General features: G+C 45.7%; 3 protein-coding genes across 7 annotated transcripts; 1 reads left to right on the forward strand and 2 right to left on the reverse strand.

Annotated features, from left to right (window-relative positions):
- The first annotated feature begins 2736 nt into the window (after positions 1 to 2736).
- Positions 2737 to 18981, forward strand: NSMCE1 (NSE1 homolog, SMC5-SMC6 complex component). 3 transcript variants are annotated; one of them, XM_069734311.1, is made up of 8 exons: positions 2737 to 2825; positions 5125 to 5237; positions 6040 to 6161; positions 7958 to 8035; positions 14326 to 14472; positions 14990 to 15106; positions 16192 to 16312; positions 18765 to 18981. In XM_069734311.1, the coding sequence occupies exons 2-8, from the start codon at positions 5126 to 5128 to the stop codon at positions 18878 to 18880; spliced, it is 813 nt and encodes a 270-aa protein (XP_069590412.1). In that variant the 5' UTR covers positions 2737 to 2825; position 5125; the 3' UTR covers positions 18881 to 18981. The 3 variants fall into 3 exon arrangements, with proteins under 3 accessions (XP_069590412.1, XP_069590414.1, XP_069590413.1); XM_069734313.1 differs by having other exon boundaries at positions 2751 to 2856; XM_069734312.1 differs by lacking the exon at positions 2737 to 2825 and adding an exon at positions 2834 to 2852.
- Positions 18982 to 20126: 1145 nt separating this feature from the next.
- On the reverse strand, positions 20127 to 48855 carry IL4R (interleukin 4 receptor). Of its 2 annotated transcripts, XM_069734310.1 has the most exons (11): positions 48644 to 48776; positions 41527 to 41585; positions 37954 to 38066; positions 31718 to 31856; positions 31472 to 31641; positions 29004 to 29155; positions 28022 to 28187; positions 26272 to 26371; positions 23971 to 24043; positions 22885 to 22931; positions 20127 to 22800 (listed from the first exon to the last, which is right to left on the reverse strand). In XM_069734310.1, exons 3-11 carry the CDS (start codon positions 38042 to 38044, stop codon positions 21255 to 21257), a joined length of 2484 nt encoding a protein of 827 aa, XP_069590411.1. In that variant the 5' UTR covers positions 38045 to 38066; positions 41527 to 41585; positions 48644 to 48776; the 3' UTR covers positions 20127 to 21254. The 2 variants fall into 2 exon arrangements, with proteins under 2 accessions (XP_069590411.1, XP_069590410.1); XM_069734309.1 differs by lacking the exon at positions 41527 to 41585 and having other exon boundaries at positions 48644 to 48855.
- A 44749-nt stretch (positions 48856 to 93604) lies between these two features.
- ZFAND2A (zinc finger AN1-type containing 2A) lies at positions 93605 to 108415 on the reverse strand. Of its 2 annotated transcripts, none has more exons than XM_069734314.1 (9): positions 108200 to 108415; positions 104013 to 104104; positions 103109 to 103203; positions 101709 to 101840; positions 99104 to 99255; positions 98137 to 98253; positions 97477 to 97537; positions 96159 to 96235; positions 93605 to 94562 (listed from the first exon to the last, which is right to left on the reverse strand). In XM_069734314.1, the coding sequence occupies exons 2-9, from the start codon at positions 104065 to 104067 to the stop codon at positions 94523 to 94525; spliced, it is 729 nt and encodes a 242-aa protein (XP_069590415.1). In that variant the 5' UTR covers positions 104068 to 104104; positions 108200 to 108415; the 3' UTR covers positions 93605 to 94522. The 2 variants fall into 2 exon arrangements, with proteins under 2 accessions (XP_069590415.1, XP_069590417.1); XM_069734316.1 differs by lacking the exon at positions 108200 to 108415 and adding an exon at positions 105512 to 105644.
- Positions 108416 to 144179: the final 35764 nt, after the last annotated feature.

Genomic DNA, 144179 nt, shown 5'->3' on the forward strand with positions numbered 1-144179 from the left:
TTCTTCTGGGGTTCAGGGGTCTTTGGGTGTGAATACTTTCCATCTAGTATAGATAGGGGTTAATGAATATGGCTGAAGAACCAGCAGAATCTTTACTTCTTCTGGGGTTCAGGGGTCTTTGGGTGTGAATACTTTCCATCTAGTATAGATAGGGGTTAATGAATATGGCTGAAGAACCAGCAGAATCTTTACTTCTTCTGGGGTTCAGGGGTCTTTGGGTGTGAATACTTTTATTCTAGTATAGATAGGGGTTGATGATGTTGGGCGGCCTCCGTGAAAGGCATTTTGTCTTCCTGTTTTTGTAGTGAGCCCAGATTTTAAAAACAAAACCAGATATATGTCACTGTACGCATAGATGAGAAACAGTAGAAAAAAAAAGATAATTTACGGAAGATGATAGAGACGCGACAAAGAGACATTTTATGACTTTCACCAAAACATAACCCAACCTCAGATGATCTCATGTCCCGTCAATGTTGTCAATGTTCATAGTCAGGAGGCTTGTGGTTACAGTGACTGGTGCACCGTCATCCTGTGCTCACCTACAGCGCAGCGTTACCTGCTATACAGCACACACCCATCCTCTACTTTGCGTGTTAAATTTGCTTCCGTTTCATCTCATCTGAGAACCACAAAGCACAAACCTTCACGACTACTACAACAGCCAGCCTCTAATGTCCCAACACTTCTAGGCCTACACAAGCCTCCAACATAAGGGTCATAGAGCCCTAGAATGTTAGCGCTGGACGGGACCCTCGGGGTCATCATGTCCAACCCCCTGCTCAATGCAGGATCCACTAACCCATCTCAGACAGATGTCTGTCCAGCCTCTGTGTTCAGAAAATATCTGGCTCAGATTCCTCTTAGAAGCGTCCATGACCAGATCCAAAGTATGCGTCCATCATTCAACTCATTTGACAGAAGCATTAATGATACTTTGATGAAAAAAATAAAGGAAGAGCAAATGAGGTGGTTTTAGTTACTCACTGCATTTAAGAAAAAAAAAAATTCTGGACGACCCCTTTAAGGGGCAGACCAGGAAACCTCAAAATTATCTCTTTTGGGTTTGGTTTTGCTATGTCCAGCCCCTTTTGCTGTCCGGTTTGTTGGATTGTTCTGGAAAAATAATGACTGTGTGCCCAAGAAGAAACTCCAGACGAGGCGACCCCTTTTTCGACATCTTCTGTACATGAATGGTGAATATTGAGAATGTGTGTTGAGACAGGCTTAGGAGCTGAGCCTGCACCATACATTGTGGGTGCTGGCTGTGTTACACATCCGGCACCTGCCTCTAACTGCAGCGATCAGACCTAGCTCTGATCGCAGCAGAGTATTTAAGCGGTACGATCCAGGGAAAGAGTCCATTCTGGTCCCTACTGCCCTCCTATGCAATCGGACAGTGCCGATGGGTTTATTATGGCAGTCGAGGGCACGTCTATCATTGCACTCATGTGAAGCCCAGTTATGGCTTTATAGGAGAGCATTCATTTCACAATATACTGCAATACTAAATTACTGTACAAGGGATTGCAGGGTCAAGTCCCATAAAGGGACAAAAAAAAACTGTTACAATTTTTTTTTAAATATTCTGAAATTAAAAACACTTTTTTTTCCAAATACAAAATTAAATGAAAAAAAAAACAACAAACAAACAAAATAACATTTGTGCTACTGCCGTCACAGGTCTATTAAAAATTGCAGGGTAAACAGGGAAATGAAAAAAATCACAAGAAGAGAATACTTGAAATTTTGGCTGCTGCAGCTCCAACGAACAATGCAATAAAAAGTGATGGAAACACTGTATATATCAAAAAGGAAAAAACGACGCAATAAACAAGCTCTGGCGCAGCTCCATCGACAGAACATTATAAAATGACGGGTCTTAGAAAATGATGATACGAACCAAACTTTTTTTATTTTTTTAACATTTTTAATTTTTAACAATCAAAATATTAATAATAATCCTCCTGAGTTTGGTATCGCAGTTATCATATTGATCCAAAGAATCATATTTCCAGGTCATTTTTACTGCACAATGAACGTCATTAAAAAAACGAAAACCAAAAAGTAATGGCGGCATTGTGTTTTTTGTTCTTCATTGATATTTTTTTTTTACATCTTTTAGTGTATTATATGGTAAAATAAATGGTGTCAACCAAAATTGCAGCGACGAGTCCTCATACCGCTACGTCGGAGGGGAGGGGAATAAGAAAGTCATGGTTCTTGGAAGAAAAAAATAAAGGTGAAAAAAAAATGTAATATTTGTCAGCTGCAGATCCCAATATTTTTCTGTTTTTTTTATTTTCCATTTCATACACATCTCGGTCCGGCCGATATATCACAGGAGGGGGTTTCAGCCGTCGCTCCCCTGTGTATAGTCTGATTCTGAAGATTTACTGAAAATAGACGCCGAGAGCAGAAGTTATGTCATAAAAAGGCTAAAAACAGAAAAACAAAAAGCAGAAGCAAAGTGCAAAGACATGAAAAGCCGACATCCTCACTGCTGGGGAGAAGCTGCACCTACAGCAGCCAGCACTGGTGTTATGTCGCCCTCTAGTGACCGATCACTATAATGCTTTCTGCCTTCTTATTCCAGGCATGCGCCTTAGCGTTATCTTCCTCACGCATGCGCTTTAGTGGGATTGATCCGCCCGCATGCGCCTTACTGACATCATCCTCACGCATGCGTCTTAATGGTCTCATCCTCACGCATGCGACGTACTGCTGTCAAAACACACGCATGCGTATTACAAGCGTCATCGCGCCGGCGCAGGAAGATAGCCGCTGGTGTTTCCTCGCTGCTTTTTTCCCGCGAAATCCCGGAAGTAGGTCCAGACGGCGCGGTGCTGCGTGTGGGTGAGGGGCGTGTGACGGTGGCTGGGGGGCTTCGTACAGGAATACACGGCGTTGTAAATACCAGCTGAGACTTACACTCCTTTATTGTAGTGTTCATATAGGTTTACACATGTGCAGGACGTATATACAGTATATGTATTAGACAGCTGCGGTATTTATATATAAAAAAGTTAATACTTGGAAATAATCCAATACAATCTGATGCCGTATAGATGGTGGCTGCATGGAAATTTTTTTTAAGTTTAATTTTTATATTTCATTTTTTCATTTGATTTTTTTTTAAGAATTTGAATTATTTTTACCCACAGATGATCAGTAAAATAAAGGTCCCCCCCCCCGAGCCGTCCTATCCCCCGAGCCGTCCTATCCCCCCGAGCCGTCCTATCCCCCGAGCCGTCCTATCCCCCCGAGCCGTCCTATCCCCCCGAGCCGTCCTATCCCCCGAGCCGTCCTATCCCCCCGAGCCGTCCTATCCCCCGAGCCGTCCTATCCCCCCGAGCCGTCCTATCCCCCGAGCCGTCCTATCCCCCCGAGCCGTCCTATCCCCCCGAGCCGTCCTATCCCCCCGAGCCGTCCTATCCCCCGAGCCGTCCTATCCCCCCGAGCCGTCCTATCCCCCCGAGCCGTCCTATCCCTCCGAGCCGTCCTATCCCCCCGAGCCGTCCTATCCCCCCGAGCCGTCCTATCCCCCCGAGCCGTCCTATCCCCCCGAGCCGTCCTATCCCCCCGAGCCGTCCTATCCCCCCGAGCCGTCCTATCCCCCCGAGCCGTCCTATCCCCCCGAGCCGTCCTATCCCCCCGAGCCGTCCTATCCCCCCGAGCCGTCCTATCCCCCCGAGCCGTCCTATCCCCCCGAGCCGTCCTATCCCCCCGAGCCGTCCTATCCCCCCGAGCCGTCCTATCCCCCCGAGCCGTCCTATCCCCTGGTATTAACCTAGGCCGGATGGCACAGACAGGATATAGGGACAAAGTGCTCTCCCCTGAGAGACCCCTGGAGTGTCAGGGAACGTTCACACTCCGCTGTAAGGGTACCGTCACACAGTGGCATTTTGATCGCTACGACGGCACGATTCGTGACGTTCCAGCGATATACTTACGATCTCGCTGTGTCTGACACGCTCCTGCGATCAGGGACCCCGCTGAGAATCGTACGTCGTAGCAGATCGTTTGAAACTTTCTTTCGTCGTCTAGTGTCCCGCTGTGGCGGCATGATCGCATGGTGTAACAAAGGTGTGCACGATATTGTATACGATGTGCGCATAGTAACCAACGGCTTCTACATCGCACATACGTCATGAAATTATCGCTCCAGCGTCGTACATTGCAAAGTGTGACCGGAGTCTACGACGCTGGAGCGATATTGGAGCGATGCTGGAGCGTCACGTATCGTACCGTCGTAGCGATCAAAATGCCACTGTGTGACGGTACCCTTATCCAAGCAGAAAACGCCTCAGGAATCGCTCATATTCCCTGGGGTTTTGTAATCCTAATGCCTCTTTTTGTTTTGTCTTCTAGGCGTCTTTTTTTGCGTTCCCATTGTCCTCTATTGTAAAGTATTCAGTGTAATAATAATCTTTTCATTCCGAGCAGACCCGGCATCTGAGGGCCGTGGGGGAGACCCCGCGTCTGAGGGCCGTGGGGGAGACCCCGGCGTCTGAGGGCCGTGGGGGAGACTTACTGGCATCTGGCCGTCACGCTCTGTGCTGGGATTATTATTATTATTATTTATTATAGCGCCATTTATTCCATGGCGCTTTACATGTGAGGAGGGGTATACATAAAAACAAGTACAATAATCTTGAACAATACAAGTCACTACTGGTACAGGAGGAGAGAGGACCCTGCCCGCGAAGGCTCACAATCTACAAGGGATGGGTGAGAATAAAGTAGGTGAGGGGAGAGATGGTCATGCAGCGGTTTGGTCGGGATTGTGAATGTTGGGTCTCAGGGCCGTGGGGGAGACCCGGCGTCTCTGGGCCCTCGGGGACTTACTGGCATCTGGACGTCATGTTCTGTGCTGGAATTGTGAATGTTGGGTCTTAGGGCGGCGGGGGAGACCCGGGGCCACGGGGAGAGACCTGGTGTCGCGGGGTGAGACCCGGCGTCTCGGGGCCCTCGGGAGACTTACTGACCGCCACGTTCTGTGCTGGGATTTTAAATGTTGGGTGCATGTAACCGTCCTGATTTTCTCTACATTACACACTGGGCCTCTCGGCCTTCCCTCCGCTTATCGGTTTATCGTATTTCTCTCTTTATGTGACGGTAAAGAATGGCCATGAGTGAGAGCCACCAGCGGTTCCTTCAGGTGCTTATGTCCCATGGTATCATGGAGGCTGCTGCTGTGCGAACTCTACATAGACACTGCTGCGAAGTGCACAAAGGTTAGCCTACTATATATATTTTTTTTTATTATTAATTGCTAAAATGCAGTTTGTGTCTTTGTTTACATCTATGTTTTGATTTCTGTTTATGCCGAAAACCAACTTTTGGATCTATCACCTGATGGACTTCAGTTAAGGGGCTTGTCAGGTTTTGACACTTAGAGAACCTGTTGGCGCGTTTTTACGCGCAGAAGCTGGCGTGTGCTGGTATAGGCGCTATGCTGTATAGATCTGATGTGCCAATCATAAGTAATCGAGTATCGAAGCCATATGCAAATCAGACTGGAAGTGCACTGGGGGCGTGTCTGCAGTTAGAAGACGCATCCAAGAGCATCGGCCTGCCTCTAGTTCACTCCCATTCTAATTTGCATATTTTTGCTATGCTAGATTTCTCATTATTGGCACATCACATCTCTAAAAAAAAAAGTTATTAGAGCAGAGCCGTACCACTACTACAGTATGTGAAAACTGTCTTACTACGGTACTTAATCTACTGATTGTGGATTATAGTAAAACGTCTCATTTATAAATTTACTATCGGAAACAGTCAACAAGTTTGTCAGCCGACGTGACCCTATAAGCTGTTATCATACGGGGGACAGTAAGTCTCTCCTAATATCGGGCTTCTGTATAGTGTCTGGGGTAATGCGAGCTCCGAACAGGCCGGACTTTTATTGCTGATTATTAGTTTATATAAACCATCTTTCTCTGTAGCTGCTGCTTGTCATTTGTATTGTTTAGTATTATTACTAGAATTCATTTTTATTTATTTTTTTATGTATTTTCATATCTTCCTTTTTAGTTCACTACATGCACGACAAGCTGGATGATTTTGTGGGTGTAATCAACAAACATTTGCAGCCGCTGTTCATGCACATTAAGAAGGGAACAGATGAAAACAACGGGAAAAGATACTTCTCTCTGGTACGGTGAGTTTATTCTCTTTCCTTACACTGTGCCGTGTAGACGTCCGTTTCTGCTAGCGGGCAGATATAGTGAACCCCAGTACTTGTCTCATGAGCCCCGTGATGCATACCTGCCTCACAAGGGTCTGTTATCATGACCGACTCTTGTAAGGTATCAAAACAGTAGTCTAGACAAGCAACACTTGACCTGAGTCTCATTATCTAACATTGGGAACTGCGTACTTAGCTCAGTGTTACGCTGGCTGGCGTAATTTGTGCCATGTTACCAGTTGCACAACTTTCACTGCCCTTTACAGGGGTAATTGCAAGACAATTATATATCTACTAGATGGTGGCCCAATTCTAACGCATCGGGTATTCTAGAATATGCATGTCCATGTAGTATGTTGCCCAGCCACGCAGTCTGTTGCCCAGCCACGCAGTCTGTTGCCCAGCCACGCAGTCTGTTGCCCAGCCACGCAGTCTGTTGCCCAGCCACGCAGTCTGTTGCCCAGCCACGCAGTCTGTTGCCCAGCCACGCAGTCTGTTGCCCAGCCACGCAGTCTGTTGCCCAGCCACGCAGTCTGTTGCCCAGCCACGCAGTCTGTTGCCCAGCCACGCAGTCTGTTGCCCAGCCACGCAGTCTGTTGCCCAGCCACGCAGTCTGTTGCCCAGCCACGCAGTCTGTTGCCCAGCCACGCAGTCTGTTGCCCAGCCACGCAGTCTGTTGCCCAGCCACGCAGTCTGTTGCCCAGCCACGCAGTCTGTTGCCCAGCCACGCAGTCTGTTGCCCAGCCACGCAGTCTGTTGCCCAGCCACGCAGTCTGTTGCCCAGCCACGCAGTCTGTTGCCCAGCCACGCAGTCTGTTGCCCAGCCACGCAGTCTGTTGCCCAGCCACGCAGTCTGTTGCCCAGCCACGCAGTCTGTTGCCCAGCCACGCAGTCTGTTGCCCAGCCACGCAGTCTGTTGCCCAGCCACGCAGTCTGTTGCCCAGCCACGCAGTCTGTTGCCCAGCCACGCAGTCTGTTGCCCAGCCACGCAGTCTGTTGCCCAGCCACGCAGTCTGTTGCCCAGCCACGCAGTCTGTTGCCCAGCCACGCAGTCTGTTGCCCAGCCACGCAGTCTACAGCACAGAGCCACGTAGTATATTGCCCAGCCATGTATGTAACAGGTTAAAAAATAAACATATACTCACCTTTCGAGGGCCCCTTGTAATCCTGTCGCATATGCATCATCAATAGTAAAAAGTTGGTCACACAGGGTTAATAGCTGCGTCACCAGAGTGCGTTACCCCATGCTCCGGTAACACTGGCATTAACCCTGTGTGAGCGCTGACTGGAGGGGAGTATGGAGCGGACACTGACTGCGGGGAGGAAAGAGCGGCCATGTTGCCGCCAGACTGTGGCCGTCGCTGATTGGTTGTGGCAATGGTCGTGGGCGTTTTGCCACGACCAATCAGTGACTTGGATTCCATGACAGACAGAGGCCGCGACCAATGAATATCCGTGACAGAAGGACAGACAGACGGAAGTGACCCTTAGACAATTATATAGTAGATACACATCGGCCCGTCAGTCACCGGCCGGGGCTGGTGGAGCCTCATAAGTACACTGGACAGTTTTGTGCCATTTTAGCCAGCGCTGTGGAGTCACTAAGCCAAACCTTCGACTCCTCAATTTCCATGACACCGACTCCACGACTCCGATTCCACAGCCCTGATTTTATCCAAACTTTTTTTATATAGCCAGAGTCCTGGTTTTGAAATCGACTCTCAACTAATTTATTTATTTATTTATTTTTTTGTTTCTTACTAGGTTAATGTTGCAGAAAATGAAGTTACTAAAATGGCCATGGATTATGCCGAAAGCGAATTGGAATTATTTAGGAAGGCGGTAAGATCTGTTTTCATTGTTAGTCGCTAATCTGCATTTTCTCCTTCGCCTCATTGGGGGACACAGGACCATGGGTTCTGCTGCTGTCACTAGGAGGCTGACACTAAGCTGAGACAAAAAAAGGTTAGCTCCTCCCCTGCAGTATACACCCTCATGCTGGCTTCCAGAGACCCAGTTCAAGCTTAGTGTCCGTAGGAGGCACACTGTTTTTTAATTCTACCCGGACGAAGGGGGCGACGGATTCTTTCATGGTCCCATCTCCCCCGAACCAACAACAGGCGAGCACGGGAGTTTCACCTCACCGTATCCTCTCCTGCGACGGGGGAGCCACTGCCTGAGCTGACCTTTTTGGGGCGACGGTTTTTTTTTTTTTTTCCTAATAGGGCACCGATCTCCCCACTTTTGTTCAGACGAGCACTGGTGTTTGACCTCCAGTACCCTCTTCTGCAGCCAGGCCTTTTTATTGCCGAACTGCCCTGTCCACCAGGTTTCACCCTCGGCTGTACAGAGGCACTAGTACCCGTGGCGTCCGTGCAGCACACCCTGCATCACCACTGCATGCGGCTGATTCAGGTGGTGGACGGTTCCTCTCCACCCCCCTTTCTGGGGCTGGTGGATGGAGGCTTCCCAATCCCTGCACCGTCCCTGTTTTCTTCACCCCAGACACTCCTACCTCAGCCCCCGGTGCGCTGCTCCTTCAGGGTAAGTGTCTTGTGGAATGGGGGGGGGTGGCGCCGGCTCTGCGGTTCGGAGGGCTCCCCCTGACTAGTGGCACTTTTTTCCTGGGCCCCCTTTGTTGTCCCGGCATCAGCGGCCGCGCGCCGGGCCGAAGCCGCAAATTTAGTCCCCGGCTTCGGCCTAGCCGGCCGGGGATCTGGCGCTTCCCAATAGGCTCCGCCCCCTTTTTAAGCGTCATCGCGCGGCTCCGCCCCCCGGTCCTGGCGCTTCTCGCTGTGTGCGAGATCTCTCCCCAGGTCTCGGCGGCCATCTTGGATCTCTCTGCACGCCGGCAGTTCCTGGTCTTCCAGCCGCAGCGTCCTCCACGTGCAGCGCTGTGCACGCCAGCTGTCGCCTAATCCTCCTGCCGCCTCTCTCTCTCTTCTTCTGTGGGACACAGGACCAGGGTAAGGAGACCGTCAGCTCTCTCCTGCAGCGCCGCCCTCGCTTCCTTAGGCTAGACCCTATCTGGCATTAGTGTACACCATGTCCCAGTCAAGGTCCAAAAAAATCCTCTAAGGTGCATACGACCTTTTTTTCTGCGTGTACCACCTGCCAGGCCCCACTTCCTAGGCCTCAAAGCTCTCCCCTCTGCTCTGCCTGCGATGCTCCATGTGCCCAGGAGCCCTCCACCGCCACCGACTCCGGCGCACCTAGTCCCCCCCGTGGGTCGCTTCACTTTCGCAGTCCGTGGATTTTTTAGCCAACGCCATAAAATCCATTCAAAATCCTCCCGGGGAACGAGGCAATCCGTTACAGGTGTTAAGAGATCCCTCCATAGCAGGGGAATCGTCGGCCAGCAGGGGCCGCTCTCCACTTAAAGAGGCACGGTCATCTAGAAAACGGATCCGTACTACCTCTCCTGAGCGTTCACCTCGCCACTCAGACTCTGGCAGCTCCACCTCTCGCTCACCCTCTTTGGGGGCTCGCAGCGTTCACGGCTCTGAACATGAGTCCGAAGTATCTTTGGACCCGGAGGCTCCGGAGTTCAGAGCTACGGTTGACTCCCTCATTGTAGCAGTCAATCACGCACTTAAGGTGGATGATGACTCTAATTCCGCTCCGGAACACGCGGTCTCTTTTACCAGAACCAAGCGTTCCCACAAAACTTTTGCCTCTCACCCAGATTTTCTGGATATAGTCAGACGACACAGGGAGCGTCCAGATAAGCGTTTCTCGGGTAAGAAGGATCTGGTTTCGAAATATCCCTTCTCAGCAGATCTCGTGAAAGACTGGACGGATCCCCCTATAGTAGATCCCCCGGTCTCACGCCTGGCTTCCAAAACGCTTCTTTTAGTCCCAGACAGAGCCTCAATTAAGAGTCCCTCTGAACGCCAGCTAGATTCTCTAGCTCGCTCAGTGTACGAAGCCTCAGGCTCTTCCCTGTCCCCCTCCTTCGCCGCGGCTTGGGTGACCAAGGCAATGGTTTCCTGGGCGGATGCTCTAGCGAAATCCATTCATGAACAGGACCTCCCATCTGAGATGGCGGACCTGGCTAAACAGATAGCCATGGCTAGCGATTACGTGATGTACGCCTCCCTCGATGCAGCGAATTGCGCAGCATCGGCGGCTTTTAACGCCATCTCTATCAGAAGGGCTCTTTGGCTCAGAGAGTGGCGCGCAGATTCCTCCTCTAAAAAATCGCTGATCTCTCTCCCTTTTCAAGGTGGGCGCCTTTTCGGTGAAAAGCTTGACCAGCTGATTTCTGATGCTATAGGGGGAAAGAGCAAGTTCCTTCCCCAACAGAGGCCCAAGGCGGCCTTCCAGCGCCAGCCTTACTTTCGTTTTCGGCCCTTTCGTACCAGCCCAGCCTGGTCCAATCCTACCGGTCTTCCCAGATCAGACCGATCTTCTCGCACAGACAGAGACGCTCGTCCCTCCTTCAGGCCGAATCCTTCCTGGCGAGGGAAGCCGAGGCAGTCCAGAACCAGCGGTTCGAGACCCCCCCAGATTCCCGTCTCAATGACTCGGGAACGGCGCCAGTCGATACCACCAGAGTAGGAGGACGTCTACTCCTTTATCAGCAAGCCTGGCTCTCCGTCATTCACGACGAATGGGTCAGGGATCTGGTATCGTCTGGCTACAAAATAGAGTTCTCCACGCCTCCTCCAACTCGGTTTTTCCCCTCTCGTCTCCCCAGCTCGGGAGCTCAGTCTCGCGCCCTCCTTTGCGCCATTCACTCCCTCCACCAAAGCGGGGTCATTGTTCCGGTCCCGGAGCACGAGAGGTTCAAAGGTTTCTACTCAAACCTCTTCGTCGGGCCAAAGAAGGACGGAAAAGTGCGCCCCATTTTGGATCTGAAGCTCCTGAACAAGTGCGTAAGAGTACGGCACTTCAGGATGGAATCGCTCAGATCGGTCATCTCGTCGATGGAAAGAGGGGAATTCTTGGCATCGATAGACATCAAGGATGCCTATCTTCACATTCCGATATTCCCGCCTCATCAGAGGTTCCTCCGCTTTGCCGTTCGGGAGGACCACTTCCAGTTCACGGCCTTACCCTTCGGTCTTGCCACAGCGCCCAGGGTATTCACAAAGGTCAAGGCGGCTGTCATGGCCATCCTTCATTCTCGAGGAGTCGTCGTGTTACCTTACTTAGACGATCTCCTCATAAAGGGCCCGTCGTTTCAGGCCTGCGAGTCAAGCGTCCACATTACCCTGGATTCTCTTTCGCGCCTGGGCTGGTTGATCAACTTGGACAAGTCCTCTCCCGTTCCTGCCCGTCGGATCGCCTTTCTGGGAATGATCCTGGACACTTCAAGGGGGCTGGTCTTGCTTCCTCGGTCCAAGGCCCAAGCGCTTCAGCAGGGAGCCCGTACGCTCTGCCATCCTCGCCCGCGAACCATTCGGTTCGCCATGAAGATTCTGGGAAAGATGGTTGCAGCAATCGAAGCTGTCCCTTTCGCTCAACTCCATCTCCGCCCCTTGCAACAGGCTTTGCTGGGCAACTGGGACAGGAGTCTCCCATCTTTCGACCGTCCTTGCCCCCTGTCCCCGCGGGTCAGACAATCTCTCGTATGGTGGACCCTGGGTCAATCTCTTCTCCAGGGGAAGTCCTTCCTCCCGATCCGCTGGTTAGTGGTAACTACCGACGCCAGTCTTCTCGGCTGGGGAGCGGTGTTTCTTCACCACTCTGCCCAGGGCCGTTGGACAGTTCAGGAATCCAGGCTCCCCATCAACATCCTGGAGATTCGTGCTATCAGACTTGCCCTGAATCGCTTTCACACTCTGCTCGCGGGTCACCCAATACGAGTCCAATCGGACAACGTCACGGCGGTGGCTTACATCAACCACCAGGGGGGTACCCGCAGCAGGGCGGCGATGCAGGAAGTCTCCCACATCCTTCGTTGGGCCGAAACCAACCATTCCATCATCTCTGCGGTGCACATTCCGGGAGTCGAGAACTGGGCGGCGGACTTCCTGAGCCGCCAGGGCCTTGCCTCGGGGGAGTGGGAACTCCACCCAGAGGTTTTTCGACAGATCTGTCTTCGCTGGGGGACCCCGGACGTGGATCTGATGGCGTCCAGATTGAACGCCAAGGTTCACAACTTCATTGCTCGTTCTCGGGATCCCCAGGCTATCGGAGTGGACGTGCTGATATTCCCGTGGCATCAGTTTCAACTCCCATACGTGTTTCCTCCACTTCCCTTACTGCCGAAGGTGATCCGAAAGATCAAGACGGAGGGGGTTCCGGTAATTCTGGTCGCCCCAGATTGGCCACGCCGCGCTTGGTACGTGGAACTCGTTCAGCTCGTAGCCGACGTCCCCTGGCGGTTACCAGACCGCCCAGACCTACTTCGCCAAGGTCCGATCTGCCACCAGAGCTCAGGGGCCCTACGTTTAACGGCGTGGCTGTTGAAACCTGGATTCTAGCTCGTGCCGGTTTCTCTCAGCAGGTCATTCCCACCATGTTAAGTGCTCGAAAGGCGTCTTCCGCCTCTATCTACCACCACGTCTGGAAATCTTTCTTCTCATGGTGCAGGCTCCGAGGGCTCCCTCCGCTCGTTTTCTCTATCCCTTGCATCTTGAATTTCCTTCAGTCCGGTCTGGACTCCGGATTGGCTCTGAGTTCCCTCAAAGGCCAGATCTCAGCGTTATCCGTGCTGTTCCAGCGCAGGATCGCCGCCAACCTTCAAGTCAAGACCTTCATTCAGGGAGTCTCCCATGTGGTTCCTCCCTACAGGATGCCGTTAGAGACCTGGGATCTCAACTTGGTCCTGGGGGTTCTTCAGGAGGCTCCGTTCGAACCCCTTCAAGACGTTCCGCTCTCTGTCCTCTCATGGAAGGTTGCCTTCCTGGTAGCGGTGACGTCCATCAGAAGGGTTTCAGAGCTCGCCGCTTTGTCCTGCCGGGCACCGTTCCTGGCCTTTCATCAGGACAAAGTGGTCCTACGCCCTTCCCCGGCGTTTCTTCCGAAGGTGGTCTCTTCTTTTCATCTTAACGAGGACATCATCCTTCCTTCTTTTTGTCCGCAGCCCAAGCATAGGGTCGAGAAGGCTCTCCATACTCTGGACGTGGTACGGGCCCTCAGGAGGTACATTTCCAGAACGGCTCATTTCAGGAAATCGGACGCCCTTTTCGTGCTCCCGGAGGGTCACAGAAAGGGTTTGGCTGCGTCTAAATCCACGATAGCCAGATGGATCCGATCTGCTATCCAGGAATCCTATCGGATCAGAGGCAGTCCTATCCCGGCGGGGATTAGAGCACACGCCACTCGGTCGATGGGTGCTTCCTGGGCCATCCGGCACCAGGCAACAGCGGAGCAGGTTTGCAAGGCCGCAACGTGGTCTAGCCTGCATACTTTCACAAAGCATTACAATGTCCACATTCACTCCTCTGCGGACGCGGCCCTTGGCAGGCGTATCCTGCAAGCGGCCGTTGCGCATTTGTAGTCAGATGGTACACGGAGTTATTCGGTTGTATTGTTTCCCTCCCAGGGACTGCTTTGGGACGTCCCATGGTCCTGTGTCCCCCAATGAGGCGAAGGAGAAATAGGGATTTTTGTGTGTACTCACCGTAAAATCCTTTTCTCCGAGCCACTCATTGGGGGACACAGCACCCACCCTGGTAGCCTTACGGCTCGTTGCCTTTTTTGGTCTTTGACTGTTTGTTTGACATGTTATATGCTAATGTTATATTGTTGTTATTATCCTACTGCTTTTGCACTGAACTGGGTCTCTGGAAGCCAGCATGAGGGTGTATACTGCAGGGGAGGAGCTAATCTTTTTTTGTCTCAGCTTATTGTCAGCCTCCTAGTGACAGCAGCATAACCCATGGTCCTGTGTCCCCCAATGAGTGGCTCGGAGAAAAGGATTTTACGGTGAGTACACACAAAAATCCCTATTTTCTTGGCTCTCTTGGGAAGACTAGGATCATCCCATTGATGAACCTGTAGGAGCGCGCTGTACTTATATGGCCGCAGCGGCATCTCTTGGCACAGGGAGGGCTCCTGATCTCCGCCTGCCGCATTCTGCTAATGAGAAGACGTCTATTTGTAGTGATCTGCCATCTTGCTGCACTCAAACACTCCGAAAGCCTTCAAAGGTAATTCTGTGTCTATTTTTTTTTCCGTAGATGGATCTGATAATAGACTCAGACAATGGCTTTGCATCTTCCACAAACATTTTAAACCTCGCCGACCAACTACAAAGTAAGAAAATGAAGAAAAAAGAAGTCGAACAGCTTCTTCAGAATTTTGTGCAGGAAAAATGGCTGATTGAAGTAAGTCGTTCGCTCCTAAATACCGATTACACACCGCTAACTAACGCTGATCGGTTTGGGTCCTGGTCCCGCGACACGTACCGATCGCTGAAATGAAAAGACAGAAGTTCTCATCTGAACACTTCTGCCCCATTTTTTTTCCAGATATCCATGAGGGTCCTAGGACCTGAAAATTCACGGATCAAAACACGTTCACATTTTTTTTTTTAAACTACGTGATCCTTATTGCTTAGTGTGCTTTATTCGCTTATTTGGCCATAAAGTGTGAATGTCCAATATGGATGGAGGGTTCAAAGCACAGACAGGTTTTTTTTAATTTTTTTTATTGGGGTATGTTTATAACTTGTATCTGATAACATACGTCATATCTAGTGATGAGACCGTGCTGGGATAAGGTGCACCAAACCACGTTCGGATATCATCACAAGTCAAATCCAATGACATTAGTGCAAGAGGTACATGTGTGTAAAATGAAGCTTATTGCTTATTTTGATTTTTTTTTTTTTTGACCCCCTAGAAAGATGGGGAGTACAGCCTCCACACCCGTTGCATTATGGAAATGGAGCATTATATCCAGAGCACGTACCAGGACATTGTCAAGACGTGCAATATCTGCCACAATGTCGCCATTCAGGTTAGCGCTCAGTAGATATGCAATTCTATTAAATTCTTTTTACTATGAGCCTAAGAACTAACAAGTAGTTGCTAACTCCCTGTCTGTTGTGCCCGGCGCCGATCTCTGCTGGCACAGAGCCGGCTGTCAGTCAGCATAACGTCGACAGAGGAAGAGCTGCTCTGTTGATGCGGAGCAGCTGAATCGCCGACAGGAGCAGTCAGTGACCGCTCTGCGTCAGTGTCGGGCAGAGCAGGTGAGTGGTTAGCAACTATCTGCCTGTTCGTTTTCAGGCCCCTAATAAAAAAAAAAAAAATGTTCCTGGAAAACCTTTAACGGTATTGAGTCAGAAATAGATTCTAAAATGTAAAAGTCTGAAGAGCGTGACATCCGTTCTCAGACAAGTCACGTGATCAGATATATTTCCGCATCTTGTCTGCGACTTACCGTCGCACGCACCTTTTAGAGCTTCAGTTATGCTATTTAAAAAAAAAAGTGCATGCAAGCGACTTGTGTGTAAAGGGAATTTATCAGCATGTTTTGTTATGCATTCCGTGAGCAGCATGGTGCAGGGGCAGAGACCCTGATTCCAGCGATGTCTCACTTACTGGGCTTCTTGGCGCAGTTTAGCTGAATCCCTGTTTTCTCTGCATATGTAGCAGTGCTATGAATGCTGAGCTGTGTATAACCGGGCCTCACCACTGATTGCCAGCTTGCTGACAATATACAGTGTACACAGGAAGCTGCCAATCGGTGGTGAGGTCATGGCTATGCTGATTAGCTGGACTGTCAGGCACGAGACACCTAGTCCTGCAGTGATAATCTCCTGCTGATAAAACACTGATTGTATTGAAACTACAGCAAGCAGCAGAGCACGTGACACATTGCTGGAATCGGGCTCTCTGGCCCTACATTATCCTGCTACCAGATTCCCTTTTAAAGACTATGGCACATGTGCCACCTGCGTCTTGCCGGCAGCGATAGAAAATCCAACCCGGTAAAACTTTCCATAGGGAGGGATTAGATGTGATGTCTTGTGTGACCCAATGATCAATCTCGCTTTTAATGGATGACCTTAGGCTGTTTCCGTGTGTTTTTTTTCCCAGGGTCAGCTCTGTGATAACTGCGGCATCAAGATTCATTTGACATGCGTAGGAAAGTATTTCAGAGGACATGACCAGCCACGGTGTCCTCAGTGCGATGGAGATTGGTCGCAGGAGATTCCCAGTAAGATTACCGTTTGTATTGTTGATCGACGCTCGTTTCTAGAGCCATGAGAAAACCGTACTGGGGGAGCGGGGATAATTGTATAATTGTTGATGTGATCGGTCGTCCTTTAAAAAAAAAAAAAAAAAAAAAGTTTTACTATTGTCGGCAGCACATTGCCTTTTGTGAACGATTGTTGATCATCTACTCGTGTAACATTGCGTTTAATGTTCACCACAGCAGAAAAATAATGGCAGTAATTGTGTGAAATTAAAAGCAGAAAAGGAAGGTTGAATCCAGCTTCTTGAATGCAAAAAAGGGATTTATGTTCCAAAAATGAAAAGCATGAGTGCCAGCTTTCCATGGTGACCTAAGAGCAATGCGATTCAAACACTAACACTGTTCTTTTTCAAAGCTTTAAATAGCTGAAATTAAAAGGGTTGTCTCGTTACACCCCCCGTCCCTATGTCCTATAAGGCAATGTGCATGTGTGCATTCCTTCACTAGGAGAGAAAGGGGTAAAGTTGTCCAGCTCCGTCCACACCGATTAATCAATTCTAAATTAGGGTGATTTTATCTGGCTATGAAATTGGTAGAATATAACCATCGCCAACGCGTTTCAAGCACTGTAATGGGCTCTTAATCATGGTGTCCACAACATGTTTCACTGTGCTCTTAAAGGGAACCTGTCACCCCCAAAATCGAAGATGAGCTAAGGCTTCTTTCACACTTCCGTCGGTCGTCCGGCGTCAGAGTGCAGTGAACCGACGTATCGACGGACGTTGCAAAATTAGAGGAAAACGTGTGCAACGTATCCAGTGTTATGACGGATGCGTCACATGAGTCCCGGGGGGAGAGGAGAGAGACTGACTTTTTCCCGGGTTGGAATATGCTTTCAGGCATGCTCAGATATAAAAACTGCATCCGTCACTGGATTCCTGCGTTTCACAGTGTGCGCAGGACCCAGTGTCCATAGGCTCCCATTCAGTGCAACGACGTATGCATGACGCGTCGCCATGGATACGCAGAGTGACTTCCGACCGTCCAGTGGCCGGAGAATGAGCCGCGCGTCGCCAAGCTGGAAGTGTGCAGCACCTGTGACGGCGAAAGTGAATGAGCCTTCCTGGAGGCTGGAGCATTGCCGGGGGGATGCAGAGCCTGGCTGGGAGGACAAGGTATGGGCTGTGTTGTATACTACGTGGGCTGTGTTGTATACTACGTGGGCTGTGTTGTATACTACGTGGGCTGTGTTGTATACTACGTGGGCTGTGTTGTATACTACGTGGGCTGTGCTGTATACTACGTGGGCTGTGCTGTATACTACGTGGGCTGTGCTGTATACTACGTGGGCTGTGCTGTATACTACGTGGGCTGTGCTGTATACTACGTGGGCTGTGCTGTATACTACGTGGGCTGTGCTGTATACTACGTGGGCTGTGCTGTATACTACGTGGGCTGTGCTGTATACTACGTGGGCTGTGCAGTATACTAGTTTGAAAGGAATGTGGCCCGCCAGCTTAATTTTTTTTATTTTTTTTTATGTGCGGCCCATTTACTCTGCCGAGTTTGAGACCCCTGCTGTAGATAAGCCCCCGAAGTATCCTGAAAGATGAGTAAAAGAGGTTAGATTATACTCACCCAGGGGCGGTCCCGGTACGATGGGCTTCGCGGTCCGGAGCCTCCCATCTTGTGATGACGTTCTCTTCTTGTATTCACGCTGCAGCGCAGGCGTACTTTGTCTGCCCTGTTGATGGCAGAGCAAAGTACTGCAGTGCGCAGGCGGCAGGAAAGGTCAGAGAGGCTCGGCGCCGGCGCACTGCAGTACTTTGCTCTACCTCAGCAGGGCAAAGTACGCCTGCACCGGAGCCGCAGCCTGAACACAAGAGGACGTCATCCTATGAAGATGGGAGGCCTCGGACCGCAACACCCATCAGATCGTACCGCAGCGGGACCGCCCCTGGGTGAGTATAATCTAACCTTTTTCTCATCTTTCAGGATACATCGGGGGCTTATCTGCAGCATTACAGAATGCTGTAGATAAGCCCCTGATGCCGGTGGGCTTAGCTCATCTTCGATTTTGCGGGTGACAGGTTCCCTTTAATCATGGTGTCTCCAATGCTTTTCAAGCACTGTATGGGCTCTTAATCATGGTGACCAACACGTTTCAAGCACTGGTGTTTACCATGGTGTCTCCAATGCTTTTCAAGCACTGTAATGGGCTCTTGATCATGGTGTTGCAAGCAAGATCTGGTGCACTACAGATTTAAAGATCCCTCCATTCTTAATCTGTGCTAAATTGCAATGTTTCTTGTTTCCACAATCATTTTGCACTTTTGAGATGAGGAAAACCCCGTTAATGAACTTTGAGTGTAGAGTTTTATTTTATAGACTTGCCTGTGGAGGGAATGACTTTTTTTTAATGGTTATTTATGTTGTAGAAAGGAGAATGAACTCTTTATTTTATGCTCCACAGGATTGTCACAAAGCGATTCCCAATTTCCTTCCACTTCCTCATCCCAGAAAGAGCCGAGAGCAAAAGCGAAGAGCGTGAACAGTGTCGCAGCGGCCACCAGATCAAGACGGTCATAGAACAACGGAATGTGATCTTGACAGAGAAGTCTGAAATATTTTGTATCTAGAGTTATAAAAAATAATTTTTTCATAGTCTTAATAAAGTTTTAAAATTAGGACCAGACCTGAGATTATTTGCAGTGTTAAAGGGGTTGTCTGAGAGTTGACAAACATGGCTGCTTTCTTTCTGTATTTTCCATATATTATGTCTAATATTCCAGCTCTGCAGACCTTTTTTTTTTCTTTTTTCTCCCTGTTTTGTTCCTAGCCTATATCTAAATGTATGTCACTGTTAAACCTTTTTAGGTTTGCATAGATTTTAGTCTCTGGAAATGAATCGTGAAATGGTCAAAAAAAATTGATTACAAATTTATATTAGATACAAAACTTTCCATTACACAATTAAATTTTTAAAAGAAAGTTTTTTTTCACATTTATGATATCCTTTCTGATACAATTCTTCACATTTCTCAGTTTTTTTTCTATAATAACTGATAAAAAGTGTTAAAAAAAAAAAAAAGCAAAAAATCATCAAAGCTTTTATGCCAGAAAACTGACGTAAAATCTTTTTGAAAAGTCGCAAATTGTTTGCACAAGAATTTGTGACTTTTGGCGCTTTCATAAAAGTTTGAAGCAACTAATAACTTCTTTTTTTTTTTTTTTTAATTCTAAATTTTACTTTACATGTATTTTTTTTCTGATTTACCATTAAATGAACTTGCAAGTCACCTCTCATATCTAAGAAAAAAAGTGTTCACTCTCATTTTTGGAAAAGCGGCCACGGTAGTCGCATATCGTCCCCTTTGGGAAGAGGAAGCGAGAAGACCTATGGTGAACCTTTAGGAGAGGACAATGGGAGATCCCTAGGTGATAAACTGCTTTTTTTTTTATTTTCACACCATACTTGGCCACTTTTCAACATTAAAACTTGATGGACAAGGTTCACTCCCAATACTTTATATGGCTCCCCTTTATTGCAAATTCAGGAAGGGAGCAGCCAGGTGACGTGTGAACATGTACTCCCACCTAGTGGTGATAATTGGTGTTGCAATTGTTTTTACTTTTCTCCATTTTATTGTATTTCACGATATTTAAGACACCCGAAACATTGGCGCCTGATTAATCAAAACTGGTTCTAATTAGGTCATTTTCTGATTCCTTTAAATAATCAGTCTGTTGCTAATAGATGGAAGTCATAGTAGCCCATTTACACACTACAGACTACCATGTTCAGGTGTAATTACTATATAGAGAGGAGACTATGGACGGTCAATAGTTTCACTTTATTGCTGAAGGGTACACGAGTTTATATTTCCATATAGACCAGAAAAGGCAACATGTGACACGACATACCAATATGGTGACAAATGACAGGCTTTTAAATATATTGCGTATCGATACTAAGTTGCGATATTGTTTTATGGGCAGCAATAATACTGACTTTACATTTGGTGCTCATCAATGATTTTCTTTTCTCCTTTTGCTCAGAATTTCACTTGTTAGAGCAGACATTTGTGCTCCGGAGCTGTTCTTCCGAACGTACCTGGAAGTTGCAGCCACTGACGGCTCGAATACAGGAGAATATAGGAAGAGTTCTTCCCTTGCAACGTCTCATCTCTCCATATCTGCTAGTATTGTGTATCTCACTCCTTTTACGTTACATTGTCCGCCCCGTATGAACATATACGTAGTCGTGAACCTGTATATGCTGTGCTGGTTAGGATTAGGATGCTCCTAAACTTGGGTAAGAACAACCAGATAGCAGACGATAAGCACAATGGGGGCTAGTGATACATGCGGCAGCTGTATACATATATACTGACTGTAAGGACATGGGCTGTATACATCATATAGTGTTTAATAGTGACTCTGAAGATCTCTGTAGTAAACTGTACATATTAAGCTTTTCTCTTTTTTGCAAATACACTAATCGGGTCTAATTACAGTATATACATAAGTTTAGAGCGGGCAATGTTAGCGTCCGACGCGCTCGCTCATCACTAATCCACTGCCGGTCTCCTAGCGTTATCTTCTAGTTGTGACCTCTGCAGCCAACCAGCAACCACTGATTGGCTGCAGCAGTCACATTCCATCAGAAAAAACCACTCTCCTCCTTTTTTTGTGGTGCAGCGATCACTTGCTTCCTCCTACCAGAAAAAAAGGGAAGTCTGGAGACATCAGCATAGATCTAGTAAGGGAGTATGATTATTTTTTTTAATTTATGACCACTGTGGGCGTATTTTAAAAATAATAAAACGTAGTGAATAACCCCTTTAAGCAAAGCTTAAAAGACATTGACTTCTGCTCTGAAAATTAAAATGCTCCATTCTGTTCTCAAGGAAAAATTCTGTTAAATGGCAGAAATAGATTTATATTTTTTATACTTCTATTTCTACCACAGTGCTATCTTCATGTATGAATAGTCTTCTCTGGCCATGTTTTGCTGTACTAGCATATGGCTATTACTTTGTCTGCTTCCTCTTGCCCTTAAATAATACAGAGGGACAAAATAGGACATGTTCTCGAATTTCACTGGGAAACCTTTGTTGACCGTTAGACTTTTCATATCCAAGAGATCCTCAATGATTGGCGCCTTATCCAGAGAAAAAGGAATATTGTCAGGAAAACCAGCAAATTCTAAGTCCAGTGCCATCTTACGTCCTTCAATGTTTGCCAAATTCCTTATGTCGAAGGTCAAAGCTAAAGGTTTACCGGCTTCCTGGCCAAGACTTTCATTTAAGGTCTTGTCCATGCCATAGTGAATGCTTGAAGTCTTCTTTACCGATCCCTTGTATTCATCTTCTGAAGTCTCAGAATAAGAGGGATATTTCCTGTTATAAAAGTTTAACTCCGTTAAGTGATAGTCAGAACGTTGAGTCTCGTCCCAAGGATCTGTCCCACCCACGACCGTTCCAGTCTGTACAAGGTCTCCATTATTTTGAACCGAGTCTTTGTGAAGATCATCAACGTCAAACGAGCCACTGATATGGTCCAAACTGCAAGTAGAGATCCTTGCAAGGCTTTCAAAAGGCTTGTACCCCGAGTCAAAATCAAGGCGGGTGGTACTTATAGGCGTGTCGCCTTCTTGAATGGCTTGGTTAAAACTTTGATATCCTGGCTCTTCAGACACAGACGTGGTGCGAGCTCCGTCGCCGTGTTCAGATGTTGGAGTCCTAGTTGGTCGAAGATCATCCTCATATGACTGAGTGAGACAAGATCTTGTGTTGGAATATAGAATACTTTTTGGATTTTGCTTGGAATGGTGGTAATAGGTTTGGCAAAATGTTTTGCCCAGAGAGAAGAGTGATAAGTTGTCTCCTATCGTAACCTCGCATCCAACCTCCGCTAAAGCACTGGCAAAGCTGTTGTAGCCAGAACTGATGAACGTGTCGTCTTTAACTACTTGAGAGCCACCCTCGATGCTGGATACCGGAGCATAAGGCAAAAAATCACCTTGACTGAGAGAAGATTGGTCAAAGTATAAGGAACTTGGCCTATCTGATTTTATATCCCCTGGAGAATCATCAGAATCGTAACTTTGATATCCAGATTCTTGAGACACAATGGAAAGTTGCAGGTGTCTTTCAGTTTTCTGAAAACTGTCTCGTAGGACTGAACACCCAAAGCTCCCAAAGGAGTTGTCCACCTTCGTGGATGAGTCGCATAGGATGTCGATAAACATGTTATCGATAGAAAAGTCAGTGATCATCAGAGGAACGTCTTCCTTATCTTCAGGCGAGTCTCCCTGGTACAAGTTGTCATCTTCTCGAGGAAACAGGTGAAGGCAGCATTCAATATCAACTTTCTCGGGTTCAAAAATAATTATTTTCATGTTCTTTCCTGTGAGGTTTGGATCGTCTTTGACCAATTGTTCCTTGGTGAATGGTTCATTTGTGGACATCGTGTGTGCCTTCACCAGTTGACTCAACCAATTGCCACTGGTGAGAAGAAAGAGAAGTAAAGGACATGATAACGCGGAACCACCAATTACATATTATTTCCTCATGTAAAGCAAAACTTACCATGATTTTCCGGGACTTCGCTTTCCAACTGGTTTCAAATTAATTTGCTAAAAAAAAAAAAAATAGAAATTTTTTTAATTTTTATTTTACAAATGCAAAGTACAATACAAAGCATGCTCTTGGCAAGTTAGTCCTGTACCAAAGGGTCTCGAATTTTGGACACAAGTCCACTAGACCCTCCTTTCTTTAACCTCTTCACGACCTCTTCTGTACATGTACGGCGCAAGTTAGAAGCGGGTGTATGGAGCGGGGTGGTAATGGCTGATAATGCAAAATGCCGCCCATGATTGTCAACTCGTTAAATCCCGCTGTCAAACTCTGTTCTCGTGTCGCTGATTGTTTCCATTGAAACATCTGAATAGTACAGAACTATATACTGAGCAATGCCTTTTAGTGATCCACCTGTGACCACTACTCCTGAGATCTCTCAATGATCAACTGGTGGAATCCAGTAGCAAGTGTTTACTTTCCCTGCAGCGCCACCACAGGAGAAATGGAGAATTACAATTCTCATTAACAAGAAATGGACGGTTCATGTAGTGCGCAGAATTAATGGGTCCTCCGGATATACAGACGCTCTAGATAATGCAAACTCATCAAGCAGGCTGCGCTCAATCCTATGGGGATACTGAAATGTCAGGGTATATTTCATCCATGTTTAATTATATATACAATGTAAAAAGCAATGATAATATATGTAGATTTTCACTTCTCAAGACACAGCCCCCCTGAGGAAGCCTATGGGAAACGCGCATCGGGGCCACAAATATAAATCAAGACAACTCTTTACATGGGTAAGCTATGCAATCTTGCACTTTGGGAACTATGTATTGTTTATATATATATATATATATATATATATATATATATTTATATATTTATATTTTGTTGCTTTTATCTAATGATATTTGAACATGATTGATACTTCGTTATGAATTGCTATTTGGGGATTTTTTTTACTCCATTGTGTTGCAGGATAAAGCCAATTTGAGACTTCCCTATATATTGAGAGACTATGGTCCTTATTTATACCCATGAACAGTATTGTGCCCAGTCTCAGGCGCACCCTGTTTATTCTTCACCCACCTGTATCAGTTTGCCCTTGGCTACTTTGCTTTTTGCAGGATCTGGGATGTTATTCCACCAATTTTTCTTGGTTCTACAAGTTAAAGTAAAATGTTAATAGCATTAATTTACCATAATCATAATATACAGTTAAAGGAGTTGTAGATAAAGTTTGCAGTCACTCTATGTGACTGCAGACTTGTGAATCCTCACAGTGCTCGCTGTCAGGTTTCTCGCGTGAGCAGACTAGATGTGCGCTGTCTCACCAATACAAGTCTAGTCCAAGTGTGGCCAGAATCTTGACAGTGAGCACTGTGTACACAATGTGAGGATTCACAAGTCTGCAGTCATATAGAGTAACTGCAGACTTTATCCACAAGCCAGGCAACCCCTTTAAGCAGCAAATACCATACAGTGAAAGAAAATAAAGTTTCAATTTCCATATAGAAGAAAAAAACAAATGACTTCTGGTGGATGCAAGCTGTCCATTGTGCACCAGGGTAGTAGTGGGTGGGCTAGTGTACAAGATGGATGGGGTAGTACTGGTCTGCTGGATGGGATGGATGGGGTAGTAGTGGTCTGGTGGATGGGGTAGTAGTGGTCTGATGGATGGGATGGATGGGGTAGTAGTGGTCTGGTATATGGGATGGATGGGGTAGTAGTGGTCTGATGGATGGGATGGATGGGGTAGTAGTGGTCTGGAGGTTGGGGTAGTGGTGGTCTGGTATATGGGATGGTTGGGGTAGTAGTGGTGGATGGGATGGATGGGGTAGTAGTGGTCTGGTGGATGGAATGGAGGGGGTAGTAGTGGTCTGGTGGATGGGATGGATGGGGTAGTAGTGATCTGGTGGATGGGATGGATGGGGTAGTAGTGGTCTGATGGATGGGGTAGTAGTGGTCTGGTGGATGGGATGGATGGGGTAGTAGTGGTCTGGTATATGGGATGGATGGGGTAGTAGTGGTCTGGTGGATGGGATGGATGGGGTAGTAGTGGTCTGGTGGATGGGATGGATGGGGTAGTAGTGGTCTGGAGGTTGGGGTAGTGGTGGTCTGGTGGATGGGATGGTTGGGGTAGTGGTGGTCTGGTATATGGGATGGTTGGGGTAGTGGTGGTCTGGTATATGGGATGGTTGGGGTAGTAGTGGTGTATGGGATGGATGGGGTAGTAGTGGTCTGGTGTATGGGATGGATGGGGTAGTGGTGGTCTGGTATATGGGATGGTTGGGGTAGTAGTGGTGTATGGGATGGATGGGGTAGTAGTGGTCTGGTGGATGGGATGGATGGGGTAGTGGTGGTCTGGTATATGGGATGGTTGGGGTAGTAGTGGTGTATGGGATGGATGGGGTAGTAGTGGTCTGGTGTATGGGATGGATGGGGTAGTAGTGGTCTGGTGGATGGGATGGATGGGGTAGTGGTGGTCTGGTATATGGGATGGTTGGGGTAGTGGTGGTCTGGTATATGGGATGGTTGGGGTAGTAGTGGTGTATGGGATGGATGGGGTAGTAGTGGTCTGGTGGATGGGATGGATGGGGTAGTAGTGGTCTGGTCTATGGGATGGATGGGGTAGTAGTGGTCTGGTCTATAGGATGGATGGGGTAGTAGTGGTCTGGTGGATGGGATGGATGGGGTAGTAGTGGTCTGGTGGATGGGGTAGTAGTGGTCTGGTACATGGAATGGAGGGGGTAGTAGTGGTCTGGTGGATGGGATGGATGGGGTAGTAGTGGTCTGGTGGATGGGATGGATGGGGTAGTAGTGGTCTGGTGGATGGGATGGATGGGGTAGTAGTGGTCTGGTGGATGGGGTAGTAGTGGTCTGGTATATGGAATGGAGGGGGTAGTAGTGGTCTGGTGGATGGGATGGATGGGGTAGTAGTGGTCTGGTGGATGGGATGGATGGGGTAGTAGTGGTCTGGTGGATGGGATGGATGGGGTAGTAGTGGTCTGGTGGATGGGGTAGTAGTGGTCTGGTATATGGAATGGAGGGGGTAGTAGTGGTCTGGTGGATGGGATGGATGGGGTAGTAGTGGTCTGGTGGATGGGATGGATGGGGTAGTAGTGGTCTGGTGGATGGGATGGATGGGGTAGTAGTGGTCTGGTGGATGGGATGGATGGGGTAGTAGTGGTCTGGTGGATGGGATGGATGGGGTAGTAGTGGTCTGGTGGATGGGGTAGTAGTGGTCTGGTCTATAGGATGGATGGGGTAGTAGTTGAGAGTTGCATTCAGTATGAAGCAGAAGTTCACGTGGCTACGAGCTGCAGTCACTTACTAATAACAGTGCCTGGAGGATTTAGCCATAAATGACTTTTCTTCCTTTGCTCTTACCTGGTTATGACGACGTAGCAGGATACCGTCATCAGCACTACAGTGATGCAGCATATTGAGATGATGACCCACTTTATGTCCATTAGGGTCAGGTTATAATCTATAAGCAGATGAGATTGGATGGTGTCATTTCTCAGGACAGCCATTACAAAGAGCAGAGTTAGCTTGCATTTAAGTTGCACCCTTGAGGGTTTGCGTTTCGCCCACTCTACAGTCTGTGACCAGATATGGGGTCGCTGAATCAGTGCCCGCTCACCAAGGTAATTTTACCCTTGGCTTCACTGTGCACCGAAATCCACCCACAATCTGCCTCTCATGGCGTTATCCACGGTTTGGACAAAACCTTTAATTGGTTTGATCCATTAACTCCCCCCATCCTTGCAGTTACGCTGTAGAAGTCGGCATCTCCACCTGGCTCTCATCGGGCCAACTTTTACACTTTTACTTTAGATTAGAGGACATTTCACAGGTTGTAAATCACCAAGGAACATTCCCAGCACAGAGTCTTAGTGATATCCTCTGCCACTAGGCAGCACCGCACTCGCACTGCCGTCGGTGATGGGGGATTTTGGCCTTCTGGTACCGTCCTGGCTTTGACAACCCTTCTCTCTACCAACTCGCTCCACCAGCCAGCAGCTACTTCATGGTTGTAACCCAGGGGGCCCTGTGAAACCTTACATCCATGTACAAGGGTTAAAGGGTGAAGACCAGGGTTCCACTGGGACCTGATTAAATATAGGTTTTGTACAAGCTACTATCTTTTGAAGCCCTATTAAGAGCTGCCAAGCTTTCACCTACAAGGCTACATTACAGTTGGGAGCCAAATGGAGCCCAAAGATGACTATACTGTATATTTTAAGAGCAATTATCAGTGGTGATGATGGCCTGGTGGTAATGGCTCCTAATGGTGCCATCTTAGACCTTTTGTGAAGCCCATCCTTTGGTCTGGCTTCATAGGAGACCATCATTTTCCCTATATACTGCAATACTGTGATGTTACAGTATATAGAACAAGCGATCAACTGATCAAAGGTTCACCTCACTTTAAGGGGCAAAAAATATATAAAATAAAAGTTTTAAAAAACATTTGAAAAACAAAAGTTTGAATCCTTTCCTCCTTTCCTATTTTAAAAATAAAGAAATAAAAAAAAAACATATTTGGTACTAAAAATGTACAAACCATCAAAATATTAAATTAATTAAGCAAGTGTGGTAAATGCTGTGAAGAGAGAATTAATTGGGCGGCACAATAAAAACTGATAAAAAAATCATCTGCACCCCGAATTGGCATCATTCTAAAAATTCAGATCCATTGCCCCCACCAAAAAAACTTTAAAGATCTCAGAAAATGGCGACTGGAAGCAAAATTTTTTCTTCAAACTCTTGAATTATTTTTTTTTTCTTTGTGGGGGGAGGGGGTGATTCACAGTATCTATACCTACCTGAAGAACAAAAGAAAATCGAAAAAAATAAGGGCGAACTGGTATTTTTTTCACCATTGGAGCCTATTAGGAATATTTTTCAGTTTTTTTTATATGGTAAAATTAAAGGCATCATTCAAAATTACTGGTGGAAAAAAAAAGTAGAGAAAAAAAGCAAAATGTAAAACGGAAAAATCAGCTCTGTATTAGGCCACGTTACGTGGTGCCCGAGGCTGCACAGTCTGGCTACAGTGAATCATTTTAAGTTTTCTTGATTACATTATTCTTGATCACAAAGCTTAAAAAATGACAGATCTCAAAGTCCTTACTGTTAGTGAACACGATGTCTGGACTCCAGTCACTGTAGAATTCCTTGGTTTCCTCTTTGTCGGTGTACGTGGTCCTTACTCGGGCTCGGTACTCGGCGCCTCGGCTCAGCTGCCTCTTACTGAACGTGTAGCGGGGCTCTACTTGTGGTAGGACGTGCTCTAATTCCTGTGGATGCAGGGAGCCGGTTATAGGGGGCTGTAGGCAAACGGGTAACAGCGTCTGCCCCAAAACACATCCTCACATCAAATGTCCTAAAGAACAATATAAATAGCTTCTACCAAAACGAGCGCCATACTTGGACAAAAGCTCACTAGCCATGGAGCCGAAACATCTGTTTACGTAGGGCAATCTATCTATTTGAGTCTCCTGAAGTAAGTGTCCCTCACTGCTGACTATTTGGCGCAGTGTAGCAGGAAATGGGTGTGATCTAATTTAATCTATCCATCCTTAGCAGGGAGACTAGGTCTAAACTGGTTTCCAGCCTTTAGATTTTAAGAAGAAAATTTCCACTCAGTGTCATTAAAGGGAATCCGTCAGCAGGTTTTTGCTACCTCATCTGAGAGTAGAATGATGTAGGGGCAGAAACCCTGATTCCAGCAATGTATCACTTATTTAAGTGCGTGCAGCAGTTCTGACACAGAGTTTTTAGATTTAGCAATGAAGCAGAGCTGAGAAACCTAACCCCGCCCACACCAGGCTCTGTATATGCAATGGCTATAGACAGTGAGCTGCTTATCACAGGAGGGGGCGGAGTCAGACTACCAGGCAGGTGCTGCTGTTTCCTAGCAATGATAAACTCCTGGCGCTAAAACAATCATTGCCGGAAAAGAAAACCACAGAGCTTGATAAAAGAGGTATCGCCAAAATCTTTGTTTTAACTACTACATCATGTTGTTGTCTTCAGGTTATATAGCAAAAACCTGCTGACAGATTCCCTTTCATGGTGAGGATTTGCATCAGAATCCAACTCTTCCATGTTACCGTTTTGTTGTCTTTCTTGGAGATGAACTGGATATTAAAGGATAGATCGTCTTTAACGGTGTATTTGTCTTCATAATTAGTATTCCAGTGAACAACCCCATTTTCTGGATCTGTCACGTCCACATTTAAGTTTGATGGAGCCTTTGGTTTAACTGTTAACAAAAAAAAAAAAATAGTTTTCAAATTTACCGATACTGAGTACAATCCAGAAAACTGGTGGATGGACTGGTTAGATACTGGACTGGTTTGCAGCTCTGGGATCTCAGGAGCAGGTTTGCACCACTGGGATCTCAGGAGCAGGTTTGCACCACTGGGATCTCAGGAGCAGGTTTGCACCTCTGGGATCTCAGGAGCAGGTTTGCACCTCTGGGATCTCAGGAGCAGGTTTGCACCTCTGGGATCTCAGGAGCAGGTTTGCACCTCTGGGATCTCAGGAGCAGGTTTGCACCTCTGGGATCTCAGGAGCAGGTTTGCACCTCTGGGATCTCAGGAGCAGCTTTCCACCTCTGGGATCTCAGGAGCAGCTTTCCACCTCTGGGATCTCAGGAGCAGCTTTCCATCTAACAGCCACTATGAATAGAGAAAGGCGGCCCATATGTTTTCGGCTCTCTCATCACATACATTTCCATGGGAGTTCCGAAAACATCCACACAAGGGTGCTTTCTGAACTCCGATATAAGTACACACTGGCCACAGAACACCAGTGACCCTCATCTATCAGACACTTATAGCAGGTCCTATGGAGAGTGCTTCTTACAGACTCCTAAACACAAACGATCTTGAACAGGAACTCTCGTCCCCAATACAAGTGATCAGTAGGGGCCCCAGCATCTAATATTGGTGATAAAGGCCATCAACAAGCAAACACCTCCTCTTGAGTCTTCACTTCAGCATCATATTTTACCATTGTACTATCCTGTTAGGCTTTCAGGAAGGAAGTTTAATTTACAGGGGAATGAGTCCGGGGGGCGTGCCTATCACTGAGTGAGTCTATGGGGTGGAGCCAGTAGATATGTTTAGTTATGACTTTGACCAAAGACGCCTTGACGTGGCAATTGAGCTCACATATATTGGCCAATCTATGCGCTAAGTACCTTCATTGAGCTGTAGTTTAGCAATTTTTGCAGATGAATATTTCATATACATTATATAGCGCTTTTTGTTCCAATTTTCTATGGCAATAATGTAGTACCAATCTTCTAGAGTAATAATTCTTGGCAAATCATGGTGCAACCTTTATTGTTTTTCAACTTATGGTTGGCACCTATTCACACTAGCTTGGATGTGCGGGTCTTTTTCTCTATTTGACCAATCATAGTTCACCAGTGTATGAGAGATCACATGATAGGCCAATCAGCTGCAAGTATAGATGAAGATAATTATATATTCTAAAATGGGGTAAGTATGGAAGGGGCCCCTAATAAAGATTAAAATGGTTGTCCAGGACTTTTATTATTATTTATACATGAATTATCTTTATGGTAGAATGGAGATCGGGTCGGTAGAGGCGCCGGCCTGAATGCAGTGCATGGACTGGCCACCAGATTTTTTTTTTTTTTTAAAGGATTTTTGATGTTCCATTTTCTCTTCTTTCGTGTCTACTTTTCTATAGTCTCAAAACTATGGTCAAGTTATAAGTTAAAGGACTAGTCCCATATGGGTAAATCAAGGTGAATCGTGTCATCATTGATGACTTCCTCCATTCACTTCTGTGCAAGTTCTGAAAATTGATGAACTAAGAGTCTTAGCGATTTTTTTTTTTTATTTTTTTATTTTTTTTTTGGAACACCCATAGAATTGAACAGAGAACCTGAGAACGCTGCCCACCTTCCCACCCTGTTCCTGGCGGCATGAGATGGGGTCTGTATCGATCAGACATTTATATTATGTCTTGTGAATATGCCATAAATGTTCAGAAATGGAAATACCTTTATGGCTGTTGTAAAATACCAAAAAATAAACTGTTACTAAATATTACAACAAACTCAATAACACATAGAGCATATGATACAGAAAGGCTATAACAAATGGAAAGTTGAAACGGAAAGATAATATTGCACAATAGATGTTGATAGTGGTTATCTGATCATCTGTACTCGTCAGGAGAGCCAAGTAGCAAGTGTTTAGTTTCCCCACAGCACTCCCACAGGTCAAATGAAGTATTACATTGTTTTTTGTAATACTGGTCTTCCAGAACCAGAAATGTTCTTTGTTTTTCCTCTGGCGGGTCCTGAACTTTGAAACCCAGACCAACAATGAATTCACGGGTCTTGTAAACCAGACCACACATTTAATGTCCTGGCAGATAACAACCTTAAACAAAAAAAAAATGATGGCAAAAAATGAAAACCTCTCTGGCCAACAGTTCAGTTATTTCATTTTGACCCTGAGAAAACTGGTGCAAGTTTAGCTGACGATGTTTTCATAAATTTTGACACAATCTTACAGAAAAAAAACGAATATCTTACCAGAAATGGAAATATCTATATCCGCTTTGTCCACGATTTGCCCTTTTGATTTAATTACTATGCGATAAGATTCGGATCTTATAATTGCCAACTTATCGATGTGACAGATACATTTATTAGGTATTTTGAAGCTCTTATATTCATTATCTAAATCCTGGCAATAATGGGTTCTGAAATAAAAAAAAAAATTAATATTTTATGAAATATCTACACATTATATATTGTATTATAATTTTTGTTACTTACTTATGAAGCACGTCTATGCATTGTAATTGGAAATCTGATTTGCAGTTAGTGGCTCCATTCACGACTTCCCAAAAACAGACCATTTTTGAATCGAGATCATTCTCACAGACCAAGTTTGTAATCCTAGGGAGGTCTTGAGCTGTAAATTAGGAAAAAAAACATATATAAATATATATCCAAGAACTAAATACATTCATTATATAGATGTAATCTTCAGTCCACGACTCTCCAGTTGTTGCAAAACTGTAACCTGCAGCAATTAGGAAATATATACAAGTACCTTGAAGAAGTATTCATACCTTTCCACATTTTTTCCACATTATATCTACAACTTTAAATGTATTTTATTGGGATTTTATGCAGCAAGCATTTGTGAAGCGTATAGGAAATGATACGTGTTTTTTTAAATATTTGAAAAATATAAATTGGAAAATTGTGACGTGCATTTTTATCCCCGAGTCATTACTTTGTAGGACCACCGTGTTTTGGGGTATGTCTCTACCAGCTTTGCACATCTAGAGGTGACATTTTTGCCCCTTTCCACACTTGCTCTCGCTCAGTGACATTTGATGGAGGTGTTGGTGAACAACAATTTTCAAGTCTTGTCACAGGTTCGAACTGGGATTTAGGTCTGGACTGTGATTGGGCCATTCACACACATGAATGTGCTTTGATCTAAACCCTTTATTGTAGCTCTGGCAGGATGTTTAGGGTTGCAGTCTCGCTGGAAATTGAAAATATTTTCAGCTTCTCACAGGTTTTCCTCCAGGATTGCCCTGTATTTAGCTCCATCTATCTTCCCACCAGCTTCTTTGTCCCTGCTGAAGAAAAGCCACCCCCCAGCATAATGCAGCCACCATCGTGTTTGACTGTGGGGATGGTGTTTTCAGGGTGATTTGAAGTGTTAGATTTTTGCCACACATAGGATTTTGCATTTAGCCCAAAAACTTCTATTCTCATCTGAACAAAAGACAACACGGATCCCGGCACTCACATGTGGAATTAAATTGTTTAGTCCACTATACATCCTAAATGCCTATCTATTTAATGACATAATCTAATAGATTTTCTAGTATACTTTCATTAAAAATTCCCTATCCTTCCCTAACTATGCTATCTAACTGCTACACTTTTGTTTTCTTGTTTTACTACTTCCTTTTTGACGATGTTTCGTTTGAGGATCCCAGTGGATGCTGGGATACTCAAAGGAAGCATCATCAGGAAGCAGAGGCTGTGGTCACTGGTGCAGCCTCTGCCTCCTCCTTGAAATGAAGTGTCATCTATGACACTTGTTTCAGGAACTGGGCTGGTCCTGCACAATGTGCACTGTGCGATGTGCACAATGACAGTGCGCTCTGTTGTCGGCTCATTATTTCTGATCTGAGCCAGCCAGAGAGTGCACTAACATCGTGCACATTACAGAGTGACAGAGCCGGGACTAGCCCAGCCCCTGAAACAAAGGTATGGACCACCCTTTTAAAATTGTCCAAACCAGCCAAAATCAACAGATTCTGTGTACGAATATCTCTGACTAATGATTGTCAAGGGAGATTAGACTCTTGCATGTACGATTTTGGACTGTTGATCCTTTTTTTCTGCAACAGATAAGCTGCCACCAGAGATGTCTGGCAGAAGCTCTCTCATAGAGAACATAGGACAGCTGTCTAAAATGTTTGGAGCTTTAGTCAAACACTTGATTGGCTAATAAGTATATCGCTTCATTCAGATGACTGGATTTTCAGTCCAAAACACTGACCTTATAATGATCATGTATCGAGTCTAATAAATTAAAGATTACTACATCTACTGGACTACATCACCAGGGCCACCAACAGTTCATTATTACATTACCAGAACCACCATCAGTACATGACTACAATACCAGAACCACCGTTAGTACAGGAATACAGCACCACCATGAGTATAAGAATTCAGCACCAGAACCACCATACTGCACCACCTCCAAAGGAACCCCCTCTATACTGCCCATCTCCATAGGGATCCCTTTATACTGCCCTATTTACATTTTTATCGGTACCATTTTCGGGCACATGACATTTTTTGATCACTTTTTATTACGATTTTTGGGTGGCAGAATGAACAAAAACCAGCAATTCGTGGGGGCGCTTATACCGTTCCGCGTTTGGTAAAGTTGATAAAGCAGTTTTATTCTGCGAGTCAGTACGATTACAGTGATACCTCATTTATATCATTTTTTTATGTTTTGGCGCTTTTATACAATAAAAAATGTTATGTAAAAAATAATTATTTTGTCATTTGCCTTGTTCTGAGGGCTATAACTTTTTATTTTTTTTTGCTGATGATGCTGTGTGGCTGCTCATTTTTTGCTGGACAAGATGACGTTTTTAGCGGTATTATGTTTAATTGTATCCGTCTTTTTGATCGCGTGTTATTCCACTTTTTGTTTGGCAGTATGATAATAATGCGCTGTTTTTGCCTCGTTTTTTATTTATTTTATTTTTTTACGGTATTCACTGAATGGGTTAACTAGTGTAACAGTTTTATAGGTCGGGTCATTACGGACTCGGCGATACTAAATATGTGTACTTTTAGAGTTTTTTTTATTCACATAAATGAATTTATTGGAACAATATATATATTTTTTTCTTTAGGAATTTAAAAAAATATTTTTACACAGTATAATATATATATTTTTCAAACTTTTTTGCATTGTCCCAGGGTGGGACATCACTGTATAAAGTGAAATCGTTGATCTGACACTTTGCAGTGCACTGTGTCAGATCAGCTATCTGACAGGCAGTGCAGCAGGCTTGCCGGCGCTTGCTCTGAGCAGGCGCTTGCAAGCCACCTCCCTGCAGGACCCGGAAGGATCCCACGGCCATCTTGGATCCAGGGGCCTGCAGGGAGGAGAACAGAGGAGACCCTCGGAACAACGCAATCAAAACGCGTTGTTCTGAGGGTCTCAGGGAAGCACGCAGGGAGCCCCCTCCCTGCGCGATGCTTCCCTATGCCACCAGAACGCTGCGATCTTGTTTGATCGCAGTGTTCCGGGGTTAATGTGCCGGGAGCCGTACCGTGACCGTTCCTGGCACTTAGTACCGGTGTCAGCTGTGATTATCAGCTGACACCTGGCCGCGATCAGCCGCGCTCCCCCCGTGAGCGCGGCTGATCGCATATGATGTACTATCCCCTCGATGGTCATACGGGCCCAGGTCACTTTGATGGGATAGTACGTCTGATGTCAGAAAGGGGTTAAAATACTTAGAAAACCATGTATGATTTCCTTTACACTTCACAATTACTTATTACTTTGTGTTGGTATATCACAAAAAATCCCCTGGAAATACGCTTGTGGGTGTAAGGCAAAAAAATGTGGAAAAGTTCACATTTATGATTCCTTTTTCAAGGCACTGTAGGTAATTATATACTGTACATAAACTCATAGATTTTTAATGAATCTGTCCACCACTGTGCTCATGCTCTTGGATAAGCTGAGCACTTTTCCTTCTTGGGTTGATAGAACTGATCTCAGATCAATCAAACATAGGTATAGTCCATCTGTCATTGAGGAATAACACTACATCTGGTCATTGTATGCCTTGTGTCCTGCTTTTTTTCACAAGCTTTCCTCTTTGTGGTCTTCATCTCTAATTTTTAGTTGTTTCTGATGGAACCTAGCTGCTATATCTTCCATACATGACACACTGAGCCATGAAGAATTCCTGTTTTTCTGTCTATATGTAGCACATGTTCGGATGCAGCAGCAGCTTGGAAGACATTTGACATCACTACTGTGCAGTGTAGCTGTGAATACTACACTGGGATGAGATAAAACATTTTAATAGAAAGTAGCAGCAGATCTGTGGATTTTTTATACCTCCTTCTGTCTCTCACTGACTCTGTTCCATCCCATTCCCATCTTCATAGACTTTGATAGACAGCTTTATAGACTTCAATAGGCAGCTGTAATCTGATCCCTCAGTTACTTTGCCTTGTTTTATCCAAGACAGATTTTCTCAGTATTCATAGTTTTTTTTCACAGAAAATGATGATAATTATATTTTTCTGATAAGATATATTACAAAGTTTCTTATATTCATTTGCATTGTTGGTTTATGCACAAAATGGTTAATTATATATGGGATTAGCTATTCACTATTATCATGAATTGTGATTTCATACACTTTTTTACTTTATAATTTAGGCATGTTAAAAAGAAGTGTACTTTCAACAAACTTTACATAGATCAGTAGTATATGTTATTGTACAAAAAAAACCCCGTTGCATTATATAATCTCAGACAATTCAGCTTCTTTCTCCACTTATCAGCATCTTCTTTTCCTATCCCCACCCTTGAACTTATCCACTCAAAAAACAGCTTAACCTAGACTCCGTAGAGAAGGAATGAGGAAACAAGCAGACGAAGACACAGAAAGATTGTGATGAGCTTTCTAACAAGTTTCTATTTTTACAACATCGGAGAGCTGGATTCACATCTACACAGCTCAGTGCTGCTGTATATTGTCCTCTATGTTGCTGCTGATTCTCTCTGTGTGTTAATTAAGGTATGAAGTGCAGGAATTACTCTCTGTGTGCTGTGCGGTGTATGGGAGACATTATACTAGCTAATCTACCCTTCCAGCTCAGAATCAATTGCAAATTAAAAGACTGAGCATGCAGAGGGGAAAACAGGTGAAAATGCAGGGTACAAGTCATATAATGATCAGCGGTAGTGATATCCTTAACCCCTTACCGACATCGGACGTACTATACCGTCCGATGCCGGCTCCCCTCTTTGATGCAGGGCTCCGCGGTGAGCCCGCACCAAAGCCGGGACATGTCAGATGTTTTGAACAGCTGACATGTGCCCGTAATAGGCGCGGGCAGAATCGCGATCTGCCCGCACCTATTAACTAGTTAAATGCCGCTGTCAAACGCAGACAGCGGCATTTAACTACCGCTTCCGGCCGGAAATGACGTCATTGCCGACCCCCGTCACATGATCGGGGGTCGGCGATGCGTCTCCATTGTAACCATAGAGGTCCTTGAGACCTCTATGGTTACTGATCGCCGGTGGCTGTGAGCGCCACCCTGTGGTCGGCGCTCACAGCACACCTCCATTTCTGCTACATAGCAGCGATCAGCAGATCGCTGCTATGTAGCAGAGCCGATCGCGTTGTGCCTGCTTCTAGCCTCCCATAGAGGCTATTGAAGCATGGAAAAAGTAAAAAAAAAAAAGTTGAAAAAAATGTTAAAAAAATAAAAGTTTAAATCACCCCCCTTTCGCCCCAATCAAAATAAATCAATAAAAAAAATATAAAATCTACGCATATTTGGTATCGCCGCGCTCAGAATCGCCCGATCTATCAACTAAAAAAAAGCATTCACCTGATCGCTAAACAACGTAGCGGGAAAAAAATTAGAAACGCCAGAATTACGTTTTTTTGGTCGCCGCAACATTGCATTTAAATGCAATAACGGGCGATCAAAAGAACGTATCTGCACCAAAATGCTATCATTAAAAACATCTCGGCACGCAAAAAATAAGCCCTCAACCGACCCCAGATCATGAAAAATGGAGACGCTACGGGTATCGGAAAATGGCGCAAGTTTTTTATTTTTTTTTAGCAAAGTTTGGAATTTTTTTCACCACTTAGGTAAAAAATAACCTAGTCATGTTTGGTGTCTATGAACTCGTACTGACCTGGAGAATCATAATGGCAGGTCAGTTTTAGCATTAAGTGAACCTAGCAAAAAAGCCAAACAAAAAACAGTGTGGGATTGCACTTTTTTTTGCAATTTCACCGCACTTGGAAATTATTTTTTTCCCGTTTTCTAGTACACGACATGCTAAAACCAATGATGTAGTTCAAAAGTACAACTTGTCCTGCAAAAAATAAGCCCTCACATGGCCAAATTGACGGAAAAATAAAAAAGTTATGGCTCTGGGAAGGAGGGGAGCGAAAAACGAACACTGAAAAACAAAAAATCCCACGGTCATGAAGGGGTTTATGCACACAGGACAGCTTATTCTTGAAAGTACAGTTACCCTCTAAGTATTTTTGGTCTATGGATGTAAACAAGCATGCCCCTGTTCACTGACAACAAGCAGATATATTGAAAACAATGACATCTAACACAGTAAAAACTGAAGGATGTTTTATTATACACTTATAAAACTTTATGGAAAACTGGGAAAACTGTAAAAAAAAAAATATCCACAATCACATACACATATAGAGCAGATAACTTACAGGCACTTGGTGCAATTACTAATACGGCAATCCATGTCAAGCTGATCCGTGCAATCTCTGATTCCATCCGCAAGACTGTCATTGTCTTCATTTCAAAGAGATTTTAGCAGAGCCTGCAGATTAAATAACAATAATCAGAAGTCAAAGTCATATTGAGACAAGTTCATTATCACACACTAATAACTCAGCTGCACCCCGATAATGAAATAGGAAATGGGACTCTTCATCTGATTGTTGTACGATGCCTAAAAGAGACACTTGTCACAATGCAAGTCATGAGAAAAAGCCTCTGAGGCAGCAGAGACAGTTCAGCTCGGAAGGCTATAGACGTGTGAACGCAGCTCTATGGTCTAATACAGGCTGTAATGCAGAATTTACCTTCCATGTCAGAGGAAAAAGGGACAGCAGTGTGCAATAGGCTCGCCTTTTATATGAATATACTGCCATATTCCTACAGTGCCCAGTTATATAGCTACTTACAGTGCCCAGATAAATAGCTCTATAATGTGCCCAAATAAATAACTCCACACAGTGCCCAGATAAATAGCTCCATTCATTGCAGATAAATAGTTCCATACAGTGCCAGATAAAAGAATACTCCATACAATGACCACATAAATATCTTCATGCAGTGCCAACATAAATTGCTCCATGCAGTGCCCAAATAAATAGCTCCACGCTGTTCCCAGATAAATAGTTCCACATGGTCCCCAAATAAATAGCTCCACACAGTGCCCAGATAAATAGTTCCATACAGTGCCAGATAAAAAAAACTCCATACAACGCCCACATAAATAGATTCATGCAGTGCCAGATAAATTGCTCCATACAGTGCCAACATACATAGCTACATACAGTGTCCAGAAAAATAGCTCCACACAGTCCAGATAAATAGCTCCATTCAGTGCCCAGATAAATAGTTCCATTCAGTGGCAGAAAAAAAACCATACAATTCCCACATAAATAGCTTCACTCAGTGCTCAGATAAATTTCTCCAAACAGTGCCCAGATAAATTGCTCCATACAGTGCCCAGATAAATAGCTCCACAGTGTCCAGATAAATAGCTCCACAGTGTCCAGATAAATAGCTCCATATAATACCCAGATAAATAGCTTACACATTGCTTCTCACAGACCATACAATGGCAAGCATTTGCCTATGATTAAAAACACACGACTGCTTTCTTACAGAAACAGCATTGCTCTTGCTTGTGTTTAGCACCATAAAAATGTTGTGCCTTTCAGAAAACTTTTGCCATACTCTGCTCAATTCAATGTAAAAAGAACAAAACAATGTGTGTATTGGCTGCAGAGGTGATGTTATGTTGACAGCGCTGCAGCCAATCACCGAGCTCAGCGCTCTGCAGTATGCAAATGGCAAAAGCTGCGGAGAGCAGTGATTGGCTGCAGTGCTGTCAACGTGATTCCCCCTCTACTGTGGTGGAGGCATCTTTGACTTTCCAGAATAATATGTTTTAGGGGTGGTGTGTATGTTTGGAGCTACTAAATGTTAGCGCTTGAAGACACAAAAGGGCATAGTAGAACCAAAAACACTCAGGTTCAAAAAATCACATACATACATACATCAGTTAGGACTGCTCTGATATGGGTATACCTTGACGTTTGGTGGAGCAGCTTAGTATACATTTTTTGCAAAAAACGTATCAACCAAATACCCTGTTTTTTACATCTTTTTACTAGCACTTGCGGATTATTGTGATTTTTTGAACCTGAGTGTTTTTGGTTCTACTATGCTCTTTTGTGTCTTCAAGTTTCTTGGTGGTGTGTGAGCATGTTCCTACAGACTTGTTCACTGTGCAAGTGGCCCATGTGTTCCTGTTTCCATAAATGTTAGCGCTATATAAAAATAAAAATTATTATTAATAAAATAATTTAAAATAATAACTGTAATTCTACCGACCTGAAGACTCCTGCTGCCAGGTCCATTTTCACAGGAGCCGTAAAACAAAACCTTTAAAAAAATAATTTATTTTTTTTGCCTTACTCTTGGAATTCAATTTGTTTATGATGTCAGTACTAAAAGTCATCTGAGCCGTTATCCAATTTCGTGGACAGAAACACAAAAGTTATGGCTCATGGAAGTGGGGGGGAGAAGAGTGCAAACATTTATATTGGATGCACCATTAAGGGGTTAATGATATATAACAACTTGGCCCTATTTAAGTGAATTTTGTATTTTTTTTATTTCCTTAAAATGTAGCAATTTTTGTGTGTCTTTTATTTAAACCTACAAATGTTGTGATTTATTAGTATATTTAAGCCCTGAAATATTAACAATATTTTTTTAAGCCCAGCATTACATTATAATCTTTTTAATGTTTTATTCCAAGTCTTGTAAAAATAATAACTATAAGAACCTCCCTTCCCTTCCTGAAGCACACACTCCTAATTCCTCTTCGAGTTCAGCAGAATTAATCTCCGTGTTGACATGTACACGTCATAGGACCATCTGTCTCTTTATAGTTTTTTTCCCTCCTTGTTGTATTGTCGTTAACCCTACACGAGTACAATCATTCTGGAAACCTATAGAACAAGACCTGTTCTATGGAACAGACTGCTGGTAGGGACATAGCTAAATTAGGAGGAATGGATGCAGTAACGCCCAGGTTTTTGAATCTTGAGGAGACCCAGAGAACGCCAGTTAAAAAAAATGTGACATGATAGTTGGGGGAATGTTACAGATGTATGATCGGGGGCAATCAACCATTAGCACAATGCAGTTCATCATTCATGTCAGCCTCCGTTATCTCTACCTATGCTGCAGGGAGATCAAATGCAATAATAGACGTATTATGGAATTGTTTTATTTTCTTAATATACAACAACCAAATTCCCCAAAAATTGGAACGCAGTGTAAAATGTAAAGAAAACTAGAGTGCAACAATTTGGAAATGTTTTGAACTGTGCGCTGATAACAAGCTGGATGGTCCTCTTCTCTTGAGACTGGAATCTCAGAATATCTTAATTATATTACATCTGGTAGACGGGTAGATACTCAAAGATTTGCGATTTTACATTGAAAACATTTTTCTGAAATTGTTCTACAATATTTAGACGCAGGTGTTCACAGCTTTGTGAATCTCTGACTATCTTTGCTTCGGGGAGGCTCTGCCTCTCTAACATACTCTTGTTACAGCTGTTTCTCATTCGTATCACTTTGGCTACGTTCACATTTGCGTTCTGCCGGGCTGCGTCGGGCGCAGCCGCGGCGACGCCTGCGCCATGTGCCCCTTTATTTAACATGGGGGCGCATGGACATGCGTTTGCATGCGTTTTGCGATGCATGTGTTTTTTTTTGCCGCAAGCGTTAGGGAGCAGAGGACGCAGCAAGATGCATTTTTTTTGCATCCAAAATTCGGCAAAAAAGGACGCATGCGTCGCAAAACGATGCGTTTTAGCGTGCGTTTTTGTGCGTTTTGGTTTGCGTTGTGCGTTGCGTCGCCGACGCAACATTGCACAACGCAAATGTGAACGTAGCCTTTCCCTGCCTTTTGTTAACCACGTCCCAACTTTTTCAGATGTGTTGCTGCCATCAATTTCTAAATGAGTTACCTTTTTCCAAATAGAAATTTGTCTAACGTTCACCTTCTGATCTGTGCTCAACGTTGTGCCTTGAAAAAAAAATGGCTATAAGAGATTTCCACATGATTGCATTCTTATTTTCTTTACATTTTAAACAGCGTCCCTATTTATTTGGAATTAGGGTTGTCACCTTAGGTTTATCAAAGTCAAAACTTCACTATTATAGCAAAAACATTACACATCGGGGTGTAACTACTGAGGGTGCAGGGTTTATGGCCCAAAATTACTCTTCTGGCACCTATATGTCACTTTAAAAGTTTTACACTGCCATTTTTTTGGGGGAAAAAACTAAAGTAATATTCCGCTCAACATTGAAACGTCTGCGGAACTTTTGTATACATGCACCTTTGATAATCTACTTTGTGAAACTTTTTAGTAATATACAGTCAAAAAAAATGTTCTGGTATAAATTACCTCGTGGCGATAGTCAATAAATATTCCAGGCTCCAAATAAGATGCATTTTTAGTAAAATCTGTATATTATGGCCAAAAAAAAGAAGAAAAAGCATGGAACACTCATATTTCAGGGAATATTGAAGTCATATAGAGGGGTTTTCTTCTTGCCAAATGTGTGGCTTCCTGCAGCGTCCCCTGGTTCATCAGCATGTCCATATTTAAAGAGGGATGTACCAGATGGTATTTTCACCATGTATTGGTAATTATCGGCTTTTTTCAGTGAGGTGTTCCTGCTGACACTTACTGTAAAACTTATTCCATCCATATTAACCCAATTGTATCATGCTACAAACAACCTTAGAATAATAGCACAAGTATCCAGTTTCTGTAATGGGGAGTCATCAAATATCAGAATCACAAGACCTGTATTGCCAGACTCTGATACTCATCTCCAATACTGGATCCTGATCCTTCACTTTGATGCCTGAACCCTAAAGCTGATGCCATACCCTGACAATTAACTTGTTGCCATACCCTGACAATTAACTATGGTAGCCAAACTTGATACCTAACTCTGATAGTGATACCTGACCCTGAATCCGGACTCAAATATTTGTCTCTGAAACCAGGCACTGACTCTGGTACCCAACCTTAATACCTAACCTTGATAATGAACCCTGAGTTTGATATTTGCTTTGCAAAAACCAGTCTCTGACTTTGGTGGCCAACCTGGATACCCGACCCTTACAATGAGACTTGGCTTTGAGACCTGCCCCTGATAATGAACCCTGATTCAGATTTTTGCCTTTGAAACCCAGACCCTGACTTTGGTACCCGACCTTTCACCTAACTCCTGACAATGATGTTTGACTTTCATGCCCGCAGCCTGCTCCTCATAATGGTAAGGATTACTTGGCACACTAAGATAGTTGGAGTGAAGGAATTTTAATGTGACCTAAAATATAGTAGTCACAAACGTTTTGGTCATCAAGACCTTCATCAGTGTACTATAAGGTACACTAGATAGCCGTGAGGAACTCACATTTAAGAGAGTAATGCTTAGTCAGTTAGAGCAAAATGTCAGGTATGGTGGTTTGCCAATGACCAAAAAACTGGCATATCAAAAAGAAGTGCAGGAATGGGTGTCCTGGACGCGGTGTCCACCGCTTGTCTAGCAGGTGACCTGCACTACATATTCTCCACCTAGCAGTTTTGAGGAGTATTTTTAACCAAGGAGGTACTCCTAGTGGTTGTGGTTTGGAGGCATGACTCTGCATGGGCTGTCCTAACACTCAGTATGCTGGCTTCCTACGTTCAGGCCTGTGCGGTTCCTTTAGGATTCTGTCTCTGATGATATAAAGCTGGTCATACACATTAGACAGCGATCTCTCTCGACTCCTCCATAAACTCTAACGCTCAGCCGAGGCCGCTGATGGTGGCTTGCCTCCCCAACAGCATTGAGGTTCCTATACAAAACTGCTGAGGAAACATGATATGTTCATTGTGTTGTGCCAGCCAATTTATCTCTGCTACATCTCTATACATTACATGCTTGATCTATGTGGTTTTTACGTTATTTGTGGTTTCACATAAATATATGACATGCTGATGTCACATGGTGCAGCAGAGCTTAGTTTGTCAGCAGTAGGATCTGATGTCTGACACCAATACATGACACTAGCTGTAATATTTATTTATATCAGAGCCTAACTTCTAATTCTGATCCCCAACATTTATGATTGAACCGGTCTGTGATACCTAATTTAAAACTTAACTCCTGACTCAGATACTTGACCCTGACTCAGATACGAATACCTAAAATTTATCCCTGGCCCTGAAATAGGATCATGAAACCTGACTGATACCTGACCATGATCTAATACACCAGGCTCTGACAGTCATACCTGACCCTGACACCTATACATTCACCTGATACAGGAGCATGACTCCTGACTCTGATACCTGACCCTGACACCTATACATTCACCTGATACAGGAACATGACTCCTGACTCTGATACCTGACCCTGACACCTATACATTCACCTGATACAGGAGCATGACTCCTGACTCTGATACCTGACCCTGACACCTATACATTCACCTGATACAGGAGCATGACTCCTGACTCTGACACCTATACATTCACCTGATACAGGAACATGACTCCTGACTCTGATACCTGACCCTGACTTAGTTGACATATGTAGACATCCAACATTGATACCTCTGACACCCATGTCTGCCCCCGATGCAGGATCCTGAGCCTTGACTCTGATACCTGACTGATACATGACAATGAATTTAGTACACCTGGTCCACAACCCTGACCTTAAAGGGAATCTGTCATGTTCCCAAACACAGTTAACCTGCAGATACGGGGTTAATCTGCAGGTTAATTGCAATAGAATGCTGTCCTGCCACCACACTAAAAATGCAGCTACCAGGAGAAAATGAACTTTACGCCACCCGGGAGCCGCCGACTTTCAGTCATAGAGGCACACATGGATCGGCTAAAGCCACCGATCAGTACACAGAGAACAGTGGCTATAAGTACACCCTGGCACTTTAATTGTCGGTTCGCTCTGCGGTGCATTGTACAGAGCTAGCTGTCAATCAAAATGCCAGGACGTACTTATAGCCACCGTTCTCTGTGTACTGCCCGGTGACTGTAGCCACCCCATGCGCACCTCTATGACTGAAAGCCGCCAGCTCCTGGGAGAAATACAGTAAATTTTATCCTGATAATCATGCTTTTAATAAGGCCGGACAGCATTGTAACACTATTAACCCACAGATTATCCCTATATCTCCATGTTAATAGCGTTTGGGGACATGACAGGTTCCCTATAATATGACACCTGTAACTGCCTCTGATCCAGGATCCTTACAACTGACTCTGATACGTGACCACTGATACAAGACATTTATTGTGACCAGACTGATTTATATCTTTAGTTGCCAACAGGACACAGGGGTATTCCCATCCTATCCCAGTATGTAGTAGGTGTAATAATAATATTAGCAAATACCTCTTATTAGTAGAGTTCTTCTGATTTGCTATGTCTCCTTCCTCATGTGCGGGCATTGGCCAGGACCTTAGGTATCCATAGTTACGACCACTGATATAGTGATAGTTAGCTAGCTAGTTGCTAGTGGTCGTAACCATGGGTGCCCAAGGTCCTGCACATGAGGAAAGATCATTCCGATGGGTGCGACACTAACACAATGGCACAGAATCTTACATATACAGTATGCTTCTGTATAACTATGTACACAGGCAGTGTTCCAGTATATAACATTGCCAGGACGACGGTTGGTACAGATGTGCCAGGGAAGTCTGACAGCAAGTCTGATGCCGCAGATAAAGGTGTGATAAGCGGCTAAACGGTGACGAAACTGCCGCTTCTCTGTGTGACATGTGGGGACGCTGCAGTAAGAGTCACAGGACTGTGATAAACATCATCATGATTTAATTTGTTCTTGTTGGAAATCTACAGATTCTTATCAAATTTTCACCACTGTCACTTCTACATTTCACTGCTTTGTAAACCAGAAAAGGAAGCAAAATATGTGGCAAGCCAAGTTCTGGAGGAACAGGTGTGAGCCAGCCGCAAAAATATACAGATCTAGCGTATATACAGTATACAGTGTAGTATGGAGGAAATATGGGGCCTGGTAGGGCATAAAGACTTGGGTTATCCTCATCAGACAGCCATGACTGGTAAGATTGGGGATAACTTCTGCTATATTTATCAGGCTAATATAATGCGGTAAATTTACTTTTAGGATATTCTGTGTATTTTCAATGCCATATTTGAAAGCAGGGACTCTGTAATATATTACAGTGCCTTGCGAAAGTATTCGGCTCCCTGGAAATTTTTGACCTTTTCCCACATATCATGCTTCAAACATAAAGATACCAAATGTAAATTTTTGGTGAAGAATCAACAACAGGTGGAACACAATTGTGAAGTTGAACGAAATTTATTGGTTATTTTAAATTTTTGTAGAAATTCAAAATCTGAAAAGTGCGGCGTGCAATATTATTCGGCCCCTTTACTTTCAGTGCAGCAAACTCACTCCAGAAGTTCATTGTGGATCTCTGAATGATCCAATGTTGTCCTAAATGCCTAATGATGATAAATATAATCCACCAGTGTGTAATCAAGTCTCCGTATAAATGCACCTGCTCTGTGATAGTCTCAGGGTTTCTGTTTGAAGCACAGAGAGCATCATGAAGACCAAGGAACACAACAGGCAGGTCCGTGATACTGTTGTGGAGAAGTTTAAAGCTGGATTTGGATACAATATAAATTCCAAAACTTTAAACATCCCAAGGAGCACTGTGCAAGCAATCATATTGAAATGGAAGGAGTATCATATCACTGCAAACCTACCAAGACCCGGCCGTCCCTCTAAACTTTCATCTCAAACAAGGAGCAGACTGATCAGAGATGCAGCCAAGAGACCCATGATCACTCTGTATGAACTGCAGACATCTACAGCTGAGGTGGGACAGTCTGTCCATAGGACAACAATCAGTCGGACACTGCACAAATCTGGCCTTTATGGAAGAGTGGCAAGAAGAAAGCCATTTCTCAAAGATATCCATAAAAAGTGTTGTTTAAAGTTTGCAACAAGCCACCTGGGAGACACCAAACATGTGGAAGAAGGTGCTCTGGTCAGATGAAACCAAAATCAAACTTTTTGGCAACAATGCCAAACGATATGTTTGGCGTAAAGGCAACACAGCTCATCACCCTGAACACACCATCCCCACTGTCAAACATGGTGGTAGCAGCATCATGGTTTGGGCCTGCTTTTCTTCAGCAGGGATAGGGAAGATGGTTAAAATTGATGGGAAAATGGATGGAGCCAAATACAGGATCATTCTTGAAGAAAACCTGTTGGAGTCTGCAAAAGACCTGAGACCTGAGGCAACAAGACAATGATCCCAAACATAAAGCAAAATCTACAATGGAATGGTTCACAAAAAAAGTATACATGTGTTAGAATGGCCAAGTCAAAGTCCAGACCTCAATCCAATCGAGAATCTGTGGAAAGAGCTGAAAATTGCTGTTCACAAATGATCTCCATCAAACCTCTCTGAACTCGAGCTTACTGCCAAGGAAGAATGGGCAAGAATTTCAGTCTCTCGATGTACAAAACTGATAGAGACATACCCCAAACGACTTGCAGCTGTAATCGCAGCAAAAGGTGGCGCAACAAAGTATTAAGTTAAAGGGGCCGAATAATATTGCACGCCCCACTTTTCAGTTTTTGAATTTCCACAAAAATTTAAAATAACCAATAAATTTCGTTCAACTTGACAATTGTGTTCCACTTGTTGATTCTTCACCAAAAATTTACATTTGGTATCTTTATGTTTGAAGAATATGTGGGAAAAGATTGAAAAGTTCCAGGGAGCCGAATACTTTCGCAAGGCACTGTACAATAGCAGCAAAGTGTATGAAATTTGTTCCAAACGCCGAGGAAAAATAAACCTGCAGTGAAGAAAATTTCTACATGTGAACGTACCCTTAGATGCCACCACATATGAAAAAATGTGATACCACCATGCATCGTCCAAGAGTCAAAATCAACTTTGTACTTGTAAAACTACAACAAATCGAGCGAAATATGAGATGTAATTGTAACATAACTAAACATTAACATGGCAGATTATATGGTTATGTTTCACCCCGATTTGTGTGGTGGCTCTCTCTACAGTTTACAGTCTGGATTGGTCTTGAGCTACAGGTATCCATCATAAAAAAAAAGAATGCCAACAATTGGACAGCTCATCTATATTTGTCAAATTTATAAAATTAGAATAGAGCCACCATCATCCATAATAATTGCTAGTCACCCGATATGTCAATCCTAAAGTCTTCTACAACAAAGCTTTTGCTGAAGCTAAGTAGGTAGATCTTCTTCTATCGGTTTCTTCTCACTCCTGTTTCAGTGGTGACTTTACAGTTTACTGTCCTGATCAATAAAACTATCTAGAATGCCAACAGTAGGACATATAAACCATATTTCAAGGTTTATAAGCCCAGAAAAGACAGCCACCATCATCCTTCATGATTCCTATTCACTTCTGTAAGACGATCCTAAATCTTCTTCAGTAAAGCCTCGTTGATGCTCGGTAGGTAAATCTTTTTTTTATAAGTGGTCAGACGTTTATATGATACTAAACTTTGCCAAGAAGACCAAAAATCTTAGCACCTTCGAGGAGGAATGTATCGGTGAAAAGTTTCACCTTGATAGTTCTTAGATTTATATAAAGATATCTTCACCTAAATTGGCCGTCTCGAGATCAAATGCCTAAATCTGGTCATATGCATAAGATTAAAGTTGCCGAAATGAACCATGACTACTTTGGTTATTTACTACTTTTTTGGCTGAAACTAAACATGTGGCAAGATTTCATGATCATGCTAATCATTTGCCCACTTTCTTGTTTTATTTTATTTTTTTAATAAACTTACTGTCCCTGATCTGCCAGTGTAGCCGATAGTCAAGTTGTCTTTACGAACAGTCCAACGTAGGACTGACTGACTACAGTCAGGCCCAACATAATGTTTAGCATATGGCCAGCATTAGTTGAAAGTGTCCATCAAGAATCCCTTCCCAGTCCTAGACAGCTCCAGGTTCTCCATAATGGCTATAGGATTTGGGAGACTTACCTTATGTTTCCATGAGTCACCTGTCTGAAGAGGTTGAGGTGAAGGCATATTTTTCCTTCTCATAGTTACATGGCCCAGAAATGCCTCCTCTGCTGTTCTTATCGTCACATCACACGTATTTCCTCTTCAGCTCAAAGGCAGGATAGTCCAGCCTACTGAATTCACTTCTTGTTCTACGCCTGTACTTTGACATTGCATAGTTTCCCAGCTCTGACACTGGCTTTGTGGGCAGGGACTGAATGCAAATTAAAACTATCTTCTCCTCCAGCTTGGAAAGCTGCATGAAACTCTAGTGCTCGAAACCCTCCAGTGGCTTCAAGTTTAAGTGCACAAAAAAGCTGCACGTATCCCAAAAATACATACTGAAAGGTTGTAGAGAGTTCCGAAAGTTATGAAAGTGGATTTTCAACAGATAAAATTTGACATGATTATTGGAACCGATCCCAATCTACGAGTTTCCATATTTCCATATTTGGTATGAGATGTTTACTAAGGCTACTTTCACACATCAGGTTTTCGCCGTCAGGCTCAATCCGGCTAATTTTGAAAAAAAAACGGATCTGGCAAAATTTGCTGTCGGATCCATTTTTTTTCTCATAGACTTGTATTAGCGCCAGATTGCCATACGTGTTGTCCGTTTTTCACCGGATCCGGCAAAAATTTGTTTTCCGGCATCTGGAAAAAACGCACACAGTAACGTTTTTTTCTGCGGTGAAAAACCCGGACAGTGCCAGATCAGGCGCTTCTGGCTTTTTGCTAGAATGGAAGCCTATGGGCGTCGGAAGGCACCTGATCCGGAAAATGATGGATTCCGGCGCCGGATTCCGTTTTTTTAAACTGAGCATGCTCCATTTTTTTTTTTATCCAATTACCTGGATATGCTAGTCGGATGTGTAGAATAAAACCAGCATGGTGGCTCAGTGGTTAGCACAGCAGCCTTGCAGCGCTGAAGTCCTGGGTTCAAATCCCACCAAGGACAACATCTGCAAGGAGTTTGTATGTTCTCCCCCGTGTTTGCGTGGGTTTCCTCCGGGTACTCTGGTTTCCTCCCACATTCCAAAGACATACTGATAGGGATTCCAAATTGTGAGCCCCATCTGGGACAGTGATGATAATGTGTGCAACCTGTAAAGCGCTATATAAAATTAAAGATTATTATTAGAATTAAAAAAACAGATCCATCGCATCAGTTTTTCACAATCTGCAATGGATCCGTTTTTTTCAACATTCGACGAATTGTGCCTGACGGCAAAACCTGATGTGGGAAAGTAGCCTTAGTAAGGGATTCTTAAGAGGTGACTCACTGCCTTATCGTGCTATCCTGCTATCTGTTATGGTCTCACCTTGTCAGGTGGATCCTCTAAGCCAGGGGTCCCCAAACTACGGCCCGCGGGCCGCATCCGGCCCCCGGAGGCCTTTTACCCGGCCCCCGCCGCAATTCACATGTTCCTCTCGCTTCTGAGCGCCCGGCGCTATGCAGAAGCGAGAGTTCCTCCAGACCTAGATGAGCACGTCCAGTGGCGTAGGAAGGGGGGGCGGGCGGCACAATGCAGGGGTGGGTCACCGGGCCGCGGCCGGCGCAGGCTGAAGATATACCCTGGATTATCGCTGGAGCCTGGCGGCGGCCATCTTCCGGAGGCCGCGCGTGCGCAGATGGCATCCCGCGGCCATTTTCCTGAAGCCCCGGGAAGCCTAGGGATTTTCACAGTTTTTTTTTATAGTCTGGCCTCCAACGGTCTAAGGGACAGTGGACTGGCCCCCTCTGTAAAAAGTTTGGGGACCCCTGCTCTAAGCCCAGACCCAGGTGGGCACACGGATCCCAAGCAGTCATATAGCAGGAGGGAAACAATGACTATAAGCACTGGAGACAACAGACAGGCAGGGCACTGGAAGGCAGGAATGGAGCAAGTACTAGAAGCATTCGAGGCTACAGGCTTAAAATAAGTGTCTAAGGCTACTTTCACACTTGCATCGTGTGGCATCCGTCGCAATCCGTTGTTTTGGACAAAAAATGGATCCTGCAAATGTGCTCGTCAGATGCGTTTTTTCCCATAGACTTGTATTGCCGACGGATCGCGACCGATGGCCACACGTCGCGTCCGTCGTGCGCTGGATCCGTTGTGTTTTGGCGGACCGTCATCACAAAAAAAGTTCAATGTAACTTTTTTGTACATCGCGTCCGCCATTTCCGACCGCGCATGCGTGGTCGGAACTCCTCCCCGGGACATAGACTGGGCAGCAGATGCGTTGAAAAACTACATCCGCTGCCCACGTTGTGCACAATTTTCAGAACGTGCGTCGGTACGTCGGGCTGACGCAATGCGACGGCCCCGTACCGACGCAAGTGTGAAAGAAGCCTAAGGCTTGTTTCACACATCAGTTTTTAGCTGTCAGGCACCATCTGGCTACTTTGGGGGAGAAACGGATCCGTTGCAAATTGTGAAAAACTGATGCGACGGATCCATTTTTCCACTGGATCCGTTTTTTTTTTTTCACCCGGGGATAGAGTTTGGGCTTCCTATTCCAGGGAGGAAGAGGAGAAGAGAGAGAGGGAGAGAGAGACTACAGAATGGAAAATGCAGCTATGGGGCATGCTCAATGTAAAAAACTGGAATCGGTAGCCGTATTCACTCATTTCAAACCTCCGTTTCATCGGTTTTTCGCAGGATCTGTAGCTGTGTGTTTTTTCGACGGACAGAAAAAACATTCCTCTGTACCGGCCACCAGAAAACTAATTTTTGACGGATCCGGCAAAAAACGGATGAAACGTGAGGCCATCCGTCGCAATCCAACGCTAATACAAGTCTATGAGAAAAAAACGGATCCAGCAGCATGTTTTGCCAGATCCGTTTTTTTCAATATTCGCCGGATTGTGCCTGACGTAAAAAAGCTGATGTGTGAAAGGGGCCTTAGCGACAGGACACCGGTGTGTTTCTTGGAGCCTGGGCAGATAATCACACCGAGCCACTTGCAAAAAACTGTGGAGCACAGCAGAGAGCAGCGGCCATAGGAGAAGGTTATGAAGCCCTGCCGATCTAGGGCAGATTTGTAACACTATCACTATTGAGTATACAGCACTGTGCAAAAGTTTTAGGTAGGTGTGGGAAAAATTCTGCAAAGTAAGAATGCTTTGGAAATTAGAAGTGTTAATAATTAGTGATGAGCGAATATACTCGTTACTCGAGATTTCCCGAGCATGCTCGGGGGTCCTCCGTGTATTTTTTAGTGCTCGGAGATTTAGTTTTACTTGCCGCAACTGAATGATTTACATCTGTTAGCCAGCATAAGTACATGTGGGGATTCCCTAGCAACCAGGCAACCCCCACATGTACTTATGCTGGCTAACAGATGTAAATCATTCAGCTGCAGCAAGAAAAACTAAAACTCAGAGAACTAAAAATTCCCGGAGGACCCCCGAGCGTGCTCGAGAAATCTCGAGTAACGAGTATATTCGCTCATCACTATTAATAATTTATTTTTAACTATTAACAACATTCAAAGTGAATGAACAAAAGAGATATCTACATTAAATCAATATTTGGTGTGACCACCTCAGCTGGGAGGTTACTCCAAACGTCATGGAGATATAACGGCAAACTGGACAAAAGTACCATAATTAAGAGGTACAATCGAAGTCTAATATATATGAACAAGTAAGGAAATGTCCATCCCCAAATTCTTCCCCAATATAAGCCCAATTTATTTGAGGTCCAATGTTGTAACGAGTTTACTAGCATCAAATGTAAGTCGCAATGGTAAAATATACTAGAAGGCCTTAGAATATCCCTGCTACGCCTCAGTATGTATACAATAATAAAAACGGCACCATTAGCTGTGAGTAAACCAGATAAGTCATAAACAATTCTAAAATTGGCTACCAATTATAAAAAAAAATATGACTGTATAAATGCTATAAATATTACAGACTCATTCAGGCCTAATGATTTCACAGTTTCACACTGAAAATTCATTGTCCTTCTTTCCTAATGATTTTACAGTATTATCCCAGTTTTCTCATCTAGGAGATGGTCTAATCCTTTCGAGGCCCTGGAGGAGACCAGAAACCCTGAGGATCTGTCTCTTAGGAATTCTTCAAGTTTGAGGGGAGTGGGTGGTGACTTGTCCATTTTAAAAAGATAATTAGTAGCAGTGAGTTTCCTAAAGATTATCGCAGATAGATGACTAGTTTCGCTGATAGAGATAGGTATATCCAAAAATTAGATTTCATGCCTGTCAACTGCAGATGTCAATATTAAGCCGATATAATTCATATTTAAAATCAAGATGAATTTGTCAAACAGTTCTGTTGTCCCTGTCCACAATAACAACACATCATCTATAAATCAAAGCCACAAGTCCACACATGATGTCATATTTATATTAGCTTCAACAAATAGTCATTCCTCCCAGCAAGCCAGGTATAGGTGAGCCGCCTACATGGGAGCACAAGGTGTTCCCATGGCCGTACCTCTGAGCTGGTGAGAGTAAACTATTCTTGGCTGGTGGTGAGAGGAATGGCTTTTATTTCCAACTACTAAAATATGCCAGTTATTCAAATTCTGAAAAAAAAAATTCTATATCATGCCCAAAATAAAAAAAAGTAAGACCAAAGATAAGAACAGAATTGGGCATCAACCATATAGATTATGTAAATAAACAATCTATAGAAACATGTATCTAATTATTAAGCCCCTAGACTCACTAGATAGCTATCCTCCTTCTCCTCCAGTCTCCATTGTCCTCCTCCTCCAGACACCTCTGTTTTACTTATTCAGACCCATCTGACTTCCTCCTCTTCCAGACTCATCTGTCCTCCTCCTCCAGACTCCTTTGTGTTATTCCTCCAGACTCCTCTGTCTTTCTTCTACTCTAGACTTATGTCTTCCTTCTCCTCCAGACTACTCTGTCTTCCTTCTTCTCCAGAATACTCTGTCCTCCTTCTCATCCAGACTACTCTGTCCTTCTCCTCCAGACTTCTGTCCTCTTCATGCAAACTCCAAATTCCTTCTCCTCCAGACTCCTCTGTCCTTCTTCAGGCTGGTCTGTCCTCTTCCTCCAAACATATTTGTCCTCCTGCTCCAGACTCTTCTCTCTTCCTCCTCTGGACTCCTCTGTCCTCCTCTATACTCTTTGTCTTCCTCCTCTTACAGACTCCTCTGTCCTATTCCTCCAGGCTCCTCTGTCTTACTCATCCAGACTTCTCTGTCTTACTTATCCAGTCTCCTCTGCCTTCCTGCTCCAGCCTCCTCTGTCCTTCTAATACAGGCTCCTTTGCCCTCCTCCTCCTCCAGTATTATCTGTCCTCCTCCAGACCCCTCTGTCCTCCTCCTCTAAACGTTTGTCTTTCTCTTCTTGACTCTGTCTTTTTTCCAGACTCCTCTGTCATCTCCCTCCAGACTTCTGTTTTATTCATCCAGACTCTTCTGTCTTCCTCCTCCAGAATCCTTTGTCATTCTCCTCCAGACTGAACTGTCTTCTTTCTCCTCCAGACTCCTCTGTCGTCTTCATCCAGACTCATCTGTCCTGTTCATCTGGACTTCACTGTTCTCCTCCTCAAGGCTCCATTGCACTCCCCTTCTTCCCCCTCTTCCAAATTTATATATCCCCCACCTCCAGACTCCTCTGTCACCTTCCTCCAGATTCCTCTTTCCTCCTCCTCCAGACTGCTCTGTCGTCTTCATCCAGACTTATCTGTCCTGTTCATCCAGACTTTACTTTTCTCCTCAAGGCTCCATTGCCCTCCTCCTTCAGATTTTTCTGTCCTCCAGACTCCTTCTTCCCCCCTCTTCCAAATGTATCTATCCCCCACCTCCAGACTCCTCTGTCACCTTCCTCCAGACTCTTCTGTTGTCTTCATCCAGACTCATCTGTCCTGTTCATCCAGACTTCACTGTTCTCCTCCTCAAGGCTCCATTGCCCTCCTCCTTCAAATTTATCTGTCCTCCAGACTCCTTCATCCCCCTCTTCCAAATGTTTCTATCCCCCACCTCCAGACTCCTCTGTCACCTTCCTCCAGACTCCTCTTTCCTCTTCCTCCAGACTCCTCTATCCCCTACCTCCAGACTCCTCTTTCCTCTTCCTCCAGACTCCTCTATCCCCCACCTCCAGACTTTTCTACCCCCCACCGCCAGACTCCTCTTTCCTCTTCCTCCAGACTCCTCTATCCCCCACCTCCAGACTCCTCTATCCCCCACCTCCAGACTCCTCTTTCCTCTTCCTCCAGACTCCTCTACCCCCCACCTCCAGACTCCTCTATCCCCCACCTCCAGACTCCTCTTTCTTCTTCCTCCAGACTCCTCTATCCCCCACCTCCAGACTCCTCTATCCCCCACCTCCAGACTCCTCTATCCCCCACCTCCAGACTCCTCTTTCCTCTTCCTCCAGACTCCTCTATCCCCCATCTCCAGACTCCTCTTTCCTCTTCCTTCGGACTCCTATCCCCCCACCTCCAGACTCCTCTTTCCTCTTCCTCTAGGGGCAGCATGAAAAACATGGGGCAGGATTGGATCATGGGGCAGGATGGATACAATGGAGACAGATAGGGCAGGATGGGGAGATCATATGGGGTAGAATGGATACTCATGAGGGCAGGATGCAAGAACATATGGCTGGAGCCAGGAATGAGATAAACGGGGCCAGGATGGGGAATATTATTACCATAGGGGCTAATTAAGGGATATTATTACTGCAGTGATGTATTTATTTTATTTTTTGAGTATACTGTTTTAAATGAAGGGGGGGGGGGCGGTCCTGTTACTGTGTAGAGTGACACTATATCGCCTTTTTTTCTTCATGTGGTGTAATGTAGAAGTTGTGAAAAATTAAGTAATGTGTTCTGCAAGCGGAGCTTGAGATAACTGTTATTTCCTGCAGAAACGAGTCCTGGCTGGAAGAAATGATGGCGGCCTGTGCTGGATGAAAGATGAAGGACTTCACCTAGAGACGTCACTGGTGAGTCAGTGTTACCTATACACTGACACTATACACTGTATACTATATACAGAAGTCCTATGTACAATGTCACCAGTAATCACTGTATTACCTATACATTATATACAGAGCTCCTGTGTATGTCACCACCAGTGATCTCTGTATTTCCTGTACACAGACACTGCATACTAAGTACAGATCTCCTGTGAATACTGGCACTTATGGTGATAGTATTGTTTGTTTTTTTTATTGCTTATCAGTATTGTAGTATTCAGTCACTATGTGGTGGTATTATGTGGTCTGGAAATGGTGTTGCGGTATTTGTCCCTTGTATGTGCTATTTGGTCACCAAGTGGTGGTAATATGTGGTCATGACATGGTGCAGTGGTATTTGTTCCTTGTATGTGATATTATTCGATCACTGCGGTTGTAATTTGTGGTCTGGTCATGGTACGGTGGTATTTGTTCCTTGTATGTGATATTGGTCATTTTAAAAATTGAAAAATAAATCAAAATATACCTAAATTGTATTGCATATTTTAACAAATATTTAATAGGTTACAGTAGAGTAGGGCCCGGCCATTTTTCTGGAATAATCTGGTTCAGGTAGATCATGACTCCCGTCACATGACCCCTGTCCCATGACCGGGGGGCCCTGTTATGGCTGGTAATTCAGTACCACAATGGACATAGAAGTCAGAGCACATACAGTGAACTGACAATAACCCAAAAACATAGAACGAGCTCTGAGATGTGGGAACTCTGCTGACCGCAATCCCTAATCCTCTCCAACCACACTAGAGGCAGCCGTAGATTGCGCCTAACGCTCCCTATGCAACTCGGCACAGCCTGAGAAACTAGCTAGCCTGAAGATAGAAAATAAGCCTACCTTGCCTCAGAGAAATACCCCAAAGGAAAAGGCAGCCCCCCACATATAATGACTGTGAGTAAGATGAAAAGACAAACGTAGAGATGAAATAGATTTAGCAAAGTGAGGCCCGACTTTCTGAACAGAACGAGGATAGGAAAGGTAACTTTGCGGTCAACACAAAACCCTACAAACAACCACGCAAAGGGGGCAAAAAGACCCTCCGTACCGACTAACGGCACGGAGGTACACCCTCTGCGTCCCAGAGCTTCCAGCAAGCAAGAAAAACCAAATAAACAGGCTCGACAGAAAAAACAGCAAACAAAAATAACACAAGAGCAACTTAGCTATGCAGAGCAGCAGGCCACAGGAAGGATCCAGGAGGAAGCAAGTCCAATACAAGAACATTGACTGGAGGCCAGGATCAAAGCACTAGGTGGAGTTAAATAGAGCAGCACCTAACGACTTCACCACAACACCTGAGGAAGGAAACTCAGAAGCCGCAGTACCACTCTCCTCCACCAACGGAAGCTCATAGAGAGAATCAGCCGAAGTACCACTTGTGACCACAGGAGGGAGCTCTGCCACAGAATTCACAACAGTACCCCCCCCTTGAGGAGGGGTCACCGAACCCTCACCAGAGCCCCCAGGACGACCAGGATGAGCCATATGAAAGGCACGAACAAGATCGGGAGCATGGAAATCAGAGGCAAAGACCCAGGAATTATCTTCCTGAGCATAACCCTTCCACTTAACCAAATACTGGAGTTTCCGTCTTGAAACACGAGAATCCAAAATCTTCTCCACAATATACTCCAACTCCCCCTCCACCAAAACCGGGGCAGGAGGATCAACAGATGGAACCATAGGTGCCACGTATCTCCGCAACAATGACCTATGGAATACGTTATGGATGGAAAAAGAATCTGGAAGGGTCAAACGAAAAGACACAGGATTAAGAACCTCAGAAATCCTATAAGGACCAATGAAACGAGGTTTAAACTTAGGAGAGGAAACCTTCATAGGAATATGACGAGAAGACAACCAAACCAAATCCCCAACACGAAGTCGGGGACCCACACAGCGTCTGCGATTAGCGAAACGTTGAGCCTTCTCCTGGGACAAAGTCAAATTGTCCACTACATGAGTCCAAATCTGCTGCAACCTGTCCACCACCGTATCCACACCAGGACAGTCCGAAGACTAAACCTGCCCTGAAGAGAAACGAGGATGGAACCCAGAGTTGCAGAAAAACGGCGAAACCAAGGTAGCCGAGCTGGCCCGATTATTAAGGGCAAACTCAGCCAAAGGCAAAAAGGACACCCAGTCATCCTGATCAGCAGAAACAAAGCATCTCAGATATGTTTCCAAGGTCTGATTGGTTCGTTCGGTCTGGCCATTAGTCTGAGGATGGAAAGCCGAGGAAAAAGACAAGTCAATGCCCATCCTTGCACAAAAGGCTCGCCAAAACCTCGAAACAAACTGGGAACCTCTGTCAGAAACGATATTCTCTGGAATGCCATGTAAACGAACCACATGCTGGAAGAACAATGGCACCAAATCAGAGGAGGAAGGTAATTTGGACAAGGGTACCAAATGGACCATCTTAGAGAAGCGATCACAAACCACCCAAATGACTGACATCTTTTGAGAGACGGGAAGATCTGAAATAAAATCCATAGAGATATGTGTCCAAGGCCTCTTCGGGACCGGCAAGGGCAAAAGCAACCCACTGGCACGAGAACAGCAGGGCTTAGCCCGAGCACAAATCCCACAGGACTGCACAAAAGAACGCACATCCCGCGACAGAGATGGCCACCAAAAGGATCTAGCCACTAACTCTCTGGTACCAAAGATTCCAGGATGACCAGCCAACACCGAACAATGAACCTCAGAGATAACTTTATTCGTCCACCTATTAGGGACAAACCGTTTCTCCGCTGGGCAACGATCAGGTTTATTAGCCTGAAATTTTTGCAGCACCCGCCGCAAATCAGGGGAGATGGCAGACACAATTACTCCCTCTTTGAGAATACCCGCCGGCTTAGACAAACCCGGAGAGTCGGGCACAAAACTCCTAGACAGGGCATCCGCCTTCACATTTTTAGAGCCCGGAAGGTACGAAACCACAAAGTCAAAACGGGCAAAAAACAGTGACCAACGAGCCTGTCTAGGATTTAACCGCTTGGCAGACTCGAGATAAGTCAAGTTCTTATGATCAGTCAAGACCACCACACGATGCTTAGCTCCCTCAAGCCAATGACGCCACTCCTCGAATGCCCACTTCATGGCCAGCAACTCTCGATTGCCAACAACATAATTTCGCTCAGCAGGTGAAAACTTCCTGGAAAAGAAGGCGCATGGTTTCATCACCGAGCAATCAGAACTTCTCTGCGACAAAACAGCCCCTGCTCCAATCTCAGAAGCATCAACCTCGACCTGGAATGGAAGCGAAACATCTGGTTGACACAACACAGGGGCAGAAGAAAACCGACGCTTCAACTCTTGAAAAGCTTCCACAGCAGCAGAAGACCAATTGACCACATCAGCACCCTTCTTGGTCAAATCGGTCAATGGTTTAGCAATACTAGAAAAATTGCAGATGAAGCGACGATAAAAATTAGCAAAGCCCAGGAACTTTTTCAGACTTTTCAGAGATGTCGGCTGAGTCCAATCATGGATGGCTTGGACCTTAACAGGATCCATCTCGATAGTAGAAGAGGAAAAAATGAACCCCAAAAATGAAACCTTCTGAACACCAAAGAGACACTTAGATCCCTTCACAAACAAAGAATTAGCACGCAGGACCTGAAAAACCGTTCTGACCTGCTTCACATGAGACTCCCAATCATCCGAGAAGATCAAAATGTCATCCAAGTACACAATCAGGAATTTATCCAGGTACTCACGGAAGATGTCATGCATAAAGGATTGAAACACTGATGGAGCATTGGCAAGTCCGAATGGCATTACTAGATACTCAAAATGGCCCTCGGGCGTATTAAATGCAGTTTTCCATTCATCGCCTCGCTTAATACGCACAAGATTATACGCACCACGAAGATCTATCTTGGTGAACCAACTAGCCCCCTTAATCCGAGCAAACAAATCAGATAACAGCGGCAAGGGGTACTGAAATTTAACCGTGATCTTATTTAGAAGGCGGTAATCTATACAAGGTCTCAGCGAACCATCCTTCTTGGCCACAAAAAAGAACCCTGCTCCTAATGGCGACGATGACGGGCGAATATGCCCCTTCTCCAAGGACTCCTTCACGTAACTCCGCATAGCGGCGTGCTCAGGCACAGATAAATTAAACAGTCGACCTTTTGGGAATTTACTACCAGGAATCAAATCGATAGCACAATCACAATCCCTATGCGGAGGTAGGGTATCGGACTTGGGCTCATCAAATACATCCCGGTAATCAGACAAGAACTCTGGAACCTCAGAAGGGGTGGATGACGAAATAGACAGAAATGGGACATCACCATGTACCCCCTGACAACCCCAGCTGGACACAGACATGGATTTCCAATCTAATACTGGATTATGGACTTGTAGCCATGGCAACCCCAACATGACCACATCATGCAGATTATGCAACACCAGAAAGCGAATAACCTCCTGATGTGCAGGAGCCATGCACATGGTCAGCTGGGTCCAGTATTGAGGCTTATTCTTGGCCAAAGGCGTAGCATCAATTCCTCTCAATGGAATAGGACACTGCAAGGGCTCCAAGAAAAACCCACAATGCCTAGCATACTCCAAGTCCATCAAATTCAGGGCAGCGCCTGAATCCACAAATGCCATGACAGAATAAGATGACAAAGAGCAGATCAAGGTAACGGACAAAAGAAATGTTGACTGTACCATACCAATGGTGGCAGACCTAGCGAACCGCTTAGTGCGCTTAGGACAATCAGAGATAGCATGAGTGGAATCACCACAGTAGAAACACAGCCCATTCTGACGTCTGTGTTCTTGCCGTTCAACTCTGGTCAAAGTCCTATCGCACTGCATAGGCTCAGGTTTATGCTCAGATAATACCGCCAAATGGTGCACAGATTTACGCTCACGCAAGCGTCGACCGATCTGAATGGCCAAAGACATAGACTCATTCAAACCAGCAGGCATAGGAAATCCCACCATGACATCCTTAAGGGCTTCAGAGAGACCCTTTCTGAAAATAGCTGCGAGCGCACCTTCATTCCATTGAGTGAGTACGGACCACTTTCTAAATTTCTGACAATATACCTCTATCTCATCCCTGACACAGAGCCAGCACATTTTTCTCTGCCTGATCCACTGAATTAGGTTCATCGTACAGCAATCCGAGCGCCAGGAAAAACGCATCAATATTACTTAATGCAGGATCTCCTGGCGCAAAAGAAAATGCCCAGTCCTGAGGGTCGCCACGTAAAAAAGAAATAATGATCCTAACTTGTTGAACTGGGTCACCAGAGGAGCGAGGTTTCAAAGCCAGAAATAGTTTACAATTATTTTTGAAACTCAGAAATTTAGTTCTATCTCCAAAAAACAAATCAGGAATAGGAATTCTTGGTTCTAACATAGAATTCTGAACCACAAAGTCTTGAATATTTTGTACTCTTGCCGTGAGCTGATCCACACATGAAGACAGACCTTTAATGTCCATCGCTACACCTGTGTCCTGAACCACCCAAATGTCTAGGGGAAAAAAAGGCAAAACACAGTGCAGAGAAAAAAAAATGGTCTCAGAACTTCTTTTTTCCCTCTATTGGGAATCATTAGTACTTTGGGCCTCCAGTACTGTTATGGCTGGTAATTCAGTACCACAATGGACATAGAAGTCAGAGCACATACAGTGAACTGACAATAACCCAAAAACATAGAACGAGCTCTGAGACGTGGGAACTCTGCTGACCGCAATCCCTAATCCTCTCCAACCACACTAGAGGCAGCCGTGGATTGCGCCTAACGCTCCCTATGCAACTCGGCACAGCCTGAGAAACTAGCTAGCCTGAAGATAGAAAAAAAAAGCCTACCTTGCCTCAGAGAAATACCCCAAAGGAAAAGGCAGCCCCCCACATATAATGACTGTGAGTAAGATGAAAAGACAAACGTAGAGATGAAATAGATTTAGCAAAGTGAGGCCCGACTTTCTGAACAGAGCGAGGATAGGAAAGGTAACTTTGCGGTCAACACAAAACCCTACAAACAACCACGCAAAGGGGGCAAAAAGACCCTCCGTACCGACTAACGGCACGGAGGTACACCCTCTGCGTCCCAGAGCTTCCAGCAAGCAAGAAAAACCAAATAAACAAGCTGGACAGAAAAAACAGCAAACAAAAATAACACAAGAGCAACTTAGCTATGCAGAGCAGCAGGCCACAGGAACGATCCAGGAGGAAGCAAGTCCAATACTAGAACATTGACTGGAGGCCAGGATCAAAGCACTAGGTGGAGTTAAATAGAGCAGCACCTAACGACTTCACCACAACACCTGAGGAAGGAAACTCAGAAGCCGCAGTACCACTCTCCTCCACCAACGGAAGCTCATAGAGAGAATCAGCCGAAGTACCACTTGTGACCACAGGAGGGAGCTCTGCCACAGAATTCACAACAGGGCCCACAGTGTCTGAACAGCCCAGGGCCCTGGCTACCCTTAATCCACCCCTGCATAGTACGGTTGACATTTCCACTTCTGTGTCTGGTTTAGTGGTGGTTTCACCCTTCCTTGCCTCGGCCATGTCTGAGCACCTTGTTCTTCTGTGTCTTGCTCAGTGGTGGTTGGGTTTCACCCTCCCTTACCTCGGCCGTGTCTCTGAGCACCTTGTGCGTCTGTGTCTTACTCAGTCGTGGTCCGGTTTCTTCCTTCCTTACCTCGGCCATGTCCCTGAGCATCTTGTCCTTCTGTGTCTTGCTCAGTGGTGGTCGGGTTTCTTCCTTCCTTACCTCGGCCGTGTCTCTGAGCACCTTGTACTTCTGTGTCTTGCTCAGTGGTGGTCGGGTTTCTTCCTTCCTTACCTCGGCCATGTCTCTGAGCACCTTGTACTTCTGTGTCTTGCTCAGTGGTGGTCGGGTTTCTTCCTTCCTTGCCTCGGCCGTGTCTCTGAGCACTGAATGCCTTATGCTTCTGTGTGTTGCTCAGTGATGGTCCGGTTTCTTCCTCCCTTACCTCGGCCATGTCTCTGAGCACTGAACATCTTGTACTTCTGTGTCTTGCTCAGTGGTGGCCCGGTTTCACACTTCCCCACCTCAGCCATGTCTCTGAGCAGTGAACACCTTGTAGTTCTGTGTCTTGCTCAGTGGTGGTCGGGTTTCTGCCTTCCTTACCTCAGCCATGTCTCTGAGCACTGAGCACCTTTTACTTCTGTGTCTTGCTCAGTGGTGGTCCGGTTTCTGCCTTCATTATCTCGGCCGTGTCTCTGAGCACCTTGTACTTCTGTGTCTTGCTCAGTGGTGGTCAGATTTCTGCCTTCAATACCTCAGTCATGTCTCTGATCACCTTGTACTTCTGTGTCTTGCTCAGTGGTGGTCATGTTTCACCCCTCCTTACCTCGGCCATGTCTCTGAGCACCTTGCACTTCTGTGTCTTGCTCAGTGGTGGTCATGTTTCACCCCTCCTTACCTCGGCCATGTCTCTGAGCACCTTGCACTTCTGTGTCTTGCTCAGTGGTGGTCGGGTTTCTTCCTTCCTTACCTCGGCCGTGTCTCTGAGCACCTTGTACTTCTGTGTATTGCTCAGTCATGGTCCGGTTTCTGCCCCTTCCTTACCTCGGCCATGTCTCTGAGCACTGAGCACCTTGTACTTCTGTGTCTTGCTCAGTGGTGGTCCGGTTTCTTCCTTCCTTACCTCGGCCGTGTCTCTGAGCACTGAGCACCCTGTACTTCTGGGCTCCAGGGAGGCTGCAATTCTAGAACATGACCGCACTTGAAGATAATGACTTTCTGGTCGCTTCATGTCTGATCCTTCTCCAATCTTTGGCAGTAAATGTGATATGCTCAATGGGAAACAAGTCTGGGGATACTGCAGGTCATAGTAGAATGTTTAGGCCACCAGGCTCTTCACAGTAGCATGAGAAATGTGTGGGCTGATGTTGGCATCTTGGAAAACGGCTCATGGTACACTTAGAGAAATGGCTAGAAGGGGAACAGCTATCATACATTATGCCTCCCACACCATAATCCTGGGAGTGGAACTACTGTAACATTTCCACCATGGTGTTACCCGTGTCCTCACTTTTCTTTGCTCATCATCACAGTTTATTTATTCTTTATGTTATGACATCACTCTATGTATTAACCCTGTAATTAGTCGTCATTGTATTTATTGGGCCATCATCCAAGTTCTATCAATTTTTGGCCTATACCATTACATTTTCAGAGGTGTTTTATATGAGGAATAGAGATTTCAGTCCCAATCGTAACCGATGCCTGAAATCAGCCCAGTGGTCTTACCACTGCCATCAATAGGATGTTCCTTACACAGTCTGACACTGCCGGCACTGACTGTCTAATTTCAGACTCCATAGGACATGCCCGATTGGAAAAAGAAAAAGTAATGTCCAATTTGTTAATACAATTCAAGGCAGAATAACAGAGGAACAGATGCTCTGAAAATTAATACAAGAGTTTAATAAAATAGACCCCAATTCATAAAGACTTGCGTGCAACATGCCAAGAGTGTGTCGAGGTAAGGTGTGCAAAATCTACACGAGGCGTGTGTGTGACACCCCAGGTAACCGGTTGTTACAGTGATGTTGCCTTCCTTTCGGAAAGGGTGATGTCATGCCTGGAGGCAAGGAGGATTCCCTTTAACAGGTAGTACATCTACATGCAACACATTCTGAATCCAGGCCAGAAGGGGGAGCTCTGAGCCCGGATTCAGCGGAGCTTTCCCATATATATACAGTAAATATATGTAGAAACATAAAAAGAAAAGAATGAACGGCACTGTCTAAAAAACCTTATTGGTAGAAAAGCCGGTGTGTTTAGTAAGTCTTAATGTAAGACAGCCATATCCAGAAAGATCACGGGTGCAACTCCACAATGACAATTGTATTCCATGTGATGAAAAGAGAAAAAAGCGGAATGCACTCACCAATCTTCAAAAAAATAGCAGCTTTATTGAGTCTTCATAAGAAAAACTTCATGGCCGGGGGAAGAGGAGTGGAGCTCGAGCGAGCAGGAGGAGACAACGGTCGTTTCGTGCAGACCCGTTGAAGCGCTAGCACTGTGCGAAATGGCTGTCGTCTCCTCCTGCTCGCTCGAGCTCCACTCCTCTTCCCCCGGCCATGAAGTTTTTCTTATGAAGACTCAATAAAGCTACTATTTTTTGAAGATTGGTGAGTGCATTCCGCTTTTTTCTCTTTTCATCACATGATATATATATATGTTCTGGTCTAGAGGAGGAGTTAGGCAGTTGGTAGCAGACATTGAGGAGAGAGGAGTGAGAGCAGAGAGTGGGGCCGTGCAGCCACGTGTGGTGCTGCAGCTCCAGGACAGAAGAGAACCAAACGGTTTGCGTTGATCGCAAATGTCAGAGGGGAGAAGCAAAGGAGAACAAGGGAGTTTGGAGAGGAACTGTGACTGGGCACTCTCTGAGCTGAAGCCCAGGAACCGGGCATCAGGAGCCCGAGGCTTAGTACTTCACATCCCACAGCAGAACCGGAAGAACAGAAGATTGTAAGTCGTCTGTCCGCATCCACACCCGAAGGTGCAGCAGTTCATAGAGCCTGGGTCATGATAGAGACCCTGTAAAAAGGCTCGCATTGCCCACCATACAGGGCACTGTCCCAGGACAGGAGAGAGAGGTCCTTGTAAGGGAGCCACAGGCAGCAAGGACCTCGCATGAGAGCGCAAGAAGGTTAACCACTGCCTCCAGGCCGACCGGACCACATTACCACCTGTTGCTGGTACCCTGGACTGTCTATCATCAGTAAACCAGGTAAAGAGACTGCAACCCTGTGTCCTCTGTTTATTCTGGCACCACACCATCCTAGCCAAACACACCAGAAGCCCTGGGGACCCAGCTTCACTTATGGGAATTGATACCATCTTTGCTGCAGTACCATCACTCCCAGAGGACCCCTTTAACCCCTTCCTGACATGCGCCGTACTAGTACTGCTCTGCGGGAACTGAGTTCCCGTAAACGACAGTACTAGTACGACGGCACGATCACGCAGTCTCACAGTGAGCACCGCGGCGATCGCGTGCGGGTGTCAGCTGTATGTGACAGCTGACACCCCGCAGCAATGCATTTAACCCTTCTGATGCAGCTGTCAGTAGTAACAGCGACATAGAGGGGCATTGCGCAGGGACAGGGGCTCCCTGCGCTCTCCCACCGGAACAACGCAATGCGATCGTGTTGTTCCGGTGCTCTGGAAGGAGTCCCCGGATCCAAAATGGCAGCGGTGCTCCTTCGGGGTCCGTCACTGAGGTGGCTTGCCGGCGCCTGCTGAGAGCAGGTGCCGGAAAGCCTCCTGCACTGCCTGTCAGATCGCTGATCTGACAGAGTGCTATGCAAAGTGTCAGATCAGCGATCTGACCTTATATAATGATGTCCCACCCTGGGACAATGATAGAAAGTAAAAAATAAAAAAAATAGAAAGTATAAAAAAAAATTTTTTAAAAATCCCCAAATAAAGAAAAAAAAAAGTCAATATTTTCCAATAAATCCATTTATTTATGTAAATAAAAAAAACAATAAAAGTACACATATTTGGTATCGCCGTGTCCGTAACGACCCGATTTATAAAACTATCCCTCTAGTTAACCCCTCGATTTATAAAACTATCCCTCTAGTTAACCCCTGAACACCGCAAAAAAATAAAAAAAAAATGAGGCAAAAAACAATGCTTTATCATCATACTGCCGAACAAAAAGTGCAATAAAATGTGATAAAAAATATGGATATAAATAAACATGGTACCGCTGAAAACGTCATCTTGTACCGCAAAAATCATCAGCAGAAAAATAAAAAAGTTATAGCTCTCAGAATAAAGCGATGTAAAAACAATTATTTTTTATATGAAATAGTTTTTATTGTGTAAAAGCGCCAAAACATAAAAAAAAGATATAAATGAGGTATCGCTGTAATCGTACTAACCCAAAAGAATAAAGCTGCCTTATCAATTTTACCACACGTGGAATGGTATAAACGCCCCCCTAAAAGAAATTCAGGAATTGCGGTTTTTTGTTCATTCTGCCTACCAAAAATCGGAATAAAAAGCAATCAAAAAATGTCATGTGCCCGAAAATGGTATCAATAAAAACATCAACTCTTCCCACAAAAAACAAGACCTCACATGACTCATGAGACTCACATGATGTGGGCCAAAATATGGATAAATTATAGCTCTCCAAATGTGGTGATGCAAAAAAACTATTTTTTGCAATAAAATGCGTCTCTTAGCGTGTGACAGCTGCCAAACAAAAACCCGTTATAAATAGCAAATCAAACCCCCCCTTTATCACCCCCTTAGTTAGGGAAAAATAATAAAATAAAAAAAATGTATTTATTTCCATTTTCCCATTAGGGTTAGGGTTAGGGTTGGGCTAAAATTAGGGTTAGGGTTGGGGCTAAAGTTAGGGTTAGGGTTGGGGCTAAAGTTAAGGCTAGGGCTAAAGTTAGGGTTAAGGTTGGGGCTAAAGTTAGGGTTAGGGTTGGGGCTAAAGTTAGGGTTGGGGCTAAAGTTAAGGCTAGGGCTTAAGTTAGGGTTAAGGTTGGGGCTAAAGTTAGGGTTAGGGTTGGGGCTAAAGTTAGGGTTTGGATTATATCTACGGTTGGGTTTAGGGTTGGGATAAGGGTTAGGGGTGTGTCAGGGTTAGGGGTGTGGTTAGGGTTATGGTTAGGGTTGAGATTAGGGTTAGGGGTGTGGTTAGGGTTATGGTTGGGATTAAGCTTAGTGGTGTGTTGGGGTTAGGGTTGGAGTTAGAATTGGGGGGTTTCCACTGTTTAGGCACATCAGGGGCTCTTCAAACGTGACATCGGTTCCGATCTCAATTGCAGCCAATTTTGCATTGAAAAGTTAAATGGCGCTCCTTCCCTTCTGAGCTCTCCCATGCGTCCAAACAGTAGTTTACCCCATATATGGGGTATCAGCGTACTCAGGACAAATTGAACAACAACTTTTGGGGTCCAATTTGTCCTGTTACCCTTGGGAAAATAAGAAAATTTGGGGCGAAAAGATCATTTTTGTGAAAAAAATATGATTCTTTTTTTACGGCTCTATATTATAAACTTCTGTGAAGCATTTGGGGGTTCAAAGTGCTCACCACACATCTAGATTAGTTCTTTAGGGGATCTACTTTCCAAAATGGTGTCACTTGTGGGGGGTTTCCACTGTTTAGGCACATCAGGGGCTCTCCAAACGTGACATGGTGTCCTATCCCAATTCCAGCCAATTTTGCATTTAAAAGTCAAACGGCGCTCCTTCCCTTCCGAGCTCTGCCATGCGCCCAAACAGTGGTTTACCCCCACATACAGGGTATCAGTGTACTCAGGACAAATTGAAGAACAACTTTTGGGGTCCAATTTGTCATGTTATCCTTGGGAAAATAAAAAAATTGGGGGCGAAAAGGGGTTTCCACTGTTTAGGCATATCAGAGGCTGTCCAAACGCGACATGTTGTGCAGCAAATTTTGCAATGAAAAGTCAAATGGCGCTCCTTTCCTTCCGAGCTCTGCTATGCACCTAAACAGTGGTTTACCCACACATATGGGGTATCGGCGTACTCAGGACAAATTGTACAATTACTTTTGTGGTCCAATTTCTCCGGTTACCCTTGGTAATATAAAACAAATTGGATCTGATGTAAAAATTTTGTAAAAAAAAGTTAAATGTTCAATTTTTTTTAAACATTCCAAAAATTCCTGTGAAGCACCTGAAGGGTTAATAAACTTCTTGAATGTGGTTTTGACTTCCTTGAGGGGTGCAGTTTTTAGAATGTTGTCACTTTTGGGCATTTTCAGTCATATAGGCCCCTCAAAGTCACTTCAAGTCTGAGGTGGTCTCTAAAAAAAATGGTTTTGCAAATTTTGCTGTAAAAATGAAAAATCGCTGGTCAACTTTTAACCCTTCTAACTTCCTAACAAAAAAAATTATGTTTAGAAAATTGTGCTAATGTAAAGCAGACATGTGGGTAATGTTAGTATTTATTAACTATTTTGTATGATATGACTCTCTAATTTAAGGGCATAAAAACTAAAAGTTTAAAAATTGCAAAATGTACAAAATTTTCGCCAAATTTCCATTTTTTTCACAAATAAACGCAAGTCATATCGAAGAAATTTTACCGCTATCATAAAGTACAATATGTCATGAGAAAACAATGTCAGAATCACCAGGATCCGTTGAAGCATTTCAGAGTCATGACCTCATAAAGTGACAGTGGTCAGAATTTAAAAAAAAAATGGCCTGGTCAGGAAGTTGAAAACAGGCTTCGGGTGAAAGGGTTAAGCAGCGTCGGTCGCCCCTGACCGAGTACCACAGGTAGTGTCACAAACTTTTATTAGTTTACAAATCCCTTTAAAGACTTTCCCTTTTACTTGGGCGCCCAGGGCCACGGACCGGGTCCCCTCCACTGTGACCTCCCCTTTAATTACGACCGGACCCGATACCGAGTATCCCCTAGGCCCTGGTGGGCATTCCACATGCTTCCTATTTGGTGCATCTTTCAGCTGTCTAGGGTACATTTCTATCATACCTCACGCCACTTTCCCGATGACAATTATGATGATATTATTGTCTGTGACCCTATTAGGCTCCTTTCACTGTGTGAAAAAGTGATTGTCCCACTCCAACCCTTTTAAAACATGAATTAACTGTGGTTTATCACATATTTGGGAATCTGAGTTCTTATTCCCTAGCCACATCCAGGTCTGATTGCTGCCACACCTGTTTTCAATCAAGAAATCACTTAAATAGGACCTGCCTGAAAAAGTGAAGTAGAGCAAAAGCTGCTCAAAAGATAGATACCATGCCACAATCCAAAAGAAATTCAAATAGTTCTATGCCAGAATTTTGACAAAAATTATTGATAAATTAGCTCCTTTTACCAACAAAGACTATTCAGGCGTGTGGTTGTGGCACTCGGTGCAATCTGCCAACAGTTGTAATACACGGCCGTATCCCTGCTTAACCCCTTGAACTATATAATGTTTATGGCAGTACATAAAAGCACAAAATAAAGCAATTTAAGCTCCACCAAAACAAAAAAATCATAAAAAAATGCAATATTTACATGAATGTTTTATTAAACGAGTCCCAAAGCCTAATATAATATACATTAATTTGGAATCATCATCACCACCGTAACGACCTGTACAATACATTTATAGCATCATTTATGATGATAAATATATGCGATTATAAAAAAAAAAAACCCATAAAAACTGCAATTGACAAGCATAAAAAAAAGATATAAATTAAACCCTAATGTATATAAACACCAAAATAACAGCACTTACATAAAGTAAAACAAAAAAAGGAATTACAAAATAAACAAAACTGAAAACAACGTCTGAAACGGATAGGTCAAGTTTTTAGGAAAACTTGGGCAAGAATGGCTCCAGGGAGGGATTTACTTAGAAATACATAGTGCTCGCTTACAGTAAATCCTGCCTTATGTTCCCTGCTGTAAACACGATGTATCTCAGACAAATTTATTTTTCTTGGCTAGAGTTAAATATAAACATAAGTTTCCTTCAAAGCAATTTCACTCTCCCGGCAATTATAGTCAATCACAAGAAGTACAAACACTTTGCGTTATGTTATTATACTGATGTCTTGTGTTAATGTTTTATGTAAAATATTATTTGGGTTATTGTTTTCATGCATTTCAGTGTCATATAAAATAGGGAATTCATTGGAAAATCGAGATTAGGCTGATATTTAAGTGTTTACAGTTGTGCAAAAAAGTGTTTGCCCCCTTCCTGATTTCTTATTCTTTTGCATGTTTGTCACACTTAAATGTTTCAGATCACCAAACAAATGTAAATATTAGACAAAGATAACACAAGTAATCACAAAATGCAGTTTTTAAATGAAGGTCTTTACTATTAAGGGAAAAGAAATCCAAACCTACAGGGGCCTGTGTGAAAAACTGATGGTCCCATTCCAACCCTTTTAAAACATGAATTAACTGTGGTTTATCACATATATTTGGGAATCTGAGTTCTTATTCCCTAGCCACATCCAGGCCTGATTGCTTCCACATCTGTTTTCAATCAAGAAATCACTTAAATAGGACCTGCCTGACAAAGTGAAGTAGAGCAAAAGCTCCTCAAAAGATAGATACCATGCCACAATCCAAAAGAAATTCTGGAACAAATGCAAAACAAAGTAATTGAGATCTATCATTCTGGAAAAGGTTATAAAGCAATTTCTCAAGTTTTGGGACTTCAGCGAACCACAGTGTGAGCTATTGTCCACAAATGGCAAAACATGGAATAGCGGTGAACCTTCCCAGGAGGGGAAAATTACCCAAGGAGCGCAGTGACGACTTATCCAAGAGGTCACAAAAGACCCCACAACAACATCCAAGGAACTGCAGGCCTCACTTAAGGTCAGTGTTCATGACTCCACCATAACAAAGAGACTGGGCAAAAATGGCCAGCATGGCAGATTTTCAAGATGAATCCCATCACCACTGTTTACCTTATCTTGATGTTGGACTGAAGGACCCTGGGTAATACTAAAAATAGCTTACATGCCTTGGGTATAAAAAGACTCAGAGATCACATCATGGGAGACTGAAGTAACACAGAGCTACCAGCTGGACATTCTGTAAACCACCCAACAGACAAGAGAAAGGACTGCAGCCAATTCATCATGGCACCATCACGAGGGACACTGATCTATGATTCAATAGGAAACAACCTAGGGGTTTTTGGCTCCGGTTGGAAGGACACAGATCTGATCCAGTGACCATCTCTGAACCATGGATATGTTTGGAGAAAGCCAAGTTTGGGACCCGCTGGTCGCCTGGTTCCATGGAGATGGTCAGATAAGCCAAGTGGTGACTCTCGTGTCAACTGGCTTTGGACCTTGTATGGACCCTATGGACAGTTCTTGGTCATCTCCCTATGCTTGTCATTACCTCTTATCTGTGTGTGTATCACAGGTGGAATAGCGACCCTGGGAGCTCTGACATCATGTCAACTGGCTTTTGACCTTGTACGGACTCTATGGATTATTCTGTCATCTTCCTACGCTTGTCGATATCTCTTCTCTGTGTGTATATCACAGGTGGAATAGCGATCCTGGGAGCTCTGATATAACATCTACCATTATCCCGGCGAGACAACGGATGGGTAAGACCCTGTCATGTGCACTATGATGGGGTAATTGCTGAGATTGTTCTGTTTGCTATTGTGTGCTGTGGTTCAATAAAGTATTGCCACACGGTTTAACCTTTACCCTGTGTTGTCTGTGTAGTGTATTGCCCAACGGGAGATAGAGCGAGCATTCAGTGGTATGAGCCCTGGTCCATGCAGTCTTGCTAAAGACATCCGGGCCAGGGGACGAGAGCACCCACTGACCCCGTTTCTCCACACACATCGTTTCAGAAAAGGAACATCATACCAACAGTAAAATATGCTGGTGGTAGTGTGATGGTCTGGAGCTGTTTTGCTGCTTCAGGACCTGGACGACTTGCTGTGGTAAATGGAACCATGAATTCTGTTGTCTACCAAAAAACTCTGAAGGAGAATGTCTGTTCATGACCGTGAGCTGGATGCGGCAGGATAATGATCCAAAATACACCAGCAAGTCCACTTCTGAATGGTTTAAGAAGAACAAAATTAAGACTTTGGAGTGGCCTAGTCAAAGTTCTAACCTTAATCCAATTGAGATGCTGTGGCATGACCTTAAAAAGGTGGTTCATGCTCAGAAACCCTCCAATGTGGCTGGATTACAACAATTCTGAAATGATGAGTGGCCCAAATTCCTCCAGAGCTTTGTAAAAGACTCATTGTCAGTTATTGCAAACACTTGAGTGCAGTTATTGCTGCTAAGGGCAGCCCAGCCAGTTATTAGGTTTAGGGGGTAATCACGTTTTCACACAGGGCCCTGTAGGTTTGGATTTCTTTTGCCCTTAATAATAAAAACCATCATAAATAAACTGCATTTTTGTGTTTACTTGTGTTATCTTTGTCTAATATTTCCATTTGTTTGTTGATCTGAAACATTTAAGTGTGACAATCATGCAAAAGAATAGGAAACCAGGAAGAGGGCAAACATTTTTTCATACAGCTGTACATATGGTAGAGGCAGTCCAGGTGGCTGCTATGTGGTACTTTGGGAAAAAGGAGGCTCTGCCATGATTGGGCTGACCCCTTTGCAATAGGATGCCCCTCCCTAGAGGAACTTGAATGGTTGTAAATAACTTGGTGAGGATTTGTTTCATGGGTCATAGAAAAGGGAAAGGAGACTGGATCTTTCTGTCCTGTATGACACATTCTTGTACTATGCTGGCTGTATTACAAAAAATGAAGACAAATCCTATAATAAAGTGATCTGCAAAGTTTTATAACTTTCCTTGCTGGACAAGATTATTAAAAAAAAAGTTACTCTTTAAAAAGGATCTGACAGCAGGTTTTTTTCCATGTAATCTGAGAACAGCCTAATATAGGTTGAGAGAGCCTGATTCCGACAACATATCACTTATTGGACGCTTGGTGCAGTTTTGATCGAAATCTTCTCTTTTGTAGCTATAGCAGTGCTATGAATGCTGAGCTGTGTATAACCCCACCCTCATCCCTAATTGGCAGCTTTCTGTGTACATTGTCAGGATTCTACCCATTAATGGCGGGGTTACACAGATTATCACTGCTGGTCTAGCTTTCACGTGCATGAAGGTCAGGGTAATCTCTTGCTGATAAAACAATGATTGTATTGAAACTGCAACACACAGCCTAATAAGTGACAAATCCTTGGAATCAAGCTCTCTTGCCCTATATTATGCTGCTCTCAGATGAAATGGCAAAAATCCGCTGACACATTCCCTTTAAAAAATGTGTGCCCTACTGAATCAATCCGTTTTACCATGTCTGTGTAGAAAGCAGCAATATGTGATAGAACGATATCTCCAGACTCGAGATACTGCATCGCTAAAAGGGGTATTTTAACCCTCTAATCGATTCCATTGTGTACACCCAGGGGGGTCACATAGAACATCACCTCTGGGTTCTAACCCCCTTGTAAATCATGTCTGAGTCCTGGGAACCATAGCCTTGCGTGGCAGACACCTTCTGTGGTTAGATGGGTTTCCCGCTTCTTCATAAATATTTAATCACATTCTAGATACAAATCTTGAAGACGTCATACCATGTTCATGTTTCTGCCCAGGGTAGGTAATACAAGTATTATTGCTGGGCGTCCCAAGACTAAACGTCACAACCCATGTCCCTCATTTGAAAGGAGCAGCAGTCTTGCCTATTTGGTGCTGCGCTATCTAAAATGGGAGATAACCGCAGTACCCGGAGGAAACCCACGCAAACACGGAGAGAAGATCTAAACTGCTTGGTGGTATTTGAACCCCGGACCTCAGCGCTGCAAAGCAACAGTGCTAACCACTGAGTCACCGGACTGCCCCTCTTGCAAGGGTGTTTTGGTCTCCGGCTGGATCTGTCCCATGTCAGGTGGGCGTATGACCAATCATTACTTACAACCATCATGTGATAGATCTGCCCAGTGGGAACACGATGCATGGAGACCAACCATGGCAGGACCATCATAGACAGGTGCATCCTATAGGAGGACTCATGTTCACTCTCCGAGAAATCTCTAAACACCATTCGTCCCAAGAAGCCTCAATCGGCTTATTCAGATTATAAAGAATCCAATAACCAAGGTGTTACATTCTCGGAGGGAAGGATTGCTCACCTGGATGGTAGAATTCTGCACCTCAAAGCCACATTGATTTTTCCGTGAAGGTAACAGTATTCGCCGGTGATAGGCAGCAGCGCCACGTGAGTGGATCGCGCTCTGTTCTCTGGAGTGGATTTTCCGGTGAGACTAGCAGCCAAATAATTTGCAAAATTAATGCAAAATTAAAGAGGAAGTTTTGAGCCAAAAAGAGATGATGCACTTTGTACTGTACATTCACGTGTGCTACGAAAGTAAATACGCTCCCACACAGGACGCTTGTGTTCAGTCTGCGGTGTCAGAGGTGAACTTTAGAGCTTCTAATATACAGGAAAATCAAAGAAATGAGCCGGCACATAAGTTGCTATACGGGCAATGTGTAAGAGCAGGAACACTGTGGTCATTTCACAGCGAAAACCCAAGAAAAAAAAACCATGAGCATAAACCCTGAAGTAAATAGTAATAGTACACGTAAATTACATAGGGGACTTATAGTTAACACTATTTTGATAAAAAAAAAGTCTAAAAACAATCCCATCGTGACAAGGTATACCCAATCGGGACGGTCCTAACCTGTCTAATATACAGGATCAGTGACAGTTTACCCAAAGATAGACCAATAATTACGTATGGTGTACCACCAAAAAATCACATATATCCAAAGGAAAAGGGAGTACCAACCAAATATAAAATATTAAATATTTTATTGATAACAATTAAAACAAAATGATGAAGAATATACACTATGCAAGAAAAAAATGGGAACAAGGCAGAGTAGCCCTAGGGCAATCCATATAGAGGTTAAATAACCAGGTACATACACATAAATCGAATCATGTCCAATGACTAATAAGAATACATGCACCAGCAGGCTCAGAATTCATAATAGTCAACGCAACACTACAAAAGGGTCCATATACATACGTGTATGTGTTGGTATAGCTCATAAAGACATGTAAGTCAATAGTCCCATAGTAAATGAGGGGCATGAAGGGTTAATGAGGTGTGCTAGAAAAGAGAGGCTACACCACAAGATAAAGGCTACTAAAGTGTCAGTGCATTTCGGCTATAGTGGCAGTATCTTGTTAGATATAAATAAAGTGCCAATGCATGTGCAAATATGGAGCCTATGCACAAAAATATAGGACAAAGGCGAGCTATAGGTAAAATCAAACGCATCATATAGATACCTGCAGGTGAAGGGATTGCTGTAGGGAGGAGAACCCCGACGCGCGTTTCGCAACGTAGCTTCTTCCTGTAGCTTCTTCATCATTTTTTTTTTATTTTTTTAATTGTTATCAATAAAATATTAAATATTTTATATTTGGTTGGTACTCCCTTTTCCTTTGGATATATAGGATCAGTGACAGGTAACGACTTCAACCCTAGATATGATATAATTGTGTTCATTTGTGTTTGTGACATTACTGAATATTGCGCCACTGTCATGATCTCACCTCTTCTGGGATAATTTTTATTACACTTTTTTTATCCAGCTTCTATGGCAGCAAGCCGTAGGCACCCATTGTTCCGACCCTTTCCGCACTATGGATGTTGAACATTTTAGCTTACGCACCATAACATGAGCAGAAGACCAACACCGGAAGGTCAGCGGTCATTGACAGCTGCATCCCAACTTTAATGGCCCGAATTCTGACTCTTAGGTGGGATTGTCTAAAGGCAACAACTCATAGCCATATTGTTTTTTAGGGCACATGGACTTCGTAGAGAAGGTCCCCCACTTGAGCAGATCTGACAGCCAAGATGCATTTCTTCTTTGACCAAATATTGGACATATACGACATCATTTACAAAAAAAAAGCTTTTCTTTGTTGAAGAAACCCTTTGATTAATGCAGCCATATAATCGAAGAGGTGGCCGCCATTTAATTATATCAGCCATCTTTCCAGTGTCACCTTCGGGGGCCTTTGATAGACTTCAGCAAATTTCCCTAAAAATTGATGTGCCGATTTTGGGCACATTTCTGTTTGGATTCAGTTGCAAGTATTTATGGTTTGGTCATATATCAACTGTTAGCCCTTGGTGCTCAACAACTCCATATTGCCGTTTTGACTTGACAATTCCTATCTGGCAGATAGGTGATGGCGTGCTTTCACCGGAGAACCCTTTAAGGGTGGATACAGCTCCACCATGATAAGGTGGTGCCTCCAGTTCTTCAGGTTCTCCGTGTAACTGAAGAGTGGTTAGGGTTATTAGGGTCAGGTTTGAAGTACTATAAGAAACCCGTTAGCATCGTGGTGAGTAATTCATCCCGTAACTTCTGGTAAATGCCCAGAATATAATGTATGCATGTGATACTAATACTACAGGTAAAAAAAAAGAAAATATAAGAAGCCGCAGAAGAGAAAAATACACATCGTCGGGGACTTTTTATATTTTTCTTCTGTGTTGTGATTGTTAGAAATGGAAAGATGATCATGTGGGTAGATAAACTCTAGATCTCTTTCTCAGGTACTTCACTTCCTTTGTGAGGAATCCTCAGATTTAATCTTTGTCATCTGGCGAATTGTTTCGAAAATCTAAGAGGACATTAAACAAATTTTCTTGAAAAATGAACCTGTCGCAAAGCTTCTGTAATATGGTTATAAAGCTGTAACGGGATTGCCGACTACTGGACACCCATTCTGAATGGCCTCAGGGGGCTGCACAAGTTGCAAAAAAAACCTCTACTTACCCCCCCCCCCCCGTCCAGTATCGCTCCTTCACTCTCAGCCCCGTGTCCCCCGCCGGTCTCCTGCCATACATTCAGGCAGAACTGTGAAGGCTGCGGCGGTCATATGACACTGTGTATATAAGGAGGATGGCGGGGGACACAATGCTAGAGAGTTGTGCCGCTCCTGGAGGGGAGTATAGATTTTTTTTTTATTTATACACCTTGGGGTTGTCCAGTGCTCCCAATGGTCCTGAATTTTGTGTGACAATCCTGACAGCTAGACATAAAAAAGGTGAATCTGGGCAGTCCTGTTTGTTTCTAGGGTGTTCCAGTGTGTCTATGAGGGTGATTTACTTAAACAGTTTGGGGTATCACAATTTTGGCATGGGCACATTATTGGTAAATAAATCCGAAATAGGGTTTATTCAGATGGATATTTTTTTCATGTAGGAGGAAATTGGTCTAAATTTCATTAGTTTTTCTGGGATAAGATAAAGTAAAGGAGTTAATTGCATACTGTGATGTTAGATACAGTAATCTGTCAGTCATTTACATATCTATAGCGCTAACCTATTCATCAGCGCTGTACAAAGATTATCATCACTTGCATGCACCCCTGTCCCTATCCAGAATCTAAATTCCAAATTGGTCTATAGATATGTTCATACACTGTGGGAGGAAACTGGAGGAAGCCCACGCAAATACATTGAGAACATAAAAAACTCCATGCAGATTTTGACTTTGGTGAGATTTGAACCCAGGACTCCCAGTAATGCTATAGTGCTAGCCGCTGAGCCACCCCAACTTTTCACGGGATTCATAAAAAATAACCGAGGAATCGGCACATAATGATGACCTGGGCTGAAAAGTCGGAACTTTAAAATTCTGCACATCGTAGCTAGGTTGTAATATTTCAGTTCCAAGGAAAAGCGTTTTGGCCGGATGACAGAACACGCGAGTCACAACCTGGAGATTTCCAGGGAGATCGGTTTCTGTTTGTATCGTATCACTGCCTGGCTGACCTCAAGAATCACATCCACCATGTATGATGCAATGAGAAGCGAGTTCCCGCATATCATCTTACATCTACAGTACTGCAAGGATAAGTCCCAGGCTGGCAGGCGCGGTACTGCATAAGGAGCGCATCTCTGACTGTGGAGCCCATATAACAGATGCCACTAAAATACCGTCAGTGCCCAGTTACCCCCTCGCACCACTCTCCTTGGTGATGCACTAATTGTGATGCCCCAGCCGGCCAATGATTCTTAAAGGGCAAGGTTCCTATGGCCACACCTACAGGGGTTAAATCCAGGTGTCTGGGCCAGTAACTTCCTCTTTTCCCTGGCGTACACATGGAAGATTTTGTCAAGGAGCCCCTGAAGCGATGTCTGATTCCCTGGTCGAGGCTCTGCGGCAGAGAGCGGCTCAGGAAGGTGAGCACTGGCTTCAAGCCCTTATTTCTGGCCTCAGCGTTAAATTTCCTGAGCCCTTTCAGCACTACAGATGTTGAACATTTTAGCTTACGCACCATAACATGAGCAGAAGACCAACATCGGAAGGTCATTGGCAGCTGCATCCCAACTTTAATGGCCCGAATTCTGACTCTTAGGTGGGATTGTCTAAAGGCAACAACTCATAGCCATATTGTTTTTTAGGGCACATGGACTTCATAGAGAAGGTCCCCCACTTGAGCAGATCTGACAGCCAAGATGCATTTCTTCTTTGACCAAATATTGGACATATACGACTTCATTTACAAAAAAAGCTTCTCTTTGTTGAAGAAACCCTTTGATTAATGCAGCCAGATAATCGAAGAAGTGGCCGCCATTTAATTATATCAGCCGTCTTTCCAGTGTCACCTTCGGGGGCCTTTGATAGACTTCAGCAAATTTCCCTAAAAATTGATGTGCCGATTTTGGGCACATTTCTGTTTGGATTCAGTTGCAAGTATTTATGGTTTGGTCATACATCAACTGTTAGCCCTTGGTGCTCAACAACTCCATATTGCCGTTTTGACTTGACAATTCCTACCTGGCAGATAGGTGATGGCGTGCTTTCACTGGAGAACTCTTTAAGGGTGGATACAGCTCCACCATGATAAGGTGGTGCCTCAAGTTCTTCAGGTTCTCCGTGTAACTGAAGAGTGGTTAGGGTTATTAGGGTCAGGTTTGAAGTACTATAAGAAACCCGTTAGCATCGTGGTGAGTAATTCATCCCGTAACTTCTGGTAAATGCCCAGAATATAATGTATGCATGTGATACTAATACTACAGGTAAAAAAAAAGAAAATTTAAGAAGCCGCAGAAGAGAAAAATACACATCGTTGGGGACTTTTTATATTTTTCTTCTGTGTTGTGATTGTTAGAAATGGAAAGATGATCATGTGGGTAGATAAACTCTAGATCTCTTTCTCAGGTACTTCACTTCCTTTGTGAGGAAACCTCAGATTTAATCTTTATCATCTGGCGGATTGTTTCTAAAATTTAAGAGGACATTAAACAAATTTTCTTGAAAAATGAACCTGTCGAAAGCTTCTGTAATATGGTTATACAGCTGTAACGGGATTGCCGACTACTGGACACCCATTCTGAATGGCCTCAGGGGGCTGCACAAGTTGCAAAAAAAACCCTCTACTTACCCCCCTGTCCAGTATCGCTCCTTCACTCTCAGCCCCGTGTCCCCCGCCAGTCTCCTGCCATACATTTGGGCAGAACTGTGAAGGCTGCAGCGGTCATATGACATTGTGTATATGTGAGGAAAATGTATATAATAAGTTTAGTTTCTCTGCCAGCACATATAGGGTGGGCGTTGGCCCCCCTTCACTTCAGGGTTTAGCTTTTCTTTTCAATGGGTGTAGAAGAGCTTTTATTGCTTCTTGCTGCATTCCTGACTTTCAGCTCCCAAACCCCTCATGCCCCTCCTAAAGGAATTTTTACGATCGGTATAGATGCATAGACAGTTGTACCAGCTGAAACTGGTCGGATCTCCCTTTTTAAACATGAGGTTCTTTGTCCTAATATTGCAAGATATTGGGCCAACGATTTAGGCTAGGAAAATAAAAAGTACATATTGTTAACGTCCATCGGCGGATCTGTCAGCCGCTGTTATGCCTGGAAAACAATATTTGGTGTAGAGCCACTGTTCTTGCAGAAGTAGAAGACAATATCATTAACTCACTTTTATTTTCCGATTGGCAGGCTTTCAGAATCCAGCATACCAAAGCGCAACCCCAGGGTATTCAGTGTCCACCATCCCTATGGGACACAGTGGCCAATCGCTGATGCCTTTAATTCGTGCCTCCGTTTTGCCAGCTACTTGGCAGGTTTATGGTAAGGCTTTGGAGAATTGGTGCAAATTAATTCAGGGTAGGCCAGTCGATAAATGCGACTGAACAAGAGGTGCCGTGACGGCGGAATTTCTAGTGCGGCTGAAGGAAAGCGGGGCATCGGGGATGTCTGTGCAACGTAAATAATCGGGGTTAGCCTTTTTCTTTCAGCTAATGGGATGGGCCGACATAACAAAGGTCTTTATCATTAAACAAGCCATTAAAGGATGGGAAAGGCTTAAACCGAGCCAGGAATGCCGCCGCCCATTTCACTGAGACTATTGCATTACATTATTTTTATAGCCCCATCAGTCTGCACATCACAATACAAGGTGGTCCTCGTATCCGCAGCTTTTGCGATCGCCTTTCTTGGAGCACTGCGCATTAGCAAATTACTACCACGGTCAAAAAAAGCGGAAGGAAGGAGGCCTAATTAACGAGGACATAGTCATATGCAATAACGCTCTGCGCATTCGGGTGAGGAAATCCAAGTGCGACCCCACCGGTAGGGGTGCATGGTTCCTGGTTAACTCTGCAGATGGCCCAGTATGCCTGTTAAAAATAGTCATAAGATGCGCCGGATTAAGACACGCGGGCAGATTTTTATTTTTCCTCACTGTTAAGGACCGGCGGAACGCACCAAGTATAGATAATAAGAAACTAGGTGCGTTCGCAGTCCGAGGTCCACCATGCAGGTAAAAGACCCTGCTGCTAGTAAGACGGACTATATGGCGGTACTAAGTATACACACATGGGTTAACTTCACCTTGCGTGAAGGAAGCGATCCTGTTGTGTCACAAGACCGCAGTACCGCACATAAAGCGCGAGCAAGAAGTCAGCGGACTCAACCCCTACACAGGATTGAAGTCCGATTAGACACTTGCTGGCACAACACCGCAACTGGGTGTGTCAGAGGAACATAAATAATAATATAAAGGCACAAGAGTGCGTGCGGTGCCGCACTGACGGACGCCACTAACCACCCAGGCTTGGGTCAGGAAAGCGCAGAGCAAGCGCACGGCGCCGTACTGGCGGACACAGCAACTGGTAGCTGTAATGTGTGTTTCGTGCTGTTGGATAAGTCGGGCGCTAGATAGCAAACATACACCTTCCGCGAACAGATATTCAATAGGGAGGGTTATTTAAAGAGCGACTTTCACTCACAACACACACACATATTTACAAGACAATACTAGCGCATGGCCGTGCGGTCATGCACAGTTTATATAGTAGCAGCACAGGAAGCAGCTCCAGAAGTTTTGCCCTTTCAGGACCTGCCAAGAGGACCAATGGGATGTGCTGCAATACCTGAGCATGTGACCCTCGATCTCCAACGGGAGATCCTGCCCTGGGCATGCTGAGACAGAGAAAAGCAGGACTTAGATCCAGAAACGTCCACTCGCCGCTGCCAAGCACTGGCTTCAATGGCAGAAGCAGGAAAAGCAGCAGTAACTCTTCGCACAGAGTCAGACTGAGCGAGACGCTGGGATCGACGTCCCTGCTGAGCAGACTCCACCGCGGCTGGAGAAGAATGGGAGACTGCAGCGGAGACTGATCGAGATTCCCCCAGTGCAGCAGAGGAAACTCGACTCCTAACATTACCCCCCCTCCTAGGGCCCCCCCCCTCCTTGGGCCTCGCCACGTTCGAAGGCAGCAATGAGCTGCGGGGCCCGAATGTACTCAACAGGCTCCCAGGACCTGTCCTCGGGGCCATAACCCTTCCAGTCAACCAAATAACATTTTTTGCCATGTACCACCTTGCACCCCAAAATAGCATTCAGCTCATAATCGTCCGTAGACGAACCCGATGTCCCAACAGATGACTCGGAAAACCGGGACATATACACAGGTTTCAAGAGGGACACATGAAAGGTGTCGGTGATACCCAGGCGTGGCGGAAGGGCCAAACGATAGACCACAGGATTAACCTGCTCGAGGACCTTGAACGGACCCAAGTAGCGAGGAGCAAATTTAGTGGACTCAACTCGCAGCCTGATGTTACGGGCGGAGAGCCACACCAAGTCGCCAGGAGCAAAGGTCGGAGCGGGGCGCCGATGAGCATCAGCGGAGGACCTCATTCTCTCCTTAGAGGCCCGAATGGCATCCTGAGTGCGGTCCCAAATATCCCGTGCCTCCACAGCCCAGTCTGCCACCCTGGAGTCGGCGGAAGACACGGGCATAGGCACAGGTACCCGTGGATGCTGACCATAGTTGAGGAGGAATTGGGTTTGTCCAGTGGAGTCGGCTACGGCGTTGTTCAATGCAAACTCTGCCCATGATAGCAAGGATGCCCAGTCATCCTGCCTGGCTGAAACAAAATGTCGCAGGTATGTGACCAAGGTCTGGTTGGCCCTCTCTACCAACCCATTCGTTTCGGGATGATAAGCGGAAGAGAGATTCAACTCAATACTGAGAAGACGACAAAGCTCTCTCCAGAACCGAGACACAAACTGGGGACCCCGGTCACTGACAATTTTGTCAGGCATACCATGTAGGCGGAAGATGTGTTTGATGAACAACGCTGCCAAGGCCCGTGCAGAAGGTAACCGTGGTAGCGGCACCAAATGCACCATTTTTGAGAAATGATCGGTGATGACCCAAATGATGGTACAGCCGCGAGACTTGGGTAAACCCACAACAAAGTCCATCCCGACCATCTCCCAGGGCCTATCTGCCACCGGCAAGGGATAGAGCAACCCAGCTGGCCTTTGACGCGGAGATTTATTTTTGGCGCAGGAGACACACGCCAGAATATAATCCCTGACATCCCGGACCATATGCGGCCACCAGTACGTCCTCGCCAGTAGCTCAGATGTCCTCTTTGTCCCAAAGTGTCCACCCACCCTGGACGAATGAGCCCAAGAGAGAACCTCCGGTCGCAAATTAATGGGCACAAAAGTCTTGCCCGGAGGCACAGACTCTAGCGAAACCGGCGCTACGGTTCTCAGGCTCTCGGAAGGGACAATAAGCCGAGGCTCCTCTTCCTCCTCCTCAGTTGACATAAGGGAGCGAGAGAGAGCGTCAGCACGGATATTCTTCTCCCCGGCGAGATAATGAAGGGAAAAGTGGAACCGGGAGAAGAACAGGGACCATCTGGCCTGGCGAGAATTTAGCCGCTGGGCTGTTTGTAAATAGACCAAATTTTTGTGGTGCGTGTAAACTTGGAAGGGAAACCGCGCACCCTCCAGAAGGTGTCTCCACTCCGAAAAGGCCAACTTCATTGCTAGCAACTCCCTGTCCCCGATGGAGTAGTTTCTCTCCGCTGGCGTGAAGGTCTTAGAGAAGAAGCATGGATGCTTCCGACCTTGAGCATCCTTTTGATAGAGGACTGCTCCAGCACCAACGGACGAGGCATCCACCTCCATTAGGAATGGCTTATCCACGTCGGGAGGATGTAAGATGGGAGCGCTAGCAAAGTGGGACTTAATAGAAGTGAAGGCCTTGGAGACCTCTTCCGACCACAATTTGGGATTCGCTCTCTTCTTGGTGAGGGCCACCAAGGGACCTACCAGAGTTGAGAAGTGGGGAATGAACTGGCGGTAATAGTTTATGAACCCCATAAAGCGCTGCACCGCTTTAAGAGAATGGGGCTCTTGCCAGTCCATCACAGCCTGTAGCTTGGCAGGATCCATAGCCAATCCCTGGGCGGAGATGATATAGCCCAGGAAAGGTAAGGACTCCTGCTCAAACACACACTTCTCCAACTTCGCATAAAGAGAGTTTGCCCGTAGGAGGTCGAAGACTCTGCCAACATCTCTCCGGTGGGAGTCAATATCTGGAGAAAAGATGAGGATATCATCCAGATAGACTACAACCGAGGTGGAAAGCATATCCCGGAAGATGTCGTTGACAAAGTCTTGGAAAACGGCAGGTGCATTACAGAGCCCGAAGGGCATCACCAGATACTCATAGTGCCCATCTCTGGTGTTAAATGCCGTTTTCCATTCGTCCCCCTCACGGATGCGAATCAGGTTATAAGCACCCCGCAGATCTAATTTAGTAAACACTCTAGCTCCCCGAAGCCTATCGAAAAGCTCAGATATCAAAGGCAAAGGGTACTTGTTCTTAACTGTGATAGCATTAAGACCCCTGTAGTCTATGCATGGACGTAGTTCTCCACTCTTTTTCTGCACGAAAAAGAACCCTGCCCCAGCAGGTGACACTGACTTCCTGATGAACCCTCTTGCCAAATTCTCTTGAATGTACTGAGACATTGCCTCCGTTTCCGGGAGAGATAATGGATAGACTCGACCCCGGGGAGGCTCAGCACCAGGCAAGAGATCAATAGGACAGTCATAGGGGCGATGGGGCGGAAGGGTCTCCGCTGCCTTTTTGGAGAACACGTCTGCATAAGACCAATATTGCTTGGGGAGAGAGGAAAGATCTACGGGTACCTCTGTAGTAGCAACCTGAACGCACTCTCGATGACACCTGTTCCCACAAGATTCACCCCATCCCAGAATTCTGCCTGAGGACCACTCGATGTGAGGAGAGTGGTACCGTAACCAAGGTATCCCTAAGAGAACCTCATCAATTCCCTCAGGAATGACGAGTAGAGATATAACCTCCTGATGAGATGGTGACATGGACAGAGTAAAAGGGATAGTTTGATGTGTAATCTGTGCGGGCAGTGTCGACCCATTCACCACTCGTACCGTTACTGGTTGAGATAGCATGACCAGAGGAATTGCGTGACGTTGGGCGAAGGCTGAAGACATAAAATTGCCCTCCGCCCCAGAATCCACGCAGAGTTCTACCGAGTGAGAGGATGAGCCCAACGTTATTGTCCCCTTAAAGGACAATTTGGAGGCAAACGTCGCCGTGTCTAGTGCACCTCCACCAACTACCACTAGACGCTGACGTTTCCTCGACCGCTGGAGACATCTGGAGGCAAGATGTCCTGACTGTTGGCAAAGATGACAAATCTGGAGTGCACGAGCGGTCTGGGACTTAGATCCCGCTCGTGACTCTACCACAGGCTCATGGCGCTCAGGAGCCTGGTCTGGAGATTCCAAAGGTTTGGCGAAGGTGGGAGCCAGCCGAAACCTCTGCCTACACTGGGCTCGTTCTAACCTCCGCTCGTGAAAACGGAGATCAATACGAGTGGATAGAGTTATTAATTCCTCCAGTGTGGCGGGAATCTCCCTAGTGGCCAGGGCGTCCTTAACGTGGTCAGCCAGCCCCCTCCAAAATATTGGAATGAGAGCTTTATCCGACCACTCCAGCTCAGATGCTAAGGTGCGGAAGTGGACGGCAAAATGACTGACCAAGGACGAGCCCTGAGTCAATGCCAACAATTGGAGCGCCGTATCATGGGTGACACGAGGTCCTAAAAAGACCTGTTTCAGAGTGCTCAGAAACAACGGAGCACTCTGTACCACATGATCGTTACGCTCCCATAGCGGTGTAGCCCATTCCAACGCCCTGTCCGATAGAAGAGACACTATAAATCCCACCTTAGCCCGCTCTGTAGGGAAACGAGAGGCCAGAAGCTCAAGATGGATAGAGCACTGACTCACGAAACCCCTACAAGACTTACTGTCACCAGAGAATTTCTCTGGAAGCGGGAGGCGAGTTAGAGTCGGGACAGGAGCGGCAGTGGACAAGGTGGCTGCAGCAACACTAGCAGCCTTAACAGCGACAGCAGTGACATCCACAGCTTAGGTTGAACGCTCAAGAGCCGCCAACCTTCCCTCCAGCTGCTGGATGTACCGCTGTGAACGCTGATCGTCCATCATTTACTAGCCAGAACTTGGCGCTAGTATTATGTTAAGGACCGGCGGAACGCACCAAGTATAGATAATAAGAAACTAGGTGCGTTCGCAGTCCGAGGTCCACCGTGCAGGTAAAAGACCCTGCTGCTAGTAAGACGGACTATATGGCGGTACTAAGTATACACACATGGGTTAACTTCACCCTGCGTGAAGGAAGCGATCCTGTTGCGTCACAAGACCGCAGTACCGCACATAAAGCGCGAGCAAGAAGTCAGCGGACTCAACCCCTACACAGGATTGAAGTCCGATTAGACACTTGCTGGCACAACACCGCAACTGGGTGTGTCAGAGGAACATAAATAATAATATAAAGGCACAAGAGTGCGTGCGGTGCCGCACTGACGGACGCCACTAACCACCCAGGCTTGGGTCAGGAAAGCGCAGAGCAAGCGCACGGCGCCGTACTGGCGGACACAGCAACTGGTAGCTGTAATGTGTGTTTCGTGCGGTTGGATAAGTCGGGCGCTAGATAGCAAACATACACCTTCCGCGAACAGACATTCAATAGGGAGGGTTATTTAAAGAGCGACTTTCACTCACAACACACACACACATATTTACAAGACAATACTAGCGCATGGCCGTGCGGTCATGCGCAGTTTATATAGTAGCAGCACAGGAAGCAGCTCCAGAAGTTTTGCCCTTTCAGGACCTGCCAAGAGGACCAATGGGATGTGCTGCAATACCTGAGCATGTGACCCTTGATCTCCAACGGGAGATCCTGCCCTGGGCATGCTCAGACAGAGAAAAGCAGGACTTAGATCCAGAAACGTCCACTCGCCGCTGCCAAGCACTGGCTTCAATGGCAGAAGCAGGAAAAGCAGCAGTAACTCTTCGCACAGAGTCAGACTGAGTGAGACGCTGGGATCGACGTCCCTGCTGAGCAGACTCCACCGCGGCTGGAGAAGAATGGGAGACCGCAGCGGAGACGGATCGAGATTCCCCCAGTGCAGCAGAGGAAACTCGACTCCTAACACTCACTCATACAGATGGGTCCTCTCTGACCATGTACCAATTCCAGGCAACTTTCAAGCTATGCTTTGAAAAAAAGGTGCTAATCCAAAGGAGTACAGAATACATTTGTTCCGGGCAGGAGTGTCGGAGGCTGAGGTGCAGAGAATTGGTCGATGGAAATCCCCATGCTTTGGCAGATACATAAGACCTGATTTGCTGAATTAACAAATTTTATCTCTTACAGAAATAGAAGTTTGGGTGGTAGGACATTCCTATGTGTATTGGGCGGAAAAAAGGGCCAAACTGCGGCCGGGAGGAAGAAATCTTGGCTTCCCGGGCCTAGAAGTTAACTGGAAGGGTATAAGAGGCCTCTAATGGAATCAGGTGTTCAAAGAGATGGTTAACATATCAAGAAAGGCGAAATGCTGGGGATAATAGTGTTACACGTGGGTGGTAACGATCTAGGCAAGCAAAAGGTGGCAGATCTGTGTAAATGGATGACAACAGACATCGAACGTTTCAGCTGTTTATTCGCGAATATGATACTGGTGTGGTCAGAGATGAAACCACGGGCCATCTGGCGTGGCTCAAGAGATAAAAAAGCCATAGAGCGCACAAGGAAGAAATTCAATGCTCGGATTGGAAAATTTGTAAGAGGAAGATGCGGTATAGCAATTCATCACCACCAGCTGCAAAGGGATAACACAACACTACTAAGACCGGACGGACTTCACCTGATGGACATTGGCCTCAATATTTTCTTGTCTGGCTTACAGGACTGGGTTGAACAGGCCCTAATGTTGATGGGTGGGGGTCGGAGTCCCTTGTAGATTATAGAAGAAGCAGAAGAGGGCAAAGGTTCGTAACCACTCATTGGGCCAACTCGCCTGTCGATCGTGGACAGGAGCTAGGCGCGTGCCGCCCGTTACGAAATGTAATTGCCCTTCTCTGCTGATGTAATTAATAAACTGTGACCGACCTGTTCAACCCACCTAGGATTGCCTGTTTCATTACGGGATTGGTTACGACACACAGGTCTCCACAGTCTTAATAGCAAGGACACCAAGAAAAGAGGATTTCTGCCCCTGACAGCAGACCATTTCTACTCAACACCTAGGAGTGTTTCATAACCTGCTGTCTGTTCTTAGTGTCTCAACTCTGATCGCAGCAGAAGACAAAGTCCCAATCCCTGTTCTGGCCCCCCAACCCTCTCCTTACCCCATCCACAAATACATTCTCAGCTTAGGCTACGTTCACATTAGCGTTCCGCTAATGTGCGTCGCTGTTGCGTCGGCGACGCAGCGGCGACGCGCCCCTATGTTTAACATGGGGGACGCGTGCGTTTTTTTTGTTGCGTTTTCCGACACGTGCGTCGTTTCATTTTTTGTGCGTCCGATTTTCGTCAAAAAACGACGCACGCGTCGCAAAACGCAGCGTTTTTGCGTGCGTTTGCGCGCTATTTTTTGTGCGTCGTGCGTTGCGTCGCCGACGCAGCGGCGCGCAACGCTAATGTGAACGTAGCCTTAACGCGCTCACCTTCCCCACTTTTTTATTGTTGCCACTTCCGTGTGCACGTCCTGCAGCTGCAGTGCTCAGATCAGTATTGCACATCACTGATCAGTCTCCGTGTAAAAATTTTGCCAAGGAGATTTTCTTTTTTCGAAATATTGTAAAACAGAAAGATTTTTTTTTTATATTTACAGATTTTAATTTATTTTAAGTAAAGCCCAGGAATCTAATTTCACACTGCAGACCTCACCAAGACCGACTTCTTCACTTAACGTGGTATAAGTCTTATGGCCCTGTCAGATTTATGTGCCCATCATTTTTTTTCAAAAGTCTAACATCTTCATTTGCCACATGGACAGTGTAAACGCAGAAGAAATGATGACATTTTACCATGTTCAATGAATGCTAAAACTTACCTACCATTCTGATTCCCCAGGTCATTATGAGTTCACTAGATGGTGGCCCGATTCTAACGCATCGGGTATTCTAGAATATGTATGTATGTACATCGCACTGTGAGTGGGGGTTAAATTCTGCGCCAATATCGCCGATTGGTCACGCCCGGCTGGCCGATCAGCAAAGTGTGGTTTAAATCTGGCGCCAATTCGCGGCCGGACTGCGCCTGTCGCTGATTGGTCGCGGCCGGCCGGGCACGACCAATGACCGAAGGGGTGTTTAAATACACGCCAATATTGCTGATTGGTAGCTCACGGCCGGCTGCAACCAATCACTGAAGCGGTGTCTAAATCCTGCGCCTGTATCGCTGATTGGTCGTGGTTGGCCTGATTGTGTGCGGCTGGCTGAGGACATGGTGATGAGTGTTTGTCAGGGGAAGCACTCGGCCGAGTGGTTCTGTACTGAGTTAAGATGCTGGGCCACTGAGGTTTCCTGGAACGATGCCGCCCTTCAGGGCTTGTTGCGCAGGAACATCTCTGAACGCCTGAAAGATGCCACAATCTGACTCTCTGGAGCAGAGGTCCCCAACTCCAGTCCTCAAGGCCCACCAACAGGTCATGTTTTCAGGATTTCCTTTCCATTGCACAGGTGATGCAATTATTACCTGGGCAAGACTAAGGAAATCCTGAAAACATGAAATGTTGGTCGGCCTTGAGGACTGGAGTTGGGGACCCCTGCTCTGGAGGACGCCATGACCCAGGATGTCAGTATGGACCGTAGGTTGTGGGTGAGAGGGGTGATGCAATTAGAAACTCTGTTGTTCCCCAGTGGGAGTGAAGCTGCATCCTCATCTGAGGCCATGGAGTTGGGCGCTGTCACCCTCAAGGAGAACGATAGGAGACGCCGTCGTGAGAAGCAGCTGTGCTTTTATTGTGGGGAGTCTTGACACTGGAGCAAGGACTGTCCCTCTTGCCCTTCATCGACCAAGGTGGCGGGAAATGACTAGGTCTGGGTAGTTGTCGAGGAGACTATCCAGATCCTCAGGTACAATTTTCCTCATTTTCTAAAGTTGTGCTGCAAGTGGAACTTCTAGTGGACGACTGTCCTTTTTCTACAGCTTTTGTTGACTGCGGTTCGTCCATCAACTTGGTTGACTCTCGGTTGCTTTCTCAATGCAAGATAGGGACAGTCAGGCTTAAGTCTCCAATTAAAGTGGTCGCTATTGACTCTTCTCTCATCAAGGAAGGGATTCTCTATGTGTCGGACGTTTTTTCACTCAAGGTGGGCTCTATTCATGTTGAATAAATAAGTTGTTTTGTCTTGGAAAATCTGCCTGCTGGGTTGATGTTGGGGATACCTTATTTGCAACGTTGCAACGTCACAACCCTGTCATCAATTGGGAGACTGGAGAAATTGTTCAATGGGGGCCTAACTGTTTCAAAGTTATATATCTGCATTTTTGCCTGAACCTGTCAGATCTGTCTCTGTGTCATCAGTCGGTCTGGAGGGTATTCCGAAGTACCTGAAGGACTTCTAGACCATGTTCTCTGAAATCCAGTTTTACCTTTCCCCTTATAGCCTGACTTCTGGCTAGCTTGGAGCCTACAAAAGGGCTGATATTTCTTTGGTTTCTCCTCATAGAAGCCCTTATTTTTGTCTGAAGCCTTTTCTATAATATCATCCAGAACAGGCCCAAACACTTTGTTGCCTGAGAAGGGAATGGAACAGAGTTTATTCTTGAACTGAGTGTCCCCCAACTAAGTCTTTAACCAGATGGCCCTTCTGGCAGCAATGGACAAAGACCCATCCTTGGCTGCGAATCCTACAGATTCTGCTGACGCGTCAGCCATGAAATCTTAGATCTCAAATGTTCCTCTAAGTCATCGACCCATAAGTGCATGGATTGAGTCACCGAGGTTGCTGTGATGTTCGCACGGATTATGGCTGCCGAGGTTTCCCAGGTCCTTATTAGGAGACTATCCGCCTTTCAGTCCATGGGTTCTTTTAAGCTGGAGGAATCTTCGAATGGGATTGAAGTTCTCTTCGCCACGCTGGCTACCGGAACATCTATCTTGGGGATGTCCTCCCAAGCCTTGACGTTCTCAGGTTCAAAGGGTTGGCGAAGCTTAAAGTCTCTCGGAATGACCAGTTTTTTCTCTGCATCCTCCCATGATCATAGAACAAATGTGGTTGTTGACTGGGAATACCTTATTTCTCTGGGATTGTAACCCCCCAAACATCTCGTCCTGTACGGATAGGTGTTTTGGGGTTTCATCCACCTGCATGACGTTTGTACTGCACAGAGGAGTTCATCCATGTCCTTGGAGGAAAAGAGGTACCTCTTCCCTACCTCTGGTGGGTCAGTAAACACTTCCCCTTCCTCTGATTCATCCGACATCTCGTCTTCAGAGGACACTTCTGTCTCCCTTGGTCTTTTACGGGACCCTCCCTGGGATTCGGATTGAGAGCTATGAGTATACCATCCCGGAAACTGATGACTGGACCTCCTCTCTTACTATGGACCTCATGTCTGACAGCAAAGAAGTCTGTTCATCTCTGATGATCTTTGAAGTGCAGGGTTCACATAGGTTTTTCTGCCAGATCTCTGGTAGTTTGAGGCTACAGATAGATGTGCTATCAACTTTCCCTGATTTCTTGTTATCCGCCTTTGGAGTTGCCGAGATAGGTGCTCCCCCGTAGAATACACAGAGTATATGCCATGTGTTTATTTGTGTAGGGTAAGGGCTAAGTGGGTGTCACTGTGCAAGCTTACTCACATGCCCCGTACTAGCTTGCAGTAGGGCAGCCAACACACACACACACACACGGACACCCTATTTATATGATACCCATACTAAGCTAAAGTCCTCACCAGATCTCTCCTGCATTCCACCGTGGAACACACGCTGGAGTGCACACAGGCTGCGACCCAGAAGTGCTCTGCCTGGCCTGCAGAAAGGACGTTGCCGTAAGCGTGCCGGCAGACTTGCAGCATACCCACAGGCTTGCAGCACGCCGGAGGCAGACATCAGAGCAGAGAGCCGCCAGGCAGGGGGAAGCGGCTCGCAACTCAGGAGCATTGCTTCACTGAGGTAGGTTGAGTGACCCACTATTGGACGGTGTTGGCCACAGATCGGTTAATAGCAGGAAGGGAAAGGCTGGACCCCGCCGATCCACACTGATCTGCCAGATGCAGCCAGGGATAGGAGCTTCCTCTCGTAGTTCCTATCCTCATTGGGACAGGAAAAACACTGAGGGGTGGAGATGGGAGGGTCCCAATAAGGATAAGAAGGACGTCCTCCATGTTGCTGTCAGGACTGGTGAACTGGAAATGTATGTTCCGAAGATGCTTTGACAGGTTGCTCTGAACTGATTCACTTTTAATTGATTCCCTACCCCATTTAAACTGCTTGATCCAAAACTTTACTTGGTAGTAGGAAGGTGCATCATAACCATATACAACAATCATCCTTTCATGGATTTCTTTAGGCTTCTTCATCCTTTGTAAGGAGTTTAATCACAAACTGAAGCTATATACATGTATGTATATATATGTAGATCCTTCACTTTCTTTATAGAGCTGCACTGTACTGCACTTGCCATCCTGTCACTTTCAATGCTTTCAACAGACTGAACTTCTATGTTTGTTGCATGTCCAGACGTGTATCAACACGCAAAGAAAAGCTCAGCTTTTAACACCGACAAAACATGCTGGAGTAGATAACATATTGAATACCCCTCATATGTACAGATAAATATACATTATATATTTGCATATTTATGCAGTTCAGTGTATTATCTCAACCGGTCAGGTAGAGCCCATGCACTGTAGCTGGCTGCACTCATGCAAAACTCTGCACACCATAATGCTCCACGGCTGCACAATGCGGTTTCCAAACCTTGTGGCCATAGAGAATAATAGCGAGTGTACTTACAGACACATGCAGCCAGCTGCTGTGTGAGAGATCACCACCAGTGTTTTACTGACAGGAAGCCTATTAAATCCCACCACTTAGGCTACGTTCACACTAGCGTTCGGCTAGTGTGCGTCGCGCTAGCGTCGGGCGACGCACGCATCATGCGCCCCTATGTTTAACATGGGGGACGCATGCGTTTTTGCTTGTTGCGTTTTCCAACACGTGCGTCTTTTTTGACGCTAGCGTCGGACCAAGAAAACGCAACAAGTTGCATTTTTCTTGCGTCCGATTTTCGTCAAAAAACGACGCACGCGTCGAAAAACGCAGCGTTTTTGCGTGCGTTTGCACGCGTTTTTTGGTGCGTTGCGTCGCCGACGCAGCGGCGCACAACGCTAGTGTCAACGTAGCCTTACCGAATCTAATTTTTTTTTTTTTTTTTTTAATATGCAGACTTTGAGGCCATCGTAATGCTTTTGGTTGCCATATTTACTCATCAGTACCATGGTTTGGGGGTGGAGGGAAATTGTGGAACTCCTTCCTAAGATGTTGTAGTCCCCGTTATCCCCTGAGGAATTAGAGTTCTCTTTGATCCCAGGATCTGCATTGGGAGATGAGGTGTACACATCAGAATGCCCCCCGTGTGCCATCCCTGGGTTAAACATGTATGCCCTGATGCAGTAAGGAGTTAATTAAATAGTATGGACGGTACATAATATAGGAGTACCAAGAGTTAATATGGGTATGTAAAAGGACAAATCATTATAAAGGTAAAACTCTTTAATGGAGTCTCACATTGATATTTACAACCGATAGTAGACATATATACATATAGCGATTGCTTTAGAAACTCCTAAAATGCCAAAGTCAGGAAGATCAGAATTATTAAAAAGGAAGATCTCTATATTATACAAAAAAAAAATAAAGAAATAAATTACCATATACTAACATAGTTTCTATTATACAGCTACCAGAACTAAAGCTTTGGGGGCAAAGAATGTGCCCGTCATCCAGCTGAAAAGGACACTTTGGGGAAAAGCATTCTAAGCTACCGGCAGGTCTTCTCAGCAGCGTTGCTCTCCTTATAATGTGCCACCAAAATACGATTTTCAGCTGGATGCCAGCTGCAGATATAGCTGCCAACCTCAGGTTCTGGGATCTTTGTACCTAACTGTTCACCCTTTTCAAGCTTATTTCTTATATCAAATAAATGTAATTAAAGATTTTGCTCTTACACAGAGAATATGAATATATTGAATCTCAGTGGTCCGCAGCTGTCCCTATATAGTGGTGTTTGGCTCGTACCGACCTCAATAGGGGGCATAGAGAGATTGGACCCACGAGCAGCAGCTGCGGCCACCAAGATTTCTACAAGAACTATGTGTTTATTATAAAAATGATCCAGAGGAGGTGAACACAAAGCTGTGGATTACTGGCTAGTAAGGCTTGTGAGAACAGGTCGGTGGCTGGACAGACAGGACTGGAAGACCACCATATCTACAACCACCACAACTCCACCCAGAGCAGGCGCAGAGATTCTCTCGTATTCACATGGCGTCAGATAGAACAGGTTTGGCTGCTATAATAAACTCATGGATATTTATAAAGTCTCCAGTGTTATTTAGTGTCATACATTGCTGCCCGATGGGAAGAGGTTCATCTGTGACCTGTGGACGCCCATCACTTGGCACTGGTCTTAATCGTGCTGATGGTGGGATTTCTGTACAGAAAAAAAGGGAAAATGACAAATTACATTTTCTGATTTTATTCAATAAAATGACGTTTTACATGCACACAGAACATGTAATGGAACTTTGCATGATGCTTATTTATCCACTTATGTATAAAGAACAATTCTTCTGGATTCTGGTTACCAGAGAGCAATGCATTGTGAGAGCTCAGGTTTAAGGAAATATGTCAGCAGATTTTTGATATGTAATCTGAGAGCAGAGTGATGTAGGGGCAGAGACCCTGATTACAGCAATGTGTCACTTAGTGGGCTGTGAATTGTTTTAATAAAATCAGTGTTTTATCAGCAAGACATTATAGTAACATAGTTAGTAAGGCCGAAAAAAAAGACATTTGTCCTTCCAGTTCAGCCTATATTCCGTCAGAATAAATCCCCAGATCTACGTCCTTCTAAAGATCCTAATAATTGTATGATACAATATTGTTCTGCTCCAGGAAGACATCCAGGCCTCTCTTGAACCCCTCGACTGAGTTCGCCATCACCACCTCCTCAGGCAAGCAATTCCAGATCCTCACTGCCCTAACAGTAAAGAATCCTCTTCTATGTTGGTGGAAAAACCTTCTCTCCTCCAGACGCAGAGAATGCCCCCTTGTGCCCGTCACCTTCCTTGGTATAAACAGATCCTCAGCGAGATATTTGTATTGTCCCCTTATATAGTTATACATGGTTATTAGATCGCCCCTCAGTCGTCTTTTTTTCTAGACTAAATAATCCTAATTTTGCTAATCTCTCTGGGCATTGTAGTTCCCCCATCCCCTTTATTAATGTTGTTGCCCTCCTTTGTATCACCATCATTATCACTAGAGGACTAGGTGCCTTGGCCTCCAGGTCCAACCCTCCCCCCTCCACTGATTGACAGCTTTCCGTTAACATGTAGTGTACACAGAAAGCGGCCAATCAGTGATGTGGGCGGGGTTACACAGGGCTCAGCATTCTGAGCACTGCTAGATCTGAAAACTGATTGTATCACAACTGCTAAACCCAGTACATTTAGGGTCTCTTCCGTTAAATAATGCTGCTCTTGGATAACAGCAGAAATATGCTCACGGATTCCATATAAAGCTGGAAATTAAACACGGTTTCAAAGGGCCACATTCACAGCAGAATTATGCTTTAAATGGGTCTTCTGTCCTGTAGCTTTTATTATCTGTCCTCCGCATAAGTGCTCAGAATGAGATCAGTGGAGTCCGGGTAGTGGGACCCCTAGTGAGGGAGACCCCAGGACCCTATTCCACTAGCAAGAGGTCTAGAGCTAGAAATGTTACTGATACGGGGGTCTAGTATGTGTCTGGACCGTCCAACGTCTATGGCAACGATGAGAAGAGCCAAGTACAGAGCTCGGCTGTTCCCATCAGTGCTATGGAGCAGCAGGACGGATGCAGCACAGACCACTGTCCAATCCAACTCCTCCTAACTCCAGGAGCAAGCAAGCAGAATGAGGGGGACTTGGGACCCCCCCCATCTAGCCATTAGTGGGGGCCCTAGCATTCGGAAAACCCAAATAACTAAGTAAAACACACAAAACTAAGTAATAAAATAATTCCTGTGTATTACAGCATCCCTTACCTGAGCGTCAGCAGGTTGTTTATCCCAGCTTCCAGCAATGACAGCTCTAGCGCCCTCTGCAGGGCTTCGTCTTCACTCTAGAAGAGATGGGATGATTTCTAGGTTAGTTGTATAACTATTGTGCCAATATCCTAATTTTTGGGATATGGGGCTGTGTAATGCCTTATTTTTTGCGCCCTGAACTGACATTTTTCCTGATACCATTTTGGGGTAGATGCGATGTTTTGATTGCCTCTTATTGCAATGTTGCAGAGACCCAAAAAAACAATTCTGGAGTTGATATTTTCTCGCTACGCCGTTTACCCATCGGATTCATTTTATATTTTGATAGATCGATATCATGCGATTTCTTTTTATTGTTTTATTTTTAATGGGGCCCGATTTGAACTTGTGTTTTTTTTTTCTTACTGTATTTGTTAGTTTTCTTAGGAGACTTGAAGTTGCTATCATCCGATCACTTGTGCTGTACATAGCAGGGGTTTAGTACGGCTATGTATAGCCAAAATCATGATCTATGAATGCTGGCGGGCCACTGTGCACAAGAGGATCGTAATGACAGGCATGGGGGTCTTCAGCAGATCCCCGGCTGTCATGACAACCCAAGGACCCCCAGCTGTCATGACAACCCCATAGGCACCCCGTGATCACCTGAAAGGGGCACTGATGGGCAGGATCAATGACGCCCTTCCTGTCTACGCATGTTAAATGCCGCTTTCAGTGATTAACAGCTGTGGGTGAGATCCCCCCCCACTGCTGTCAGAGGCACTTGATGGATCAAATCAGACATCAAGTGTGGGGAAAGATACAGGCTCAGCGCCGAAGCCACTATCAAAAGCAGGGACGCGGCAGATTACGTACATGTACGTCAATTGTCGTGAAGGGGTTAAAAGGGCCTTAGCACATGACTTCGGCTAAGAACCCCAACCAGACTATTTGCAGACATATGTCCGGGTATTTGCTCCTTCATCAGTGTGAATCACGAGAACTGGTTGGGTGGGTGAGATGCCTCTGACTGAGGGTCTACTATACATTGCTGAATTTCGGTCGCTCGTGTGGTTCTGTTGTGGAGCAGTCCTTTTATAGGACATCAAAAAAGGGTTGTAAAATCCAATTCCGTTTCTAACAATTGATTTTGGGTACTCATGCACATATAGAGTGTTTTTAGTGCAATCGATGAGCATTTAGAACAAATAATCCTGTGGATTTGACATAAATGTACAAGAGGGGGACAGCTCTTTTTAGGATCCTGAGGTGTAATGTCAGAAGTGCCTTACCCATCCCCTCCCCCAAATACCACTATATATGTATGTATTCTTACCAATTTATTCTGTAGGCCAAAATCTGATATAACTGGTTGTTGAGAAGCCATGGGAGGGTTGCTGAAGAAAAGAGAAACAGATAAACACATATTAGCGCAAATTTATAGAACGTTTTATACTTTTCTGAGGGGGTTATGGGATAAGCAGTTTGGGTTTTCAGTATAGGATAAGCAGTTTTGACATTTTTTCCCTATATCATTTATTGTGTGTACCACGTCTTCTTTTTATCACAGGGGTTGTTACAGAGGCCACAATACCATCAGCATACCTAGGATCTCCTATGCACACTACCTATCTGTTTAACCATTTAGAAGTCACAGTCTGTAAGGAACGCGGCATCTGAGGGGGTTTAGTGCTTGGAAATGGGTAAGACATGATTGTGGCACAATCACATCAAGGGCTTAATAAAGGCCACAGAGCGAAATTAGAAGCTTTTGCCCATTGTGATTTTTCCTAGACACCCAGCTACATACAGCAAAGTACATTTTTAGGTTCGGTGGGGGAATTACAGTTAGGACCCTCAACGAACAGAAAACTGTGGCATATCCTAGTTTTGTTACAAAAAGGCCCCGTTAGGTTAATGCCCTGTACAATAAGGACAGAGGGGCCAGAAACAAATGAGTGCATGACATTATGGTACATCAGATGAGGTTCTCTACCTGCCGCCAAAGTCTCTGCAGCGTCCAGACTGCGTCACCTCCTGTGGCTTCAAGACACAATTAATGGCTGCTCGGTTTGGTTCTGTTGTCGTCTGAGATCTAATCAGAGCCGCGTATCTGCAAGAAGGAAACACACAGTAAAGCTACAGTCTTAGGGTACCGTCATATAGTGGCAATTTTGTCGCTACGACGGTACGATTTGTGACGTTCCAGCGATATCCATACGATATCGCTGTGCCTGACATGCAGCAGCGATCAGGGATCCTGCTGAGACTCGTACGTCGTAGCAGATCGTTTGGAACTTTCTTTCGTCGCTGGATCTCCCGCTGTCATCGCTGGATCGGTATGTGTGACACCGATCTAGCGATGCGTTCGCTTGTAACCAGGGTAAACATCGGGTTACTAAGCGCAGGACCGCGCTTAGTAACCCGATGTTTACCCTGGTTACCAGCGTAAATGTAAAAAACAAAAAACAAAAAAACACTACATACTTACATTCCGGTGTCCGTCAGGTCCCTTGCCGTCTGCTTCCCGCACTGTGACTGCCGGCCGTAAAGTGAAAGCAGAGCACAGCACAGCGGTGACGTCACCGCTGTGCTGTGCTTTCACTTTACGGCCGGCAGTCAGTGAGTGCGGGAAGCAGACGGCAAGGGACCTGACGGACACCGGAATGTAAGTATGTACTGTTTGTTTTTTTTTACGCTGGTAACCAGGGTAAACATCGGGTTACTAAGCGCGGTCCTGCGCTTAGTAACCCGATGTTTACCCTGGTTACCCGGGGACCTCGGCATCGTTGGTCGCTGGAGAGCTGTCTGTGTGACAGCTCCCCAGCGACCACACTACGACTTACCAACGATCACGGCCAGGTCGTATAGCTGGTCGTGATCGTAGGTAAATCGTATAGTGTGACGGTACCCTTAAAGAAAGACGAACAGATCTCCCCCCCTGGGAAAATCCGATCAATTACCCGGCTTTAGACATTGTCCGTCCTTTGGATGTGCAGTCGTGATCCAATGGATGCCTATGAAAAAGGCAGAAGTTACTGCGGCACTGATCGCATTCCACCTTCATCAGTTCTTTTCTCTTGCATCCTGGTTTACAACATCGGTTTGTGAAAATCTTCACCCAGAACAAAAATACAATATTAAAATAATTACAGAGCAAGAATAATAATTCAACAATATATTTATTTTTTACTTTAGCCCCCAGATAGATAAATGTCTGATCTGGCTGCTGAGGCGCCCTCCAATGCTGAGAACAGAGGCCAAAATCCACTCATGTGAATGGAGTAGTGTGCGTGTGACCACCACCTCCAATATACATGGGTTGGACCCCCGGCAATCATATCTTTATTATCTAATCTGTAATATATGATGATGAGACTGCACCTTTAACCCCTTCACGACATCCGTTCTACATATACGGAGCTGCGCTCCCGCAAACCGCTGTATATATACACACAGCGTGACGATCGTACCGGCTCAATCAAAAGCGAGTGTCAGCGCTATATGAGAGCGGACACCCTGCGTCAATGTCCATGCTCACTGCTAGCACCGATTATGGGCGTTTAATAGTCAGCAGGAACATCGATTAGTTTACCCCTAGTTAAAGGGGTTGTCCGGTCAAAACCGCTAAGTCTGCAGTCATTCTGTGTAACTGCAGACTTATGAATCCCCCCCAGCACACAGCGCATACAAGTGTATGGAGCGAGTATGTATAACATTTATATACCTTCTGGTCCTGGGTCTGAAAGCAGCGAATCCTCGAAGCACAGTGCATGCTCTGGGAATATTCATAAGTCTCCAGTCACGCAGAGTGATTGCAGACTTATCTGTTTTGACCCGACATCTCCTTTAACCCCGTAACAAAGGGAGGTATTTTCGTTTTTGCATTTTCCTTTTTTGCTCCCCTTCTTCCAAGAGCCATAACTTTTATTTTTTTGGTCAGAATGGCCATGTGAGGGATTGATTTTTTGCACGACAAGTTGTACTTTTGAACGACACCTTTGGTTTTAACATATCGTGTACTAGAAAACAGGGAGAAAAAAATCCAAGTGCGGTGAAATTGCAAAAAAAAAAAAGTGCAAGTCCACATTTTTTTTTTACCATGTTCACTAAATGCTAAAACTGACCGGCCATTATTATTCTCCAGTTCATAACTAATTCATAGCAATCAAACATGTCTAGGTTCTTTTTTATTTAAATGGTAAAAAAAAAAAAATGTCACCATTTTCCAATACTAGTAGCGTCTCCATTTTTTTGTGATCTCGGGTTGGGTGAGGGCTTATTTTTTGCGTGCTGAGCGGAGTTTTTAATGATACTATTTTGGTGCAGATACGATCTTTTGATCGCCCATTAATGCATTTTATTGCAAAAAAACATAATTATGGCGCTTTCAATTATTTTTCTGTTACACCGTCTACTGATCGGGTTCTTTCTTTATATTGGTAGATGAGGCGATGATCAGATCACTTGTATGTAGCAGAAATGCTCACTTGCTATGAGCACCGACTGGGCGGCGCTCATAGCAATCCGGCTAGGACAACCATAGAGGTCTGCTGGAGACCTCCGGTTGTCATGCCAACCCATCGGTGACCCGCGATCACGTGACGGGGTAACTGATGGACGGGATTTCCAGCGAGCTTACTGGAAGAGCGAGTTTAAAAAAAAATGTTTAAAAAATGATGGCGATGTAAAGTAGGCATGTGGGAAATGTTATTTATAAATTATTTTTACAGCATGACTATCTGGTCTAAGAATATAAAAATTGAAAGAAAAAAAGTAGTAAAAACTTTGGCCAAAATTCTGATATTTTTCCACAAATAAACACAAAAAAGTTTGATCTAAATTTCTCCACTAATATAAAGTACAATGTGCCACGAAAACAATGACAGAATCAGTGGGATCCGTTGAAGCGTTCCAGAGTTATTACCAAATAAAGGGGCCATGGTCAGAATTCTAAAATTTGGCTTGGTCAGGAAGGTAAAAACAGGTTTCGGGACGAAGTGGTTAAAGGGGTTTTCCACTTTAAGAAAAATGGTCTCCAAATCCTTTTATAATTGTAAAGTAACCAATACTCACTGTCCCGTGTCCACCGCTGAGCTCAGTGATTGTGTGCAGTGATAAGAACGCACCGTCAACACGACGTCACTGCTGCAACTAAAACAGAGAGGACTAGCGGTGGAGACTTACAGGATAAGGGAAGGGCGAGTACCTGCTCAGTCTGTGATTTTACAGGTATAAAAGCATTTGGAGACCACTTTTCTTAAAAACCCCTGTAATTATTTTAAATATATTTATCTATAAAGGAAGGCTGTGTGCACACGGATACTTTTTCCAAAGTTTTCAGAGCACAAACTCAAAAGTTTGAGAAGTTCAGAGATTTGCAGGAGGAAGTGGGAAGTTTCCGCTCATGTTCTGCTCCAAAAACTTATGTGTGCCCATATCCGAAAAACGAGATGGACTAAATTACCTGATTATAGGAACAATACAGGGGATCTATGCTGCAGAGTGCAAAATAGACCATGGTGTACCCAATACATTGCTTTCTCAGTAGAGAAGTAGTAACATTACCTTCTGCTTTCGCCTAGTAGGGTCATGGCTGCAGTTTCTGTCAATGTGCTGTCCGACAGCAACGTCTGCCACTTCTCCTTTCTTCACAGGTACTGGAGCGCCACACAGTGGACAAACAGGGACTTGCACATCCTAAAAGAGCAAGAAGAAATTCAGATAGAGAAGTACCGGGGACATGTGTGCACATTTGTAAAGCAGACGTTCTGGTCGATGTCAGCAACTTTGGGGTTTAACACAAAAGAGGAGAGCAGAAACATCTGTCTAAGAGCCAAGCACACTCCAGAAAGGGCAGATGCCAGATGTGTTAGTCAACCGGTACCTGTCATATGCAGAGTAGTGATGAATGAACATGCTGGGATTAGGTGTTATCTGAGCATGCTCGGGTGCTAACCGGGCATCTTCGGCGTGCTCGAAAAATATGTTTGAGTCTCCACGGCTGCATGTCTCGTCCCTGTTCGACAGCTGCAACACATGCAGGGATTACCAGTTTGTTTGGCAATCCTGTATGTGTTGTGGCTGTCGAACAGGCGCAGTGACTCAAACATATTATTCAAGCACGCCAAAGTCACTCGCTTAGGGTGCCTATCGCCCCTTTCAACCGTTCCAAATTTTTATTGCATACTGCAGTATATAGCAGGAAAATTTGCAGGTTCAAAGTTCCATACGGGCATTAAAAAAAAAAAAAAAATAAAAATAAAAATATAATAATAATAATAATAAATAAAAAATAAAATTATATATATATATATATATATATTTTCTCTGAAGGCACCACTCACCCTGCTTTCCCAGTTCGAAAAATAAATAAGCAAAACATACGATCTATCCAGATCGAAAATCATTTAACGGCTAACTTAAACTATGTAAAATAAAACATGCCCTCATGCATCTCTATTGTCTGAAAATTATTTTTTACCAATTTTTAAGCTACTAAAATAAAAAAATAAAAGTCTAGTATCGCTGCAAATGTACTGACACGATCATGCTTTCAGGTCATTTTTACCACACAATGAATGCTGAAAACTAAAAATATGGAGAAAAATGGCTCCAGCTGATCAGCCGGCATACAGAAAGTTGGACCTGACATTGGTGGCTTATCACCTGTAGCGCCATGTGGTGAACATTAGTGATATATTATGCTTTGCTTATATAGCGCTATCATATCCCGCAGCGCTTTACAGACATCATCATCACTGTCCCTATTGGGGCTCACAATCTAGATTCCCTATCAGTCGTTTTGCAGTGTGGGACAAAAGCAAGACAAAGGGAGGGATTTGAACCCATGGACCCCAGCGCTGCAAGGCTGCAATGTTAACCACTAAGCCACCATATAGTAACCACAGCTTTCTAACATGCATCCTGTACTATTCCTGCCCCTGTGAACCAACATATCCACGTACCTTCTTGTAAGAAGAAGAACACTTATGCTGGCTGTAGGTTATATGGTCCTTACAGAAAACATCTTTACAGGCATCACACGTCATTGGGAGGAAATCTGCAAACAAAAATGTTGGGAAAAGGATATTTACTTTCAGGACAATACAAAGACCGCTCCCCCTTCAATCCCATGGTCAATGCTCTGATAAGGTGGGAATTATCAGGAAATAATGGGGTAAGTTCTAGCAGTAGTCCTCCCACCATCACCTGATAACCCCTGGGGGACCTCCTATGAATTACACTGATGTCTGGTATACACAGCACTGCTTCGTGATACCCACACACGTGTAGCGGCGACATACAAGGCCCAGGATCTGCTCAAACGCAAAGAAGGACAAACCTATTCCCCCATCCATAGATGAGGGATATCATACCGACCACCAGCGATCCTGAGAACGGGGGTCTGGAATTTAGAGACACATGCTCAATATTTACTCCATTGAGGGTCTTTGGGACTGATGGATGAAAGTGAGATCTGCACTCTACTTTGTTCGGCAGTCACATAGACCAGGGGTGTCAAACTGCATTCCTCGAGGGCTGCAAACAGGTCATGTTTTCAGGATTTCCTTGTATTGCACAGGTGATAATTTAATCACCTGCAGAGAATGATTCCAGCACCTTGTGCAATGCTAAGGAAGTCTTGAAAACACGCATGGTTTGAGGCCCTCGAGGAATGCATTTTGACACCCTTGACATACACAATGAATGAAGCAGAGATCTGGAATGTCCTTGGTACTGGTTCCAGAGCCCCATTTTTGGGATCACTGGGGCTCTCTACAGGGATCACTCTTTAGAAGCTTTAGTTTGTAGAATTTACCAAGCACTGCTGATGTCTATTATGTATTACTGCCACCATTGTCACTATACCTAGCTGTTTGCATGTGACCTCGGAGCAATGTTTTCCTAGATCTGGAAACTCCATTGTATAGAAAGGGATGGTCCTTTAAATGGTGAATATCCTGGAAAACAAAAGTGAGAAAGCAAAACATTAATTACCGTAGTTCTATTAAATCGCAGGTCACAGCTATGCTATTCTTGATGTGAAAAAAAGGAAATCTCAAAGAACACACAAAGCTGGTGAGATCCAATGGAATGGTAAAGGTCCACTAATCCGGCATGATCATATTCAACTGAAGTGATGGAGTTGAGCCTTACTTTCACAGAAACAGGCTTTATCAGCCACGAGTAGGATTAGACTCCATACAGCCCGACAATCATTTTCAGGGCCTAGGACGGACAGACAATATACGGCCCAATGTTGACCTCCGAGGACTTTTGACAGTTACTGCTGGAAAGGCAAGGCCCACAGTAAATTGCCTGTCCCCCTTTTGTAGCAAGTTTTGAGGGTTTCTGAAATTGGACTGCCATAAGTTAAACATTAAAGGGAGCCTGTCACCCCCAAAATCGAAGGTGGACTAAGCCCACCGGCATCAGGGGTACTGCAGTGCGCAAGCGCTGGGCTTCTCTGACCTTTCCCGGCGCCTGCGCACTGCAGTACTTTGCTCCGCCCTCAACAGGACAGACAACGTACGCCTGTGCCGGAGCGTGAAGACAAGAAGAGGATGTCATCGTAAGAAGATGAGAGGTCCCGGACCGGACCGCGACGCCCATCTGATCGGACCGCCCCTGGGTGAGTATAATCTAACCTTTTTCTCATCTTTCAGGTTACATCAGGGGCTTATCTACAGCATTACAGATTGCTGTAGATAAGCCCGTGATGCCGGTGGGCTTAGCTGACCTTCGATTTTGGGGTGACAGGTTCCCTTTAAAGCTTCTAACATGCAACTAGGCCGGAAAAGTTTTAGGAAATTAAAGTTACCCCTGAAACATGATCTCTGCTGACAATAGATAATGTGGTGTGGCATGCGACTGTTGCAGCCAATAACTAGCGATAAGTAACAATAAGGGTAGGTGTACACGTTCAGGAATTGGCAGCGCTTTAGACGTGGCACACGTCTGCTGCGTCCAAAGGGCTGCCGGCTGTTGAACGCAGGTGATTCCGCATGTGTTCATTGAATCGTGCGGATTCACTGCATCCAATACATTGCACTGGTGAGATTTATCGCAGAGACTCGTGTCTCCACAAGATAAATAGAAATGCTGCGGTCTGGAGAGACGCGCCGCATGTCTGTCTCTGCGGACGAGCCGCGGGCGTCTGTGCATGCATAGTGGGCATGGGATTACTTGAAATCCCATCCACTGTGCTGTAACATCTGGACGCTGCGCAAGTACTCAGCATCCAATCCACAGCAATTACTGATCATGTGCAGATACCCTGAGGTCGGGTCCACACCAGCATATTTCATGATCTATATACAGACCACACAAAGCCCGGACTGAACGTGGGGCTCCCGACTCAAACTTACAGTCTCATGTGTGTTTATCCGGGTGCTGCGGTCAGACCGGGTACTGCGACCCATATATGGACTGCAAAGCGTGCCTGTGTGAACCCGGCCTAAAGCTCTGCCAGAGGAAGGGGATACACGGATAGGCAGTAATACACAAACCACAGTGTATTATACCAGCAATCACATGACCAAGCCCCATCAAGAGCAAAAGAAAAAGAATCCAAAGAAGAAATCACAATATGTCCATATAAACGCTTCATACATACAAAAAACAGCAAATAACTGATTCTCTGCACCTCTCTCTCCTCCGGAGGTCCCCCGACCCCTCACTCTCTCCCCTCCGGAGGTCCCCCGGACCCCTCACTCTCTCCCCTCCGGAGGTCCCCCGACCCCTCACTCTCTCCCCTCCGGAGGTCCCCCGACCCCTCACTCTCTCCCCTCCGGAGGTCCCCCGACCCCTCACTCTCTCCCCTCCGGAGGTCCCCCGACCCCTCACTCTCTCTCCTCCGGAGGTCCCCCGACCCCTCACTCTCTCTCCTCCGGAGGTCCCCCGACCCCTCACTCTCTCCCCTCCGGAGGTCCCCCGACCCCTCACTCTCTCTCCTCCGGAGGTCCCATGACCCCTCACTCTCTCTCCTCCGGAGGTCCCCCGACCCCTCACTCTCTCCCTTCCGGAGGTCCCCCGACCCCTCACTCTCTCCCCTCCGGAGGTCCCCCGACCCCTCACTCTCTCCCCTCCGGAGGTCCCCCGACCCCTCACTCTCTCCCCTCCGGAGGTCCCCCGACCCCTCACTCTCCTCCGGAGGTCCCCCGACCCCTCACTCTCTCCCCTCCTGGGGTCCCCCGACCCCTCACTCTCTCCCCTCCTGGGGTCCCCCGACCCCTCACTCTCTCTCCTCCGGAGGTCCCCCGACCCCTCACTCTCTCCCCTCCTGGGGTCCCCCGACCCCTCACTCTCTCTCCTCCGGAGGTCCCCCGACCCCTCTCTCTCTCTCCTCCGGAGGTCCCCCGACCCCTCACTCTCTCTCCTCCGGAGGTCCCCCGACCCCTCTCTCTCTCTCCTCCCGGGGTCCCCCGACCCCTCACTCTCTCCCCTCCCGGGGTCCCCCGACCCCTCACTCTCTCTCCTCCGGAGGTCCCCCGACCCCTCACTCTCTCCCCTCCTGGGGTCCCCCGACCCCTCACTCTCTCTCCTCCGGAGGTCCCCCGACCCCTCTCTCTCTCTCCTCCGGAGGTCCCCCGACCCCTCACTCTCTCTCCTCCGGAGGTCCCCCGACCCCTCACTCTCTCCCCTCCCGGGGTCCCCCGACCCCTCACTCTCTCTCCTCCGGAGGTCCCCCGACCCCTCACTCTCTCTCCTCCGGAGGTCCCCCGACCCCTCACTCTCTCTCCTCCGGAGGTCCCCCGACCCCTCTCTCTCTCTCCTCCGGAGGTCCCCCGACCCCTCACTCTCTCCCCTCCGGAGGTCCCCCGACCCCTCACTCTCTCCCCTCCGGAGGTCCCCCGACCCCTCACTCTCTCCCCTCCGGAGGTCCCCCGACCCCTCACTCTCTCCCCTCCGGAGGTCCCCCGACCCCTCACTCTCTCCCCTCCGGAGGTCCCCCGACCCCTCACTCTCTCCCCTCCGGAGGTCCCCCGACCCCTCACTCTCTCCCCTCCGGAGGTCCCCCGACCCCTCACTCTCTCCCCTCCGGAGGTCCCCCGACCCCTCACTCTCTCCCCTCCGGAGGTCCCCCGACCCCTCACTCTCTCCCCTCCGGAGGTCCCCCGACCCCTCACTCTCTCCCCTCCGGAGGTCCCCCGACCCCTCACTCTCTCTCCTCCGGAGGTCCGCCGACCCCTCACTCTCTCTCCTCCGGAGGTCCCCCGACCCCTCACTCTCTCCCCTCCGGAGGTCCCCCGACCCCTCACTCTCTCCCCTCCGGAGGTCCCCCGACCCCTCACTCTCTCCCCTCCGGAGGTCCCCCGACCCCTCACTCTCTCCCCTCCCGGGGTCCCCCGACCCCTCACTCTCTCCCCTCCGGAGGTCCCCCGACCCCTCACTCTCTCCCCTCCCGGGGTCCCCCGACCCCTCTCTCTCTCCTCCGGAGGTCCCCCGACCCCTCACTCTCTCCCCTCCCGGGGTCCCCCGACCCCTCACTCTCTCCCCTCCCGGGGTCCCCCGACCCCTCACTCTCTCCCCTCCGGAGGTCCCCCGACCCCTCACTCTCTCCCCTCCGGAGGTCCCCCGACCCCTCACTCTCTCTCCTCCGGAGGTCCCCCGACCCCTCACTCTCTCCCCTCCGGAGGTCCCCCGACCCCTCACTCTCTCCCCTCCGGAGGTCCCCCGACCCCTCACTCTCTCCCCTCCGGAGGTCCCCCGACCCCTCACTCTCTCCCCTCCGGAGGTCCCCGACCCCTCACTCTCTCTCCTCCGGAGGTCCCCCGACCCCTCACCCTCCCCTCCCGGGGTCCCCTGACCCCTCACTCTCGCCTCCTGGCAGCGGTGACAGGAGGAGCTGCTGTATGAGAACAGAATGATTACTAGCTGAACAGCCCATCATTTACACCGCTCCACAATCCTGGGCCGCATCATGTGGGTCTGGTTGGCAGATGTGCAGTCCTGGTACAGAGAATTAGTCCTAAGGAATTCGGAATAAAAATGCATGAAGCACTACAACTCCCAGCACAACCCCAGCTGGAGCGCTCCCAGTACACCACACTCACCTCTCTGACGTCCGGCTGTTTCCAGCCCCGGCCTTCCCCACTCGTTATATAGCCTTCCATCATGCTGACTCATGGGCCTAAGCTGCCGAGTCACCCTCCGGTCCCTCCTCCCACCGAATCCACCAGAACGTTCCTCACAAATTATCCCGTAGAATTGCGCCGTCACCGCTCTCCGTCCCGCACAGATGACGTCACGTCGTGCTGCTCATGGTAAACGCTCAGTCATGTTGCCGTCCCGCCCTAATGACGTCACAGCGTCGTGTTGTTTTCCTGACGAGAATGGTAACCATGGAGACAATCACCTGCCGTCTGGAGCCCTGGGTCAAGATATGAAAATCAGCTGCCAGTAGCAACCAATTAGGATGCTGATTTCATTTTAAAAGCAGAGATGGAAAAATAAAACCTTTAATCTGATTGGCTGTTATTCTGTGACTTACACACCATCCTTATTTTTCTTTTTTCATGTTTTTTTTTATTTGAGGGGGGGTTTGGGGAAGATCTTGTGGACCACATAGTTATAGTGCTCCTCTTAGTGCCCCACACTATAAAAATGCCTCCATCTATCAATGATGGCCCTGGTGGGTGCTTACATAGGAATGATGGCCAGCAAAGTACCCTACCCCATCATCCACAGTATAATGCCCCCTCTGTCCCCCACAGAGAGCGAGATGGCCCCACATCCAGGGCCGGCTCCAGGCTTTCATGGGCCCAGGACGACAGAGTCCCAGTGCGCCCCTTTATCACATACCAGGATTCATGGTGCAGATAAGAAATCTACAGCTCTGGCAAAAATGAAGAGACCACCGCGAAATGTTCAGTTTGTCTGATTTTTCTCTTTATAGGTATATTTCTGAGTAAAATGTAAATTGTTCTTTTATTCTATAAACTTCTGACAACGTCTCCGAAGTTCCAAGCAATACATTTTGTATTTATTTTCTGAAAATGAGAAATGGTCAAAATAACAAACAAAAAAAATGCAGACCTCAAATAATGAAGAAAAAAAAAGAAGTTCATAATCATTTAGAAACAACAATACTAATGTTTTAACTCATGAAGAGTTCATAAATCAATATTGTGTGGAATAACCATGATTTTAAATCACAGCTTTCATGCGTCTTGGCAGCTTTCCACCAGTCTTTCACACTGCTTCTGGCGCAAAAAGTGTAAGCAGTTCTTCTTCTTTGAAGGCTTGTGGCTATCCATCATCCTCTTGATTATATTCCAGAGGTTTTCAATGGGGTTCAGGTCTGGAGATTGGGCTGCCCATGACAGGGATTTGATATGGTGGTCCTTCATCCACACCCTGTTTGACCTAGCTGTGTGGCATAGCGCATTATCCTGCTAAAAAACCAATCCTCAGAGTTGGAGAACATTGCCTGAGCAGACGGAATCAACTGTTTTTCCGGATAACCTTGTATGCGGCTCGATTCAAACGTCCTTCGCAAAGAACAACCTGCCCAATTCCAGCCTTTGCTGAAGCATTCCACATAGTCCTCCATATAGTATTATGGACACAACATAGTCTTCCTTACAGTGTAATGGTCCCCATATATTACTCCACACACTATTATGGGCACCACATAGTCCTCCATACATTATTATGGGCACCACATAGTCCTCCATACAGTATAATGGTCCCCATCAGTGGCATAGCTACCGGGGGGGGCAGAGGGGGCGAGTGCCCCAGGCCCGGAGCTCAGAGGGGGCCCACCCGATACAGTTACATTCTGCGGAAGAGCAGGGAGAATAAATCTGCCTATAGGGGTGCTGCCTTATATTACAGGGTCTGCCTATGGGGGTGCTGCCTTATATTACAGGGTCTGCCTATAGGGGTGCTGCCTTATATTACAGGGTCTGTGCAGCGCCCCAGAGACCTGGTCGTTGCAGTATGGCACTCTGCCGCTAAGGGGAGTAGCGGTACGTCTGATGGCACTAAGGAGTTCTCCTGACCAGGTATCACCAGAACACATTACACTTCACACTCCGGCCACTAGGGGGAGAAAAAGGCTTTATTTATTGGGCCACTCCTCACATTGGTAAAACTAGGGGCTGGGGAGGAAGTTAGTCAGAAGCTGACTGGGTTGGATTCAGGCAACATCCCGTGGCAGAGGGTGTTGCAGGAAGCAGGCACAGGGGGGTCCCTGTCAGGCATGGGAACCTGGCAGGTGCCTAGCGAACAGAACAGAACGTAACGGAACCGCGCCTGCACACCCTGCGGCGGTATCCAGGGGAGAGACAAGAAGGGAAGGATATTGTGGAACAGTGTAAACGAGATCAAGCACAAAGGAGAGCCAGTAGGAGTCGTGCCGAGAGACAGAGGCAACATCTTACTGAGGCGCGTTGTCGGTGGCCAGAACACCGCAGGAGTAACTGACTTCAGGCCTTACTTCAAACTCCCCCGGACAGTTAATTATAGGTTGGCTGTCTACCTTACTACACCTACGAAGACATAGGGGGCAACGCGTGGAGAGGGACGTCTCTAGGGTCCCGGAAGAGCTCCGAGCCTTCCCGTCATACGGGTGGCGTCCTAGCCAAAATATACCTGGGGGACGTTAGAAACTAGTAACATCTGGAACCAAAGAACGAGAGAGCTGTAGAGAACGAACGAACGAGAACAGCAGTTGTGAGAACTATTCCGAATGCTCAGCAGGATAGGACTACAACACACAGGTGCTAGTGGTAGGCAACGATTTCCATCTGCGAAGGAAACTCTGGATGTGCCCATCGGACCGGCCGGTCTCAGAGAGCCCTGTTAAACGTACTCTGGATTGAGGATCCTGAAGCCTTCAGTAAAGAGGTAAAGAGACTGCAACCTTGTGTCCTCATTATTGACTGCGCTTACACCATCGCCATCCACCTACACCACTGGGAAGCCCTGGGGACATACTTCACCTGTGGGAAGGTATACCATCCAGCTGCCATTCCATCACCCCAGCGGACCCCATAGCAGCGTCGGTCACCCTGACCAAACACCACAGGTGGCGTCACGAACGCCTGACAGACTGTACCACCCTTATTGGATGCCCCTTAGCAGGGTCACGGACCGGGCATAACCACCGTGACAGCCTCGGAACCGAACCAGAGAGGCCCGGTACCGAAAACGCGTGGCCCTGTGTCTGGGGGCGCTCCAACTGCCTATAGGGGTGCTGTTTTATACTACAGGATCTGCCTATGGGGGTGCTGTTTTATACTACAGGATCTGCCTATTGGGGTGCTGCATTATACTACAGAGTCTGCCTATGGGTGCTGCCTTATGCTATAGAGTCTGCCTATGGGGGATGCATTATACAGTATAGAGTTTGCCTATGGGGGGTGCATTATGCAATATATAGTAGGCCTATGGGGAGTGCATGATACTATATGGAGGCCTATGGCGAGTGCATTATACTACGTTTAGGACCATCTGGTGCATTATACTATATGGAGGCTATCTAGGGGGCCATCGTACAGTGTGGGGATTACAGTGAGGGGCCATCATACTGTGTGGGAGCCATCAAACAGTTTGGAGGCTACTAAGGGGTCAGTATACTGTGTGGATGGTACTATACAGTGAGGGGGCATTATACTGTATAGGGGAGCTGTACAGTGGGAGACTCAGGACATTATTAAATGTAAAGTGGGCACTTATTGTTATAGGGGAACTCAGATTACTGTGACTATCGAAGGGGCACACAGGGCATTATTACTTTCTAGGGGGCAAAATATGGGCACTGTTTTCTAGGGTACTTGCACTCGGCATTACTATATTATAGAGGTGTGCTTTAGAATTTAGAAGGCACAGAGAATAACACAGCAGGGGCAGTAATAGAGACATACGGCAGCAGCGGCTCAGTATTGGGATATCAGGTGCAGTAATAGGGACACATACAGCAGCAGCGGCTCAGTATTGGGATATCAGGTGCAGTAATAGGGACACATATGGCAGCAGCGGCTCAGTATTTGGGGTATCAGGTGGAGTAATAGGGACACATACGGCAGCAGCGGCTCAGTATTGGGGTATCAGGTGCAGTAATAGGGACACATACAGCAGCAGCGGCTCAGTATTTGGGGTATCAGGTGGAGAAATAGGGACACATACGGCAGCAGTGGCTCAGTATTGGGGTATCAGGTGCAGTAATAAGGACACCTTAGGCAGCAGCGGCTCAGTATTGGGGTATCAGGTGCAGTAATAGGGACACATACGGTAGCAGTGGCTCAGTATTGGGGTATCAGGTGCAATAATAGGGACACATACGGCAGCAGCGGCTCAGTATTGGGACATCAGGTGCAGTAATAGGGACACATACGGCAGCAGTGGCTCCGTATTGGGGTATCAGGGGCAGTAATAGGGACACATACGGCAGCAGTGGCTCAGTATTGGGGTATCAGGGGCAGTAATAGGGACACATACGTGTTATGAACTGGTGGCCTAGGAGCAGCATGAGACGTACTCTGGAGAAGGTGGTACCTGTACTGACCGCAGACCCTGAACTTAGCACCGCAACTAGAAATAGCCGTGGAATGTACCTAACACTCCCTAGACACCTCGACACAGCCTAAGAACTAACTTCCCCTAAAGATAGAAACGGGAAAACTATCTTGCCTCAGTGAAAATCCCCAAAGGATAGACAGCCCCCCACAAATATTGACTGTGAGAGGAGAGGGAAATGACAAACGCAGACTGAAATCAGGATTTAGCAAAGGAGGCCATTCTAGCTAAAAAGAAAGAATAGGACAGAGTACTATGCGGTCAGTATTAAAACACTAGAAAATATCCACCACAGAAAATACAAATCTCCACATCTGACTAAAGACATGCAGGGTATATCTGCATCTCCAGAGACACAGCTTGGCTGCAAAAAAATCCTTCACAGACAAAGCTGGACAAGACAAAACATGAAAATGCACTGAACTATAAGGTCCACAGCATGTGGACAGCAAAAACAAAGCCAGAACTTATCTTTGTAGAAAAGAACAGCAAAACAGGAGAGACCAGGTATGGATGTGAATCCTCCAAAAACAATGGACAACTGGCACTGACTAAAGGATCAAACAAGACTAAATAGCCCAGTCCAAATTGCAATTAAGTGGACACACCTGATAAATGCTGCGATCCAAAGACAGCAGCACTACCACTCATAACCACCGGAGGGAGCCCAAGAGCAGAATTCACAACACATACGGCAGCAGCGGCTCAGTATTCGGGTATCAGGGGCAGTAATAGGGACACATACGGCAGCAGTGGCTCAGTATTGGGGTATCAGGGGCAGTAATAGGGACACATACAGCAGCAGCGGCTCAGTATTGGGGTATCAGGTGCAGTAATAAGGACACATATGGCAGCAGCGGCTCAGTATTGGGGTATCAGGTGCAGTAATAAGGACACATATGGCAGCAGCGGCTCAGTATTGGGGTATCAGGTGCAGTAATAAGGACACATATGGCAGCAGCGGCTCAGTATTGGGGTATCAGGGGCAGTAATAGGGACACATACGGCAGCAGTGGCTCAGTATTGGGGTATCAGGGGCAGTAATAGGGACACATACGGCAGCAGCGGCTCAGTATTGGGGTATCAGGGGCAGTAATAAGGACACATACGGCAGCAGCGGCTCAGTATTGGTGTATCAGGTGCAGTAATAGGGACACATACGGCAGCAGCGGCTCAGTATTGGGGTATCAGGTGCAGTAATAGGATCACATACGGCAGCAGTGGCTCAGTATTCGGGTATCAGGTGGAGTAATAGGGTGACATACGGCAGCAGCGGCTCAGTATTGGGGTATCAGGGGCAGTAATAGGGACACATACGGCAGCGGTTCAGTATTGGGGTATCAGGTGCAGTAATAGGGACACATACGGCAGCAGCGGCTCAGTATTGGGGTATCAGGGGCAGTAATAGGGTCACATACGGCAGCAGAGGCTCAGTATTGGGGTATGAGGTGCAGTAATAGGGACATATACGGCAGCAGTGGCTCAGTATTGGGGTATCAGGGGCAGTAATAGGGACACATACGGCAGCGGTTCAGTATTGGGGTATCAGGTGCAGTAATAGGGACACATACTGCAGCAGAGGCTCAGTATTGGGGTATCAGGTGTAGTAATAGGGTCACATACGGTAGCAGCGGCTCAGTATTGGGGTATCAGGGGCAGTAATAGGGTCACATACGGCAGCAGAGGCTCAGTATTGGGGTATGAGGTGCAGTAATAGGGACATATACGGCAGCAGTGGCTCAGTATTGGGGTATCAGGTGTAGTAATAGGGTCACAGACGGTAGCTGTGGCTCAGTATTGGGGTATCAGGTGCAATAATAGGGACACATACGGCAGCAGCGGCTCAGTATTGGAACATCAGGTGCAGTAATAGGGACACATACGGCAGCAGTGGCTCAGTATTGGGGTATCAGGGGCAGTAATAGGGACACATGCGGCAGATGCGGCTCAGTATTGGGGTATGAGGTGCAGTAATAGGGACATATACGGCAGCAGTGGCTCAGTATTGGGGTATCAGGGGCAGTAATAGGGACACATACGGCAGCAGTGGCTCAGTATTGGGGTATCAGGTGCAGTAATAGGGACACATACGGCAGCAGTGACTCAGTATTGGGATATCAGGGGCAGTAATAGGGACACATACAGCAGCAGCGGCTCAGTATTGGGATATCAGGGGCAGTAATAGGGTCACATACGGCAGCAGTGGCTCAGTATTGGGGTATCAGGTGCAGTAATAGGGACACATACGGCAGCAGCGGCTCAGTATTGGGGTATCAGGTGCAGTAATAGGGACACATACGGCAGCAGTGACTCAGTATTGGGATATCAGGAGCAGTAATAGGGACACATACAGCAGCAGCGGCTCAGTATTGGGATATCAGGGGCAGTAATAGGGTCACATACGGCAGCAGTGGCTCAGTATTGGGGTATCAGGTGCAGTAATAGGGTCACATACGGCAGCAGTGGCTCAGTATTGGGGTATCAGGTGGAGTAATAGGGTCACTTACGGCAGCAGCGGCTCAGTATTGGGTTATCAGGTGCAGTAATAGGGACACATACGGCAGCAGCGGCTCAGTATTGGGGTATCAGGGGCAGTAATAGGGACACATACAGCAGCAGCGGCTCAGTATTGGGGTATCAGGGGCAGTAATAGGGACACATATGGCAGCAGCGGCTCAGTATTGGGGTATCAGGTGGAGTAATAGGGTCACATACGGCAGCAGCGGCTCAGTATTGGGTTATCAGGTGCAGTAATAGGGACACATACGGCAGCAGCGGCTCAGTATTGGGGTATCAAGTGCAGTAATAGGGACACATACGGCAGCAGTGGCTCAGTATTGGGGTATCGGGGCAGTAATAGGGACACATACGGCAGCAGCGGCTCAGTATTGGGGTTTCAGGTGCAATAATAGGGACACATACGGCAGCAGCGGCTCAGTATTGGGGTATCAGGGACAGTAATAGGGACACATACGGCAGCAGCGGATCAGTATTGGGGTATCAGGTGCAGTAATAGGGATACATACGGCAGCAGCGGCTCAGTATTGGGGTATCAGGTGCAGTAATAGGGACACATACGGCACTAGCGGCTCAGTATTTGGGGTATCAGGTGGAGTAATAGGGACACATACGGCAGCAGTGGCTCAGTATTGGGGTATCAGGTGCAAGCGGGGGAGTTGACAATCGGCCTCTGGCACCTGACTTCCCAGACTCATGGGCCCCATTGCGTGTCGGTGTCCCCAATAGCGAGTGGGCCACCACACTTTCTTAGGGCTCCCAGCACTTGCCTGGGTGCGCCGGGTGGTGACGCCGGCCCTGCCCAAGCCCCTCTACACAGAATTATGCCCACCACAGCCTCTCACACATATTATGATACCCTTAACACAATATGATACCCTCAAATCCCCCACACAATGATACCTCACAGCCCCCTCACAAAATGATACCTCACAGTCCCCTATGTAGAATGATACCTCGCATTTCCCCACACAGGGTGATAGCTCATTGCCCTCCCACACAGAATGATGCCTCACAAGCCTCACCCATCCCTTATAGACTGTGAGCCCTCACGGGCAGGGTCCTCTCTCCTTCTGTATCAGTCGGTGACTTGTATTGTTTGAGGTTATTGGATCGCCCCCACGTAAGGGCAATGGGGTACTCGGTACCAGGTCCTTCAGTTCCCTCAGCCAGGATGTCACGGTGGCCCGACCCGGACCATGGCCCTATGAGGGGCACCCAATAAAAGGCAGAGTTCATAGATAACAGTAGTGTTCATGACGCCACCTGTGGTATTCGGTCAGGGTGACCGACGCTGCTTAGGGGTCCGCTGGGGTGATGTTATGGCAGCTAGATGGTATACCTTCCCACAGGTGAAGTATGTCCCCTGTGCTTCCCAGAAGTGTAGATGGTGATGGTGGATGGTGCACGGAGCGGTGAATAACGAGGACACAACGGGGGTGCAGTCTCTTTACCTTTACTGAAGGCTGCAGCATCCACAGTCCAGAGTGCCGGATGACAGGGTAGGCAGAGTCCGGCCGGTCTGATGGCAATTCCAGAGTCCCCTTATCCTGGTGGAAATCAGTAGCCTTCCCCTTGCGCACAGTAACGTAGTAGGTCCCTACGTGCATTAGCTCCAATAAGGTCCTCACTGTTGTTACTTCTCTCTCTCTGTCCCCCAGATGGATAGGACAAACCCGTATGACGGTGGTGGCCTGAAGCTATTTTATAGGGACCCTAGAGACGCCCCTCCTCCGCGTTGCCACCTTGTCTGCTTAGGTGCTTAGGTCGGACAGCCAACTTGGAATCGACTGCCCTGCCGGTCTCTGAAGTAAAGCGTAGAGTCTATTACTCCCTCGGTGTTCCGGCCACCGGATCTGCGCTCAGATGAAGGCAGCCTGCTTCTAGCTGGTCTCCCACTGATGTTTCACTCCTGTTGCTACGACTTCTGTGCTCACTCACTACAGCACACTTCATTTCGTGTCCTTTCTTAGGAGGCTGCCGCATGGGTTGCAGGCGCAGCTCCGTGTCCTTCTTTCCTACTGAGCCGCTGATGTTCTTTCCTTTTTCCTCTGTCTGCCTGACAGGAATTCCCTGGGCTGAGCCCAGTCTGCTTCTCTCCCACTCCTTCTCCTTCCGACTCCTGACTCAGACTGCCTGACTTCCTAACCAACCCACCAGTTTTACCCTTTGTGAGGAGTGGCCTAGTACATAGAACCCTTAGCTCCCCCTGGTGGACCGGCGTGTGTAGTGTGTGGCTGTGATACCTGGCAGGGTGAACTCCTTCGGTGCCATCAGACGTAACATCGCTCCCCCTGGTGGAAGAACGACATTACTGCAACGACCAGGACTCTGGGGCGCTGCATTATTGTACTTGCTTTTTTATTATGTATACCCCTCCTCACATGCAAAGCTCCATTGAATAAATGGCGCTATAATAATCAATATTAATAATAATAGTACCTCACAGCCCCCCACACAGAATGATATCATACAGCCCCCACACAGTATGATGTCGCCATTTCCCCATAGTGTCCCAAAACCCTTTTTTCAACACGACAATGCCAGACTGCATGTTGCTCATGCTACTGTGAGCAGCCTGCGTGGACTAAACGTGCTACCATGGCTGCAGCGTCTCAGGACTTATCTTCCATCAAGTATTTGAGACATCATTGGTTGCCAATAGTTAAGACCACTGCCAGCTGCGGATCTTGATGAGTTTTTTGCCCAAGTGGATACAGAGTGGCACAACAGTCCTCAGACACCCATTAACAACCTCACTAACAGCTGCCTAGGCTGTAAGTTCCGATATTTATGCTTGTGGCATTCATACCCTATACTAGATGGTATAATCCAGTCATAATAATAATAATAATTATACATGGTACATGGTGTTATGCTTTACAATATAGGGGTGTAATCCACTGGCTGTATTGTAAGAGTATGACAGAGGGTATGACATGTCATGTACCTGCCCTTGAAGGCAACAAATTGCATTATGTGACTATTGACATGCGGTTCTATTGCATTGTATGATGACATGTAATATGTACAGCATGTGTTGTAACTAGTGCAAAGTGTGATAAGTACTGATGTTTCTGTGTGGGTACTGCAAAGTAATGGCTAAGGAAGCTCTGGTACCCTCAGCTCAGGGGAGTGAAAACATAAGACATAGGTTACTGACTTATACAAGGTTAGGGTTTAGGGCCCAGAGCAGTGACAGATAGCGCACGATAGGCAGTGGTGGGCCTTATTCGTAATAGGAATAGTGTATGATACCGATAAATGTTTGGGACCAGCCCGGTATGGAAGGGAGTGAGATCAATTAAAAAGAGGAACTACTTCCTGTTTTAGTAAGTTACAGTAAGTGTGAGGATTGTATGAACATCAAGTTCAAGGTGCAGTGGGCTGGAGGCAAGAGGAGTACTTATCGTTCTGGCAGCATGAGGTCGTAGGAAATTTCCTGCAGACCTTCCTACAATTTTGGCCCATCTGTCAGTTACAGTTGGACTCCAGCGATGATCTTGAGGGAAATTTATTCTCACCGCTACATTGTTAAAGTAATTTTATTGTGCAGAAAGGGGTAAAGTTTACTTTGCTCATCACATTCATGCAAACAACAGCTTTTCTGATTTGGAATTCTGTAAGACATTAGTGCTGCACAAAACAGTTAGAATAATGTGTCAGGCTGTGGACAGATTACAGCATTGTCTGCATGTGAAAATGTATTTTACAAGCTCCAACAAAACAATTAACATACATCATTAATTTGCTTTCTTTAAATTGCATAAAATATTTACTTTGTTAGAAAACAAATGAAACGTTTCCACATTGCAGCACAGACCCTGTGTGAGAATGGTATAGCTGGAATCTCTCCTCCTTCATATCCTTCTGGTTCTTTTTCTCCTTCTTATTCTTATTCTTATTTTTATTCTTCATTCTTTTTGTTCTTCTTTTTCATTCTTTTTCATTTCTCTTGTTCTTCTTCATTGTTTTTCTTCAAACTCCTTCACTCTTCGTTCTTCTTCTTCACTCTTCTTCTTTTTCGTTCTTCTTCTTCTCGTTCATTATAGTTTAGACAAGCCCTGTCTATATTCCTTACTAAGGCATAACCTTCTCCTCTTTCTTTTCCTTCTCCTTATTTTCCTTCTCTTTCTTATTTTTATTCTTCATTTTTCTTGTTCTTCTTTTTCTTCATTCTTCTTTAAACTTCTTAGTCTTTCTTCGCACTTCTTCCTTCTTCTTCACTCTTCGTCTTCTTCACTCATCGTCTTCTTCACTCTTCGTCTTCTTCACTCTTCGTCTTCTTTGTTCTTCGTCTTCTTTGTTCTTCTTCTTCTTGTTCACTATAGTTTAGACAAGCCCTGTCTATATTTTTCACTAAGGCATATCTGTCTCTTTGTTTTCCTTCTCCTTCTTTTCCTTCCCCTTCATGTTCTTCTTCTTCGTTCTTCTTCTTGTTCTTCTTCATTCTTTTTTGTTCTTTGTTCGTCATTCTTCTTTGTTCTTCTTCTTCGGTCTTCTTCGTTATTCGTTCTTCTTCTTCTTCGTTCTTCTTCTTGTTCACTATAGTTTTGACAAGCCCTGTCTATATTCCTTACTATGGCATATCCTTCTTTTCCTTCTCCTTCTCATTCTTGTTCTTCTTCATTCTTCTTTTTCTTCTTCATTCTTCTGATTCATTCTTCTTTTTCTTCTTCATTCTTCATATTCATTCTTCTTTTTCTTCTTCATTTTTCTTCTTCGTTCTTCTGGGTTCTTCTTCTTTCTTCTTCATTCTTCTTCTTCGTTCTTCTTCTTCTCTGTCTATATTCCTTACTAATAAGAGTCAGTGATGAGCGGTCATATAGGAGCGCTTAGGAAGCAGCCCAGGGGTGGACAGGATGTCGGGTCTCCATCGCAGCTCCAGCCGAGAACCTCCAATGGAGGATGGGAGCAATGAGACAATGAAAAACAGTCTTAGGAGCGCAGGAAAGAGATACAGACGAGAGATGGGGTTAAACCACAACGCGTTTTGACGGAGGATCATCTCCTTCTCGTTCTTGTTCTTCTTCATTCTTCTTTTTTCTTCTTCGTTCTTCTGGGTTCTTCTTCGTTCTTCATTCTTATTCATTCTTCTTTTACTTCTTCCTTCTCCTTATTCATTCTTTTTTTCTTCTTCATTCTCCTTCGTTCTTCTGGGTTCTTCTTCGTTCTTCTTCATTCTTCATTATTCTTCTTCTTCGTTCTTCTTCTTCTCTGTCTATATTCCTTACTATGGCATATGGCATACTTGAAATCCGTCTTAGAATGTCCATAGGCTGTCAAAAAAAGTGGAGAACACCAAAATCTTCTAAGGCTTCCAGTAAAACATGCGCGCTGCCACTTGATCCGTTGACTATGGGACTAAGGCTGGTTTCACATTTGCGTTTTTTTTTGCGCAAAAAAATGCATGCTTTTTCCCCCCTATACTTAACATTAAAAACGCATGCGTTTTTTTGCATGCGTTTTGACGCGTTTTGACAACGCATGCGTTTTTTCTCTGCATGCGTTGTGTTGCAGAAATGCAACATGTAGTAATTTTAGCTGCGTTTTTTTGCCGCAAAAAACCGTATTGATGTCTATGTAAACGCATGCGTTTCTAAGCACATGCGTTTGCATGCGTTTTTAAACACATGCGTTTTTATAGAAAAACACAAGAATACACACTGAAAAGCCACCCCCAACCCTAACCCTAAGGGATCCTAACCCTAGGATCCCTAGGGTTAGGGTTAGGGTTAGGATCCCTAGGGTTAGGGTCCCTAGGGTTAGGGTTAGGGTCCCTAGGGTTAGGGTTAGGGTCCCTAGGGTTAAGGTTAGGGTTAGGGTTAGGGTCCCTAGGGTTAGGGTTAGGGTCCCTAGGGTTAGGGTCCCTAGGGTTAGGGTTAGGGTCCCTAGGGTTAGGGTTAGGGTCCCTAGGGTTAGGGTTAGGGTTAGTGTCCCTAGGGTTAGGGTCCCTAGGGTTAGGGTTAGGGTCCCTAGGGTTAGGGTTAGGATCCCTAGGGTTAGGGTTAGGGCTAGGGTTGGGGTTAGGGTTAGAGTTTGTGTTAGGGTTAGAGTTTGTGTTAGGGTTAGAGTTTGTGTTAGAGTTTCTGTTAGAGTTTGTGTTAGGGTTAGGGTTAGAGTTTGGGTTAGGGTTAGAGTTTGTGTTTTAGGGTTAGGGTTAGAGTTTGTGTTAGAGTTTGTGTTAGAGTTTGTGTTAGGGTTAGGGTTAGAGTTTGTGTTAGAGTTTGTGTTAGAGATTGTGTTGGGGTTAGGGTTAGAGTTTGTGTTAGAGTTTGTGTTAGGGTTAGGGTTAGAGTTTGGGTTAGGGTTAGAGTTTGTGTTTTAGGGTTAGAGTTTGTGTTTTAGGGTTAGGGTAAGGGTTAGGATTCCTAGGGTTATGATTAAGGGAGCCTAGTCTCCAGAAACGCGTTGAGATTCTTACCCATATGGTTGTGCTGAAGTCTGTATCCTCCATGTTTAAAGTTTGTGAATAAAGAAAACTCTTTTTTACGGACTCGGTGAAGCTGGACATTCCTTTCTTTTTAAGGGTTAGGATCCCTAGGGTTACTAGGGATCCTAACCCTAACCCTAACCCTAGGTATTTCTGTTTATAGTGGGTTTTCTAGTTGATTTTGATGATTTGCAGCTGTCACACACTTCTCATCATGCGTTTCAAAAACGCAAACGCTGGAAAAACGAATGTAAACTCGTCAAAACGCCGCATTTGTGTTAAAACATGCAAAAACGCGTGCGCCTAAAAAACGCAGCATTTAAACGCTTTTTTTCACCAAATGCGTTTGCGTTTAAAACGCTGCGTTTTTAAACGCAAATGTGAAACCAGCCTAACCGATATAGTCAAGTACAGGCTGCAGCAATTTTTGTCATTCCATTACACAGTGAATTCACAGTTATCATCCATTTTAAATTCTGAACTCCGGACTCCCGTTCTCATGATCATGAGATGTTCCCAGAATGAAAGGATATGGATAACAACACCGGCATTTTTACCTTTGGCTTCTAATGCATTTTGCTTTCCTGCACATCGTTGGCTGCAGAATGAGAATAACTAAGAATCTATCAGTGAGCTCGTTCTGATGGAGTGTGTAATAAGTCTTTTATCCTTTCTCCACTGACTTATAACCACAAACCACATCAAAGCAGAGCTAAGCTTTCATGTCAACATAAATGAGCTGAGAGGAGCTCAGTAAAGACAGATAAAGGAGTTATTATAAACTCTCAGTCAGAACAGCTCACTGATGGATTCTTAGTTAACCCATTCTGCAAGCAGCAATATACAGAACAACACAGAGACTATTAAATGCAAACATCATGTTTTTAATTAAACCCAATTTAAGAAAATGACTTTGAGACCAAAATACTTGCTTTGAAGTAAAAAGAAACCCAACAGTGTCCATATTCTTTAAAAAAACACAGTGGCACAATTCCTTTAAAGGGGTTTGTCAAGAAAGTCTGCATTGTACGTGACTGCAGACTTGTAACTCCTCACGGCGCGGGCAGGATTTTCCGGTGCCAGCAGTGAGACCGGGCAGTCATGTGACCACAAGTATACATTAAGCATACTTCCAGCCATATTCCGACTAGACATGCATGTCTTGTTGGAATGTGGCCGGGAGTATGCATATCGCATACTTGAGGTCATGTGACTGCTTGGTCTCGCCGCCAGAGCCAAAGTATCCTGGCAGTCCGCTATGAGGGCTCACAAGTCTGCAGTCACATAAGGTGATTGCAAACTTTTGTGTCAAAGCTGGACAACCCCTTTAAGAGTATAAATGTTGTCTATCTGCAGCCACCACTAGGGGGAGCCTTACAAAAATGTAATATATTTTTGAGTCCAGTGGAACCTGTTGAAATCCATAGTATTTTGCATTTTTTTCAGAACAGTACTTTGGCGCTGTGTTCGATCATTTCCATCAGCTTAACGCTATGTACTGTAGATAAGTGGGATGAACGGGATCCTTACTGACTTTTTGGATATCCCTTATTGACTATGGCTAATTAAAGTAGAAGAAGAATTAAAAATGTTAATTATATCAATACTAAAATTCTTAAAACTACTCAGAATTTTTTTTGGGCGAATCTTTAACATTTATGGCATCGTGATCAGTATTCAAGTCCTAACGTGATCCAACGTGTTCCCGGGGTTGTCTTCCCTTTTGTCTACGGCTAGCTTTGTGCTTGTAGTTGGGACACGCATGGAACAATGGAACAGAGAAAACACACGACTCGCACTTTGATCCCTTTTGTACGGACGCTCATTTATGCATTCATCACAACGGGCGCCGCGGTAACGTACAAGCCCCAGAGAACGAGCCCTTGTGTCCATATGGATTTTTCATTAGATATTTCCATATTAACGCCACCACCAATTATACCGATCCAGCAGATGTCAGTATTTTACGGCAAACTCGTTAATGTAACGTTATCGATTGGGAAATAACAGGGGGGGGGTATGTAATTGAATATTAGACCTGTCCAAAAAAAAAAGGAAAATATAATCCCCAAATTTGCATTGTTGGCATATTGTGATCGAAACTAAAACAACTAAATCCAGTTCTGTCTGATTATATGTAATGAGATGCGGAAACACACCATAGTGCAAGCTATTTAAAGCAACATTACAATTTTACTGCTTCTCCCCCGAGGCCAGTCTATTAAAGCACAAGCACAGGGAACACACAATGTTGTGCGCCTTGTGCCCTTCATCAGGTCTGGAATCCCTATGAACAAATACAAGCATTAGCATATGAATAGGCCGCAGTTCTGTGTTTTTATGGCGCTAATAAAATTAAGGTTTGTAGCAAAAACTGGGTCGCTGCAACAATTTTTCTTCATTTTCTGAGATGTTTAAAGGTGTTGTTCCATGTGGAATAGCTTGCACATTGATATATCATGGCCTTTCATATGGAAAGGATATGTCATCCTCTACTGCAGCGAGGACAATCGCACAACTTTTTTTTACCTGCATTTGGGGTGAGGTTACTGATGATGCAGAAAAATCCCTGGTCGTATGCCCTGTACTATAGTATGCACTATACTATACTATAGTGGACATTATAGAGGGGATGCCTTATTAATAAACACCTCTCTAAACTATAGCAAGACCTTAATCAACTCTGGTGAATATCAATTAAAAGGTTATTCACGAGTTGTCTCTTGAGCAGCTCAGAGCTATGCAGTCTCCTTACAGTCTCCTTACGGTCTCTTTACTTCCTGGTTTCCGGTAGGGCGGGATCTCCTCCTTGAGTGACAGTTCTGCTTAATAGTAGAGCTGTAGTGACAGTAGAACTCTAAAACTTAGAAGAAGTTCTGCTATACGACCTTCAGCCGTCAGTGAATTGTTCTGGAGACTACATTGTTATCACAGTATTTACACATAGAGCTCACAGGGCATTAAAATGAGCACAAGGCTCAGGACAGCAGGAGAAAACAAGAGTAGAGAGCCACTATTAGGAGACCCGATCTGAAAGATCAGGGTCTGGTGATTTATAACAGCATCTATTCAGGAGCAAAGAAAAAGGGGGAGGGAGGTGAGGAGCTAACTGCTGTATAGAAATTAGCAAGCTGGAGATAATAATTATTTTATTTATATAACACCAACATATTCTGGAGCACTTTACAATTGAAAAAGGTGGCTAGTATGTTAAGAGTTAACTCCTCTCTTGGAATTTAACTTGTGAGCTCTCTTGACTACAGTCTGGAGGAAACCAGTTGTCCACTATAAACGCTATTGTAGGAGACTCACAGCAGATACAAAAAGCAAGTCAATTGCAACTTGCTTATTTTTAAGCTGACTAACTAAGTAAAGCATTGCAAAAACTTGAGTACACCCCTTTAGTTTCCAAGGGCAACATGTTCACACTCCAGGCCACTAGGGGTAGCTTTTGATCCCATTCCTAGGTGACTCCCCATATATATAGTGGTTTTGGAGGGAAATGTAGTCAGTAGGGTTGAGCGAAACGGGTCGAACATTTTCAAAAGTCGCCGACTTTTGGCGAAGTCGAGTTTCATGAAACCCGATCCGACCCCTGTGCGTGGTCGGCCATGCGGTACGCGACTTTCGCGCCAAAGTCGCGTTTCAATGACGCGAAAAGCGCCATTTCTCAGCCAATGAAGGTAAACGCAGAGTGTGGGCAGCGTGATGACATAGGTCCTGGTCCCCACCATCTTAGAGAAGGGCATTGCAGTGATTGGCTTGCTGTCTGCGGCGTCACAGGGGCTATAAAGGGGAGTTCCCGCCGACCGCCATGTTACTGCTGCTGATCTGAGCTTAGGGAGAGGTTGCTGCCGCTTCGTCAGAAGCAGGGATAGCGTTAGGCAGGGTCCATTAACCACAAAACCGCTTGTGCTGTAGCGATTTCCACTGCCCAACACCACCTTCGGTGTGCAGGGACAGTGGAAGCTACATTTTTTTTTTTTCCCTCAGCGCTGTAGCTCATTGGGCTGCCCTAGAAGGCTCCCTGATAGCTGCATTCCTGTGTGTACGCCGCTGTGCAAACCAACTGCTTTTTTCAAAGCACAAATCCTCTTGTTCCTTCCTTTCTGCACAGCTATCTTGTTTGTTTGTCCACACTTTTTATTTAATTTGTGCATCAGTCCACTCCTTATTGCTGCCTGCCATACCTGGCTGAGATTACTGCAGGGAGATAGTAATTGAAGGACAGTTCCTTTTTTTTTTTTTTTGTGGGAGATTAAGATTGACATTTCTGCTAGAGTGCCATCTCTGTCTGTGTCATCTCTCACTCAGTGGGCCATAGAAAGCCTATTTATGTTTTTGCTTGATTTGGGTTCCAAAATCTACCAGAAAAAATCACAACATCAATCAGTGGGAGAAAAATATTGGCCTCAGGGCTTGTGTGCCACTCCTTACTCCTGTGTGTGCCATCTCTGACTCAGTGGGCCATAGAAAGCCTATTAATTTTTTTGCTTGATTTGGGTTCTAAATTCTACCTGAAAAAATCAATAAATCAATCAGTGGGAGATTAATATTGGCCTTTGGGCTTGTGTGCCAGTCCTAAGCGTGCCATCTCTCTCTCTCTCAGATAGTGGGCCATAGAAAGCCTATTTTTTTATTATTTTATTGGGTTTATAAATTTTCCCTGGAAAAAAAAAAAAAGTGGGAGATTAATATTGGCCTCTGGGCTTGTGTGCCAGTCCTGAGCGTGCCATCTCTCTCACAAATAGTGGGCCATAGAAAGCCTATTTATTTTTTTGGTTGATTTGGGTTCATAATTCTACCTGAAAAAATCAATCAATCAATCAGTGGGAGATTAGTATTGGCCTTTGGGCTTGTGTGCCAGTCCTAAGCGTGCCATCTCTCTCTCTCAGATAGTGGGCCATAGAAAGCCTATTTATTATTATTTTTTTTATTGGGTTTATAAATTTTCCCTGGAAAAAAAAAAAAGTGGGAGATTAATATTGGCCTCTGGGCTTGTGTGCCAGTCCTGAGCGTGCCATCTCTCTCACAAATAGTGGGCCATAGAAAGCCTATTTATTTTTTGGGTTGATTTGGGTTCCTAATTCTACCTGAAAAAATCAATCAATCAATCAGTGGGAGAAAAATATTGGCCTCAGGGCTTGTGTGCCACTCCTTACTCCTGTGTGTGCCATCTCTCACTCAGTGGGCCATAGAAAGCCTATTAATTTTTTTGCTTGATTTGGGTTCTAAATTCTACCTGAAAAAATCATTAAATCAATCAGTGGGAGATTAATATTGGGCTTTGGGCTTGTGTGCCAGTCCTAAGCGTGCCATCTCTCTCTCTCAGATAGTGGGCCATAGAAAGCCTATTTATTATTATTTTTTTTATTGGGTTTATAAATTTTCCCTGGAAAAAAAAAAAAAATGGGAGATTAATATTGGCCTCTGGGCTTGTGTGCCAGTCCTGAGCGTGCCATCTCTCTCACAAATAGTGGGCCATAGAAAGCCTATTAATTTTTTTGCTTGATTTGGGTTCCAAAATCTACCTGAAAAAAATCACTAAATCAATCAGTGGGAGATTAATATTGGCCTCTGGGCTTGTGTGCCACTCCTGACTCCTGTGTGCGTCATCTGTCACTCAGTGGGCCCTAGAAAGCCTATTTTTTGTTTTATTTGTTTTCTAAATTCTCCCTGAAACAATCATTTTATTTTCTTTGGTTTCTAAATTATTCCTGAAAAAAATCATTTTTTTTTGTATTTTTTTTTCTCTCAAGTCTCCCTGAAAAAAAAAAAAAAAAAAAATCTGTGGGAGATTCATATTGCCCCTTCTGCTTGTGTGCCAGTCTTGACTCCTGGGTGTGCCATCTCTCTCTCTCTCTCTCCCCAATTGTGGGCCATAGAAAGCCTATTAATTTTTTTGCTTGATTTGGGTTCCAAAATCTACCAAAAAAAATCACTAAATCAATCAGTGGGAGATTAATATTGGCCTCTGGGCTTGTGTGCCACTCCTGACTCCTGTGTGCGTCATCTGTCACTCAGTGGGCCCTAGAAAGCCTATTTTTTGTTTTATTTGTTTTCTAAATTCTCCCTGAAACAATCATTTTATTTTCTTTGGTTTCTAAATTATTCCTGAAAAAAATCATTTTTTTTGTATTTTTTTTTTCTCTCAAGTCTCCCTGAAAAAAAAAAAAAAAAAAAAAATCTGTGGGAGATTCATATTGCCCCTTCTGCTTGTGTGCCAGTCTTGACTCCTGGGTGTGCCATCTCTCTCTCTCTCCCCAATTGTGGGCCATAGAAAGCCTATTAATTTTTTTGCTTGATTTGGGTTCCAAAATCTACCAAAAAAAATCACTAAATCAATCAGTGGGAGATTAATATTGGCCTCTGGGCTTGTGTGCCACTCCTGACTCCTGTGTGCGTCATCTGTCACTCAGTGGGCCCTAGAAAGCCTATTTTTTGTTTTATTTGTTTTCTAAATTCTCCCTGAAACAATCATTTTATTTTCTTTGGTTTCTAAATTATTCCTGAAAAAAATCATTTTTTTTGTATTTTTTTTTCTCTCAAGTCTCCCTGAAAAAAAAAAAAATCTGTGGGAGATTCATATTGCCCCTTCTGCTTGTGTGCCAGTCTTGACTCCTGGGTGTGCCATCTCTCTCTCTCTCCCCAATTGTGGGCCATAGAAAGCCTATTAATTTTTTTGCTTGATTTGGGTTCCAAAATCTACCAAAAAAAATCACTAAATCAATCAGTGGGAGATTAATATTGGCCTCTGGGCTTGTGTGCCACTCCTGACTCCTGTGTGCGTCATCTGTCACTCAGTGGGCCCTAGAAAGCCTATTTTTTGTTTTATTTGTTTTCTAAATTCTCCCTGAAACAATCATTTTATTTTCTTTGGTTTCTAAATTATTCCTGAAAAAAATCATTTTTTTTGTATTTTTTTTTTCTCTCAAGTCTCCCTGAAAAAAAAAAAAAAAAAAAAATCTGTGGGAGATTCATATTGCCCCTTCTGCTTGTGTGCCAGTCTTGACTCCTGGGTGTGCCATCTCTCTCTCTCTCCCCAATTGTGGGCCATAGAAAGCCTATTAATTTTTTTGCTTGATTTGGGTTCCAAAATGTACCAAAAAAAATCACTAAATCAATCAGTGGGAGATTAATATTGGCCTCTGGGCTTGTGTGCCACTCCTGACTCCTGTGTGCGTCATCTGTCACTCAGTGGGCCCTAGAAAGCCTATTTTTTGTTTTATTTGTTTTCTAAATTCTCCCTGAAACAATCATTTTATTTTCTTTGGTTTCTAAATTATTCCTGAAAAAAATCATTTTTTTTGTATTTTTTTTTCTCTCAAGTCTCCCTGAAAAAAAAAAAAATCTGTGGGAGATTCATATTGCCCCTTCTGCTTGTGTGCCAGTCTTGACTCCTGGGTGTGCCATCTCTCTCTCTCTCCCCAATTGTGGGCCATAGAAAGCCTATTAATTTTTTTGCTTGATTTGGGTTCCAAAATCTACCAAAAAAAATAACTAAATCAATTGGTGGGAGATTAATATTGGCCTCTGGGCTTGTGTGCCACTCCTGACTCCTGTGTGCGTCCTCTCTCACTCAGTGGGCCCTACAAAGCCTTTTTTTTTTTTCCTAAATTCTCCCTGAAACAATCATTTCATTTTATTTGTTTTATAAATTCTTCTGTAAAAAATAATTTTTTTTTAATTTTTTTTTTTTCTGAAGTCTCCCTTTTAAAAAAAACAAACACAAATCAGTGGGAGATAAATATTTACATTTGCGCTTCAGTGACAGTCCTGCGTGTGTGCCATCTCATTTGTTGCCAACAACAACAGAGTGTGTAACATTGTGGCTGATTTTCGTTGTGGTCTCACCCACCTGTAAAGGGGTAGCTAAATCATACTGAAGTTATAGCTCACCGTGTAAGTTGTGTGACAGCAACAAATACCGTTCGTTTGGTAACGTTTTTAAAACAATGAGGAAGTCTGGTGGAAGAGGTCGTGGCCGGGGGCATTCATTGTCAGCTGGTAATGAGGGTAGTGGTAGTGGTGGAGCATCAGCTGGTCGTGGGAAAAAAAATATTGCACCTAAGTCTGGAGCTGTGGAGCCAGGTTCGTCGTCTGGCTACACAAGGCCTCGAACGCTCCCTTTTCTGGGAGTAGGAAAACCGCTTTTAAAGCCGGAGCAGCAAGAGCAAGTTTTGGCTTATCTTGCTGACTCAGCCTCTAGCTCTTTTGCCTCCTCTCGTGAAACTGGTAAATGTCAAAGCAGCGCGTCGTTAGTGGATGTTCACGGTCAGGGACAAGTCGCTTCCTTGTCCTCTTCAGCAAAAACAACAACAGAGAAGAATGCAGCAGGCGACACAACGGGTTACTCCATGGAGCTCTTTACACATACCGTCCCTGGCTTAGAAAGTGAAGCAGTTAACAGTCCATGCCCATTACAAGTTGAATCTGACATGGAGTGCACTGATGCACAGCCACAGCCAGACTACTATCCTGGTCCTTTGACTCAGACCACAACATTGCCATCGCAGGGTGCTGATCAAGAATCAGACCCTGATGAGACTATGTTGCCCCATCACGAACGCTATACCACCGACCGACACGGTGACACAGACGAAGTTGCACACGAGCTACAAGAAGAGGTAATAGATGACCCAGTTCTTGACCCCGATTGGCAGCCATTGGGGGAACAGGGTGCAGGCGGCAGCAGTTCTGAAGCGGAGGAGGAGGGGCCGCAGCAGGCATCAACATCGCAACAGGTTCCATCTGCCGGGCCCGTATCTTGCCCAAAACGCGTGGCAAAGCTAAAACCTGTTGGAGGACAGCGTGGCCATCCGGTTAAAGCTCAGTCTGCAATGCCTGAAAAGGTATCCGATGCTAGAAAGAGTGCAGTCTGGCATTTTTTTAAACAACATCCAATTGATCAGCGCAAAGTCATCTGTCAAAAATGTTCAACTACCTTAAGCAGAGGACAGAATCTGAAAAGTCTCAATACAAGTTGCATGCATAGACATTTAACCACCATGCATTTGCAAGCCTGGACTAACTACCAAACGTCCATTAAGGTTGTAGCACCCTCGGCCAATGAAGCTAGTCAGCAACGCAACATCCCTTCCGGCAGTGTAGGGCCACCATTTTCCGCACCACCTGCAGTATCTGTGCAGGTTTCTTTGCCAGGCCAAAGCCGTCAGGGTCAGGGAATCACCAGTTTCGTAGTAGGAAACACTGCATCTAGGGCACCGGTGGCAACAATACCATCTCCCACCGTCTCTCAGTCTGCCATGTCCACCGGCACCCCCGCTAGTTCCACGATCTCCAGCTCTCCAGTCCAGCTCACCCTACATGAGACTATGGTTAGAAAAAGGAAGTACTTAGCCTCGCATCCGCGTACACAGGGTTTGAACGCACACATAGCTAGACTAATCTCGTTAGAGATGATGCCCTACCGGTTAGTTGAAAGCGAAGCTTTCAAAGCCCTGATGGACTACGCTGTACCACGCTACGAGCTACCCAGTCGACACTTTTTTTCCAGAAAAGCCATCCCAGCCCTCCACCAGCATGTTAAAGAGCGCATCGTCCATGCACTCAGGCAATCTGTGAGCACAAAGGTGCACCTGACAACAGATGCATGGACCAGTAGGCATGGCCAGGGACGTTACGTGTCCATCACGGCACACTGGGTAAATGTGGTGGATGCAGGGTCCACAGGGGACAGCAAGTTTGGGACAGTTCTGCCTAGCCCACGGTCTAGGAAACAATTGGCTGTAGCCGTTCGCACCCCCTCCTCCTCCTCTTCGTCCTCCTGCAGAAGCGAGAGCTCGTCCACAGACCGCAGTCGCACAACCACTCCATCCGCAGCTGCCACTGTTGCACACCAGGTCTCCCATTATGGGGCAGCTACTGGCAAACGTCAGCAGGCTGTATTGGCTATGAAGTGTTTGGGCGACAACAGACACACCGCGGAAGTTCTGTCCGAGTTCTTGCAGAAAGAAACGCAGTCGTGGCTGGGCACTGTAGATCTTGAGGCAGGCAAGGTAGTGAGTGATAACGGAAGGAATTTCATGGCTGCCATCTCCTTTCCCAACTGAAACACATTCCTTGCCTGGCTCACACCTTAAACCTGGTGGTGCAGTGCTTCCTGAAAAGTTATCCGGGGTTATCCGACCTGCTCCTCAAAGTGCGTGGACTTTGCTCACATATCCGCCGTTCGCCCGTACACTCCAGCCGTATGCAGACCTATCAGCGTTCTTTGAACCTTCCCCAGCATCGCCTAATCATAGACGTTGCAACAAGGTGGAACTCAACACTGCACATGCTTCAGAGACTGTGCGAACAGAGGCGGGCTGTTATGTTTTTGTGGGAGGATACACATACACGGGCAGGCAGTAGGATGGCAGACATGGAGTTGTCAGGTGTGCAGTGGTCGAAGATTCAAGACATGTGTCAAGTCCTTCAGTGTTTTGAGGAATGCACACGGCTGGTTAGTGCAGACAACGCCATAATAAGCATGAGCATCCCCCTAATGCGTCTGCTGATGCAAAGTTTGACGCACATAAAGGATCAGGCGTCTGCAGCTGAGGAAGAGGAAAGCCTTGATGACAGTCAGCCATTGTCTGGCCAGGGCAGTGTACAGGACGAGGTAGCGGGCGAAGAGGAGGAGGAGGACGAGGAGGATGATGGGGATGATTATATTTTTAATGAGGAAGCTTTTCCGGGGCCACTGGAAATTGGTGGCGCGGCAAGGCCGGGTTCTGGTTTTTTGAGGGACACAAGTGACGTGGATTTGCCTGAAACTGCCCCTCAACCAAGCACAACCGCAGATTTGAGAACTGGAACTTTGGCCCACATGGCGGATTATGCCTTACGTATCCTCAAAAGGGACACACGCATAACTAAAATGATGAATGATGACGATTACTGGTTGGCCTGCCTCCTTGATCCTCGCTATAAAGGCAAATTGCAAAATATAATGCCACATGAGAACTTGGAACTAATATTAGCAACCAAACAATCAACTCTTGTTGACCGTTTGCTTCTGGCATTCCCTGCACACAGCGCCCGTGATCGTTCTCACACGAGCTGCAGGGGCCAGCAGACCAGAGGAGTTAGAGGGGCAGAAATCAGAAGTGGCGTTGGCCAGAGGGGTTTTCTGACCAGGTTGTGGAGTGATTTTGCTATGACCGCAGACAGGACAGGTACTGCAGCATCAATTCAAAGTGACAGGAGACAACATTTGTCCAGTATGGTTACAAAATATTTTTCATCCCTTATCGATGTTCTCCCTCAACCGTCATTCCCATTTGATTACTGGGCATCAAAATTAGACACCTGGCCAGAATTGGCAGAATATGCATTGCAGGAGCTTGCTTGCCCGGCAGCTAGTGTCCTATCAGAAAGAGTATTCAGTGCTGCAGGTTCAATACTAACAGAAAAAAGGACTCGTCTGGCTACCCAAAATGTAGATGATCTAACCTTCATTAAAATGAACCACAACTGGATTTCGAAATCTTTTGCCCCACCTTGCCCGGCTGACACCTAGCTTTCCTATGAAAAGGTCTTGCCTGTGGACTATTCTGAATGCCTTTTCCAATCTCGTAATTTTCAGCACCTGATTGTCCAGCATACGACATGTTTACACCTCACTAAATGGCCAAACTCCCCACACGGGGCCGTGGTATCGACACTTGGCGACAGCACCCGTGAGAGTGCAGTTTGTCTGAAGAGGTGGGTGAGCCCGCTTTTGGTCGACGGCACTGCCACTGGGCCCCTCCTAGTACAATAAAGTGTCTCTGGCGGTGGTGGTGCGCACCCAACGTCAGACACACCGTTGTAATATGAGGGGCCCTGGGCCTGTACCGCCGGCCACAAGACAGTTTCCCCCCACCCCAGCTCAAACAGTGCTCTACCACTTGCAAAATTATCTCACAGCTCCACCAATGTTTAGTCTATGCGCTGACATCCTTCAATGCCTGCCACTGACAATACCATTGTATGGACATTTTTGTTATGTTAGGCCTTCGATGCCTGTCTGTGGTCACTCCTTCCACTAGGCCTCCACTGACCACACCACTGCTGCCCGTGTACCCCTGGAACCAATTTAAAATTGCCTACAGCCATGTGTTATTATTTTAGGCCTTCGATGCCTGTCTGCGGTCACTCCTTCCACTAGGCCTCTACTGACCACACCACTGCTGCCAGTGTACCCCTGGAACCAATTTAAAATTGCCTACAGCCAGCCCAATTTTTTTATTTTAGGCCTTCGATGCCTGTCTGCGGTCCATTCTTTCAACTACTACTACACTGACCAGGTCACTGCTGCCCGTGTACCCCTGGAACCAATTTAAAATTGCCTACAGCCATGTGTTATTATTTTAGGCCTTCGATGCCTGTCTGCGGTCACTCCTTCCACTAGGCCTCCACTGACCACACCACTGCTGCCCGTGTACCCCTGGAACCAATTTAAAATTGCCTACAGCCATGTGTTATTGTTTTAGGCCTTCGATGCCTGTCTGCGGTCACTCCTTCCACTAGGCCTCCACTGACCACACCACTGCTGTCCGTGTACCCCTGGAACCAATTTAAAATTGCCTACAGCCATGTGTTATTATTTTAGGCCTTCGATGCCTGTCTGCGGTCCATTCTTTCAACTACTACTACACTGACCAGGGCACTGCTGCCCGTGTACCCCTGGAACCAATTTAAAATTGCCTACAGCCATGTGTTATTATTTTAGGCCTTCGATGCCTGTCTGCGGTCACTCCTTCCACTAGGCCTCCACTGACCACACCACTGCTGCCCGTGTACCCCTGGAACCAATTTAAAATTGCCTACAGCCATGTGTTATTATTTTAGGCCTTCGATGCCTGTCTGCGGTCACTCCTTCCACTAGGCCTCCACTGACCACACCACTGCTGCCCGTGTACCCCTGGAACCAATTTAAAATTGCCTACAGCCATGTGTTATTATTTTAGGCCTTCGATGCCTGTCTGCGGTCACTCCTTCCACTAGGCCTCCACTGACCACACCACTGCTGCCCGTGTACCCCTGGAACCAATTTAAAATTGCCTACAGCCATGTGTTATTATTTTAGGCCTTCGATGCCTGTCTGCAGTCACTCCTTCCACTAGGCCTCCACTGACCACACCACTGCTGTCCGTGTACCCCTGGAACCAATTTAAAATTGCCTACAGCCATGTGTTATTATTTTAGGCCTTCGATGCCTGTCTGCGGTCACTCCTTCCACTAGGCCTCCACTGACCACACCACTGCTGCCCGTGTACCCCTGGAACCAATTTAAAATTGCCTACAGCCATGTGTTATTATTTTAGGCCTTCGATGCCTGTCTGCGGTCACTACTTCCACTAGGCCTCCACTGACCACACCACTGCTGCCCGTGTACCCCTGGAACCAATTTAAAATTGCCTACAGCCATGTGTTATTATTTTAGGCCTTCGATGCCTGTCTGCGGTCACTCCTTCCACTAGGCCTCCACTGACCACACCACTGCTGCCCGTGTACCCCTGGAACCAATTTAAAATTGCCTACAGCCAGCCCAATTTTTTTATTTTAGGCCTTCGATGCCTGTCTGCGGTCCATTCTTTCAACTACTACTACACTGACCAGGGCACTGCTGCCCGTGTACCCCTGGAACCAACATCAGAAAATATAAAAATAAGTATTTTGCTTACAAAAAAGAAAATACTGGAGAGATATCAAATGCAGACATTTTAACATTAAAAACAAACACACAACTAAAATCTGGTACAGTACTAAAAATGGCCACCAGCTACAATTACTTTCTCCTGCAAGTAGTTAACTGAAAGGTTTTTTAAATTGAAAACACAGATATGGCATCCACCGAGTGTTGTCCTGTCGCGTTTTCTTTATATTATTGCCGAGAAGATGCAAAACAATGAAAATAATAAAATCATTAATTACCAAAATAATAGAGAAAGTCAACACCACATTGCAAATAAACATTCATTCCAAATAAAGAAGCAGGGCGCGTCCGAGGGTGAGTATATACCTAATAAGAATATAATCACCCTCGGACGCGCAATGCTTATTTCCAACAGCCTTCCTTCCTAAGAATCAGCCCTTCCGTGGTGTAGAGAGACGTTGTGTTACACTCCAAGGTGTTCCCCAGGTTGCCTTTCCTGAGCTTCGATCTTCCGGCTCTCGTTTAGTAGTTGTTGGAAACTACGCTGCATTAGGCCTTCAAATTGGGTATGGGGTGTAGAGAGATGGTGTGTTCCACTCCAAGGTGTTCCCCAGGTTGCCTTTCTTGAGCTTCGATCTTCCGGCTCTCGTTTAGTAGTTCTTGGAAACTACACTGCATTAGGCCTTCAAATTGGGTATGGGGTGTAGAGAGAGGGTGTGTTACACTCCAAGGTGTTCCCCAGGTTGCCTTTCCTGAGCTTCGATCTTCATGCTCTCGTTTAGTAGTTGTCGGAAACTACGCTGCATTAGGCCTACAAATTGGGTATGGGGTGTAGAGAGAGGGTTTGTTACACTCCAAGGTGTTCCCCAGGTTGCCTTTCCTGAGCTTCGATCTTCCGGCTCTCGTTTAGTAGTTGTTGGAAACTACGCTGCATTAGGCCTTCAAATTGGGTATGGGGTGTAGAGAGAGGGTGTGTTACACTCCAAGGTGTTCCCCAGGTTGCCTTTCCTGAGCTTCGATATTCCGGCTCTCGTTTAGTAGTTGTTGGAAACTACACTGCATTAGGCCTACAAATTTGGTATGGGGGAAACATTGGCACATCTGCGGTCCCTCCTTCCTCTAGGCCTCCACTGACCTGTCTACTGCTGCCCGTGTTCCCCTGGAACCAATTTTAAATTGCCTACAGGCAGCCCAATTTATTATGTTAGGGCTTTGAAGCCTGTCTGCGGTCCCTCCTTCCACTAGGCCTCCACTGACCTGTCTACTGCTGCCCGTGTACCCCTTGAACCAACATCATAAAATAAAATAAAAAGTATTTTGCTTATAAAAAAGAAAATACTGGTGAGATATCAAATGCAGACATTTTAACATTAAAAACAAACACACAACTAAAATCTGGTACAGTACTAAAAATGGCCACCAGCTACAATTACTTTCTCCTGCAAGTAGTTAACTGAAAGGTTTTTTAAATTGAAAACACACATATGGCATCCACCGAGTGTTGTCCTGTCGCGTCTTCTTTATATTATTGCCGAGAAGATGCAAAACAATGAAAATAATAAAATCATTAATTACCAAAATAATAGAGAAAGTCAACACCACATTGCAAATAAACATTCATTCCAAATAAAGAAGCAGGGCGCGTCCGAGGGTGAGTATATACCTAATAAGAATATAATCACCCTCGGACGCGCAATGCTTATTTCCAGCAGCCTTCCTTCCTAAGAATCAGCCCTTCCGTGGTGTAGAGAGACGTTGTGTTACACTCCAAGGTGTTCCCCAGGTTGCCTTTCCTGAGCTTCAATCTTCCGGCTCTCGTTTAGTAGTTGTTGGAAACTACGCTGCATTAGGCCTTCAAATTGGGTATGGGGTGTAGAGAGATGGTGTGTTCCACTCCAAGGTGTTCCCCAGGTTGCCTTTCCTGAGCTTCGATCTTCCGGCTCTCGTTTAGTAGTTCTTGGAAACTACACTGCATTAGGCCTTCAAATTGGGTATGGGGTGTAGAGAGAGGGTGTGTTACACTCCAAGGTGTTCCCCAGGTTGCCTTTCCTGAGCTTCGATCTTCATGCTCTCGTTTAGTAGTTGTCGGAAACTACGCTGCATTAGGCCTACAAATTGGGTATCGGGTGTAGAGAGAGGGTTTGTTACACTCCAAGGTGTTCCCCAGGTTGCCTTTCCTGAGCTTCGATCTTCCGGCTCTCGTTTAGTAGTTGTTGGAAACTACGCTGCATTAGGCCTTCAAATTGGGTATGGGGTGGAGAGAGATGGTGTGTTACACTCCAAGGTGTTCCCCAGGTTTCCTTGCCATTGCTTCGGTCTTCCGACTCTCGTTTAGTAGTTGTAGAAAAGTACACTGCATTAGGCCTACAAAATGGGTATGGGGTGGAGAGAGATGGTGTGTTACACTCCAAGGTGTTCCCCAGGTTGCCTTTCCTGAGCTTCGATCTTCCGGCTCTCGTTTAGTAGTTCTTGGAAACTACACTGCATTAGGCCTACAAATTGGGTATGGGGTGGAGAGAGATGGTGTGTTACACTCCAAGGTGTTCCCCAGGTTTCCTTGCCATTGCTTCGGTCTTCCGACTCTCGTTTAGTAGTTGTAGAAAAGTACACTGCATTAGGCCTACAAAATGGGTATGGGGTGGAGAGAGATGGTGTGTTACACTCCAAGGTGTTCCCCAGGTTGCCTTTCCTGAGCTTCTATCTTCAGGCTCTCATTAAATTGTGGTTAAATGGAACAACTGCATTTGGCGTACTAGTTGGTTTGGGGCCTACTATCGGTGTCTGCCACTCCTTGCTGTTCTCCTGGTTTCCTGTCCTGAAATTCCATTTTCAGGCTCTCGTTAAGTAGTTGTTAATGTTAGACTGCATTTGGCCTACTAGTTGGGTTGGGGCCTACTATCGGTGTCTGCCACTCCTTGCTGTTCTCCTCCACTGAACAAAGCTGTGCCGCCTGTTTACTACGGTTGCCAATTTTGAACTGCATTTCGACTACTTACTGATTTGGCCCTACTCTCTGTGTCAGCCTCTCATTCCAGTTGTCCTCCACTGCAATGCCCCCTGGTTATTCCTGTGTTACCAATTTTGAACTGCATTTAGCCCACTTTATTCTTTGGGCCTATATCTGTGTTTCCACTTCATCGTGCCCATTGCCCAGCCAGTGATAGATGAGTCTGCTGGTACATTGACCCATAACGCAACATTCCCCGTGCATGCTACACAACAACATTGTGACCCTGCTGAAAGTCAGGTTGCTCTTCCCGCATACCATACCACCTTACACGGGGACAAAGAGGAAGGTGCAGATGAAAGTGCAGGTTCCTTCATCAGGTGGGGGGAGGAATACTAGTTGGCGACGTCACTGGCACAGGGCCTCTCATAGTACGCAAAAGTGTTGCTGCCGGTGGGAGGCGCCCCCGCCGTGCAAACACACCGCTGTACTTTGAGGGGCCCTGTGCCAGTGCCAATGCCAACAAGTGGGCCCCCCCTGCTTGCTCAGGATCACAGCACTTGCAAAGTTGAAATACTTACCTCTCCCTGCTCCACTGCCGTGACGTGGTCCAGATTTCCTGGGCCCACTAATTACTTGAACCAGCCCTACCCCACACAACTTTAGCCAAATGACCCCCAATTTCAAATGCCTTCCAATTATTATAAGGTAAATTACGCTTGACAAGCTTCATTAAGAAGAATGGATGGTTTTGACATTAAAATGGGCACTCTAGGTGTTTTCCTGGCCCCCACTCACTGCCGACTATGCTGCCCCATTGACTTGCATTGGGTTTCGTGTTTCGGTCGATCCCGACTTTACGTCATAATCGGCCGATTTCACTCGACCCGACTTTTGAGATAGTCGGGTTTCGCGAAACCCGGCTCGACTCTAAAAAGGTCAAGGTCGCTCAACTCTAGTAGTCAGTTAGTGCCAGATAGAAGACTGGAGCAGTCTGAGGCAGGAAGAACACATGAGGGGCCGTGCAGCCACGACAGAGTGCTGCAGCTCCTGGACAGAGACAACACCGAAAGCAGAACATATTGCAGTGAGCATGTAGGAGAGAGGAGCACAGGTGAGGACACCAGGGGGAAGACAGCGGCGAGCAGACTGTCTCCAGGGCAAAGCGCAGACACTGGTAGCCGGACCACCGAGGTTGTAAGGAACTCTAAGACTTACATCAGAAACTGGCAGGACAGCTAAACTGCAAGTTACCTGTCCGCCACACACACCTGAGACACATAGAGCCTGGGGCATGCTAGAGTCCCTGTAAAAAGGCTCGAGTTACCTGTCATGCAGGTATTGTCCTATCCTATATGGGGGACAGAGAAGATCTGTGAGGACCTTATCTGAAGCCAGAGGCAGTGAGGGACTACAACATCACCGCGCTAGAGAGAAGTCTCTTAATCTTCACCTGGAAAAGGGGACTCCCAATTTGCCTCCAAGCCGGCCGGACCCTGCCTTGTTATGAAAGGCAATTCAGTACCACAATGGACATAGCGGTCAGAGCACATACAGTGCTCTGACAATAACCCAAAATCATAGCACGAGCTCTGAGACGTGGGAACTCTGCAGACCGCAATCCCTAATCCTCTCCAAACAACACTAGAGGCAGCCGTGGATTGCGCCTAACTCTGCCTATGCAACTCGGCACAGCCTGAGAAACTAACTAGCCTGAAGATAGAAAATAAGCCTACCTTGCCTCAGAGAAATACCCCAAAGGAAAAGGCAGCCCCCCACATATAATGACTGTGAGTTAAGATGAAAAGACAAACGTAGAGATGAAATAGATTCAGCAAAGTCAGGCCCGACTTTCTTAACAGATCGAGGATAGAAAAGGTAACTTTGCGGTCTACACAAAACCCTAAAGAAAACCACGCAAAGGGGGCAAAAAGACCCTCCGTACCGAACTAACGGCACGGAGGTACACCCTTTGCGTCCCAGAGCTTCAAGCAACAAAATAGACAAGCTGGACAGAAAAAATAGCAAACAAATAGCAAAGAAGAACTTAGCTATGCAGAGCAGCAGGCCACAGGAATGATCCAGGGAAAAGCAAGTCCAACACTGGAACATTGACAGGAAGCCAGGATCAAAGCATTAGGTGGAGTTAAGTAGAGAAGCACCTAACGACCTCACCAGATCACCTGAGGGAGGAAACTCAGAAGCCGCAGTACCACTTCCCTCCACCAACAGAAGCTCACAGAGAGAATCAGCCGAAGTACCACTTGTGACCACAGGAGGGAGCTCTGCCACAGAATTCACAACACTGCCTATTCTGTGATCTGGTACCCTGGACTGTGGCTGCCTGATGTTGTCAGTAAACCAGGTAAAGATACTGCAAACCTGTGTCCTCGTTCTTTACTGCGCCATTCACCATCTTCCATCTACACACCAGGAGCCCTGGGGATACACTTCACCTGTGGGAAGTTATACCATCTAGTTGCCATAACATCATCCCAGAGGATCCCTTAAAGCAGCGTTGGTCCCCACTGACCAAATACCACAGGTGGCGTCACGAACATAAACTTTAATCATCATCCCTTTTACATAAGCGCCCAGGGCCACGGACCGGGTCGCCACCGTGATATCCCCCTGTGAACGCCAGACCCGGTACCGGGTACCCCACGGCCCTGGCGGGCGACTCACAACTGCCTGCAGAAGAAAATTTTGCATGTGAATGTTGGCCTAATGACTGTCCATAGACAAAATTATGTCGGGAGACGTAAGGATCTGGCGGTTGGAATTCAATCCCCCGATCCTGTTCTGCGGGGAGATACACCGCTGCCAGATGGTTCTAAAAGCAGTTTACTTCACTCTCCCCATAGAGAATACAGGAAAGCTTGGCTGATCTGAATGTTTCTGCCTATGGGGATGTAAGGAGAGACAGCTGTCGGCTGAACGGTATACTAGAGCCTGTATCCTGACCATAGTGCAGCCGAGCAGACCGTCTGCCCTAAAACAGTCTGCGTCTGCTGTTACTGCTGCCTCTACTTTAGTAATTTGCTAATTTGTTCTCATTGCTGAGTCTTAAGCTTCTAACCACGTGAAGTTACACTTTGTGTTGAAATTTTGGGTTCATTATACAACTTTCTGCATTTATCAGAGGCAAGACTGAAAGAATTTCACCACATATGCAAATCACAAATATATTTCCAATTTAAATAGAAGTTGTTATGTCTCCCAATGCTTTTAAAGGGAATCTGTCAGTTGAATCAACCCTCCTAAGCCATCTACATGGGCATGTAGGTCATAGGGAGCTGAATAAAATGATACCTTGGTACCTGTGATCCAATGAATGGTTCCTGAGAGATCCACTTTTTTAAATATGTAAATTAGCCGTTAGGATCTATGGACCGGACATAGATCACCCCGAGAGTCTGCCTCCAGAGCTTATTATAAATTAAAGGCGGTGTCACACTGGTAACGCCCCCTTTCATTTATAATAAGCTCTGGAGGCAGATTCTCGGGGAGATCTTTATCCGGCCCATAGATCTTAACAGCTCGTTTACAAATTAAAAAGAAAAATATGGATTTCTCTGGAATAAAACATCAGACCGCAGATATTAAGGTGAAATTTTATTCAGCTTCCCACAACCTGCATGCCCTTATAGACAGTTTAGGGGAGCTGATCCTACTGACAGATGCCCATTAAACCGCCCCCATTATGTTTTAAACCCTTATTTTAGCAATAAATAAATGCGTTTATTGTTTTACTTGTGTTTTTGGTGCAGATTTCACCCATACTAATGCCACGTTCCCACGATGAGATTTTGGTGATTTTTTTTTTCACTGCATATTTTTGAAAGAATGCAAGTGATCTGCAACATCAAAAAACTCACCAAAAGCTCATCATGGGAACGTGGCATTAGTATGGGTGAAATCTGCAGTAAGACACTGAAAGAATTGACATGCAGCAGATTTAAATCTGCACCAAATCTGCAAGTCACAAATAAGCAACGTGTGCATGAGGCTTCAGGATTCGCATTCACTTTGCTGGTATCAAGAAATCCTTCAGGTGACAAATCTGCTCTGAAAAAATGCAGCAAAAAACGCAGCGTTGCACACAGGGCTGTGGCTGCAGTTACTAAGCTTGGACCAGTATCTGTGATCAAATGCTCTATCCCCCTGGCAAAAGCAAGTCTCTGCAATGGAGGAACCCATAGTGTGCACGCCTTTGAATGTTTCGGGCTCCTACCTCTTCTTCAAGCATGCAAAATGCTTCATAGGTCCAGCTTATTGCCACGTGATACCCTTCACCTAATACATACAGTATCTAACACATTGGAGTAATAACAGACAGATACAATAGTAGGATAAATAAAAAACTGTTTGTTTTAGTAATAAATGTCTATATGTCTTTCTATATAGACAGGGTAAGTAGACGTCTGAAGAAAAGATGGCTAGTTCGGGTTATGTGTAAGGCCGGCCTCACACTCAGCGTATAAAAATACGGTCCGTATTTTACGGCCGTAATACGCCACAAAATTCAAAAAATGGTGATCCGTAAGTACTCCATAGGCAGGGTGTGTCAGCGTATTTTGCGCATGGCATCCTCTGTATGTAATCCGTATGGCATCCGTACTGCGAGATTTTCTCGCAGGCTTGCAAAACCGACATACGGACATACAATGGATCCATGTGCTCAAAAAATCATAAAAACATAAATACTGTCTATATATATATATATATTAATATATCATACAGCGCTAGATAGCTTAAAAGCCGGTAATTCAATTGCTGGCTTTTCCTATCTCCTTCACAAACCCGACATGATATGAGACATGGTTACATTCAGTAAACCATCTCATATCCCTTTTTTTTTTTTGCATATTCCACACTACTAATGTTAGTAGTGTGTATGTGCAAAATTTGGGTGCTCTAGCTATTAAATTAAAGGGTTAAATCGCGGAAAAAATTGGCGTGGGCTCCCGCGCAATTTTCTCCGCCAGAGTGGTAGGGTATGTGCACATGTTGCGGATTCTCTGCGGATCCGCAGCGTTTTTTGAGGTGCAGAAACGCTGCAGATCCGCAATTGATTTACAGTACAATGTAAATCAATGAGAAAAAAAAATGCTGTGCACACTTTGCGGAAAATCCGCTGCGGAAACGCTGCGGTTTGATAGAAGTAGCATGTCACTTCTTTTTTGTGAATCTGCAGCGTTTTTGTACCCATTCCATTATAGAAAACCGCAGGGGTAAAAGCCGCAGCAAATCCGCAAGAAAACCGCAGCAAAAACGCACAAAAAATGCTGCGGAACTGCACAAAAAACTCTGCGGAACCGCCGGTGCGTTTTCTGCCAGGAGAGGCAGAATCCGCACCAGAAATTCCTGAGCCTAATCCGCAACGTGTGCGCATAGCCGTAAAGCCAGTGACTGAGGGCAGATATTAATAGCCTGGAGAGGGTCAATGGTTATTGCCCCCCCTTCCCCCTGGCTAAAAACATCTGCCCCCAGCCACCCCAGAAAAGGCACATCTGGAAGATGCGCCTATTCTGGCACTTGGCCACTCTCTTCCCATTCCCGTGTACATCGTGGGAAGTGACAGAACGATGGAAGGTATGGGATATTGTTGTTTTTTTATTTTACCTTTTTTACAGAACGAGGGTCTTCATGTGGAATACCAGTATAATACAATATTACAAAATCCTGTGTATTTATTTCATTAAAATACTTTGTAATAGTGTGTGTGTTTTTTAACCATTTCATAATATTGGATTAATAATGGATAGGTGTCATAATTGACGCCTCTCCACTATTAATCTGGCTTAATGTCACCTTACAATAGCAAGGTGACATTAGCCCTTCATTACCTCATATCCCACAGCTACATGGGAATGGGAAGAGAGTGGCCAAGTGCCAGAATAGGCGCATCTTACAGATGTGCCTTTTCTGGGGTGGCTGGGGGCAGATGTTTTTAGCCAGGGGGGGCCA

The sequence above is a fragment of the Ranitomeya imitator genome, chromosome 7 (genome assembly GCF_032444005.1).
Source record: "Ranitomeya imitator isolate aRanImi1 chromosome 7, aRanImi1.pri, whole genome shotgun sequence".
Classification (NCBI taxonomy): Eukaryota; Metazoa; Chordata; class Amphibia; order Anura; family Dendrobatidae; genus Ranitomeya; species Ranitomeya imitator.

Coding starts and splice junctions, on each gene's coding strand:
- ZFAND2A (XM_069734314.1), bottom strand. CDS start 104,067: ATGGAGTTTCCAGATCTAGGAAAACATTGCTCCGAGGTCACATGCAAA. Junction 99,256..101,708: donor CTACTAGGCGAAAGCAGAAG/GTAATGTTACTA, acceptor TTCTGGGTGAAG/ATTTTCACAAACCGATGTTG. Junction 97,538..98,136: donor TGCAGAGACTTTGGCGGCAG/GTAGAGAACCTC, acceptor TCTTTTCTTCAG/CAACCCTCCCATGGCTTCTC.
- IL4R (XM_069734309.1), bottom strand. CDS start 38,044: ATGAAGACAATGACAGTCTTGCGGATGGAATCAGAGATTGCACGGATC. Junction 31,857..37,953: donor AGTAATTGCACCAAGTGCCT/GTAAGTTATCTG, acceptor CCTAATTTACAG/CTCAAGACCTCCCTAGGATT. Junction 26,372..28,021: donor AGACATCGTGTTCACTAACA/GTAAGGACTTTG, acceptor ATCTGCTTATAG/ATTATAACCTGACCCTAATG.
- NSMCE1 (XM_069734311.1), top strand. CDS start 5,126: ATGGCCATGAGTGAGAGCCACCAGCGGTTCCTTCAGGTGCTTATGTCC. Junction 8,036..14,325: donor TGGAATTATTTAGGAAGGCG/GTAAGATCTGTT, acceptor TTTTTTCCGTAG/ATGGATCTGATAATAGACTC. Junction 16,313..18,764: donor TTGGTCGCAGGAGATTCCCA/GTAAGATTACCG, acceptor TATGCTCCACAG/GATTGTCACAAAGCGATTCC.